We start from the raw sequence: 144,179 nt of genomic DNA on the forward strand, positions 1-144,179 counted from the left end.
ACAGTCACAAACATGTGCAGATTAGATGAATTGGCTATTGCTAAATCGCTCATAGTGTTCCAGGGTCTGTTAGTTGGGACATTAATCAGGGTAAATATAGGATGGTAGGGGAATGGGTGTGTGTGGGTTACTCTTCAGAGGTTCGAAGTGGACGTTTGGGGCCCAAGGACCTGTTTCCACACTGTAGGGATTCTACTAATTCTAAATCACTCAAGCAAATCAGCGCAGGGCAGAAATGGCTTACATGAGGGTTCATAGTTTTACGCTGGTTGCAGGAAAGTATAGAGGGGATGTCAGAGGCGGGTTCTTTACACAGAGAGTTGTGAGAGCACTGAATGTGTTGCCAGCAGCAGTTGTGGAAGCAAGGTCATTGGAGACTTTTAAGAAACTGATGGACATGCATATAGTCACAGAAATTTGAGGGTGCATACATGAGGATCAATGGTCGGTACAACATCGTGGGCTGAAGGGCCTGTTCTGTGCTGTACTGTTCGATGTTCTATGTTCTATGTTCAAGGCACCCCCCTCGCTGCCCACAGTTTAAACCTGAAATCCATTATCACTGGTTGACAACCTGGTATACCAATTATAGGGATAAGAAACATGGCTTTGGCTATATTGCCGTCAATCTGACGCATTGTCCTTCATGCTTTAACAGTCTTGATCATCATTAGTTTAAAACAATACTCCATAAACGTTGTCATTTTATCTAAGAACAACAGACTAATAAGGGTTCACTTTGTCTGAGAGGGCTCAGTGTCTAGCCCGATTGATGCTGAGACTTCAGCAGCCCAGGCACTCAAATACGATGAAAAAAACTGAATTGATTGCTTTTAATTGGGGAGATCAACTACCCACAATCTGTGGAGCAATTGCAATTTTTTTAGCTTGATAAAGAGTCGCTTATGGTGCCAAATAAAAGAGCTAAACCAGCCATGTTGTTCTTTCAAAGAAACATCTTAGATTACTTACAGTGTGGAAACAGGCCCTTCGGCCCAACAAGTCCACACCAACCCGCAACCCACTTAGACCCATTCCCCTACATTTACCCCTTCACGCAACACTACGGGAAATTTAGCATGGCCAATTCACCTAACCTGCACATTTTCGGACTGTGGGAGGAAGCCGGAGCACCCTGAGGTAACCCACGAAGACACGGGGAGAACATGCAAACTCCACGCAGTCAGTCACCTGAGGCAGGAAGTGAACCCGGGTCACTGGCGCTGTGAGGCAGCAGTGCGAACCACTGTGCCACCATGCCGCCCACATGCTTCACTTGTCTGGGAAACATGAAAGAAAGCATTCACATGGGGTGAAGGAAATGAGGAAGGACATTCATTTTAATAACAGCTATCCGACTTTGCCAGGATTTTGGAAATGGTTCCCATCTTTGGAGGTCTTGTTTAATTTTGTCAAACAATTGGACATAGTTCACATTAAATAAATGATCAAAGACAGAAGTAATGAATATACTGAAATAGGGAGACCACCCCAGTGACCATTTAAAAGGAAAGCAGGATTTGCCCTCAGAATCAGGTATTTCCCTAAAACCTCACATAGGCATGGCCTCCAACTTTGTAAAATTAATTTTATCGCCTGGAAAGGCAACAAGCGAATCAATGCATTGCATCACATGACCTACCGAAATTGCGGGAATTGACAAAAACATAAGATCCTCATCTGCATACAATGTAATCTTACGTGACTTCTATCCCACTTCTGGGGCAGATATGTTGGCATTCCTACAGATGGCCTCCGCCAGTGGCTCAATCCCCAACGTAAACAACAATGGTGAAAGGTGTCAACCTTGTCGGCTGCCTGGAGAAATATTAATATTACTGGTTGACACACCATTAGTGAGATCTGCAGCCAGAGGATCACGGTAAAGGACCCTCACCCACTTGATAAAAACTTTGCGTATACCAAACCGTTCTAATATACAGAAGAGATCAGGCCACTCAACCCAATCAAATGCCTTCTCTCATCTAAAGAGATCAATAATCCCTGGACAGATTGTTGTTGAGACTCTTGGATCATATTGAGTATATTCTTAACATTGTAGGAAGATCTGTGGCCCTCTATAAAGCATTTTTGGTCCTCAGGCATCAAAGTTTCCAGCCTGAATGTACGGGTCTCAGACAGGATTTTGAAACCAACATTTAAAAGTGAGATTGGCGTGTAAGAAGCACAATCCTCCAGGGTCTTCCTTTCTTCAGCATCAGAGAGATGTGAGACTCTCTTAAGGATGGAGGGATGGGTTCGTGACTGTATGAGTGACGGAACATGTTAAACATCAGCCCTGACAATAGGTTTATAAATTTGTTTATAAACTTCACGAGGAAATCTGTCAGGAACGTGCGCCTTTACATTCTGAAGCTACTTCACACCCTCCTGTGCTGACAATGGTACATTAAGGCACAACACGTATTCAGGGGCTACTCCTGTAAAATGAAAAATGACTCCATCTTAATCCATCTATCCTCATAATGCACAGTTTGAAATAATTCGGAGTAAAATCTCGGACAGGAGGCATTAATCGTTTTGGAATCGAAGGTAAGGATCCCAGTACCTTCCCTAATTGAGGCAATGGCTTGAGCGGGACGCTCGTTTACCTGGCAAGATGGGCTAAGTATTTGCCTGGCTTATAATTATGTTCAAACAGCCTTTGTTTTGCAAAAGTAAGTACCTTCTTGGCTGTCTGTGTGAGCATAGAATTCAGTGTAGACCGAAGAATTGTGATCCTCTGCAGCTTAACCACTGAGGGTCTATCACAGTATGCCCTCTTGGCTGGCCTCAGCTGTGCCTCAAGCCAGCGTTCCTGCTCCCCCTTCTGCTGCATCCTAAGGAATCATTATTCCCTTGGCATAAGGCTTTGCAATTTCCCATAGAGTGGATGAGTTACTGGTTGAATCTGAATTAAAGGCTAAGAAAGATCTGAATTCATTACAGAAATACTCAATGAACTATTTAGTCTTAACAATAAAGGGATACATTCGCCAGTGTCTCGAATCTGTTATATTTCCCTAAATCTTTATCAATAAGTATGGTCAGAAATGGTAATATTCCTAATTGTGCAGGATACCACCGAATCTAAGATTGCTGCAGGGATGGGGAAGATATCAATCCGCGTGTGGCAGTTTAGCGGGTTAAAGAAGAAAATAAAAGTCCTACTTGTGAGGTAGATGTGCCTCCAGACATCCACCAGATCTTGTTCTGCACACAAATCCATCAATTACTAACATTATAACGAGGGTCTTGAGGGACCTTTGGATATTCTGCCCACGGTGGGGTCCATAAGATTGTTGAAATCTCCTTCGACGATAATGTGCCATGATGCAAGATAACGGAATTTGGAAAATGCATCTACCAGGATTTTTAGAGTATGCACGGGAATGGGGGTGGTCGCAAATACCATTTAAAATATTGGATTATTTACCATGGTTCAAGGCGTGGGGTATTATGATCTTCCCGTGAGTGTCAAATACAATCTAGTAATTGAAATGGAAGATTCATCTTATCCAGTATGACTTCTCCCCTACTCCTAGCATTAAAAGATTAAAAAAAACATTCAAACCCACCCTGCTGTAACGTCAAATGTTCCTTGTCATCAAGCCACATCTCCTGCAATAGGAAACATCCACCCTCTTTTTTTTAAAGACTAGAAAGTAAATTTTTCCTCTTAACTGGCCAATGGCTCCCCTTAATGTTCCAGGTACACAATTTAAGCACATCATTATCCACTGCACACTGTCGCAACATTTGAACTTGAGAGAGGAAGAACTCCAATTACTGATGAATAAACAAAGTCTCATAGAGCTTAAAAACTACGCAATCTAAAACTAATACAACTGACAAGCTCTCAAACCTATCCAAAACTAAACATATAAAAAGCCAGAAAACCTAAACAAAATCGACAGGGGAATTTAAAATATCCACTAAGTTTTCGCTTTCTCTGTAGAGTCTGACGAGTTCATGGATCCATGAAATGCAATATGGAGAACGGTTGAGTACCAGAGGGAATACTAATTCCCGAGTTTCCTTACTCTTCTCTTGATAGGTGTTGGACTTGGAAGCACTTTGGTGATAGCGATCACAATTCTGTTATGTTTACTTTAGTGATAGTAAGGGACAGCTGTATACAACTGGGCAAGAGTTACAGCTGGGGAAAGGCAATTACGATGCGATTAGGCATGACTTAGGAAGCATAGGAGCGAGAAGGAAAATGAAGGGGATAGGCACATTAGAAATGTGGAGCTTCTTCAAGGAAAAGCTACCGTGTGTCCGAGATAAGTATGTACCTGTCACGCAGGGAGGAAGATGTGAGTGGGGGAGCCATGGTTTACGAAGGAAATGGAATCTCTGGTCAAGAGGAAGAAGAAGGCTTATGTTATGATGAGATGTGAAGGCTCAGTTAGGGCGCTTGAGGGTTACAAGGTAGCCAGGAAAGACCTAAAGGGAGCGTTTCAGAATAGCCAGGAGAAGACATGAGAAGTTGTTGACGGATAGAATCAGGGTAAACCCTAAGGCTTTCTAAAGGTATTTAAGGAATAAAAGAATGACCAGAGTAAGATTAGGGCCAATCAAGGATAGTAGTGGAAAGTTGTGTGTGGAGTCAGAGGAGATGGGGAAGCACTAAATGAATATTTTTCAACAATATTCACTCTAGAAAATGACAATGTTGACGAGGAGATTACTGAGATACAGGCTACTAGAGTAGTTGGGATTGAGGTTCACAAGGAGGAGATATTAAAAAATAATCCAGAGTGTGAAAGTAGAGAAGTCCCCTGGGCCGGATGGGATTTATCCTAGGATCCTCTGGGAAGCCAGGAAGGAGACTGCTGACCCTTTGGCAATGATCTTTAAATCATCATTGTCTACAGGAATACTGCCAGAAAACTGGAGAATGGGAAATGTGGTTTCCCTGTTCAAGAAGGGGAGTAGAAACAATCCTGGTAATAATAGACCAGTGAGCCTTACTTCAGTTGTTGGTAAAGCGTTGGAAAAGTTTATAAGGGATTGGATTTATAATAATCTCGAAAAGAATAAATTGAATAGATATAGTCAGCACGGATTTGTGAAGGGGAGGTCGTGCTTTACAAACCTAGTTGAGACCTTTGAGAAGGTGACCAAACAGGTGGATGAGAATAAACTGGTTGATGTGGTGTATATGGATTTCAGCAAGGCGTTCGATAGGTTTCCCCACAGTAGGCTATGGTACAAAATACGGAGTAATGGGATTGTGGGGGATATAACAGTTTGGATCCGTAATTAGCGTGCTGAAAGAAGTCAGTGGGTCATGGTTGATGGGAAATGTTCATCCTGGAGTCTAGTTAGTAGTGGTGTACCGCAAGGGTCGGTGTTGGGTCCACTGCTGTTCGTCATTTTTATGAACGACCTGGATTAGGGCGTAGAACGAAGGGTTAGTAAATTTGCAGACAACACTAAGGTCGGTGGAGTTGTGGATAGTGACGAAGGATGTTATGGGTTACAGAGAGACATAGATAAGCTGCAGAGCTAGGCTGAGAGGTGGCAAATGGAGTTTAATGTGGACAAGTGTGAGGTGATTCACTTTGGTCAGAGTAAACGGAATGCAAAGTGCTGGGCTAATGGTACGATTCTTGGTAGTGTAGATGAGCGGACAGATCTCAGTGTCCAGGTGCACAGATCCTTGAAAGGTGCCACCCAGGTTGACAGGGTTTTTAAGAATGCATACAATGTTTTAGCTTTTATTAATCGAGAGATCAAGTTCCAGAACCATGAAGTTATGCTATATCTGTACAAATCTCTAGTGCAGCCGCACATGGAGTATTGTGTAGAGTTCTGGTCACCACATTATAAGAAGGATGTGGAAGCATTGTAAAGGGTGCAGAGGAGATTTACTCGGATATTGCCTGATATGGAGGGAACGTCTTATGAGAAAAGGCTGAGGGGCTTGAGGCTGTTTACGTTAGAGAGCAGAAGGTTGAGAGGTGACTTAATAAAGACATATAAGATAATCAGAGGTTTAGATATGGTAAGCCTTTGTCCAAGAATGGCGACAGTGAGCATGAGGGGGCATAGCTTTAAATTGAGGGGTGATAGATATAGGACAGATGTCAGACGTAGTTTCTTTACTCAGAGAGTAGTAAGGGTATGGAATGCTTTGCCTGCAACGATAGTAGATTCGCTAACTTTAAGTACATTTAAAGCGTCATTGGACAAGCATATGGACATACATGGAATGGTGTAGGTTAGATGGGCTTCAGATTGGTATGACAGGTCGGCGCAACATCGAGGGCCGAATGGCCTGTACTGCGCTGTAATGTTCCACGTTCAAGATCATCAAACGATTTTTCTTTTCAGAATCACTGCCGCTGAAAATCCCAAAAGGACATAATCCTGGACCCCGTGAATTAAAGCTATTGGATCTTTCCCCTGAGTTCTGGAAGCTTCCATTAGTCTTTGTTTATCCCCATAACTATGTAACCGCACGAGGACAGGGTGAGAGCACTGGGCTGAGCCTGACCTGTGCACCGTAACCCGATGAACTATCTCAGTCTTCAGCCGTCCCTCTTCAGTTTCAAAGTGAAGGAATCGCTGCAGCCAGATCTCGAAAAATACTCATTGACTGACCACGTGCTGTCTGGGCCAGCAGACCGACGATGTGAACATTCTTCATCTTGCCCCAGTTCTCAAGGTCGTCATCATGTTCAGTTAAGATACGGACCTGTTTTCAAGGGTGAGGATCTGTCTGGTGAGGAATTTATCACCGATTCTGTCATGCAGTTCGGCCCTTGACATCGTCCATTTTGTTTCTAAGGCTGTCAAGTTGCTGCTCATGTTTTTGGAGCGCGTCTGAGAGTGGTAGTGGTTCTAGCCACGGCTGAACTTTTCTTTAATCATGCCTTCAATCATTTCACATAACTTGGTGAACTCAGTGACCAAGGCCTGGTGAGTAACTGGGTCCATGGAACGAGCAGAGTGGGTTGCAGCTACAGCCTCAGGTATGCTCGATGCTTCTGATGGCTGCACGACTTGTTGGGACTGACTCGATCCTTTCCAATGTTTTGTCATTTCCACTTGACTAACCGGGATCAGTAAAGATTCTATCACTCTTTTAGGGTTGAACTTTAAGTAGGTTGCTGGGATGGAGTGGGTTAGGGAACCACCTTGCCCGTGTTGTGATGCAGAGCCCAACAAAGCAGACTTTCCGGATCGCCTCCATCTTGGATTCCCCCTTAACATTTTATCAATGTTATCAGTTTGGTTTGCATTATATTCCTGGATGTTCTGGAGCAGTTTGATTTTGTATCACTGTCTACATTTCCCCCTACACTGCAAATTGCTGCCCATTCCTCGATAATCCTTGACTCTGTTGTTACTTATGAACCTCTGTCTGTGCCTCAAAAATATTCAATATCTCTTCCTTCAAAGCTCTGCGGGGAAGAGAGTTCCAAATACTCTCACCACTGAGAAAACAAAAGTTAACCTCAACTGGGTGTGAGATCATTTTTGTCTCCTTACCTGAGAAAGGATATAATTAATTTGGAAGCAGTTCGGAGATGTTTCACTTCATGTATTCCAGGAATTAGGGTCTTATATTATGAAGGCTTTAACAGGTTACTCTTGGAATGAGAGGTGATCTTATTGAAACATACAAAACCTAGAGGAGAGTGGATCAGATAGGTACCCACTGGGTGTTTGTATCATCCAAACTTCTTGTTGTTTTTATAGAATTTCTACAGTGTGGAAGCAGGACATTCCGTCCATCAAGTCCACATTGACCCTCGGAACAGTATCCCCCCGGACCTGCCCTCCCTACTCTATCCATGTAACCCTGCATTTCTCATCACTGACCTATCTAACTTTCACATCCCTGGGCACTATGGGCAATTTAGCATGGCTAATTCACTCTAAGCTGCATATCTTTGGACTGAGGGAGGAAACTGAAACACTGGTAGGAAACCCACACAGACATGGGGAGAATGTTCAAAATTCAAACAGAGCATTGCCAGAGGTTGGAATTGAACGGAGCTCCTTGGCGATGGGAGGTAGCAGTGCTAACCACAGATCCACTATGTGCCTCCGTTAGTTCGATTAGTTACTTGTGGCTGACTTAAGAAATCTGCCTGACTTGTTCCTGTCACTGAACCTCACCCAGTCTGAGACGTTTATCATCGGCTATATTACCAACCTGGTTACATTTAAAATCTGTTGTGAGCAGTGGAGGAGTGGGACTAGAAAAGGAAAGAGTGACACCCTCCATCCTCAGTCACAACTGGTGTGAGCAAAAAAAATCACAAAGTGGTATTTCATTCCAGTGGGAATTCTCTTTCCCAGAATTTGGGATGGACAGATATTTATATTATATCGAGGGTGGCTTTGTCTATCGACAGGTGAATCAGAGATAATGGTGCATGGAGAGCAAAGTGCAACTGGGACCACAATAAGATGAGCCACGACCTTTGACACTGGTGAAGTAGTTTCAAAGGGCCGAATGGCCCCCTAGTGTTCCTCAGCCCTGTGTTCTGATGTTCCATTCAGACCTTCGGACCTGCTACACAGGGGCAAATCGAGGCCACTCCGATGGTGAGGTGCAGTTGCGGAAATGAACATGGAAAATGCAGGCTGGGCCAAAAAGTGCTCCCGCCACTCCCCCCCCCCACCCCAATCCCTGCTTCCAGGCATCCCCCTCTGTAAATTCTGCTCCACATGAGGAACATATTGCAGCCCCAGATATGCTGGGAATACAACCCCATACCCCACACGCAGGGTTAAAACAACAAATCCTCTGCCCTCACTGAATGCAACATTTTACTTCACGATTTCCAGGAATATAATCGTTACTTTCCAAAAGCATAGCATGTGAAATGATTAAATCGGAACAGGAGTAGGTCAATCGGCCCCTCAAGCTAACCCTTTCATTTATTAAAAACATGGCTGATCTACTCCAGGGCTCAACTCCTCTCTCTTGCCGACTCCTTGTATCTCTCCACACCTCTCTGCGTCAGGGAATTCCAGACATTCACTACCTTCTGAGGGAAGACATCGGTTTGCATCTCAGATTGAAATCGATGTTCCTTAATCGGTATCTATATCTCAAGTCCGACACTTTGCCCAAGAATGGAAACAACTTCTCAACATCTAATTTCTCAAGCCCCTGCCGTTTCTTGTATGTTTCAGCAATATCACTCATCATTCATTTAAACCAAATGAATGATCGCCTCACCTTTTTAGAGATTCTCTATAACTAAACCCTTTCATCGCAGGAAAATGCCTAATGTACCAACAAAGTTACTTGCTGCATCAGCATGCTGACTTTATGGTTCATACTCAGGAAGACGTCAAACCCTTTGAACTGTTCCTTTTCTGGAAGTCCTCTTCATTAAATAACAGCCTGCCTTTTGATTTTCAGTGTGATCCTCAAACTCGGATGTATATTGCACTCAGCTCCCTCCTTAAGGCTATCAGTATAGATTGTAAATAACTGATGCCATCAGACTGATATTTGTGGTACTCCAGCAGATACACCCTTATCATAAAGATCCATTAATTCTGACTCTTCGATTTCTGTGTTAAGCAAACATCATCCCATGTTAATACAGTATCTGACATCCTCGAGCTTCTGTTTTGTGTAAGAACTTTCATTTTGTAATACTTATGGAAAATCTCTGGAAAGCTTTGCGTCTACCAGATCCCCTTTATCAAGTCCGCTTGTTACATTTTCAGGCATCTCCAGAAGTACTTTGCATGATTTTACTGGGCAAAATATAATTTCCCTTTCACAGACCCACACTGACTCTGCGTGAAGCTTTTCTAAGCTGGGCAAGTTTTTCAAACTATACTAGTCCCATCTGCTTTCCTTTGACCCATAATCCTCTAAGTTTTTCCCAGTCATATATTTGTCCAAATGATGCTAAATGTTGCAGCTGTACATGCAATCTACCACTCTTCCTCTGGCAGCCCACTCCATACCCACAGCACACTCTGCATAGAAACGTTACCCTTCGTCCCTTTTAAATATTCCCTCTAACACCTTAAACCCATTCTCTCAATGCTTGAACTCCCCCAGCTCGTGGAAAAATCTTGGCTATTCACCCTATCCATTCCTCTCATGATTTTATAAGCTCCTACAATGTCAGCCCGCAACCTTCTACACTCCATCCGATACTAACTTCAAACACAAGCATTTAAAGATAAGCACTGTAAATTTGAAGCGATATTAAACATCACAGGTAACCAATACTCAGCCAAATCTTCATACAGTTATTTGTTTTTCTCCATGTTACAATACTAAGGTGACATGAAACGCTTACGAGTGCCAATAAGAAGTTAAGCAGTTGAATTCCTTTGTCTAAAGGGGATGATGATCACTACAGTGAAAACGTATCTGTGGCCATATCTATATAATATCATATGGTCAATATTCTCCCTCCTGGCCTCCCTGTGACTGTGTATGGTTGTGTCTTCTTTATCTTGCAATCAATAGAGAGAACCCTTTCCCCCCGTTTACAACTTAATTCAAACCCGTTTTACAGAATCTTCTCATTCACCACTGCTAAAAGCCCGTTTATATTTTGCCACACCCTCCTTTCCATGCCACCCATCCCTCACTTCTGGCAAGGGATGAAAAGACCATTTTGCAATTGTCTTCAGTTTTAAAGAAGTGTCACACTGGAAACGCTAACACTGTATCTCTGTCTCTGCAGATGCGGAGAGACCTGGTGAGTTTCACCAGAAATGAATAGGCACAGAAAAAAATTTCAATTAAACAAATAACTATGGATACTGGAAATGAGAGTACAAAAAATGCTGGAGATATTGGGAGCTTTATAGAAGATTAGATTACTTACAGTGTGGAAACAGGCCCTTCGGCCCAACAAGTCCACACCGCCCCGCCGAAGCGTAACCCACCCATACCCCTACATCTACATTTACCCCTTACCTAACACTATGGGCAATTTAGCATGGCCAATTCACCTGGCCTGCACATTTTTGGACTGTGGGAGGAAACCGGAGCACCCGGAGGAAACCCACGCAGACACGGGGAGAACGTGCAAACTCCACACAGTCAGTCGCCTGAGGCGGGAATTGAACCTGGGTCTCAGGCGCTGTGAGGCAGCAGTGCTAACCACTGTGCCACCGTGCCGCCCACTAAGACGATTCACTGGACCTGAAAGTTTAACTCTGCATTCACTCCAGAAAATGCTGCAACACCTTTAGAATTTCTTCAGTAATTTCTGTTCTTGAACAATTTCCAATGACGTATGTCAATGATTGCCCAAATATCTTGTCTAACATGGAGCGCCGTACACTGGGAAATGAACAATAACGCATGGTGCAGAAGTTCCTTGAGTCTGAAATTGCATAAGGTTGGCATCACTGACTCTACAGAGCTCTGAATCATGGTCAGGGAGAAAAACAGAGGGAAACACATTCACTTCAAATACAGAAGATGGTATTATGGAAAGGAGAAGATTCAGATTAGTACCTTAAATGGATTGATTTTATGCAACAAATTGGAGGCGTGGCACCAAGCAAAGACTCCAGCTGAATGAGAATATGAAAATGGAAGTATTTCCGCATCAGAAACCAGAGTAGGTTACTGAGTACAGGGCTGATGGGTGAATGGGTCTCGGTGTGAACTGGGGAAGAGTCAGTAGAATTGAATTGTAGATAAGGCAGCGAAAACGGGGTTATCATCTGATGCTGTAGATCTCAACAGCAGAAGAAGCAGAGTTGTATTCAATGACAATCTGTAACATTTTGCCGACGATACTTCATCAGTCTACCATTACCATCAAACCGATGCATGGTTCAGTGATGAGTGTGGATGAACATGCCAGGGACGGAATCACGTGCACCATAGCTTGATGACAACCCATTAATGCGATCACACTTGACTGGTTACACTCCAAACAGCAGGACTAACATCTGATACAGAGGGAGAAATGATACCAAGACTAAGAATTCAGATCTAAGCTCTGTTGGCCTGTCAAATCCATGCATAAATATCGATGGACCATTAAACAACTTACTGGAAGAGAGGACTCCACAGATATCCGCACGCTAAATAATGAAACAGCCCTGTACGTCAGTATAAAAGATGCAATATCTGCACCATCATTAGCCAGAAGTGTTGAGTCGATTATCCACCTCACCCTTACCATGATGCCCACAGAATCACAGATGGCAGTCTTCAACCAATTCAATTCACTGCACGTGACATGAAAAAACAGCTGGACACTGTAGATAAGGCAGTGGGCCATGACACCATTCCTGCAATAGGACTGAAGACTTGTACTGCACAACAAGCCGTGTCCCTGGGAGAGCTGTTTCATTCCAGCTCCAACTCTGACATCTCCCTGACAATGTGGACAATTACTCAAATGTATCCAATCCGCGAAGAGGAGCATTACTGCAATCTGACTCTTTACTAGTCCTTCAGTGCCATCACGACAGTTAAATTGGTGGGAGTTCTATTTGACAGAGATGCCAAGCAACACAGAAATAATCTGCTCAGTGTGGTTTCCGATAGGTCCCCATGTGGAGATGGTGCTGTTGTGGAAATGTCACTGTATTACTAACCTAGACCAGGCTAATGTTCTGGCAGCTGATGCAAATTAAAAACAATTAATAAAATATCAAGATCTAAAATCTGGTGTCAGTAATAGTGATCTTGTGTTCAATGTCAGTTGTAAACTTTGATTTCCTTCCCCAGTGTACTTTCAGGAAGTGAATCTCCCGTGCTTTCCTGGTCTGGCCTAAAAGTGACTCCAGACACAGAGACATGTGATAAACTCTTCAATGATCTCTGAATCGGCCAAACAAGACACTCAATTATATCAAACTGCACTGCGGTCTTCAATGATAAACCAGTACAGAACACCAGCTCCCAGCCTCGTTAGCAGAAAAGGGAATGGGAAACATAATCCTGTCGACCCTGCAGAGACCTTTTTCCTAACTCTTGAGAGCTTGTGACAATATTTGCAGAGCTTTCCCACACACTGCACAGAAACATTGTGACAGGAGCAGGTCATACAACACATTGAGCTTTCCCTGTGCTTGTGAATGGCCGAACATCTCCTCAGTGCAGTTTTCCCCAAACAATAATCATATCCCTTAATATGTTTAAACATTGTGAAATATCAAATCAGAACTGCTGTAAGTGCCTTCAGACCATCAGTTTTGCTCCTCCATTCAATAAACAGGCAGTTCTCCGACAACATGTGTTGATTAAATACAATTTGGCTGCAATGTGATTCGTGAATCTTTTTTCTATAAAGTGAATTCCCGTTCACTGTGACGCGATTCCTTGCCAGCAACCAGCTGAACAGCAAAACCCTGCCTCAAGATCTTCTCCCTGCAAAATGTACAAACAATGTGGTCAGCTAAAACAGGAATGCAATGCACTCAGGAAGCCTTGAAACTGAGGCTGAAACTGGAAATTGTAGACTACATTTAGAAAGAACTTCATTTCAAACTGTGGAGAGAATCTTGAGGAGACTTGGAATTCCCCATCGGCATCACGTGGTTATTCAGCCCCCACGTGCTTTCTGGTGAAATGTACAGTGCTCCAGTGAGTGACTGTTTTGTGAAAGTGTTACATTTACGGCACTGTTCCATTACAACATGTGATTTAATGATTTATTTAGACTGAACTAGTGTGTGTGTTAGACTAAAATTAATTATTGGTTTTTACTGATACATTTTGGGGTGCGCCCCTTACCCTCTTTTTTCCATAGACCCCATTATTAATATTGCACGATTTTCGACAATGCAGTGTTGCTCAGAAACACAGTTACCGTGTTATTGGAGAACAACCTGGAATGACAGCTGATCTGCTATCTTCACACCGTACTCCTGCTCTATCACTATCTCTTTAATATCCAGAAATCCTTATTTATATTCAGCGCCATGACTTCTATAGCCTGATCTGGGAGAGAGTACCTCTGGTTCGCCAGTCTCAGAGTGCAGACATTTATTCTCAGCTCAATGCAAAGCGGCCTGTCTGTACCTGATACTGTGGCCCCTTGCTTTAGACATCCGAGCCAGGGGAATTACCATCCCTGCTTCCAATCTGTCTCACCCGATCAGAGTGTTATATATTTCACTGAGATCACCACTCATTTTCCTAAACCGCTTGGAACACAAGTCCAGTCCCCCCAAACTCAGATCCCACAACAAGTCTGACATCCCAGAGATCAGTCTGGTCATCCTTTACTGCTCTCTCTCAATGTCAGGTTTGTCCTCTATTAGGAACAGAGACCAAAACTGCACACAATGCTGCACAATGTTCGAGATGGTGTCTCATCATGGCCCTGTACAGCTGCAGTAAGATACTCTTACTCCTGCACTCAAATCCGCCTGAAATGAAGGTGAATACAGCATTTATCTTCCTCCCTACTTACTGCTCTTGAAATATTGCTTTCAGTGATTGGTGTACAGTGAGATCCAGATTCTTTTCAATGTTACAGCTCCCCACTTGCTGGGTCGATACACACTGGTTAGCGTGTCAATGCCATTCCCAGTATTGAAGGCTGGATTCAGAACTCTCTGCCTTACATGGACACGGAGGGCTGCACAGAAATAAACAAAAATGCAGCTTAAGTTCCTTTATAGAGCAACATTTTTCAACCACTCCCTTTTCAAATGATAGGCTGCCATTCTATTGTTCCCATCAATGTGCACAGCATCTCATCTCTCCCATTTCTCTCCATCCGCCACGTATTTGCCCAGTCATTTCACTTGTCTCAGTCACCTTGGAAATTTTTTACATCCTCCTCACCACTCACAAGCTGACATTGTTTAGTGCTGTCAGCAAACTGGGGAATATTGCATTTGAGACACTCAACTAGATATATGATGTGTATTGGCAATAGCTGGCGCCCAATCCACGAAGCTTCCTGTATACTCCTAGCCTTCCATTTAAAAAAAGTTGTTTTATTCCTACTCACTGTTTCCTGCCAGCTCTGTCCTTTGAGAACCATGTCCATGTATTAGCCCCAGTCCCACAGGATTCAAATTTGCACAATAGGCTTGGGGCTTTATCAAAAACCTTTCTGAAATTCCACTCGTATTGCATTGAGAGCTTCTACATAATTATGCTAAAAGCCACTTTCTCAAATATGGTTTCTATTTCAGGAATCTCTGTTGACTTTGTCTATGCCCATTAATTTCAGTCCGATACTTTCTCTAAACTGTTTAGTTGATAATTCAATTCTATTCCCTTTTTCTCACCAGACTAAAGTTCCCTCGTATTGCTAGGAAGTTTTCTTTTGTTTTGTTTTCCTCTGTGAAGGCATAACTGAAGTAAATGCCCCATAGTTCTGCTATTTCCCAGTCCTCAATTATCTGGTATCAAACTGTAGGAAAGCTGCACATTTTTCGCCCTAATTTTGCCATTGACATATTTTCAGAAAATATTACAAGTTTTGCGTAAAAACCTTGTTAAGATATTCTTCAGAATCCTGTCAATTCCTATTTTAAGGTACTCAGTGATTGACCTTCCACAGCCGTACAATCACAGAAGCAAAGACTCTGTACTATCAGAAATACAGCACGGTCTACATTAGACCCACTTCGCGACACAATATCCATCGCCGTGAATCTTAAGGCATTTCAAGTGCACTACCATGTATTTTCTAATGGATTTGAGGTTACCATGACATCACGCCTCTCAAGAAAAACATTTCAGACCCCAACACACTCTGGGTGAAAAGCTATCCTCAAATCCTCGCTAAACCCCAAACCCTACACTTTAACAGTGTGGCCCTTTGACTAAAAGGAACAGCTGCTGTCCATCCACACTGCCCAGGCTCCTCGTAATCCAATCCTTCAGAATCACGTCTCCCTCAGCCTCCTCTCCTCCAAACTGAACAACCCAAGCTTATCCAGCCTCTCTCCATAGCTGATGTGCTCAATCCCAGGGAACATCCTGGTGAATCTCCTTTGCACCCCCTCCAGTGCAATCACATCCTTCCTGTACTGTGATTCCCAGAACTACACACAATATTCCATCTTGGCATCACCAAAGTTCCGCATAGCTCTTATAATCTGTGCCTCAATGAATCAAGGTTATGTTTACAGTCCCCTATGCGTTCCCAAATTGTGTATTAACCTGTACATAACATTCAGGGATGTGTGGAGAAGCACCCTTTGAGATTCCTAGTGTGTTGCCATTCATTGAGTCCTCCCCTGTCTGGTTCCTTCTTCCAAAGTCCATCACCTCATATTTATCAGGGTGACATTCCATCTGCCATTGATCTTCCCAGCTGACCAATCATCTGCATCTTCCTGCCTGAACTGCTGTGCTCTTCCAGCACCACTAATCCAGTATATACCTTCTTCGTTATCCTATCTACCTGCGACTCCACTTTCAAGGAGCTATGAACCTGCACTCCAAGGTCTGTTTGTTCAACATCACTCCCGAGGACGTTACCATTAAATGTATACACCCTGCTAATATTTGCTTTCCCAAAATACAGCACCTGACATTTATCTAAATTAAACTCCATCTGCCAGTCCTCAGCACATTCAACCATCTGATCAAGATCCCATTGTAATCTGAGGTAATCCGCTTCACTGTCCACTACACCTCCAATTTTGGTATCATCTTACTAACATTACTTCCTATATTCACATCCAAATCATTTATATAAATTATGAAAATTAGTGGATCCAGCACCGATCCTTTGTGACACTCCACTCGTCACAGGTCTCCAATCTGAAAAGCAACCTTCCACCACCACCCTCTGTCTTCTACCTTTGATGAAGTTTTATATCCAAATGGCCAAATTTGGATATCCAAATATCCAAATCTCTGTATTCTGTGAGATCGAACCTTGCTAACCAGTCTCCCATGGGGAACCTTGTTGAATGCCTTACTGAAGTCCATGTAGATCATTTCTACCGCTTTGCCCCCATCAATCCTCTTTGTTGTTACTTCAAAAAAAATGACTCAAGTTCATGAGACGTGATTTCTCACACACAAAGCCCGTTATTAATATCCAGGACTTAACTCTGTACATTGGGGTCTGCGTCACCCAGTTATGGGTGTTAATATTCTGGATAAAGTTCACGTACACCAGCTTTGTGTTTGGTGACTGTGTATTGAGTCTTGTTAATAAGACCAACACAGGTGAGTTCCGTTTGAAAGGAAGTCCCTATATCCCTAACCCCCTCCCACTTGCTCTGTCTCCTCCATCCCCACCGTAGACAGTAAGTGGGAGGAGCTCATGGAGTTCCCGTGTGAGTGAGATTGAGAAAATCTTCCCTTCTTTCCACTAGCCCACCAAGTCCAGAGGTAGTGTCCTTACCTCTGGACCAAGAGAATCGTGTTCAGAGTTTGGTAACAGCAGATTTGAAGAGGCTGATTAGAAAACATGCCCAAGCCTCCAATCCATACTGTCTCCCAGCTGTCCCCGCCTGAGCCTCTAAACAGAATTTTCCTGTAGTTTCCCTCCTGTCAGACTCTCCCATTGCTCAGTTTGTCCAGGATCCCCTTCTGCTGCTGCACTGCTCCTGTCACTCACTGACCGGTCCATCCCTGAGTGTCTTCCACATCCATTCATTGGTTACAATCCCATTGTCCCAGTCCTCCTGCCCCGCCCCCTCCACTCTATTGGGCAGCTGCTGCTGTCAATCACCCAGGCTCCTGTGCGATCTGGAGCATGTGCTGTAGGATGGGAGACCAGTGCGCGGGCGCAGTGCTGGCCAATTGTTGGCGTATGTGCAGTATGGGTCAGTGCCAGGGATGCTGTGTGTGTGGGGGATTAATCTGTCACTGGCAGCTTCCTCCCTCTGAAAGTAGGACAAGGCGGAATGGCCCCTCCCCTGGTATCCTGACGAATAGTCAAAGTATCAATTGGGAAGCATTTTGCAGAAAGTTATCAGAACTCTTGTGAAGATTCAGGAATATTATGGAAAGGGACAGGGGTGAGCCTGTAATTAGATTTCTAATCTGTTTCATTTTAGTTCAACCAGATATGATTTGGCCTGTGGTCAGGATAGTTCTCATCAGAGGTGCGAGTGGGGGAAATAAATAGGAGGTTCCAGATTGGGGGGAAAAGCTTTCAATGTGGGTCTGACCAGGAAGGACAATCTGGGAGGTGGGGTGGGGGGGGGGGAGAGGATTCATCAACAACTGGGAGGCTCAGAGTCAGACTCATTGATTTGATTAGATTTCCTACAGTGTGGAAACAGGCCCTTCGGCCCAACGAGTCCACACTGACCCTCCGAAGAGCAACCCAACCAGACCCATTTCCCACTGACGAAAGCACCTAACACTATGGGTAATTTAGCATGGCCAATTCTCCTGACCTGCACTGTCAGTCTTTGGACTGTGGGAGGAAACCGGAGCGCCCGGAGGAAACCCATGCAGACACGGAGAGACTGTGCCCGAGGCTGGAATCGAACCTGGGACCCAAGTGCTGTGGGGCAGCAGTGCCATTGTGCCACCTTTTTTTTGGTTCTTAGTCTGCAGGCAGGAGCTGGGAAACAGAATTCAAACAGAGGAAAGAGAGCGTTAGAACTGGGTGTGGAGGAAAGGAGTGAGGAGATTGGTTTGGATTTCAGTTCGCAGAAGAGAGAAATTGAAACTGAGATTTAAAGCTTTGAGGGAACAAGGAAACTACAATTTAATACTATCATTGTCTTATGAATTTGCATCCTGTGTTAACAGTGGTGACCTGTTTTCTCTGTTGTCGGGTACTGAAAGGGTAGATTTGTGGATGAGAAATTCAAATTGAACTTCCTGCTCAGTTTTGATAGTTACTTGATCCGTGTCGATCTGAATATCATTGACCTTTTCATGTGGAAGGAAAGGTGTGTATTCTGTCCGTGGGCTAATGTTTCAAATGTCAGTGTGTCTGGAAAAATTACTGAGATACAGCCAAGTCCATGTTAGCGTGGTGACTGTGGAGAGAGAGTTCATTACTTTTTAAAAGTCTTAAAAAACATGGCACATTTCCCAGGAACAATTAAGCTACAGATTTGTTTTGTATGAGGACAAGTTTTAAATTAATCATGCAACCAGAAAGACACAAGGATCCCTGCACCTTGGAAAATACTGTGAAAACAGGATTGTTGTAAATGGGTTAATTATCGATCATGGCTTGTAATCCATTGGTGCCGTCACGTCGGTTCCAGCGCCGTGGGGAGACACTGGAAATGTGATGAATACAATGTAGGTTTCAGTTTTTAAACTGTAGAAAGGTGCAGAAGAAATTTACAAGGATGATGCCAGGTCTCAGGGGGCTGAGTTACAGGGAGAGGTTGGACAAGCGAGGATTTTTTTTGTTTGTTAAGAGCAGAGGAAACAGAGGGGGGATGTTTTCGGGAAGTGTATAAGATCACGACAGGCATGGGTAAGGTGAATGCACACTGTCTTTTTCCCAGGAGCTCAAGCACTGGAGGGCATCAGTTTACAGGTAGAGGAGAAATTATGAAAGGGAACCTGAAGGGCAGCTGTTTTACACAGAGGGTGGTATGTATATGTACTGAGCTGCCAGTGGAAGTGGTTGAGGTGGGTATATTAGCAACATGTAAAAGACATTTGGACAAATACATAGATAGCAAGCGGTCAGAAGCATATGGGCCAAGTGCAGGGAAATGGGGTTAGCGTCAATGGACATTTTGGCCGGCATGGGTCAAAGGGCCTGTCTCTGCTGTAGGACTCTGACTCCAAATATATTTACTATTTCACCCACTATCTCTGGTAGCACCTTGGGATGTATTCCATCGGGGCAATGAGACTTGTCTACCTTTAGCTCCATAAGCTTGCACAGCTATAATGCTTTCGTGATAATGGTTGTTCCTTGGCCCTCGCCTTCCTCGGTCTCCTTATCAATTACTGGCATGTTCTTCGTATCCTCCACTGTGCAGACTGACTGCTGTGTACTCATATTCCTAAACCCTGCTGGATAGAAATAACCAGTCTATATTGGCCAAGTCCTGCCTAATCCTATTGTAGTCTCCTTTGTTTCAGAACAGGATCTTAGGATTGGATTTCATCTTCCCGCTTTCCAACTGTATTCTAAATTCAAAAAGACTTATCACAAGTCTTTTTATCAGATTATGAGGTGAGACAATGTTTTCTGGGTGTTTTGGTTTTCATTGTCTGAGACCTTGGCTGTGTAATAAACGACAGGATAGACATTCACAACAGAGTATTCTGGACGGTGTGAATGTACGACACAGTCTAAAACCATAAATCACTGTCGCCCCTTATTTTACATGATTTGGAGATGCCGGTGTTGGATTGGGGTGTACAAAGTTAACAATCTCAACACCAGGTTATAGTCCGTCAGGTTTAATTGGAAACACACTAGATTTTGGAGCGTTGCTCCTTCATCATGATCCAATTAAACCTGTTGGACTATAACCTGTTGTTGTGTGATTTTTAACTCACCTCAGTTTAAAATTGCAAAATCATCATCATCCACACGCTTCCTCACTATCTAAGATTGGAACGCTAATCCACCTGACTATCCTGCTTTTTCCGAAAATCTCTTTTGGGGAAGGTGATGAGTTTTGGATTCAGCTTTCCACTTATTCCCGTAAGAACATGAGCACTGGGCACAGCAGAGGCAATGCAGCCCTTCGAACCAGCTCCACCATTTTATATGGTGATGATTGAACTCAACTCTGTCTCAGCTGGATTTTCCCGCCTGCTCTCTCTCACCCTTCAACGCATTGCAAATTAAACATCTGTATCGCTGCATTAAATTTGCTCATTGTCCTGGCATACACCGCATTTTGAATATAGAATTCCGCAGATTCACAGCACATTGAGAAAGGTACATTCTTCTCCATGAGAATTGAATAGAATCCCTATAGTGATCCACACCAACCCTATAATGAGCATCCCATTCAGACTCACCTATTCCCTGTATTTCCCATGGTTAATGGCTTAACCTGCACAGGCATGGACACTGTGGGAATTTAGCATAACAAATCTACCTAACCAGCTCATCTTTGGTTAGGTAGAATGAAACTGGAGCACGCAGAGGAAACCCGCACAGTCACGGGGAGAACGTGTAAACTCCACACATTCGCCTAAGGCTGGAATCAAACCCAGGTCCCTGACGCTGTGAGTCAGCAATGCTAACCATTGAGCCACCTCTGCTTAAAGTCTGCACCTCCTATTAACCACGCCACGCCCCAGTTGGCTGAATCTATATTCATTACATTAGAAAATCAGGTTGTGGAAGCAGATGTCTCAGTAAAACCCAGTGACAGTCCATATGTTCTGTGTGTCTGAATGGGGATCCTATACACAACACCCTCCAGTCCACACTTTTCATTCACTTTGCAGAGACAGGGCTCCAGTGGCTTCATGGTGACTACAACTCCCACAATCCCTGAGGCAGGGACCACACGTTTGTGGGGAAATCCGGCACTGTGCATGTACATAATGTGGGCGGGTTTTGGAGCATGTGCTTTGGGTAAATATACTTTGCGGAAAGTATTTCACACTGTGTGATTGGCTGGAGTTGGAATGCATCTGCTTATAATATTGATCAGTTGGGGGGTCAAAGTGTCACCACACCCATGTAGGACCACTCTCTATCCCCAATTCATTGTAATGGTGGGAATCAACTAATGGGGAACGAAGAAGGATCTGACCCATTCTCCCAGACTGAAGGTTCCTCTTCTGTCCAGGATCTGCCACCTCCCTTTCTGTTTCCTTTTGTTTCATTCTGCTGTTACATTATTGACTTGCAGCAACTGAGGGAAAGGAAGTGAACCCAGAAAGGGTGCAGAGTCTAACCAGGGACGGGAAGTGGTGGCATGGATCTGTTTATCAACAACTCCATGAGAATGGGGAGGGTGTACATTAGGGGGTAGTAGAGTCAGAATGGTGGGAGAGAGTAAGTGGGCTGGAGGGTTACAGCTTTGGGGGAATAAAGGGGAAAAACATATTCCAGAGAAACTAGAATTGTCTGTTCTGAATTTCTAATCTGTACATATTCCTTTATATGAGGTGCCAGATGGTGAAAATTTACAGACTGAAATCTGAACATCATGTGCCGATCGTGATAAATTTAACCAGCACTTGAAGAACCAAAGATGGAGAATCACTCGGAAAAAATCCTGCAACACTCTCGTCCCGGCATTGTCGGTCTATCTGCACCAAATGGACTGTGAACGGTACAAGACAGCAGCTCACGACCATCTTCTCAATGGTACCTAGAGATGGGGAATAAATGTTGGCTGAGCCAGTGATGCCCACATCCTGGAAATGGTTTCCATCTCGAGTTGCTGAAACCCAATTGATGTTACTACAGGATGAAGGGGGAGGCTGAGTGCATCCTCCAGGAAGCAGCACCATCACATTACCCCTGCCTACACCACACGGTAACACAACAACATCACTGGAACAAAAGGCAGTGAAGCCCAAGGAGGACTTAGATATAGTTCTTTGAGGTAAAGTCATGAAAGGGGATTGGAACACAGCAGGAACAGGAGATTGAGCTGCATGGTTAGCTGTTTCCCCTTGAATGGTGGAGCAGGATTGAAAGGCCGAATAGCCTCTTGCTGCTATCTCCCAGGTATGTATATAACCATGGAGCCCGGGTAGGAAGAAGTGGGCAGGATTCTCCAGGAGATTGCACCTCCACATCAGTTTTCAGTGAGGGATGGTTTGATGGATTTTATTTAACATTTTTCTTTAACACAAGGTTTGTGAATTTGGTCTTAAAATATTGTAGCTATTTATTCCACAATAAATAAAACTAAAAGAAAAGAAATGAAACTAACAGTTTTTAAAACTTTCAAACGCCCTGTAAAACAAATTCCTGTCTACTCCCGGACACCATCACTTTCCAGTTACTTAAACTCCAGGGAAATATTCCCTCCCTGTCTCAACCTTTGGTTTGATTTAACTGCTTTTCAGTTCTCCTTCTGTGAGCTGTGAAGCGTTCTTTTTCCCCATTTCTCCTACCCAGAAATGTTATCTCACGCAGCTGAGCAACCTTCCCACCTTCATCATTATGCCATTTTGGGGTTTTGTTCATATATAATCACCAGCAGTAAACCACCCTTTTAGCAATTGAATATTTACAAACAAAGCCCATTACGGGCAAAGCAAACCATTACAAATGACAGAGTGGGAAGGGACCAAATCAGTTTAGAGTTAGGGGTGAGGGGGCAGCAGTGGAAATAAAGCACTGTATCCCCTGCGATGCCCACCTCTATCTAAAGGCATCGAGAGCATTGATACATACCACATGCTCCTTCTCCAAGGACACCCTGCTTTATCCTCAATCATCGAATAGAATCCCAGCAGTGTGGCAGGACAGCATTGGCCCATCAAACCCCACCAACCATCCAAAGAGCATCCCACCTGGAGCACTCCATCCCTGTAACACTGCATTTCCCATGGCTGGTCCACCAAGTCTGCATAATCCTGGACACTGTGGACAATTTCGCACAACTGATCCACCTAACTCACAAATATTTGAACTGTGGGAGGAAACCAGAGCACCTCGAGGGGCCCACACTATCCTGGGGAGAATGTGGGAACTCCACACAGGCTGTTGACCAAGGCTGGACTCCAACCTTGAACCTGGTGCTGTGAAGCAGCAATTCTATAATCCCAATTTAAATCAAAACCGATGACACCTGCACATTGTCACATTGCTGTTTATTGGAGACTTATTGCCCAGAGAGACATCCTGAGATTCAGAAAGAGACAATATAAATTCAGTCATCTACAGCCGAGTAAATGTGATTTATAACAACATCAATACTCCAACAGTTCCCTCAGACCTCGTACCGACTCTCATTTACGATTTTTAACCCATGGGAAGCTTGTTACCAGCTTCGATGACAGCCATAATGCTCTGACCACTTTGAGGGAGCCAGTGCAAGTCAGTTCTAATAGTTATCAAAAGATTGAATCTAAACAGGATGCCCCACAACAGGAAGTGCTCTGACACTCAATGCCCAAAAGTCAAGGTCATTTTCCTAAAACCACTCACGTCTGGCAATACCATTGAAGATATTTTATATAGTAACCTTTCAGTCTCAATTGTCAGTTCCAGTCCATGAACCAGCCAGTGACATGCACCAGTGAATTGAATTCTTACAGCAGCATTGCCCTGACAGGAGAGATTGAGGAGCTTGAAGCTGTCTTCTCTGGAGTATCTAAACATGAAACACTTCAAAGGAACAAAACTCTTCAAGAGCTCGATAGGATAGATACAGGAAGGATGTGCTCCTAGGCTGGTGTGCCTGGAATAAAATAAACACTAACTACAATATCTTTACCCAGCATCCCTTTTAACTGCATAAACGTTTAAGATTTATTTGCTGCTCTAATTACACTCCCAGTCTTAACTGCTGTAATGTTGATGACTATGCAAATGCATAAAATATAATTTAATCCATCCCAAAAGCTCTCTGTACCTGTGTCTCACTTGTGTTCACCGAGACAATCATTCAATCTGACCTCTTTACAAACCCTGCCCGGATATTTCCTTAGAGGGCTCAGAATGAAATATTCACTGAATTGTTACTGTGCAAAAGGAGGCTGATTGGCTCATCAGCTCTCCAAAGGATCACCTCACTGAATGCCATTCTTCTCCCTTTACCCCATAAACCTTCCCATTCGTCTTCTCCTTATAAGACCTGCGAGTTCACAAGTAATCACGGAGATTGGATTTGTTTTCTTTGTTCGTGGGATCATGACATCACTTGCTGGGGCAGCATTTGTCATCCATTCTAACTGCTCAAGAGATGGTTCAGAGTCAACCACGTTATTCAGTGCCTGGATTCACATGTAGGCTGGACCCGGTCAGAATTAACAGTTTCTCAGACCCAATTACATGAATTCTGGCCTATTATCTTATTTCTGAAATATTAATGAATAATGTTTGCAGTTGATTTAAAAGTGAAAGACCAAAATGGGTTTTATTCTGATTGAGTGCGTCCTCCTGTTTTCTCAGTTGTTATTGACAATATCATTCCCCTCGCACCAGAACCTGTTCCAGAGAGTGTTACAGAAAAGGCAGAATGGTCAGCTGCAGCTGTTCCCCTGACCGGTCACTGGACCCAAAGGTTCACTCTCCACAGATGCTGCCAGATCTGCTGATTTTTTCCAGCAATTTGTTTTTGTTCCTGATTTCCCAGTATTTGTAGATGTTTCGTTTTTGAATATTGATCTTGTCTGTTGCAGTGGAGTTTATTGATGAGTTTGGAGAGTTTTGAACATTGCAACTTAGGCCACAAATCAGCCACGATCTATTGAATGGCAGAGCAGGATTGAAGGGCTGAATGGCGTCCTCCTGTTCCAATGAAAGTTCTCCATCTGCAGCTTGTGGTAACATTTCCCCTCAATGCTCACGTCACCTCCATGTCTAACACACTGTTACTGACTGAACAAACATTCTCTGTTTGAACTAAACCTGCTCTACTGCCACCCGGATTTAACTCTCATCATGAAATGCTGTCTCGTGTTACTGCGGAAATGCCCACAAGGACTAATCCCCTGGGATCCAAAAATCCCGTTTATTTCCTTCTTCCTATTTCATTCTGGCATGGAACTCTCGGTTTCAATCCATTCACCTGTCATGCTCTTTAACATGCCCATGTGGGTGGACTAGAGGCAGCTGGCACCTGAGATTGTGGGGGGAGGCAGATTCAATCAGGGATTTGGGAAAAAACTCAGACAATGACATATCCATCAGATTGTTGACTCAGACAGATAGGCAGAAAGAAAGATGCGCATTTAGATCGCACCTTTGATGACCTGGGGCAATGAAACATGCTTCCAACCGAATGATTTCAACCTGAAATCTCTGAAAACACAGACAGAAAGCTTCCTACTTGTGCCAGGTTGTCTCTTTGCCTCCTCTTTCCTTAAAAGAAGAGTTTTAAGCTGTTAAGCTTTTCCTGGTGATTATAACTTCCGTGTTTCTGTCAGTTTTGTGACTGAACCATTATTTTCCTGTTGTGAGTGATGCTAGTAGCAAAAACAGTTCCTGATTTGTGATGGGTTTCGGTTGGAGTATTTATATTTACACATTCATTCCCACCCTCACATACAGTGTGAAATTGATGTAAAAGAGAAGGAAAGGATTGAGTGAGCACCCACAGAAACACAAAAGGCACCATGTGTACCTGAGTTGAATGAACCTGGACTTAGGAAACTGTGACCACAATCACAACTAGTTAGATTTACAGAATCCCTTAGGTGCACAAAGAGAGTATTTGGTCCGTCGAGTCTGCAATGACCTGCTCTCCCACCCTACCTCCATAACCCCACATTTAGCATGGCTAACCTCACCCACCTAACCTACGCACTACAGGCCATGGTGGCACGGCCAATCCATCAAAGCTACACATCTGTGGGGGGGTCACATATTATGTCTAAGTGCTCAGGATTGTAGATGAAGGTTCACAAATACTTGACTCTGACGCAAATAAAATCTGGGGGAAACTGCAGCCAGAAAGTTTTCCGATTATCTCATGAGGAAGAGAATTCAAAACTCGTGCTACTGACCCAGAGGACGCAGTGAAGTCACAGAGGTCTGGGAACCATCAGACATATAACAGGTTGTGAGCAAGGTGGGAGTGAGACAAGGACAAAAAGACAGTCTGTCACACAGGGGAAGGCAGGAGAGATTAAATAGCAGAAATGGTAGTCCCTCAAGGTCATGGGGAATGGAGTTAGGGCTGGGAAAGAAACCAGGAAACAAGGTGAGCAGCTGACAAAGAAATACATTGAAAAAACAGATTATAACAACATAGAGGGCAGAGTACGCAGTCTGAAATTGTTGCTCTTATTGGTGAGTACAGAACGCTGTAAAGCCTGGGTCATTCTATTACAGCCAACACAAGCAGGATAGGCCAAGTGGCCAAGATCTATGCTGTAACTTTCTGATAAATTTATTCTGCCATTTGGAATTCAGGTCGGATGATGTTCATAAATTCTCAAATTGGACTTGAGTTTAATATTCTGGAGAAATGTTAAATAAATCAAAATGATCCCATTCTGCAGACATTAGTCCGCAGCCCTGCATGTTCCAGCATCTCAGTTACATCCATGTCCTTTTATTCTAATGTGATGCTGATTGCTCCCTCTGCCACCCATCAGTGAGTTCCTGCTCCCCTCTATCTCCGAGTGAAATGAATTCTTCCCTCCCCTTCTTTCTGGGAATTAGTTTCAATCTAAATCCTCCAGTTTATGACCTCTCAGTTAATGAATAGCTCCTTCTTATCCACTCGATCTGGATTCCTCAGCATTTTATCACTTCAATTAAATCTCAGCTCATCCTCCTCGGAAATCATCCCCCAGCCTATCCATCCTTTCCTCAGAGCAGAAAATTTCCAATTGTAGAAACATTCTGATCAATCTCCTCTGTACCCTCTCAGGTGTGATCACATCAACCCTGGAATGTGGAGATCAGAAGTGTGTGCAGTACTTTAACTGTGGTCAAACGAGTGTTCCTGACATTTCCCATGTCACCTCCATGTTCTTGTTGTTGTCGCTCAGACAAGAAGTGTCCTGGTTTTCCCACATGGAACTGGACGTGCACTCCATGGGGCTGGGATTCCCTACCATGTGTTTATTTGTTAACTAATCCTAAATTAACTTCAGATCAAAACAACCTTTTTCGATACCCACCAATCTACTTCTTCCATTATACTCAAGTCACCTTACTTTTTAAAATCTCTTTAAAATTATTACTATCTAAACACAACAGGTTTTAAGTTGCTGATCAAGTATTCAGATGACTGCACTGTTACAATCACTTGAAGATTATCTTTACCTTGAGCTACATTTGGTGAATTGAACACTGATTGTAAATATATAAATATCAAACGGACTTGAGTTTTATGATAATTAATCCAGTCTGACATTCTTGTTGGTTAATATCTTGAAGAGAACTGTCCTCAGAACTCCAGCTGTGCTCTGCCTTCATTCACAACTGGATTTGGTTGGACTGCAGATCTTAGATCTGTTCTGTTGTTTCCCGGATTGCTTCACTCTGTCTATCACTTGCTGCTTATGCTGTTAGGCACACAAGTAGTCCTCTTTGGGAACTTCATCAGGTTAACACCTCATTTTTTAGGTATTCAAGCTGCTGTTACAGACATGCCCTCATGAATTCTCTCAGTTGAATGAGGATTGATACTCTGGTTTGAAGGTAAGAGGTACGTTAGGGAATATGCAGGGCCGTGATTCTGTAAGTTTTGTTGGAGTACAATTCTACTGCTGTTGTTGGAAGGAAAGAGCTAAACTCTTGCACCGTTTGCCCCATATACTATCATGAACACTGATAGGCTAAGACATGAAATACAAGCAACACAGTACAATGATGCAGGATCACAACTGCAGCAAGGAGAGTTTAAGGTCCAACTTGACACAGGAGTTGGGAAAGAAGCAGCTGATCAGATTGTCTCATTCATAGTCACAAAGAGACTCTGTGAGATTATTGTACTGTTGGAGGTGAGGATGGAGGAGGGTGGGGAGATGGAGAGCCCTTCAAAAGAAACTAATCTGCCTGAGAGTTGTGAGATAGAATTGATTGACATGAATTTAACAGAAAGCTAATTGAAACTGTTTTTATCTCCAAAATAACAAGACTGAAGGTGCTTCCAATCATCACCAGAAACAAACCCCAGAATACATGGTTCAGAGATGGATGTCAATAGCCAATCAACATCCAACTCCCGCAATCATTGAGCAACCTTATGTGTGATTACCCAGTTCTGATGAACCAGAAAATCGCTATTCACTCTGTGCAGATGGATAGCGATGTGGGGAAGTATTGGCCGAGTGGTATTGTCGCGAGACAGTTAATCTAAAACCCCAGATAGTGTTCTGGAGACCTGGGTAAAAAGCCTGCTGCAGCAGATGGAGGGATTTAAATTCAATTAAAAATAACTTGTGAATTTAGAGTCTAATGATGGCCATTAATCGATTGTCAGAAAAACCCATCTGGTTCACTCATGCCCTTTCAGGAAGGAAGCTGCCATCCTTACCTGGTCTGGACATCATTGTGACCTCAGACCCACAGCAATGTGGTTGACTCTTAATTGCCCTCTGGGCAATTAGGGATGGGCAGTAAATGCTACCGGGGCAGCGATACCCTCCTTCTTTGAATGAATAAAGAAAAGTAAAAGTCTCGAACCAGTGTGAATCTGAGAATGTTCAACAATGTTGTGGACATTTCCAAAGCTAAGATCTCTATGTGCACAACTTCATGAACTGGCAAAACCATTGTTCATTACTTGCCGTGAAAAAGAGAAAAAAAAATCCTTCAACTGTGGCTATCAGTAAACTGACTGGTGTCTCAGCAGGATGGATGCCTGAGTGAATCCTTTCCCCTCCCCCCTCCACCCCCCACCCCCCCACCCACACACACACACAGAGCATGTGAACAGCTTCCCAGTCTGATTGGTTTGGCCAGTTTCCAGGTGGAATGGCTAAAGAATTCCCTTCTGGCATTCCCAACCTTTCCAGAGTCGGTCCCTTGTGTGGCTGCACTTTGCCATTTCAGATAAATGCTGGCAGACTGTTACACACACCGTTATCTCCCCCCCAAGAATCCAGTATAAGGTAGTAAACATTATCTTCTGTTGTGAAGGGACAGCCTGTATTGGTCTGTGTAGGAACACTGAGCAGATTTACCGAAATAAAAATGTGTTGCTGGAAAAGCACAGCAAGTTGATTCTCCTGCTCCTTGCATGCTGCCTGACCTGCTGCGCTTTTCCAGCAACACATTTTCAGCTGTGATCTCAGCATCTGCAGTCCTCACTTTCTCCTTGCAGATTTACCGAAATGACAAGTTAATCGGTGACCAGAGCAAGTTAAGCAAGTCCAGATAAAATGCATTATAGCACAGAAAGAGGCCCATCAAATCCAAGTTGGCTCTCTGAAGCAGAATCCCATATTCTCATTCCCCATGCGTCCCCCAAACTCTGCAAGCTTTTCTTTTCCCCTCAGAACTGATCTAATTGTTTTTATCAATCATTGATCTTCTCTACTTGCACCACCATAATAGGCAACATGTTCTGCATATTTCCAGCCAATACAGTTCGCAGAAACAATTGCTCATCTCCCGCTGTCTCAAAACCTTACATCTGACCTTAATTCCTGTGCCATCACCTCTCAAATACAGATATGTTTGTCTGCTATATCTAGGTCTGTTATAATCTTATACATCTCTATCAAAAATATATCCAACTTCTTCACTTCAAAGAAAATCACAATTTCTTCAAATCAATCCAGTGACTGCATTTTCTTCATCAGTGAACCACTCCAGTAAGTCTGTTCTCCACACTCTGAAGATCTCTCATATCCTTCATTGTTGATGCGTATATTGTTCCACAAATCCAGACAATGAAAGTTTTCTGCACAGCAGCAGTAGCTTTATTATTGGACAACCGGCGAGAGTTTCAAAGCATCTCTAAAGTAGCTGAGTGTCTACTTGTAGAGACTCTTCTTCACGAATCTCTGCCTTACCCACAGAGACAGTATATTTAATAGGAATTAGACAAAGGCATATCAGTCACATGGGCGATTGTCATTACATAGTTTAAAGTAGGTAATTATGACCTTACAAAGCTTGATGAATGACGATGTCCAGTGAAATTGTGTGAATGGATTACAGAAATTGATTATCATATTGTTAATGATTACGTGTTGATGGGAAGAGATTAAGGCAGAAGGATTCTTCATTCAGTAAATGGGGGATTCACTTACCAATGCTCATATGGAGGGGAGGTAAGGCAATGGGAGCAGGAGGCAGTTTAACAGGGTTGTGCCCAGGGCTCTCAGTCTTGTCTGGAAAGGGCTAATTCCTCTGTCTGGGGTTACAGGGCAATCCACATGTGTGGCTGCAAGAGGTGTTATTTTGAGATACTGTCAGCCTCCCCTTGTCTGAGGTGTTCTGTCTGTATTCTAAGACTACAGGCCTTCAGTTGATGAAATAAGGCCTTTGGCAAGGGAATATTTAACTCTTCATACCCCACGGTGTCCTGAAAGAGAAGCAAAAGGTATGGAACTGGACCTTCTATGGTATTTTAACTTCCTCGTTCTGACCAGGAATCTTTTGACCAGAATTGAATGCAATGATTGATTCTGACCTAACTAGAGCTTTTTCAAGGGTCAGCATCTTTTCCGTGAGTTTGTTATAATTCCCCCATTAATGAAGCCCAGCATCCCATTTGTTTTACTCAAAACACTTTATGTTTTCTCTCCTTTAATGATTTGTACACATTGTCCCCCATTCATGCTGTCCTGCTCTCTGTGTCTGTGCCATTCAACTATATATTCCCTTTCTACATTGCTTCTCTCAAAATACATCAACTTAACTGTGAGATCTAAAGAAGAGACATATTCCACTCAAAATTTTATCTCTCGCTCCTCACATTCTACCCCCTGGAAAACAGAACAGTACAGCACTGGAATAATTGGCCCACTATGTGTGTGCGGATCATGATGCCATTCCAAACTAATTCCATCTGCCTGTACGTGGTCCATATCCCTGCCAACCCATGCCTGCTTATGTGTCTACCGAAATGCCTCTTAAACATTGTGATTGTTTCTGCTTTTTCCATCTCTCAGGAAAACACATTCTTGTCACTTACCAACTTCTGCATAAGAAACAACTTGCACATATGTTAAATACTCACCCTTCGACGCTAACGGTCATTTTGAGTGCGAGCAGCAGCTAAGGTAAGGCTGTTTGTTTTAAAAGTACTTACCGGTAGCGGGCAGCGGTGTTTTTTTCTCACTCTCTCTGCACAGAAAGAGCGGGAGCAGTAGGGGGAAATGACGACGACCAGAGAGGCAGCCGGGACCCGGAAGCAGGTAGAGCGTAAGCTTACCTGGGTAGGTTTGTTTCCCCTTTAAAAGTTCGCAGCTGAAGTGGGACCTCTATAAACAGGATGGTCTGCACCTGAACCTGAGGGGCACCAGTATCCTTGGGGGGAGGTTTGCTAGTGCTCTTGGGGGGGGAGGGGTTTAAACTAACTCTGCAGGGGCATGGGAACCTAGACTGTAGCTTTAGGGTGCAGGACCTGGAGTGTAGGGAGGTTAGGAATATGGCATCAATCTGAAAGGAGGGTGCCTGTAAACAGAAGAGTGGTTAGAAGTGTGTATACTTTAATGCCAGAAGTATACGAAATAAGGTAGGTGAACTTGCAGTGTGGGTTGGTACCTGGGACTTCGATGTTGTGGCTATTACGGAGACATGGCTAGATCAGGGACAGGATTGGCTGTTGCAGGTTCCAGGGTTTAAATGTTTTAGTAGGGTCAGAGGTGGGGGTAAAAGAGGGGGGGTGTGTGGCTTTGCTTGTCAAAGATAGTATTACAGCGGTGGAAAGGAAGATGGACGAAGATTTGCCATCTGAGGTAGTTTGGGTTGAGGTTAGGAATAGGAGAGGTGAGGTCACCCTGTTAGGAGTCTTTTACAGGCCTCGTAATAGTCCTAGAATCGTTGAAGAAAGGATTGTGAAGATGATTCAGGAGAAGAGTGACAGTAATAGGGTGATTGTTATGGGAGACTTTAACTTTCCTGATATTGATTGGGAAAGCTATAGCTCCAGTTCGTTAGATGGGTCAGTGTTTGTGCAATGTGTGCAGGAGAGTTTCCTGACACAATATGTAGATAAGCCAACAAGAGGTGAGGCCATACTGGATTTGGTTCTGGGTAACGAACCAGGCCAGGTATTAGAACTAGAGGTAGGTGAGCACTTTGGGGACAGTGACCACAATTCGGTGAATTTACACTCGTGATGGAGAGGGATAAGTGTGTACTACAGAGCAAGAGTTATAGCTGGGGGCAGGGAAAGTATGATGCGTTGAGGCATGACTTAGGATGTGTGGATTGGAAAAGTAGATTCCAAGGCAAGAGCGTAACTGATATGTGGAACTTGTTCAAGGAGCAACTATTGAGTGTCCTTGATAAGTACGTACCTATCAGACAGGGAGGAAAGGGTCGTGTGAGGGAGCCGTGGTTTAATAAGGAATTGGAATCCCTTGTGAAATGGAAGAGGGCGTCCTTTGTAAAGATGAGGCGTGAAGGTTCAATAGGGGCGATTGAGAGTTATAAGGTAGCCGGGAAGGACCTGAAGAGAGAGCTAAGAGCAGCAAGGAGGGGACATGAGAGGTCCTTAGTTGGTAGGATTAGGGAAAACCCTAAGGCTTTCTATAGGTATGTTAGGAATAAAAGAATGACTAGGGTAGGAATAGGTCCAATCAAGGATAGTAATGGGAAGCTGCGTGTGGAGGCTGAAGAGACTGGGGAGGCACTGAATGAATACTTTTCGTCAGTATTCACTCAGGAACAGGACATTGTTGTCGATATGAATACTGAGGCACGAATAAGTAGAATGGTTGGCTTTGAGATATGTAGAGAAGAGGTGTTGGAAATTCTGGCAAGGGTGAAAATAGACAAGTCCCCTGGGCCTGATGGCATTTATCCTAGGATTCTCTGGGAGGCAAGGGAGGAGATTGCAGAGCCATTGGCCTTGATTTTTGTGTCGTCTTTGTCTACAGGAGTAGTGCCAGAGGACTGGAGGCTAGCAAACGTGGTTCCCTTGTTCAAGAAGGGGAGTAGGGATAATCCTAGTAACTATAGGCCAGTGAGTCTCACTTCTGTTGTGGGCAAAGTCTTAGAGAGAATTGTAAGGGATAGGATTTATGCACATCTGGATAAGAATAATGTGATCAAGGATAGTCAGCATGGTTTTGTGAAGGGCAGGTCGTGCCTCACAAACCTTATTGAATTCTTTGAGAAGGTGACTAAGGAGGTAGATGAGGGGAAAGCGGTAGATGTGATATATATGGATTTTAGTAAGGCGTTTGATAAGGTCCCCCATGGTTCTGCTACTGCAGAAAATACAGAGATATGGCATTGAGGGTGAGTTGGAGGTTTGGATTAGGAATTGGCTGGCTGGAAGAAGACAGAGGGTAGTAGTTGATGGCAAAGGTTCATCTTGGAGTGCCGTCACTAGCGGTGTTCCGCAAGGATCTGTTTTGGGACCATTGCTGTTTGTCATTTTTATAAATGACCTGGAGGAAGGGTTAGAAGGTTGGGTGAGCAAGTTTGCAGATGATACGAAAGTCGGAGGAGTTGTAGACAGTGAGGAAGGATGTGGCAGGTTAAAGCAGGATATAGAGAAGCTGCAGAGCTGGGCAGAAAGGTGGCAAATGGAGTTCAATGTAGCTAAGTGTGAGGTGATTCACTTTGGTAAGAGTAATAAAATGATGGGGTACTGGGCTAATGGTCGGATACTTGGTAGTGTGGAAGAGCAGAGGGATCTTGGTGTCCATGTACACAGATCTCTGAAAGTTGCCACCCAGGTAAATAGTGCAGTGAAGAAGGCATATGGCGTACTGGCTTTTATTGGTAGAGGAATTGAGTTCCGGAGTCCTGAGGTCATGCTGCAGTTGTATAAGACTCTGGTGCGGCCGCAACTGGAATATTGTGTGCAGTTTTGGTCGCCATACTATAGGAAGGATGTGGAGGCACTGGAACGGGTGCAGAGGAAGTTTACCAGGATGTTGCCTGGTATGGTAGGAAGATCCTATGAGGAAAGGCTGAGGCACTTGGGGTTGTTTTCATTGGAGAAAAGAAGGTTTAGGGGTGACTTGATAGAGGTGTACAAGATGATTAGGGGTTTAGATAGGGTTGACAGTGAGAACCTTTTTCCACGTATGGAGTCAGCTATTACAAGGGGGCATTGCTTTAAATTAAGGGGGAGTAGATATAGGACTCATGTTAGGGGTAGGTTCTTCACTCAGCGAGTCGTAAGTTCATGGAATGCCCTGCCAGTAGCAGTGGTGGACTCTCCCTCTTTATGGGTATTTAAGCAGGCATTGGATAGGTATATGCAGGATAGTGGCTTAGTGTAGGTTAGGTGTGCTTTGATCGGCGCAACATCGAGGGCCGAAGGGCCTGTACTGCGCTGTAATGTTCTATGTTCTATGTTCTATGTTGTTGGAAATGCTCAGCAGATCACGCAGCATCTGTGAAGAAAAATTAGTTAATATTTCGGGTCTGGTCATCCTTCCTCAGAAACGTTAACTTTAATTTACCTTCATAGAAGCTGCTTGACCTGCTGAACCTTTTCCGAAAATGTTTTTGTTTCTGGTTTACAGCATCTGCAGTTGTTTCACTTTTCATTTCCTTTAAACTTGCCCCCAATCCCCTTAAAACTATGGCTTGTAGAATTTCCCATTTTCAACTTGGAAAAAGATTGAGATTATTTACTCTGTCTGAGCCTTTCGGATCACCCGCAGCCACTGACTTTCCCAACGCAAAAGTCCAATTCTTTCCAACCTCTCCCAATCCAGGCAACATTCTGGTAAACCTGTTTTCACGCTGTCCAAAGCCTCCACATCCTCCTTTTTATGTGGTGATCAAAACAGCACACAATACTCCAAAGGTGGCCTAATGACAGTTTTAGGCCACCCTTCAGGCTCCCTGCCTTAATTCCTGATGAAGGGCTTTTGCCCGAAACGTCAATTTTACTGCTCCTCGGATGCTGCCTGAACAGCTGTGATCTTCCAGCACCACTAATCCAGAATCTGGATGTGCATTCGATGCATGAACCACACTCTCTGTAAAAATCTTGGCCCTCATATTCTTTTGAAATCTTTCCCCTCTTACTTTTAAATATGGTACCTAATCATAAAAACCCCCACCCTGGGGACAGGTCACCAGCCATTCGCCTTATCTATACACCTCATTATTTTATAAACCTCTATAATGTCACCCTTCAACCTCCTACACTCCGGTGAAAAAAAAGTCCCGGCTGGGGCTGGAATTGGACTTGACCAATGCAATGGAGGCTGGTTAGATAGTTCACTTTTATGATTCATTCATGGGATGAGGGCATCAGAAGCGAGGCCAGCATTTATTGCCAGTCCCGAATTGCCCAGAGGGCAGCTGAGAGTCAACCACATTGCTGTGGTTCAGGAGTCACTTGTAGGTCAGGCCGGATAAGAATGGCAGTTTCCTTCCTGAAAGGGCATGAGTGACCCAGTTGTTTCTTTCTGCACAACAATCAGCAAAGGTTGTGGTCATCATTAGACTTCTATGTGGGGCAGCATAGCGGTTAGCACTGTTGCCTCACAGCACCAGGGACCCAGGTTCTAATCCCCTCTCGGGCGACTGTCTGTGTCGAGTTTGCACATTCTCCCCATGTCTGCATGGGTTTCCTCTGGGTGCTCGGGTTTCTTCCCACAGTCCAAATAAGTGCAGGTTAAGTTAATTGGCCATGCTAAATTGCCCATAGTATTAGGCGCATTAGCCAGGGGTAAATATAGTGTAGGGGAATAGGTCTGGATAGTTTACTCTTCGGAGGGTCGGCGTGGACTTGTTGTATCGAAGGGCCTGTTTATATACTGGAGGGAATCTAATTCCAGACAGGAATCTGTGGCAAGATTTGAACCTGGGTGCCCAGGCCATTTTCTGGGGTCTCTGGATTAATAGTCCAGCGACAATACCACTAGGAAGTGACTTCTCCATAATGGCATGGGTTTTGTAAGTTATGGCAAGAAATCCTGCTCGGCCTTGTGACAGTGATTTCTCCAAAACACCCAATGCAAACTGGAACTACCCAAATCAATGTAAGGCTGAGGGCATTGAGTCGGTTTCCAAACTGGTCAATGCAGACATGTTTCAATGAGTGGAGTGTGGACATAGTTAATATTTCATCTGTTTCGTCATGTTCGGTTCATAAAATGAACATCTGGTAATAATGTTCTTGAAATGGTAGCCCCTAGTGTGCAGTTAGTTTGGATAGATTTTCTTGAGGAGTTGACGGTAAAAGCAAGCTGTGCAAATTGGTATACATTGACTTCAAGAATCAGTGGATAGATTTCCAAGTTGAAGGCTACTGCTTTAGCTAAAAGCCAGAGAATTCCAGGATAATTCTGGTGAGGAATTGTGCGCCGGCTCTATGCTTGGGCTCCTAGCAGAGTCTAGAACGGAGTCTTGAAAATTGAACAAGGTCTTATCAGGTATGAAGGAAGGGTCACTGGTCTTCAAACATCAACTCTATTTTCTCCACATGGAAAGTGCCAGACCTGCTGAGTTTCACCAGCAATTTATGTCTTTGTTTCAGATTTCCGGCATCCGTGGTTCTTTGTTTTATTAAAGGCCATTTAATGTCAGAAACATATCAGCAGAAGGAATACTTATATTGCTCTTTGTTCCAACATTCAATGCATTGACGATCTGTCTCTCCATGCTTTCCCCTTACTCCACCAATCACCCCGAGGCTGGAATTGAACTTGGGTAACATGTGCTGTGAAGCAGCAGTGCTAACCACTGAAACACTGTGCTTCCCATGGCTTAAGTCTCACCTGATGGGAAAGGAAAGTGTGTCCATAACATGATTAAACATTTTGAGCATCAAACGACAAATGCTTCTAACACACACTGATGGCAGGCGGCAAGAGTGGGACAGGTTCCTGGTTAGCCATGTGATGGCAAGAACTCTGGAGCTTCTACAATCGGTATTCAGAGCTTCAGGCGAAAACGTGCATGCAAAACATGTATTTTGCCTTGGACTCCCTGAATGAACAGTAACAGAACCATCAATCACCAAACTAATAAGCGAAACTGCAATGTATTTCGTTGACATCTGACAAAAGAAGGTAAGTATGCCATCCATCTCCTTCACCACTTTCAGGGAGCTGTGAACTTGCCCCTGAAGATCCCTGTGGACATCAATGCTGCTGAGAGACCTTCGGTTTTGTGAATACATTCCTCTTGCAATTAGCATCCCCAAAATACTTCACGTCATACTTGTCTGGATTAAAATATATCTCCGTATGGGTTTTCCAACTGATCTCTTTCTTGCGGTATCCTTTGACAACATTCTTCACGATTCACAACTTCATCAATTTGTACCGTCCAGAAACTTGCTAATTAAATCGTTTACATTTCCATGGTAATCATTGATATATGTTACAGGCAATAGATGTTCCAATTCTGATCCTTGTGGAAAAACACTCACCACAGAACTCCAGCCAGCAACATGCTGTGGAAGGAACATTTTTCATTTAGTCAGTCAGTCGGAAAGTATTTCAGGTATTAGTGTGGCACTGAATGTTCCAAGATATTCACAATCCTGGTTAAAACACCCTGGAGCAGATTTTCAGTTCTGTGTAACCTACCTGGGGACTCCCCCAGTAGCAAGTATAAAGCAGTAAATATTATCTCCTGCTGTGGAAGGACAACCTGTGTTGGTCTGAGCATCAACACAGAGCTGATTTACCTTAATGATAATTTAACCCCTTAAGACAAATAACCAGAACAAGATAAGCAAGTACAAAAAAAAATGTGTTATGGCACAGAAAGGGGCCCATCAAATCCAAGCTAGCTCTCTGTAGCAGAATCCCTTATACTCATTCTCCAACTGGCCCCAAAAACCTGAAAGTTTATTTTCCTCAGATCAGATATAATCATATTTGTTAATCAATGATCAACTCTACTTGCACCACCATAATAGGCAGCATGTTCTGCATATTTCCAGCCAATACAGTCAGCGGGAACACTTGCTCATTTCCCACTTTCTCAAAACGTTATATCTAATCTTAAATTTTGAGCCATCACCTATCGAGTGCAATTTATTTTATTGTCTGCTCTGTCTAGATGTGTTATAATCTTATCCATTTTAATCTATCAAGATATATTCAACTTGATTTCTTCAAAGAAAATAACTTTTTTTTTTCCAAATCAATCCAGTGACGGCATTTTCTACATCAGTGCACCACACCAGTAAGTCTGTACCCCACACACTGAAGATCACTCAGATCCTTCCTGAGCAGGAATCTGTTGACCTGAATTGGATACAATGATTGACTGTGACCTAATCAGTCACTGAAATTGTTTAATGAAACCCCAGGATCCCATATGTTTTGACCAAAACACTTTGATTATGTCCTCTCTCCTTTAAAGAATTGAACACATTATCCTCCCTTCCCTCAGTCTCTACTCTTTGTGTTTGTGCCATCCAAATTTATATTTCCTTTCTACATTGCTTCTCTCAAAATTTATCAACTCACTGTGTGTTCTAAAAAATATTATCTCTCGCTCCACACATTGTACCCCCTGGAAAACAGAACAGTACAGCACCGGAATAATGTGCCCATCATGACTGTGCAGACCATGATGCCATTCCAAATTAATTCCACCTGCCTGGCCATGATACATATCCCTGCCAACCCATGCCGGCTTATGTGCCTTCCCAAATGCCTCTGAAGCATTATGATTGTTTCTGCTTTTACCACCTCCCAGGAGAGTATATTCTTGTCATCTACCACCTTTTGCATAAGAAACTCGCCTGACATAACTCCCTTTAAACTTTCACATGTTGTTGGAAATGCTTAGCAGGTCTTGCAGCATCTGAGAAAATAAAAATCCGTTAACGTTTCTGGTCCTTTTACAGAAACGTGAACTCTGATTTCTCTTCACAGATGCTTCCAGACTTGTTGAGAATTTCCACAAACTTCTGTTTTTGTTTCTGATTTACCGCAGCTTCTGTTCTTTCGGTTTGTATTTTCTTTAAGATTCCCCCTGTCCCCTGTAATCTATGGCCTCGAGAATTTGTCATTTCTACCTTGGAAAAAGATTAAGATTATAGAACATAGAACATAGAACAATAAAGCGCAGAACAGGCCCTTCGGCCCTCAATGTTGCACCGACCGGTGGAATTTTCTCAACTCGTCCCCCTACACTATCCCAAAATCATCCATGAGCTTATCTAAGCATTGTTTAAAACTCCCTAATGTGGCTGAGTTAACTACCTTAGCTGGTAGGGCATTCCACACACTTACCATTCTCTCTGTGTAAAGAATTTGCCTCTGACATCTGTCTGAAACCTATCACCCCTCAACCTGTAGTTGTGCCGTCTCGTACAAGCTGACGTCATCATCCTCGGAAAAAGAATTTCACTGTCTACCCTTTCTCATCCCCTGATTATTTTATATATCTCTATCAAATCCCCCCTCACCACCCTTCACACACCGCGGCCAGCCTGACCCACACCACCATCCACGCACCGCCCACAGCCTCACTCTGACCGCCATCCACACACCACCTCCAGCCAGACCCTCACTGACGACTACACACTGTGCCCAGCCTGACTCTCACTGCTGTCCACAAACTGCCCCAGGACTCACCATCACCAGCATTCATAAACTGCCCACAACCTGACACTCACTACAGTCCACACACCTCCCCCAGCCTGACCCTCACCACCGTACACACTCTGGCCCCAGCCTGACCCTCAGCACCCTTCACATACCGCGGCCAACCTGACCCACACCACCATCCACGCACCGCCCCCAGCCTGACTCTCACCGCCATCCACACACCACCCCCAGACTGACACTCACCGTTGTTCAAACCACCCCCAGCCTGACACGCATTCCCATCCACAATACACGTCAAGACTGACACTCACCGCCGTCCACTCACCGAAGCCCAACCTGACCCACATCGCTATCGAACACCGCCCCCCAGCCTTACCCTCATTGCTGCCCACGCACCATTCCAGCCTGACCCTTACCTCCATTTAACACCGCCTACAGCCTGACACCCACCGATGCCCACACAGCGACTCCAGCCTGACCACCATTGCCATCCACACTCTGACCCCAGCCTCACCCTCACTGCCATCCACACACCGACCCCAGCCTCACCCTCAACGAAGTCCACACATGCCCCCAGCCTGAACCACACCACTGTCCACACACCGATCCCAGCTTGACCCTTACAGTTGCCCAAACAACTCACCCAGCCTGACCCCCACCGCCATCCAACACCGCCCCCAGCCTAACCCTTACCACCCTCCACACATCGCCCGCTGCCTGATCTTCATCGCCGTTCAACACCGCCACCAGCCAGACACTCACTGCATTTCACTCACTGTTCCCAGCCTGAGAAACACCGCCGTCCACACATCCCCCAGACTGACCCTCACCGCCATCCACACACCACCCAGCCTGACCCTCACTACCGTCCAATGCTGTACACTGCTAGGCCCCGCCCCCGCCATCCAAAATCAACCACAGTCTGACCCTGACTGCTGTCCACAAACCGCATCCATTCTCACCCTTACCGCCGTCCACACAACGCCCCCAGTCTGACCATCACCACCGTCCAACACCACCCCCAGCCTGACCCTCTATGCCGTCCACACACCGACCCCGGCCTGACTCTCACCAACGTCCACACACTGCCCCCAGACTGTCCCTCACCGCTAACCCACAAACCACCATCAGCCTGACACTCACCACCATCCAACACCACCCCCAGGCTGATCCTCACGACCGTCCACACACTACCAGACTGTCCCTCACCGCCGACTACACACCGCCCACCGCTTGACCACCTCTGCTGTTCAATACTGTCCAGAGCCTGACCCACACCTCCATCCATGTTCAGTCCCCAGCCTGACCCTCGCCACGGTCCACACACTGCCTCCAGCTTGAACCTCACCGTCGCCCACTCACCGCCCCCAGCCTGACCCCAAACGTCACCAACTCACCACCCCCATCCTGACCTCCACCGCTGTCCACACACTGCCCCCAGCCTGACCTTCCCAGCCATTCAACACTGCCCCAATCTTGACCCCCACCACTGCCCACACACCGCCCCAGCCTTACCGTCACCGCCAGCCACTGATCGTCGTCAGCCGGATCCCCACCACCAACAATTAACCAACCCCTGACTGACCACCACCACTGCCCACACTCTGCCCCGAGCCTGACCTTACCAGCCATTCAACACCGTCCCCAGACTGACCCCCATCACTGTCCACACACCGCCCCTAGCCTGACCCTCACTGCCGTGCACACATTCCACCCAGCCTGATCGTCACTCCTGTCCACACACCTCCCTCAGCCTGACCTTCACTGCCATCCACTGCCCACCCCCTGCCTAACTCCCACCAACGTCCAACATCGCCCCCAGCCTGACCCTCACCACTGTCCACACACCGTCCCATGCCAGACCCTCATTGCCACCCACAGACCGCTCCCGTCCTGACCCTCACCACCGTCCAACACCACCACAGCCTCACCCTCAACGCGTCCACACACCGCCTCCAGCCTCCCCCTCACTGCCGTCCACACATCGCCACCACCCTGAACCTCACAGCCGTATGCACACCGCTGCCAGCATGACCATCACTGCCGTGCACACACCGTGCCCAGTCTGACCCTCACCACCGTCCACACACTGCCCTCAACATGACCTTCACCACCATTGACTCATCACCCCGAGCCTGACCCCCACCACCGTCAATCACTGCCCCCAGCCTGACCTTCACCACCATCTTCTCACTGCCTCCAGCCTGACCCTCACTGCCATCCACACACCACACCCAGCTTGACCATCCATGCCGTCCAAGCATCCCTCAGCCTGACCCTCCACCGTTCAACACTGTCCCCAGCCTGACCCTCACTGCCGCCCACACACCCTCACATACTGACCCTCACTGCCCCAGCCTGAATCCCACCACCGTCCATACAGCACAACCAGACCGGCTCTCACTGACGTCAACACACCACCTCAGCATGACCCTCACCACCATCCACGCAATGCCCAAAGCCTGACCCTCATCTCCGTCCAGCACCGCCCCCAGCCTTACTATCACCAACGTTCACGCATTGCCCCCAACCTGTCCCTCACAGCTGCCCACGGACTACACCCAGCCTGACACCCACCAACATCCAACACCACCCAAAGCCTGATCCTCACCCTCCAGTCTGACCCTCACCGCCGACAACACACTGCCCCCAGCATGACCATCCCTGATGTTCATTAATGCCCACAATGATTGCACCCCCCGACCCTCACCAACGTCCACACACTTTCCCTCACCGCTGCCCACAGACTGCCCACAGTCTGACACTTACCACCATCCAACACCGTCCCCAGGCTGGTCCTCACCACCATCCACACACTCCAAGACTGTCCCTCACTGCCAAACACACACCATCCACAGCTTGACCATCTCCGCTGTTCAATACTGTCCACAGCCTGACCCTCACCTCCATCCATGTACAGTCCCCAGCCTGACCCTCACCACTGTCCACACACTGCCTCCAGCTTGAGCCTCACAGTTGCCTACTCACCGCCCCCAGCCTGACCCCTACAGCCACCCACTCACTGCCCCCAGCCTGACCTTCACCGCTGCCCACAAACCCCCCCCCAGGCTGCCCCTCACCGCCACCCACTGATCGCCGCCAGCCTGTCCCCCAATGTCACCAACTCACCACCCCCATCCTATCTACACCGCTGTTCACACACTGCCCCCAGCCTGACCTTCCTCGCCATTCTACACCGCCCCAATCCTGACACCCACCACTGCCCACACATCACCCCCAGCCTTACCCTCACCGCCACCCACTGATCGCCGCCAGCCGGATCCCCACCACCAACAATTAACCACCCCCAGCCTGACCCTCACCACCGTCCACACACCGCCCATAGACTGACCCTCACTGCCGTGCACACATTGCACCCAGCCTGATCATCACTGCTGTCCACACACCGCCCTCAGTCTGAATTTCGCTGCCATCCACTCCCCACATCCTGCCTGACTCCCACTAACGTCCAACATCGCCCCCAGCCTGAACCTCACCACCATCCAACACCGCCCCCCACCTGACCTTCACTGTCGTCCACACACCGTCCCCAGCCTTACCCTCACGCCGTCCACATACCGCCTCCAGCTTGACCCTCACTGCCACCAACTCACCACGCCCAGCCTGACACCCACCACCGCCCCACCATCACCCCCTCACTGACCCCCAGCCTGACCCACAACGCAGTCCACAGACCACACCCAGCCTGACACTCACTGCCGAAAACGGCACCCAGCCTGACACCCACCGCTGCCCACGTCCCATCCCCAACCTGAACCTCAACACCATTCAACACCGCCTCCAGCCTGACCCTCACCACCGAAATTAATATGACCTTCACCACCATCTACTCACCACCCCGAGCCTGACCCCCACCACCGTCCATACAGCGCAACCAGACTGACCCTCACTGCCGTCCACACAACGCCCCCAGCCTGACCCTCACCACCGTCCAGCACTATCCCCAGCCTGACCCTCTATGCCATCCACGCTCCGCCCCCAGCCTGACGCTCACCAACGTTAACACACTGCCCCAGCCTGTCCCGCACAGCTACCCACAGACCGCACACAGCCTGACACTCACCATCATCCAACACCGCCCACAGCCTGGACCTCACCGCTGTCCACACCCCCCAGACTGAACCTCACCACTGACAACACACTGCCCCCAGCTTGACCATCTATGATGTTCAATACAGCCTGACCCCACAGCCTGACGCTCACTGCCAACCACGTACCTGCCCCTGCCTGACCTTCACCGCTGCCCACTTATTGCTCCCAGCCTGACACGCACCACCGCCCCCTCACCACCCCCAGCCTGACCCACAACGCAGTCCACACACCGCATCCAACCTGACACTCACCGCCGAAAACGGCCCCCAATCTGACACTGACAGCGGTCCATACCCCGTCCCCAGCCTGAAACTCAACGCCATTCGACAGCACCTCCAGCCTGACCCTCACCACCATCCATGGACCCAACCCAGCCTGACCATCACCGCGGTTCACCACCGACCCCAGCCTCACCCTCACCGCTGTCCAAAACCCTCCCCAGCCTGACCCTCACTGCCATCCACACACCGCCCTGAGCCTGACGTTCACTGCCGCTCACAGACCACCCGCAGCATGACCTTGACCGCCATTCACACACCGCCCCCAGCCTCAACTTCACCACTGTCCGAACACCGCTACTAGCCTAACCCTCACTGTCGCCCACCCACTGCCCCCAGCGTGACCCTCACCGCTGTCCACACACCACCCACAGCCGGACCCTCACTGAGCCCCACACTGTCCCCAGCCACACCCTCACCTCTGTCCAAACACCATCACTAGCCTGACCCTCAGCGCCGTCCACTCAGCACCCCCAACTTGACCCTAACTGCTGTCCACACCCCACACCCAGCCTGACACTCAAGGCCGTCCACATACCGTCCCCAGCCTGACTCTCACTGCCGTCGACACACGGCCCCGAGCCTGACCACCGCCACCACCCACACACCGTCCACAGCCTGATCCTCACCGCCATCCACGCACCGCCCAGGCCAAACACTCACTGACATCCACACACCGCCCCCGCCTGACCCTCCCTGCCTCTCACACACCGCCACCCATCCTCACACTCACCACTGTCAAACACTGCCACCAGCCTGACCCACAGCGCTGACTGCACACTGCACCCAGCCTGAAGCCCACCGCCCTCAGCATGGCCATCAACGGCCTCCACACACCGACCCCAGCCTTACCCTCACTGCCGTCCAACACCATCCCGAGCCTGACCCTCACCATCGTCCACACCCCGACCACAGCCTGACCCTCACTGCCGTCCACACACTTCCCCCAGCCTGACCCTCACCGTCGCCCACCCACTGCCCCCAGCCTGACCTTCACTGCTGTCCACAAACCGCCCACAGCCTGACCCTCACTGAGCCCACACTGCCACCCGCCTCACCGTCACTGTTGAACACACACCGACCCCAGACTCAACCTCACTGCTGTCCAAACACCGCTAACAGCCTGACCCTCAGTGCCGTCCACACACCGGGCCCAGCCTGACACTAACCACCTTCCACACACCGCACGCAGCCTGACCCTCACTGCCGTCCCCACACCACACCTAGCTTGACTCTCACCACCGCCCACATACCGCCCGCAGCCTGACACTTACCGCTCACCACACACTGCCCCTAGCGTCACCCTCACCGCTATCCAAACACCGCCAACAATCTGACGTGTAGTGCCGTTAACTCACTGCCCACAGCCTCACCTTCACCATCTTCCACACACCACCTCCAGACAGACCCTCACCACCTCCCACACACTGAGTCCAGCCTGACCTTCAAAGCTGTCCAAAAACCACCCCACGTCTTACCGTCACCACCGTCCATTTACAGTCCCCAGCCTGACCCTCACTTCAGCCACACACTCCGCAGCCTGACCCTCACCACCATCCACACACCGCCCACAGCCTCACCCCCACCGCACTCCACACACCACCAACAGCCAGACCTTCACTGCCATCCACTCTCCGCCCTCAGCCTTACTGGCACCGCCGTCCAACTCCGCTCCCTGCATAGCACTTACCGCCGTCTTCGCATCGCACCCAGACTGACCCTCACCGCCGTCCATGAATCATCCCAGCCGGACCCTCACCACAGTCCACATGCCGCACCAAGACTGACCCTCACTGCCTTCCACTCTGGCCCCAGACTGGCCCTCACCGCCATTCAACACCTCCCCCAGCCTGACACACACTGCCGTCCACACTACACGCCCAGACTGAACCTCACTGCCATCCACACACCGAAGCCCAGCCTGATCCTCAGTGCCATCGAACACCATCCCCAGCCGAAACCTCACCACTGCCCAAACACCCTGACCCTCATATCCGTTCAACACTGCCTCCAGATTGACTCTCACTGCCCCCAGCCAGATCGTCATCGCCATCCAACACCGTTCCCCCCTGACCCTCACTGCCGTCCACACACCGCCCCCAGCCTTACACTCACCACCGTTCCACACCGCCCCCAACGTGACACCACAGCCGTCCACACACCGAAGCCAAGCCTGTCCCTCACCACCATCCAAACTGCTCATAGCCTGACACTCAGCGCCGTCGAACACCGCCACTAGCTTAACCCTCACCGCTGCTCAAACACTGACCCAGCCTGACCCACACCTCCATTCAATACCGCCTCCAGACTGACCCTCACTGCCTCCCACACACTGCCCTAGCCTGACCCTCACTGCTGTCCACAGACCGCCCCCAGCCTCACCCTCACCGCTGCCCAAACACCGCGACCAGCCTGACCCTCACCGCCATCCACACACAGCCTCCAGCAAAACCCTCACCGCCTCGCGCACATGAATCACAAGCTGCCCCTGACTGCCATCCACAAACCGCCCCAAATTTCACAATCACCACCGTCCATAAACTGCCCCCAGCCAGACCCTCACAGTTACCCACACATCATCCGCAGTCTGACCCTCACCACCATCCACACACCGCCCCCAGCCTGACCCTCAACCCCATCCACACACTGCCATCAGCCTAACCCCACCGCTGTCCCCTCACCACCCTCAGCCTCACAGTCACTGCCGTCCAGTGACCACCACCAGACGGATCCTCACCGTCATCCATGACTCGCTATGACCCTGACCATCACGGCTGGCCACACACTGCTGCCAGCCTCACGCTCATCGCCGTCCATGCTCCTCCTCCTACCTGACCTTTACCGCCAACAAAACACTACCATCAGCCTGACCCTCACCGCTGTCCACTTACCACCCACAGCGTGACACACACCACCATCCACACACCGCCCACAGCCTGACACCCACCGCCATACCTACACTGAGAGCAGCCTGACCCTCACGGCTGTCCAACATCCTGCCCAGCCTAACCCTAACCACTATCTCCCCACCACTCCCAGTCTGTCCCCCACCACCATCCACACACCGCCCCCAGACTGACCTCACCGCCATCCAACACTATCCCCAGCCTGATGCACACTTCTGCAACACACCAACCCCAGCATGACCCACAACGCCGTCCATAAACCGCCCACAGCCTAACCATCACTGCCGTCCACTCTGGCCCCAGACTGACCTTCTCCACCGTCCAACACCCTGCCCAGCCTGACCCTAACCAACATCTACACACCACCTCCAGCCTGACCCTCATGCCATCCAACGCCATCAACAGCCTGATCCACACTGCCACCACACACAACGCCCAGCATGACCCACACCGCCATCCGCATACCACACCCAGTCTGACACTCACCGCCATCGAACACGACCCCCAGCCTGACACTCACCACTGTCCAAACATGGCCAACAGCCTGACCCTCAGCGCCATCCACTCACTCCCCGCAGACTCAACCTCACCGCCATTCATACACAGACTCCAGCCAGACCCTCACCGCCTCCCACATACTGAACCCAGCATGACATTCATCGCCGTCCATGCACCTCCCCCAACCTGACCTGTACCGCCAACAACGCACTACCACCAGCCTGTCCCTCACCGTTGTCCACTTACCACCCTCAGCGTGACACACTCACCACCGTCCATTGACCGCCCCAAGTCCCTCCGTCACCACCATCCATAAACCGCCCCCAACCTGACCCTCACTGCTGTCCACACACCATCCGTAGTCTGACCCTCACCACCATCCATACACCACCACATTATGACATCACCGCCATCCATACACAACCCCCAGCCTGACTCTCACTGCCATCCAATCTGCCCCCAGACTGACACCCACTGCCGTCCACACTAGACATCCAGACTGACCTTAACCGACATCCACACACCGTAGCCCAACCTGACCCCCACTGCCGTTCATCACCGCTCCCATTATGACCCCCACCACTGCCACCACACTGTCCTAGCCTGACTCTCACATCCGTTAAACACCACCCCCAGGAGGACCCTCACTGTCGCCCTCACCGCCCCCAGCCTGACCCCCACCACAGTCAAACACAGCCCCCAGCCAACCCCTCACTACCGTCCAATACCATCGGAAGCCTGACCCTCACGGCCATCCAAATCCTTTCACAGCCTGACCCTCACTGCTGTCGACCCACCGCACAAGCCTGACACTCAGCGATGACAAAGACCACACCCAGCAAAACCCTCAATGCCAAGCACTCACCGATCCCAGCGTGACCCTCAATGCCGAAAACACCGCCCCCAGGCTAAACCTCACCGCCGTCAACACACTGCCCGCAGCCTGACCCTCACCATCGCCCACCCACCATCGCCATCCTGACACTCACCGCTGTCGAACACGGCCGTCAGCCTGGCCCTCTCCACCGTCCACACACCTCCCACAACTTTTTCATCACCATTGTCCCTGTCCCCAGAATGACCCTCAGCGCCGTTCATCACCGCCCCAGCCCGACACCCTCTGCTGTCCACACTACACGCCAAGACTGCCACTCCCCGTTATCCACACACCGAAGCCCAGCCTGACCCTCACCACCAACCAAACACCGGGCTCAGGCTGACCCTTACCTCCAATTCAACGCTGCCCCCCGCCTGACCCTCAGTGCCATCCACACACCGCCCACAGCCTGACTCTCACCTCTGTCAAACATAGCCTGACCCTCACCGCCATCCAATACCATCCCCAGCCTGACTGTTACTGCTGTCCTTCACTGACCCCAGCCTGCCCCTCACCGCCGTCCAAACACTGCTCATAGCCTGACACTCAGCGCCGTCGAACACCGCCCCTAGCTTAAACCTCACTGCTGCTCAAACACTGTCCCAGCCTGACCCACACCTCCGTTCAATACTGCCTCCAGCCTGACCCTCACCGCCATCCACACACCGCCTCCAACAAAACCCTCACCGCCTCGCACACACGAAGCACAGGCTGCCCCTGACTGCCATCCACAAACCGTCCCAAATTTCACAATCACCACCGTCCATAAACTGCCCCCAGCCAGACCCTTACTGTTGCCCACACATCATCTGCAGTCTGACCCTCACCACCATCCACACAGTGCCCCCAGCCTGACCCTCAACCCCATCCACACACTGCCATCAGCCTGACCCCCACCGCTGTCCCCTCACCGCTTTCAGCCTCACACTCACTGCCGTCCAATCACCACCTCCAGACGGATCCTCACCGTCATCCACGACCCGCCATGACCCTGAACCGCACCGCTGGCCACACACTGCCGCTAGCCTGAACTTCACTGCCAACCACACACTACTACCAGCCTGACCCTCACCGCTGTCCACTCACAACCCACAACGTGACAAACACCACCATCCACACACTGCCTTCAGCCTGACCCCCACCGCCAGCCACACACCGCCACCAGCCTGAGACTCACCGCCGTCCAACACCCTGCCCAGCCTAACCCTAACCACCATCTACCCACCACTGCCAGTCTGACCCTCACCACCATCCACACAACGCCCCCAGACTGACCCTCACCGCCCTCCAACACTATCCCCAGCCTGATCCACACTGCTGCTACACACCACCCTCAGCATGACCCACAATGACATCCATAAACCGCCCACAGCCTGACCATCACCGCCGTCCACTCGGCCCCAAGACTGACCCTCACCACCGTTCATCACCGCCCCCAGACTGACACCCACTGCTGTCTACACTACACGCCAAGACTGCCACTTCCCGTCATCCACACATCGAAGCCCAGCCTGACTCTCAGCACCTCCATGACACCAGCCTCAGCCTGACCCTCACCCCCATTCAACACTGCCCCCGCCTGACCCTCAGTGCCATTCAAACACCTCCCATAGCCTGACTCGGACCTCTGTCAAACACCGCCCCAGCCTGACCCCCACCGCCCTCCACATACCACCTCCAGCCTGACCCTCACCACCGTCCAACACCCTGCCCAGTCTAACCCTAACGACCATCTACACCACACTCCCAACATGTCCCTCACCACCATCCACACACCCCCAGAATGACCCTCACCGCCCTCCAACACTATCCCCAGCCTGATCCACACTGCTGCTACACACCACCCCCAGCATGACCCACAACGCCGTTCATAAACCGCCCACAGCCTGACCCTCACCTCTATTCAACACTGCCCCTGCCTGACCCTCAGTGCCATCCACACATGACCCAACGCCTGACTCACACCTCTGTCAATCACAGCCCCCAGCCTGACCCTCACCGCCGTCCAACACCGTCCCCAACCTGTCCCTCACCACCATCCACACACCGCCGCCAGACTGACCCTCACCGCCGTCCACATACCACCCCAGCCTGACCCTCAGCACCATCGAACACCGTTCCCAGCCTGACCCTTACCACCATCCAATGCAGTCCCCAGGATGACTCTCAACGCCGTACACGCACTGCCCCCAGCCTGAGCCCCACTGCCCACACACACTGCCACCCAGCCTCACTCTCACTGCCGTCAAACACAACCAGCAGCCTGACCCTCACCGCCGCCGACATACTGCCGCCAGCCTGTCCATCAGAGCCATCTACGCACCTCCCCCAGACTGACACTCACCGCCGTCCACACACCACACCCAGCCTGACCCTCACCGCCGCCCACACTTCTCTCATTCTGACCTTCACCACCGTCCAACCACCGCGCCCAGCCTGACCCTCACCACCACCTACATACTGCCGCCAGCCTGACCCTCACCTCCGTCCTCGCAACTTCCCCAGCCTGACCTTCACCACCATCCACAAACTTCCCCAACCCGACCCTCACCGCTGTCCACACACCACCCCCAGCCTGACCCCGACCGCCGTCCTCACACCAACCCCAGCCGGGCCCTCACCGCCTTTGAACACAGTCCCCAGCCTGACCCTCACAACCATCCACACACCGCCCCCAGCCTGACCATCACTGCCGTCCACACACAGCCCCAGCCCTTCCCTCACATTCGACAATCCACCGCCTCCAGCATGACCCTCACCGCCGTCCAACACCCTGCCCAGCCTGACCCTAACCACCATCTACACACCACCCCCAGCCTGAGCCTCAATGCCATCCAACACCATCCGCAGCCTGATCCACGCGGCTGCCACACACCACCCCGAGCATGACCCACATTGCCTTCCAAATACCACACCCAGTCTGAAACTCACCGCTGTCCAAACATGGACAACAGCCAGACCCTCAGCACCGTCCACTCACTGCCCACAGACTCACACCCACCGCCATTCATAGACAGCCTCCAGCCAGACCCTCACGGCCTCCCACATACTGAGCCCAGCCTGACGCTCATCGCTGTCCACAAACCGCTCAAAATCTCTCCGTCACCCTCAACCATAAACCGCCCCGAACCTGACCCTCACTGCTGCCCAAACCCCGTCCATAGCCTGACCCTCACCACCTTCCATCCACCAACCCCAGCCTGACTGTCACCGCTGTCCAATCTGCTCCCAGACTGACATCCACTACCGTCCACACTACACACCCAGACTGACCTTAACTGCCATTCACACACCGTAGCCCAGCCTAACCCTCACTGCTGTTCATCACTGCTCCCAACCTGACCCCCACCACTGCCCACACACCATCCCAGCCTGTCCCTCATCTCCGTTAAAAACCGCCCATAGATTGACGCTCACTGCCATACATCACCGCTCCCAGCCTGACCCCCACCACTGCCCACACTCCACCCGCAGCCTGACCCTCACCACAATCAAACACAGCCCCCAGCCTGACCCTTACCGCAGTCAAACACAGCCCCCAGCCTGACCCTCACCGCCGTCTCCATACTGTTGCCAGCCTGACCCTCACAGCTGTCCACGCACCTCCCCCAGCTTGACCATCACCACTGTCCACACACTGCTCCCAGTCTGAACCTTACCACCATGGCACAACACCCACAGCCTGCCCCTACCGCCATCCAACACCATCCCCAGCCTGATCCACAGTGCTGCCACACACCACCCCCAGCCTAACACTCATCGCAGTCGAACACGGCCCCCAGCCTGACACTCACTGCTGTCCAAACATGCTCAACAGCCTGACTCTCAACGCCATCCACTCACCGCCTACAGCCTCACCCTCACTGTTATTCACACACCGCCTCCAGCCAGACGCTCACCGCCTCCCACACACTGAACTCAACCTGACACTTACCACCGTCCACAGACCGCCCCGAGTCTCACTGTCACCACTATCCATAAACATCCCCAACATGACCGTCACCGCTGCCCACACACCGACCCAAGCCTGACCCTCACAGCCATCAACACACTGCCCACAGCCTGACGCTCACTGCCCTCCTCACACTGCCACCAGACTCATCCTCACCGCCGTCCATGCACCGCCCCCAGCCTGACCCTCATCGCCATCCAATCTGCTCTCAGACTGACCCACAACGCCGCTCAACACCGCCCCCAGCCTGACATCCACTGCCATCCACACTACACACCCAGACTGACCCTCACCGCTGTTCATCACCGACTCCAGCCTGACCCCCACCACTGCCCACACACTGCCACGAGCCTGACCTTACCCGCCGTTCAACACCGCCCCCAGACTGACCCCCACCGCTGTCTACACACCGCCTCAGCCTGACCCTCAGCGCCAAAGACCGCCCCCAGTCTGACCCTCACCACCGTCCAGTCACTGCCCACAGCCTGACCCTCACTGCCGTCCACACACCGCCCTCAGTCTGATCTTCACTGCCATCCACTCACCACCCCCAGCCTGACCCTCACCGCTGTCCACAAACAGCTCCCAACCTCGCCCTCACTGACGTCTACACCGCCCCAGCCTGACCCTCGCCACCATCCAACACCGCCCCCAGCCTGATCCTCTATGCCATCCACATACCGCCCCACGCCTGACCCTTACCGCTGCCCACAGACTGCTCCCAGCCTGACCCTCACCACCATCCAACACCAACTCCAGCATGATCCTCACCGCTGCCCACACACTGCCTCCAGCCTGACCCCCATTACCATCCACACTCTGCCCCCAGCCTCATCCTCACTGCCATCCACACACCGCCTCCAGCCTCACCCTCACCGCCGTCCACACATCGCCCCCAGCCTGAACCTCACCATGGTGTACACATTGCCCCCAGCCTGACCATCACTGCTGTGCACACACCGTGCCCAGTCTGACCCTTACCGTCGCCCCCATAAAGCACTCAGCCTGGCCGTCAGTACCATCCACACTCTGGCCTCAACGTGACCTTCACCATCATCCACTCACCACCCCGAGCCTGACCCCCACCGCCATCCAACACTACCCCCAACCTGACCCTCACCACCGTCCACTCACCGCCCCCAGCCTGATCCTCACCGCTGTCCATATACCGCCCCCAGCCTGACCCGCAATGCCGTCCTCACACTGCCCCCAGACTGACCCTCACTCTCCCCAGCCTCAACCCCACCACCGTCCTAGCAAAACCCTCACCGCCACACACCGTCCACAATGTGACCTTCGCCGACATGCACTCATAACCCCGAGCCTGACCCCCATCGCTGTCCAACACTGCACCCAGCCTGACCCTCACCGCTGTCCACAAACAGCTCCCAGTCTCTCCCTCACTGTCGCCCACCCACCGCCCCAGACTGACCCTCACCTCCATCCAAAATCATTCCCAGCTTGACCCTCACCTCCGTCCAAAATCGCCCTCAGCCTGACCCTTACCACCATCCACACTGCTCCCAACCTGAACCTCACCACCACCACACTCTGCCCCCAGTCTGACCCTCACTGTAGCCCACCCACCACCCCCATCCTGACACTCACCGCAGTCGAACACGGCTCCCTGTCTGACCCTTACCATTGTCCACACAGCACCCCAGCCTGACATTCACTGCAGTACACACACCGCCCCCAGCCTGACCCTCACTGCCGTCCAAATACCGCCCCCAGCCTGGACCGAAATGCCGTCCATTCACCATCCCCAACTCGACCCTCACCGCTGTCCACACACCACCCCCAGCCTGACCCCGACCGCCGTCCTCACACCAACCCCAGCCGGGCCCTCACCGCCTTTGAACACAGTCCCCAGCCTGACCCTCACAACCATCCACACACCGCCCCCAGCCTGACCATCACTGCCGTCCACACACAGCCCCAGCCCTTCCCTCACATTCGACAATCCACCGCCTCCAGCATGACCCTCACCGCCGTCCAACACCCTGCCCAGCCTGACCCTAACCACCATCTACACACCACCCCCAGCCTGAGCCTCAATGCCATCCAACACCATCCGCAGCCTGATCCACGCGGCTGCCACACACCACCCCGAGCATGACCCACATTGCCTTCCAAATACCACACCCAGTCTGAAACTCACCGCTGTCCAAACATGGACAACAGCCAGACCCTCAGCACCGTCCACTCACTGCCCACAGACTCACACCCACCGCCATTCATAGACAGCCTCCAGCCAGACCCTCACGGCCTCCCACATACTGAGCCCAGCCTGACACTCATCGCTGTCCACAAACCGCTCAAAATCTCTCCGTCACCCTCAACCATAAACCGCCCCGAACCTGACCCTCACTGCTGCCCAAACCCCGTCCATAGCCTGACCCTCACCACCTTCCATCCACCAACCCCAGCCTGACTGTCACCGCTGTCCAATCTGCTCCCAGACTGACATCCACTACCGTCCACACTACACACCCAGACTGACCTTAACTGCCATTCACACACCGTAGCCCAGCCTAACCCTCACTGCTGTTCATCACTGCTCCCAACCTGACCCCCACCACTGCCCACACACCATCCCAGCCTGTCCCTCATCTCCGTTAAAAACCGCCCACAGATTGACGCTCACTGCCATACATCACCGCTCCCAGCCTGACCCCCACCACTGCCCACACTCCGCCCGCAGCCTGACCCTCACCACAGTCAAACACAGTCCCCAGCCTGACCCTCACCGCCGTCTCCATACTGTTGCCAGCCTGACCCTCACAGCTGTCCACGCACCTCCCCCAGCTTGACCATCACCACTGTCCACACACTGCTCCCAGTCTGAACCTTACCACCATGGCACAACACCCACAGCCTGCCCCTACCGCCATCCAACACCATCCCCAGCCTGATCCACAGTGCTGCCACACACCACCCCCAGCCTAACACTCATCGCAGTCGAACACGGCCCCCAGCCTGACACTCACTGCTGTCCAAACATGCTCAACAGCCTGACTCTCAGCGCCATCCACTCACCGCCTACAGCCTCACCCTCACTGTTATTCACACACCGCCTCCAGCCAGACGCTCACCGCCTCCCACACACTGAACTCAACCTGACACTTACCACCGTCCACAGACCGCCCCGAGTCTCACTGTCACCACTATCCATAAACATCCCCAACATGACCGTCACCGCTGCCCACACACCGACCCAAGCCTGACCCTCACAGCCATCAACACACTGCCCACAGCCTGACGCTCACTGCCCTCCTCACACTGCCACCAGACTCATCCTCACCGCCGTCCATGCACCGCCCCCAGCCTGACCCTCATCGCCATCCAATCTGCTCTCAGACTGACCCACAACGCCGCTCAACACCGCCCCCAGCCTGACATCCACTGCCATCCACACTACACACCCAGACTGACCCTCACCGCTGTTCATCACCGACTCCAGCCTGACCCCCACCACTGCCCACACACTGCCACGAGCCTGACCTTACCCGCCGTTCAACACCGCCCCCAGACTGAACCCACCGCTGTCTACACACCGCCTCAGCCTGACCCTCAGCGCCAAAGACCGCCCCCAGTCCGACCCTCACCACCGTCCAGTCACTTCCCACAGCCTGACCCTCACTGCCGTCCACACACCGCCCTCAGTCTGATCTTCACTGCCATCCACTCACCACCCCCAGCCTGACCCTCACCGCTGTCCACAAACAGCTCCCAACCTCGCCCTCACTGACGTCTACACCGCCCAAGCCTGACCCTCGCCACCGTCCAACACCGCCCCCAGCCTGATCCTCTATGCCATCCACATACCGCCCCACGCCTGACCCTTACCGCTGCCCACAGACTGCTCCCAGCCTGACCCTCACCACCATCCAACACCAACTCCAGCATGATCCTCACCGCTGCCCACACACTGCCTCCAGCCTGACCCCCATTACCATCCACACTCTGCCCCCAGCCTCATCCTCACTGCCATCCACACACCGCCTCCAGCCTCACCCTCACCGCCGTCCACACATCGCCCCCAGCCTGAACCTCACCATGGTGTACACATTGCCCCCAGCCTGACCATCACTGCTGTGCACACACCGTGCCCAGTCTGACCCTTACCGTCGCCCCCATAAAGCACTCAGCCTGGCCGTCAGTACCATCCACACTCTGGCCTCAACGTGACCTTCACCATCATCCACTCACCACCCCGAGCCTGACCCCCACCGCCATCCAACACTACCCCCAACCTGACCCTCACCACCGTCCACTCACCGCCCCCAGCCTGATCCTCACCGCTGTCCATATACCGCCCCCAGCCTGACCCGCAATGCCGTCCTCACACTGCCCCCAGACTGACCCTCACTCTCCCCAGCCTCAACCCCACCACCGTCCTAGCAAAACCCTCACCGCCACACACCGTCCACAATGTGACCTTCGCCGACATGCACTCATAACCCCGAGCCTGACCCCCATCGCTGTCCAACACTGCACCCAGCCTGACCCTCACCGCTGTCCACAAACAGCTCCCAGTCTCTCCCTCACTGTCGCCCACCCACCGCCCCAGACTGACCCTCACCTCCATCCAAAATCATTCCCAGCTTGACCCTCACCTCCGTCCAAAATCGCCCTCAGCCTGACCCTTACCACCATCCACACTGCTCCCAACCTGAACCTCACCACCACCACACTCTGCCCCCAGTCTGACCCTCACTGTAGCCCACCCACCACCCCCATCCTGACACTCACCGCAGTCGAACACGGCTCCCTGTCTGACCCTTACCATTGTCCACACAGCACCCCAGCCTGACATTCACTGCAGTACACACACCGCCCCCAGCCTGACCCTCACTGCCGTCCAAATACCGCCCCCAGCCTGGACCGAAATGCCGTCCATTCACCATCCCCAACTTGACCCTCACTGCCGTCCACACACCAACACAAGCCTGACCCTCACTGCTGACCACACGCTGTCGCCCGCCTGACCCTCACTGCTGTCCACACACCATCCCCCGCCTGACCCTCTCAGCCGTCTACACACTGCCCCCAGCCTGACCCACACCGCTGTCCACACCGCGCCCCCAGCTTGACCCTCACTGCCCTCCCCACACCGCCACCAGACTGACCCTCACTGCCTTTCACACACAGCCCCAGCCTAACCCTCTGCGCCATCGAACCGACCCCAGACTGACCTTCACCACCGTCGAAGACACCGGCCCCAGCCTGTCTATCGCTGCCGTCAACACACAGCTTCTAGCCTGTCCCACACCATAGCCTACCCACTGCACCCATTCTGACCCTCATCGCCATCCAATACTGTCCCCAGCCTGAACTTCACCACCATCCATACACCGCCCTAAGCCTGACCCTCACCGGGGTCCAGACACCAACCCCATCCTGACCCTCACCACCCTCCCCATACCGCCACCATCCTGACCCTCACTGCCGTCCACACACTGCCCTAAGCCTGACCCTCATTGCCATCCAATTTGATCCCAGACTGAGACTCAACGCCGCTCAAAACCACGCCCAGCCTGACACCCACTGCCGTCCACACTACGTACCCAGACTGACCCTCACTGCCGTCCACACAACGAAGCCCAACTTGACCCTCACCGCCGTACATCACCGCCCCCAGCCTGACATCCACCACTGCACACACACTGCCCCCAGCCTGACCTTAACCGCCGTTCAACACCGCCCCCAGACTGACCCCCACTGCTGACTACACACAGCCCCAGCCTGACCCTCACCACGTTCGACACACCGCCCGAGCCTGACCCTCACCACCGTTCACTAACCCTCCCTAGCCTGACCCTCACCAACATTCACACACCGCCCGTAGCCTGACCCTCACCACCATCCACTCACCGCCCCTACCCTGAACCTCACCATCGTCCACTCACCGCCCCCAGCCTGACCTTCAGCGCCGTCCACACACCGCCCTCAGTCTGACCTTCACTGCCATCCACTCACCATGCCAGCTTGATCCGCACCACCATCCACACATCGCCCCCAGCCTGACCCTCACTGCTGTCCATTAACAGCTCCCAGTCTCTCCCTCGCTGCCGTCCACACACTGCCCCCAGGCTGACCATCACCGCCGTCCAACATCGCCCCCAGCCTGATCCTCTATGCCATCCACATACCGCCCCACGCCTGACCCTCACCGCCACCCACAGGACCGCTCCCAACCTGACTCTCACCACCATCCAACACCAACTCCAGCATGATCCTCACTGTCGCCTTCACACTTCCTCCAGCCTGACCCCCTTTACCATCCACACTCCGCCCCCAGTCTCACCCTATCTGCCGTCCACAGACTGCCTCCAGCCTCACCCTCACCACCGTCCACACATCGCCCCCAGCCTGAACGTCACTGCTGTCTACACACCACCCCCAGCCTGACCATCACTGCTGTGCAGACACCGTGCCCAGCCTGACCCTCACTGTCGCCCACATAATGCACCCAGCCTTACCCTCACCACTTTCCACACACCACAATCAACGTGACCTTCACCGCCATCTACTCCCACACCGAGCCTGACCCCCACCACCGTCCAACACTGCCTCCAACCTGACCCTCACCGCTATCCACACACCGCCACCAACCTTACTCTCACTGCGGTCCACACATCCCCCAGCCTGAACCTCACCGCCATCCACACACTGCCCCCAGCCTGACCCTCACTGCCGTCCACACATCCCCAGCCTGACCCTCACCGCCGTTCAACACCGTCCCCAGACTGATCCTCACTGCCCCCAGCTGGAGCCCCAACACCGTCCATACAAAACCCTCACCGCCAAACACCACCCACAACGTGACCTTCACTGCTATCCAGTCACCACCCTGAGCCTGACACCCCCACCGTCCACTCACCGCCCCCAGCCTGACCCTCACTGCCATCCACAAACAGCTCCCAGACTCTCCCTCACTGCGGTACACACATGCCCCCAGTTTGACCCTCACCACCGTCGAACACCGCTCCCAGTCTGACCCTCCCTGCCGAAAAGAGCTCCCCCAGCCTGACCCTCACTTCCATCCAAAATCATCCCTAGCCTGACCCTCATCTCCGTCCAAAATCCTCCCCAGCCTGACTCGTACCACCATCCACACACCGTTCGCAGCCTGAACCTCACCACCGTCCACACACTGTCCCCAGCCTGACCCTCACTGTTGCCCACCCACCACCCCCATCCTGACTTTCACCCCTGTCGAACATGGCCCCCAGCCTGACTCATACCATTGTCCACACTCCAATAGACAATAGACAATAGACAATAGATGCAGGAGTAGGCCATTCTGCCCTTCGAGCCTGCACCGCCATTCAATATGATCATGGCTGATCATTCCTAATCAGTATCCTGTTCCAGCCTTCTCTCCATACCCCTTGACTCCACTATCTTTAAGAGCTCTATCCAATTCTTTCTTAAAAGAATCCAGAGACTGGGCCTCCACTGCCCTCTGGGGCAGAGCATTCTATACAACCACCACTCTCTGGGTGAAGTAGTTTCTCCTCATCTCTGTCCTAAATGGTCGACCCCGTATTTTTAAGTTGTGTCCTCTGGTTCGGCACTCCCCCATCAACAGAAATATGTTCCCTCCTGCCAGAGTGTCCAGTCCTTTCATAATCCTATACGTTTCAATCAGATCCCCTCTCAGTCTTCTAAACTCAAGGGTATACAAGCCCAGTCGCTTCAGTCTTTCAGTGTAAGGCAATCCTGCCATTCCAGGAATTGACCTCGTGAACCTACGCTGCACACCCTCAATAGCCAGAATGTCTTTCCTCAAATTTGGAGACCAGAACTGTACACAGTACTCCAGGTGTGGTCTCACCAGGGCCCTGTACAGCTGCAGAAGCACCTCTTTGCTTCTATACTCAATCCCTCTTGTTATGAAGGCCAGCATGCTATTAGCCTTCTTCACTACCTGCTGTACCTGCATGCTTGCCTTCATTGACTGGTGGAAAAGAACACCCAGATCTCTCTGAACAGCCCCTTTACCTAATTTGATACCATTGAGGTAGTAATCTGTCTTCCTGTTCTTGCCACCAAAGTGGATAACCAGACATTTATCCACATTAAACTGCATCTGCCATGCATCTGCCCACTCACCTAACTTGTCCAGGTCACCCTGTAATCCCCTAACATCCTCATCACATTTCACCCTACCACCTAGCTTTGTGTCATCAGCAAATTTGCTAATGTTATTGCTGATACCATCTTCTATATCATTTACATATATTGTAATAAGCTGCGGTCCCAGAACGGATCCCTGCGGTACCCCACTGGTCACTGCCTGCCATTTCGAAATGGAGCCGTTAATCACTACCCTTTGTTTCCTATTAGCCAACCAATTCTCTATCCAATCTAGTACTTTGCCCCCAATCCCGTGCGCCCTAATTTTACTCACTAACCTCTTGTGTGGGACTTTATCAAAAGCTTTCTGAAAGTCCAGGTACACTACATCCACTGGATCTCCCTCGTCCATCTTCCGAGTTACATCCTCAAAAAATTCAAGAAGATTTGTCAAGCATGATTTCCCCTTCATAAATCCATGCTGACTCTGTCCTATCCTGTTATTATCCAGATGTGCCGTAATTTCATCCTTTATAATAGACTCCAGCATCTTTCCCACCACTGAGGTCAGACTAACTGGTCTATAATTTCCTGCTTTCTCCCGCCCACCCTTCTTAAAAAGTGGCACAACATTAGCCGCCCTCCAATCCTCAGGAACCAACCCCGATTCTATTGAACTCTGGAAAATAATCACCAGCGCATCCAGGATTTCCCGAGCCACCTCCTTCAGTACCCTGGGATGCAGGCCATCAGGTCCCGGAGACTTATCAACCTTCAGACCTAACAGTCTCTCCAACACCAAATCCTGGCAAATAGAAATTCCCTTCAGTTCAGGTCCTTCAGCCACTGTTACCTCAGGGAGATTGCTTGTATCTTCCCCAGTGAACACAGATCTGAAGTACCCATTTAATTCCTCTGCCATTTCTTCGTTCCCAGTAATATATTCCCCTGCTTCTGTCTTCAAGGGCCCAATTTTTGTCCTAACCATTTTTTTTGCCTTGGACATACCTAAAAAAGCTTTTACTATCCTCCTTTATATTCTTGGCCAGTTTACCTTCGTACCTCATTTTTTCTCTGCGTATTTCCTTCTTACTAATCCTCTGTTGTTCTTTAAAAGCTTCCCAGTCCTCCGTTTTCCCGCTTATCTTCGCTAAGTTATACTTTTTCTCTTTTAACCTTATATGTTTCTTTACTTCCCTTGTTAGCCACGGCCGCCCATGTCTCCTCCTGGGATCTTTCTTCCTTTTAGGAATGAACTGATCCTGCATCTTCTGCATTTTACACTGAAATATCCGCCATTGTTCCTCCACGGTCTTCCCTGTTAAGGTATTGAACCATTGAACTTTGGCCAGTTGCTCCCTCATAGCTCCATATTTCCCTTTTTTCAACTGAAATATTGTCACTTCAGATTGTACCCACTCCCTCTCAAATTGCAGATTGAAGCTTATTGTATTATGGTCACTACTTCCCAATGGCTCCTTCACTTCGAGGTCACTGACCAATTCTGGTTCGTTACATAATACCAGATCCAGAATCGCCTTATCCCTGGTCGGCTCCAGCACCAACTGCTCTAAAAATCCATCTCTGAGGCACTCCACAAAGTCTCTTTCTTGAGGCCCGATACCATCCTGATTCTCCCAGTCTACCTGCATGTTAAAATCCCCCATAACAACTGTAGTAACATCTTTGCGACAAGCCAATTTCAGCTCCTGATTCAACTTACCTCCAACATCCAGACTACTGTTTGGGGGCCTGTAGATGACTCCCATGAGGGTCTTTTTACCCTTAGTGTTTCGAAGCTCTATCCACACTGACTCTACATCCCCTGACTCTAGGTCCGCCCGCGCAAGGGACTGAATATCCTCCCTTACCAACAAGGCCACCCCACCCCCTCTGCCCGTCAGTCTATCCTTATGATAACACGTGTAGCCTTGAATATTCATTTCCCAGGCCCTGTCCCCATGAAGCCACGTCTCAGTTATCCCCACAATATCGTATCTGCCAATTTCCAAAAGAGCCTCAAGCTCATCCACCTTGTGTCTAATGCTTCGTGCATTCATATATAGAATTTTTAATTTGTTACTGCTCTCACCCTTCCCCTCAACCCTTATTTCACTCAACTTTACAGCATGATGCCTTTTCCAGGTTTCTGCCTCCTTGATACAGTTGTATTTCTTGACTTCTCTTGTTCTAACTACCCCTTCAATTTCCTTTTTAAGCATCCAGCTTGTCCCCTCCCCCCCGCTACTTAGTTTAAATGTAGCGGTGTTGCAGCAGAAAACCTGCCTGCCAGAATGCCGATCCCTGTTCTATTAAGGTGCAAGCCGTCTCTCTTGTAGAATTTATGGTTACCATAAAATATACCCCAGTGATCCAAGAACTTGAAAACTTGCTTCCTGCACCAGTTCCCCAACCACACGTTCAAGTCCATTATCTCCCGGTTTCTGACCACACTAGCCCGAGGAACTGGAAGCAAACTGGATATAACCACCTTGGACGTCCTGCTTTTTAGCCTTCTTCCTAGTTCTGCGAAGTCTCGCTGTAGTATGTTCCTCCTCTTCTTCCCGACATCATTTGTGCCGACGTGTACCACCACCTCGGGCTCTTCACCCTCGTCCTTGAGGATGTCCTGCACTCTGTCCGCGATGTCTTTCACTCTAGCACCAGGAAGGCAACACACCATCCTTAAGTCCCGTCTGCTGCCACAAAAACCCCGGTCAGTTCCTCTTACGATGGAGTCCCCTAATACCACGGCTCTATGCGATGTCCGACTCTTCCGCTCTGCTTCTGCGGCAACTTTTGATTGACAAACATGGCCGCCTTGCGAACTGGTAGTGTCATCAGACTCTACTGTTTCCAAAAGCTTCAACTTGTTCCTGACAGGTACTTCTCCCGGCGTCTCTTGCACTTGTCTCCTCTCTGCCTTCCTCATCGTCTGCACTCTTCTGCTCTCTTCTGGCATGATTGGAGTAATAACATCACTGAAGGTCTTGTCCAGAAAGATCTCGTTCTCTCGGATGAGCCTAAGGTCTTCGAGTTCTTTCGTCAGTGCTGCAATATGCTCGGTCAATTGCTGAATGTGCGCACACTTTCCACACATATACGAGCCAGACACACCAGAGTCGTTGACTTGCCACATCAAACACGTAGCGCACTGAACCAGCTGAGCAGTCATGTCTTCACCCTCTTCAACTGTGGCGTAATCTCTTTACTCAACCTCCTTATCAAGATTCCTGAGCTGAAGCCTCACTCTTCGATCTAAACTTCCTGAGACCCTCTTCCTATGGCAACTCTGTGGACTCTTAATTAAGGTAGAGGAGGAGGGAGGGAGGGAGACCCTACTTTGTAGGACCTGGGGTTTAGAACACACCCACTCTAATAACGATCACTTACCTTCCCGACCGGCTTTGCGCTCCGCCTGAACTTCCGCCCAGCTCCCGCCGCTCTCTGCTGCAAAAAGACCGTTGGCGTCGAGGTAAATTCTTTATATAACAATCACTTACCTTCCCGACCGGCTTTGCGCTCCGCCTGAACTTCCGCCCAGCTCCCGCCGCTCTCTGCTGCACCCACAGCCTGACGTTCACTGCAGTACACACACCGCCCCTAGCCGAACCCTCACTGCCATCCACACACCGCCCCCAGCCTGGACCTCACCGCCATCCATACACTGTCCCAATCTGATCCACACTGCTGGCACACACCACCCCAGCCAGGCCCACACCACACCCAGACTTACCCTCAACGCGATCGAACACGGCCCCCAGCCTGACACTCACCGCTGTCCAACACCGTCCCCAGCCTGACCCTCATCACCGTCCACACACCACTGACAGCCTGACCCTTACTGCCGGCCACACACCGCACACAGCCTGACTCTCACTGCCATCCACCCACCACCCCCAGCCTGACCTTCACCGCTGTCCTCACACCACCCCCCAGTCTGACCCTCACCGCCGTCCACACACTGCTCGCAGCCTGACCCTCACTGCCGTCCACATACTGCTCCGAGCCTGACCCTCACTGCTGTCCAGACTCCACGCCCAGAATGACCCTCACCGCCATCCATACACCGCCCCCACCCTGACCCTCAGCGCCGTGGAACATGACATTAAAATATCGAATTAATAGTTAGTAAAGTCAGCATGAGATAAGAGGCTATTGTAATAGATGGAATAGTTAATATCTGTCATGACAGGTTAGTCTGGAAAGGGAGGTCATTGTATCAGATTTAGCAATAAACGTCTAACCGTGACATTAGAATAGCATTAAGTAGAATGTACAAGTAAAGAGATAATGGGAACTAACATCATTTGTTAATTGTGTAGCTAGAGTGAGGTACTTGGCTTAATATGGTTGGACATGCTGATAAGCTAACAGAAAAATGATAAAAATATATAAAAATCCACGGACCCTGAGGTTTGTGGACATTCGAGAATCTGCTTTCTCAATATCACTGTTTTTTGTTTGCAAAGAAAACCTACTTCTTGATGGACTCTCTGTTTCTCCTGGTGATTCTTTATATTTGCTCCACAACCTGATAAAACTAAATTTCTAATTATTATTCATTCATGAATTGTCAGGAATTTGCTTTTATTTTCTGTTCACCTGTTCATATTGAACGTAAGATTGTTATGCTTTGAAAGTATCAGTGTGTGTTCATTTGAACATTATTTAATTAGATTAGATTACTTATAGTGTGGGCACAGGCCCTTCGGCCCAACAAGTCCACATCGACCCGCCGAAGCACAATCCACCCATACCCCTACATTTACCCCTTTACCTAACACTACGGGCAATTTAGCCTGGCCAATTCACCTGACCTGCACATCTTTGGACTGTGGGAGAAAACTGAAGCACCCGGAGGAAACCCACGCAGACACGGGGAGAACGTGCAAACTCCACACAGTCTGTCGCCTGAGTCGGGAATTGAACCCGGGTCTCTGGCGCTGTGATCTTTCGCTCACTTATCTCATTTTGTGCATGACAGCTTCAATGCATTTTGCTAAACAATTCGACTAAACTTAAAGATTTTGTTGAATTTAAATACTATCTTAAGCACTCACTTATCAATGTCTTCCAAAGTCATAGAAACCCTACAGTGTTGAAACAAGCCCTTTGGCCCAACAAGTCCACACCGACTCTCAGAAGAGTAACCCACCCAGACACATTCCCTTGCTCCATTACTCGACATTTCCCCTGACTAATGCACCTAACCTACACATCCATGAACATTAAGAGCAATTTAAATTGGCCAACTGACCTAACCTGCACGCTTGTATACTATCACAATGTTATTGAAATCAATGCTCACACAAACACTACACATAAAGCAAGACAATGTCCTTCATGACCATTTAATTACTGTACTCCGGAATAATCTGAGTAATTGTCTTATTGTTCCTGAGATCAATCCCCACAGTAAACTCTCATTATCATTCCCTCCAATAAATACAATGGGTGTCCTCTGAAATCTCTGTTCAGTAATTATCCCGGATACTTGTTGCTCAAATCATTGTCTATTCTTCATTAACAGTGGCCAATGATTCTAACAACCATCCATCTTGATCTTATTATTACTGTGCAATAACCACAATAAACATCTGGTTATCATTCTTGCCAATAAGTACAAGAGCTATCCTCTTACATTTCGTTTCAGTAATTACACATGATACTTGTTGCTTAAAAGTAGTATTTATTATTTCTTACGATTGGCCAAGGACACTAACAGCAAGACGTGTTGATAGTGCTAATTTGTTCATGTTTTCAAACAGGTTTTTAGTCCTTGTATTTTAAAAAAGAGAGTAATTTTACTTAGTTTAAACTTAGGTGCAAACATTTTCAGATCGTTTCCATTCGAAGTAATTATTTGCTTATTTAGATCAAACTTGAATTTTGCCTCTGTAATTTAAATTTCTTGTGCTTTCCATTCAAGGAAGTACTCGTTAATTGGTCCTCATTTTCATCTTAAATCTAATGTAAATTTGAAATACTGATTACAGTGAAAGTCATATGAATTATAAATGAGTGGTATCTAAAAGAAAACCATGGAAGGCTAGATAGAATTCTTGAACAGCCTGTATATGTGAATGACAAAAAATGCTTCCAAAAATCAAAGTTTAAAATCACACGACAACAAATTATAGTCAAATGGGTTGATTTGGAAGCAGTAGCTTTCGGAGTGCTGTTCCTTCAACCTGATGAAGGAGCAACGCTCTGGAAGCTAGTTCTTGCAAACAAACCTGTTGGTTAATAACCTGGTGGTGCTTGATTTTCTTAACTTTGTATAGCCCAGTCCACAACTGCCACCTCTAAATCATTCCAAAAACCTCTCTAAGTCTGTGTTTTAACAATTCAACATTCATGTGACCTCCATTTCAATTTTATAATCAGGAAACAATCTGCTTTGAAATATTTGAGAATGTTGCAGTTATAAAGATGAAATATACAAAGTAATGATATTCATTGATTTTATTTTGTTCTGAAGAGCTGAGTTCAAACAACACAGAGAACTTGAGTGCCCAGTGCTATAAAAATGAGACATAAAAAACAGGTTCTTCAGTAAAATAAACAAATGCCTCTTGTTTTTATGAATCAATTTTTAGTTATTGATCTGTTTATGAATTGAGAGAAATTTGTTTTTATTTTTCCACACCTATTTATATTGAATGTAAGATTGAAATGCTGTGAAAACATCCAAGTGCATTCATTTGAAAATTGGCTTTACATATTTCTCAAAAATGTCATTTATTGCATGATGTGTTTTGTGCAGCAATTCTAGTAAATATTAATAATTGTCTAATCTTAAATCTGATTTTTCACACCCAATTATCAATCTGTTCCTTATTCATGTAACTATCTCCATTTTATTGCGATCAATGTTCACAACAAGTAGTACACATAAAGTGACACAAAGGTATTCATCATCAGCTGATTACTGTTTAGTGGAATAACCTGTTTAAGTATCATATTGTTCTTGAGACTAATGACAACAGTAAGCATTTGTTTACTATTCCATGCAGTAAGTGCAATTCATATCTTACATTTCAGTTCTGTCGTTAATGATAATTTACGTTGTTTAAACAAATAATTTTACTTTATCATGGATATTGACTCTAATACAATAACATTGGAAACAAAGTTTTGTCATTCTAACAATCTTTAAGTTTCATCTTTTCTGGGTGTGTGCAAGAGACAATTCAAATTATGACCATTTTGTTGTGAGTTCAACAAACACTACATTTCAAAATTGTGAAAGTCCTACCTTTTTGCATGGTTAGTCTTCACTGTACCGTATATTTCACATTAGAAGACTGCTTTTTCAAATCATGCGTGCTACAAAATGCTTGTTGCATTTATTTCATTGTAAAAAAATAGCTGCTTTGTCCATGCTGAATTTTTTTTGTCATTTCCATTACAACATTATTCATCGTTGTGCAATAACAATAAAATTATTAAAATCACTTCATATACCACATGTCATTCGCTACATTGTTTATTCAGTTTCATGCTCACTTTCATGATCTACTCATTCTCTTCCTAATTCTGACACCAATCTTTAAACATTGATCATAATATTAATCATTTAAATCAATGTAACATCTCTAAAAGGAATCCAATGCGTGGAAATTCACAATTCTGGTATCTCGTATATTTTTGAATTAAAAAAGAACTTTGCTCAATAATCGTTACATGGCTCATTTTGTTGTCAATCCATAAAGCTAGCTACTATGTCTTATTCGTCAGTTTACTGATTTTAATAAATAACCTATCAACATCACAGCACAGTGCTTTTGAAATATTGAATCATTTAAAATCTTTATGTCCAACATTAATTATCAAGTCATTGTCATTACAATAATGGCACAATTATTTAAGAAACTCTTTTGAACAAGTATCGTGAGATTCACATTTAAATTTACTCCATTGTTTCTTAGTACTAATACTGCAGTGAAAATGCATTTATTTTGCAGGTCACCTATTCCACAACAGAACCATTGACTTCTCATCCAACATCATTGCAAACATCTGATGTTTGCTCATTTGAATGATAACAGTCATCTCAGCCTTAAGATTCAGGGAAATGTAAATACTTTTCACTGAATTAATTGCAGTTCATTTCCAGACATTGCTCAACTACAAAGCAAAATGAGATTTTTCATTATTGCTTAATGCATTGATAGAATTTGACAATTCAATGATTGCTGATATCTAATAACATTGAATAATTATTCAATCCAGTACATTGTGCAAATGTGGAATTACGGGACAGTACATGAACTAATGTAAAGATATTGCAGTGTACAATCTCTCAATCATTGTAAATATCAACTTTTATTTTATCTGCGAAAACATAATTGAATTAATTTAATTATATTTGACTTCAGTGCTAACATTTATTCTGTTAGTAATCACAATAAGACTTAAGGATTTTTCATGCAACAAAATCAAATGAAGAAGAATTAACATCTCTTTATTGTTTCATTCAACAACGACAATAAAGTTTCAATTTTTGGATGTTGAATATTTTTGGAAAAAAGGGATATTGTCTTCAGCTGAAATTTGGCATCGAATGACTAATTCGGAGTATCTGGCGTTTATTCTCTTCAGGTTCCCAAGAAAAGAAATTAACTAGTTCTGCTGGTTCTAAATTCCTGGAAAATACTTGCGAATGTTGCGGTCTTAAAGATGAAAAGGCTAAGTGATCGTAAGTCATCAGTGTTTTTGGCTTGAAAGAGCTTGCTTCAAACATTTGGAACACACACACATTGGTATTCTGTAATGTTACAAAGGTGAACAACAAGTCACTTTCTTCGTCTGTAAAGTAAACATATGACACTTCCAATTATTCATTAGTCAGCTAATTATCTGCATTTGTTATTAAAAATTGCAATTGATCTGAATATTGTTATGACCTTTGATGAAATTACATATCTAATTATTATTCATTCGTGAATTGTCGGGAATTTGTTTTTTTTTTGTTTTGCATTCACTGATTCGTATTGAATATAAGATTGACATGCTTTGACAATATTGGAGTGTGTTCATTTAAAATTTGTTTTTACATATCTCTCACTGATTTTACTTATTGCAAATGGTGGCACAGTGGTTAGCAATGCTGCCTCACAGCACCAGGGACCTCGGTTTGATTCCATCCTCGGCTGACTATGTGGATTTTACACATTCACCCCAAGTCTATATGACGTTGCTGTGGTTTCCTCCCACAGTCCAAAGATGTGCAGGTCAGCTGAGCTGGCCATGCTGAATTGCACATGGTGTTCAGGGATGTGAGTATTAATCAGCAGGAAATGTAGAGGAATACGGTCGGGAAATGTGTTTCGGTGGGTTACTCTTTGGAGGGTCATTTGTTTCGACCAAATGGCCTGTTACCACGTTGTGCTCACAGGGATTCTACAATCGTTTATAATTGCGTTTCTCTAAGCAATTCTATTTCTTTTTAAAGTTGACTTCAGTTCATATGTTTAACACTTGATTATCAATGTGTTACAAAATATTACAAAATATCTCAATGTTTTTGAAATCAATGCTCACGCAAAACACGAAACATGAGGCCACACAAAGATCTTCATGACCAGCTAATTACTGTTCAGGGGAATAATCAGAGTAACCATCTGATTGTTCCTGAGATCAATCCCCACTACCACAATAAGGATCTGTTATCATTCCCTCCAATAAATGCAGTAGTTGTCCTCTGGTATTTCAGTTCAGTAATTACACACGATACTGGTTGATCAAAGCAGTGGTTATTCTTTATTATGAATGGCCAAGGATTCTAACGGAAGAGATGTTCATATGTCCTGATGTGTTGCATGATCACAAACAGTTTTCAGTCCAAATATTGCAAAACGAAAGTGTAAATTTGGTTTTGTACATCTGCTGAGGCTAACATTTTCAGTTCATGTCCATTACAAACATTTGGAGAAAGGGAGGAAAGCAGATGCTTGGGATCAGAGTCAATAATCTGGTGCTGGAATAGCACAGTAGGACATGCAGCACCTGAGGAGGAGGAGAAACCACTTTTCAGGCACAAGCCTTCATCTGGAATCTCCGGCTCCATGGATGCTGCCTGGTCTGCTGTGCTTTTCCACCACCACACTTTCAACAAATAAAAAAAAGTGTCCGCTTATTTGGAGCAAATACTCTCTGTTTCTTCTGTAATATAAAATTACTGTGCTTTCTATTCACTCAAGTACTCATTTTAATAGCTTCTCGTTTTCTTCTTAATCTGATACAAATCTCAAAATTCTGGGCACAAATAAAAGTGATATGAATTATAAATTAGTATCTGGACAAGAGAACCAATGAACAGCTACATAGACCTCTTGAACAACAAAGATATTTGAATGAAAAAGCAGTGCCTTCCAAAAAAATCTGTACGTCTGTATCCTTTTTTCAATTCAATAATCCTGCAAATAGCTTACAATTGTCAATTGATCTCTCTGAATGACTATCTAATCAATGTCATTGTAAATCGCTGAAAAAAATAAATATTTTATTTGTTAAAATGCAAAGATTCATTCTCAATTCGTTATTACAACAATAAGTGACCCGTATTTTATCTGTCCGCTAAGGTCAAGTGACCTGTCGCCCATAATTGAACATTCTAAATATTCCTATAGCTGGAGAAATCAGACCTAAAAAGGACAAACTATAGGAAACAGTAAATAAAATAACCAGCTGCAGAAAACAGGGGAAAGCCGAGTGAAAGAGGTCACAACGTTTCTGGAGATTCAGTTACAACCAGCCCGAGAGTTGTAGTTTGGAAAGTTTTAAGCAGACTTCCTGACACATTGACTTGCAGCCAGTGCCTGAGCATTACACACCTCACTTGAGAATGACGACAAGTGAAACGTGTTTGCACGAAACCCATTGAATGCTCACAATCCAGAATTTTGTAAAATGTTGTGAAACATTTCCCAGATCATTGAAATCAGCTCAATATTATTGAAATCAAAGTACTCGTAATGGTCTTCAAGATCACCTAATTAGTGTTCTGTGAAAAACACTTTGTACATACCTTATTGTTCTCAGGATGAATAATCACTGCAAACATCACAGTCTCACCAGATCCAAAATATGTAAGAGAAACCTTAGTATAATTTGCACATTACATCTTTCCCAGACCAATGATGACGCCTTATTTCTTATGACTGAGGATACTATGCGTAACATGTATCGAGATGAAGCAAGTCCTGAATATAGGAATTTTTTTTCCAAAAGGTTTCAAGGCCAATATTGTGGCTCATTACATTGTCAACAGATCCCCATTAAACATATTTATCTGTTTATTCAGAGACAATATTGAAACAAATACCTTGATATGCGCTGTTGACTATGTTTCTGTGAAAATAAATCTTCCTTATTGACTTATTTTCTTTAAAATTCTGACTCAAATGTCTAAATATTGATGATATGAAAAATTGCATGAACTAAATACAATACAGAATTTGTTCTAATTTAATATTATATTTCTCCTGAAGAAAAGTAGAGAAATCAAGTGTAGAAATCTTGAACATCTGAGAATTTTGAATGACAAACCATTTCTGTTCATTGTTCACTAAATGTCTAATGTCTTTCCATATCATCATGTCAGAATGTGCATTATCTGCTCACAGATTAAGAAATGTCTAGTCAACATCAGAGCAAACCCGTTTGGAAATATTGAATCATTTACTTTGCCAAAGTTCTAAAATTAATTATCAATTCATTGTCGTTACAAAAATCACACAGTAATTCAGTTTAGGTTTTGTTACAAACATTGTCAAATTCACATTTTAATTTAATCCAGTATTTCTTAGTGTCAATATTTTAAAAAAATAATAGTTCTCTTATTCCAGGATAAGACAAACACAAACTAATTAAGGATTCCTTATCCAACACTCACAGATAATATCTGTTCCCTTCTCATTTGAACGTTCACAGAAATCATTGGATTAATATTCGGCATTACATTAAGAACGTCAGATCATTTTACACTCCAATAAATGCCGTTCATTTTTACACATGATGGGCCGCTATATGAGATTTCTAATCATTTTTAAGTTTGATATGAAATGTTTTTAAGATTAATTGTTGCTTATATCTAATATTTAGGAATTGATCAAATCCAGTATATCCAGTTTTAAGTGTGAAATTAAGGCTCAGTAACGTAAACGTATTGCATTGTAAAGAAACCAATGGTAGCGAATGGTGATTTTTATTTCAATACTTGAGTCATAGTTGATTTGCTGTTCTGGGCATGGCTTGACCCCACCTGGAATAGAATGGTCCATATTGGCTGATACAAAATACCTGAAAATCAAAAACAGGCAGCCTATCTTAGAACTAAAATACAAGGTGTCAGGGGGTGATAAACTAGACTAACATTCTGTTCCAGCCTTAAATTAAAAGAAAGCGCACTACCAATGGACCTACTCCAACGCCAGGACTACAGCATTCCTGACATTTCTTGATAAGATCATGCCGACATACAGACAAATGACCAATCCTGATCTTCATAAATGAAAGGGTAGTTGTCCCAGTAAATGAATAAACAGCAGCTGCAGGGTGCAGCCCAGTTAACTCACTAAGCAGCTATCATGACAACAGAAGAGTTCATTTGTCAGAAATAGTTATTATCTTACAGTTACTCAGAATATTAAGCAAAGGTTCTAATTACAGATTCTTGAGTATAATAGGGGAAATTTGCAACATAAGTTTGATACATGTAACCAATGTCTACGAAAAACATTATAAAAAAGCATTTGGACTCAGATTTGAAGTTAGCTAGTTTTAGGAATTAACTTCAATGTATGATGTTGACAGGCCATTATTAAAAAGTCCTGACAGAAAGAGTAGCTGTTTAATTTTACACAATATAACGAACTTTATAACACAAGTCATATTACTAAAATTATAGCAAGTAAGCTAAAATTAACTGTCTTTTCTATTTCTTTGTACATATATAATTAAGACAGTGAATAATATGAGGAATAATTGACTTTGATAAAATAAAATATAATAAATTGCAGAATTCAAAATGTCCCAACTAATAAGGCATCCTGAGAGGCCCGAGGGAGTGCAAGAATAACTTTGGAATCTAAATGAATAAGATGCATGAAAAGATCCCAGTAGGAATCTGGGGATGTCCATTAGAATGCCCATCTGCGATTATGTGTTTCAATTGGGTGGCTGGATGCGGAGGGAAGGTCTGTAACCACATTGTATGTGGCCATTGTGATGCAGAAAGTCCATAAAAATGCTGCTTTTTACTTTACATGTTACAGTGTGTCATGGATCGCCCTTCCGTGATTGGCCTCGGGGGATGATCCCTTCATTAACTGGTTGCTGCACGAGTAAACATCTTCCACATACCTGAGCTCAGCCTGCCTCCTGAGTGCTCATTCCCTGTCAAGGGAAAACACTTCTACACTATGATGATATTTCAATTCAATGCAAACATTTCTTGTGCGTGAAATGAATACATTCAGAGCGATATAATTTTCATGATAAAATTCCTTTACATTTACTTTTTTTGGTGTACAAGAAAACATTTCGATTATATCCATTTGTTCTTTCGTTCAACCAACACTAAGTTTTAAATTATTGTGAAGACTACAATGGGGGAAACGGGAACGAGTCTTCAGCTCAAATGTCATATGAAATGACTGCTTCCTTTTTTCAAACAATGTGCCTCCAAAATGATTTTTATTTTCATTTCATTATAAGAAAAAAATTGCTTGGAAATGTCGACAATTCTCCTTTTCCTCCCATATTAGATGTCAGTGAACAAGAATCACCCAATTATGAGAATTCCTTTCCGTATCAAATGTCAGTGACTCTACATTTTGTTCACAATAATAGTCACTTTTATGGCCTCATTTTGTTCCTCCTAATTCTGAAATAAATATCAAAACATGTATTGTGGTAAAAGTTACATCAACAAAATTGGCATGACTCTTCAAGAAAACCATTGGAAGAATATAAATCTTGTATTGCCTGCATTTTTAAAACAAAATCATTTTTTTTCAATTGCTGCTGAATGATTTTTTCACATCATACAGGTAAGTTTTATGCTTTAATTTTCAGTTTCTTAATCTTAATGACTATCCAATCAACATCAGAGTAAAGTGTTTTCAAAATATTAAGTCAATTTATTTGTCAGGATTCTAAAAGCAATTATCAATTACAATAATTGCACAGCAATTTAACATAGACTTTGAAAAATGCAGTGTTTTTAAAAATTTCATTCATTATTTCTTATTAATGCCTAGTTGTTCAGGCCCATGCACATATCAAATGACCAATAATATCCCTTGCAAAATTCTTTGTAAATATCTGATTTTTGCTCAGGTGAAATATAACAATTATCTCAGCCTTTGAAGTTCAGAGAACTCCAATTACTTTTCCATGCAATATTACTCTTCATTTCTACATATTACTCAGTCTAATATCCAGACGAGATACCTCATTATTCTGAAATTCACGAATATATATATTTTTAAAATCCCTTTGTTGCCAATATATCTTATATCTAATAATTGTGCAATCCAGTAAGGGCTACAAATGTGGAATTATGCTTCTGTACAATAAATACTGCAAGGACATTGCAATGTACAATCTCTCAATCATTGTGAATATTGTATTTATTTTAAACTTGGAAACATTTTTGAATTGATTTGATTATAATTTATTTCGATGCTGACACTTACTGTATATCCAATCACAATATCAGTAGATTACTTAGAGGTATCATCGTCCATTCCAATAATCACAGTACCTGCTATATACTTTCTTCTGGTCACTCATCGTAAAATGCATCTAATTCCACTCGATCAATATTCCTCAGAACATATTTGAGAATGTTTCAGTCATAAAGCTGAAATATACAAAGTCATGATAGTCAATAACTTTCTCTTGTTCTGTAGATCTTAGTTAAAACAACACAGAATTTGATGCTCCAGTGCTATAAATATGAGAAAAGATCAATTACTTCTTCAGTAAAATAAACAAACGTCACTTGCTATTATTTATCAATTTTTAATTATTGGTCAGTTTATGAATTGTGTGAGATTTGTTTTTAGCTTTCCAGTCATCTATTTATATTGAATGTGATATTGAAATGGTGTGAAAATATCAGCGTGTGTTCATTTGAAAGGTCAATTTGTATATCTCTCACTTATCACTTTGATTGCATGGTGGTTGAAGAACGTTTCACTCAGCAATCCTCGAAAATATCAAAAACTGTCTGATTTAAATCAGATCATTCGCACCCAATTATCGATCTGTTTCTAATTCATGCAAATATCTCAATTTTATCGAACCCGATGTTAACACTAAACAATACACACAAAGCATCACAAAGACTTCCATCACCATCTGATTATTGTTCAGGAGGATAACCTGAGTAAGTACCTTATTGCTCCTAAAACCAATCACAACAGTAAGCATTTGTTTACTATTCTATGCAACAAGTGCAATTGATATCTTCTATTTCAGTTCAGTAGTTAAAGATGATTTATGTTGCTTAAAACAATGCTTATACATTATAACGGATATTGACTGTAATACAATCATTCAAACAATAAACATTTTGTCATTCTAAAAATCTTTAAGTTTTCTTATTTTAACTGTGTGTGCAAAAGATATTTCAAATTACAGCCATTTTTGTTGTATAATTCAACAAAACTAAACTATGAATTTGGGAAAGTCTCCATTTTTGCAAAATGGAAGTAGTTTTCAGTTTATATAACACATTAAATGACTGTTTCTTTTCCAAATCACGTGGTCTGCAAAATGATTATGGGTTTCATTTAATTGTAAAAAAAGAACTCTTTTGAACATGTTAATTCTTTTTGTCTTTTCTCTTCCAACATCCTTCAGTGCTGTACTATAATGACACAATTATTATAATTCCTTTATGTACCAAATGCCATTGACTGCGCTATTTGTTCACTTTCATGCTCACTTTCATTATCTAATAACTTTCTTCCGAATTCTGACACAAATGTCGAAACATTGATCATAATACTAATCATCTAAATTAAAATAACATGTCTCTATGATGAAACAATTTGATAGACATTCATATTTCTTGTGTTACCTTCATGTTTTAGTAAAGAAAGAAAAAAATTCTATAATCACTGAATGGCTCATTTTTTCTTCAATTCATAAAGCTAGTTACAATATTTTATTCCACAATTTATCAATTTTAATAAATATCCTATCAACATAACAGCAAAGTGTTTTTGAAATAATGAATCATTTATATTGCTCATATAACAACATTATCAAGTCATTGTCATGATAATAATTACGCAATTATTTAAGAAAGTGTTTTGAAAAAGTAAGGTGATATTCACATTTTACTTTAACCAATTGTTTCTGAGTACCAACACTGCAATATGAAACTTTATTTTCAGGTCAAGTTTCCCACAATGGATCCAATGACTTCCCATCCAACATCAATTGTGAATGTCTAATGTTTGCTTATTTGAATGATCTCCATAATCATAGTCTTTAAATTCATAAACCTGCAATTACTTTTCACTGCAATAATTCCTGTTTGTTTGCACATATTCCTCAGTCCCATAGCAAAACGAGATTTATCATTTCTAAAAACATTGATCAAATTTTATAATTCAGTTATTGCTCATACCTAACAATTATTCAATCCAGTACGTGCTATGAATGTGGAATTACAGCTCTTTACATGAATAACTATTGTAGTGTGCAATCTGTCAATCATTGTTAACGTTAATTCTTATTTTACCTGCGGAAACATAATTGAATTCATTTAAATATATTACACTTTGATGCGAACATTTATTATATTTCTAATCATAATAAGATTTAAGTATTTTTCATGACACAAAATCATGTAAATTTCCTGAATTTTGTTAAGTCAAATGAAAAAGAATTAACATTTCTGCATTGTTTCATTAAACAATGACAAATCATTTTGAATTTTTCAAAGTTGAGCATTTTTGCAAAGAAGGGATGTTGCCTTCAGCTGAATAATAACATTGAATGACTAATTCACAGAATCTGCTGTTTATTCTCTTCGAGTTCCCCGGCAACCAAACTAATTAATTCTGCTGGTTCTAAATTCCTGGAAAGTATTTGATGTTGTTGCAGTCTTAAAGATGAAGAAGTCAATGTGATTTTACTGACTTTTTTAATTGGAAAGAGCTAATTCAAACATTTCAGGTTCATAAATTGCTATTCTGCAGTGTTACAAAGATGAAAGGCAAGTCAATTTCTTCATCAGTAAAACAAACAAATGTCACTTCCCATTATTCATTAGTTAGTTCATTCGCACCTTTATAATTAAACAATGCAATTCAGCTGAATATTGTTGTGCCTTTTGATCATATTAATTTTCTAATTATTATTCATTCATGATTTGTCAGGTGTTTTTATTTTTTGTTTTCTATTCACCTATTCATAATGAATGTAAAATTGATACGCTTTGGCAACGTCAGACTGTTCAGTTGAAATTTGACTTTGCACGTCTCTCACTTATCTCACTTCTTGCATGGGGGCTGGGCATTGAGAACAGAGGATCAGTGGTTAGCACTCGTGTCTTACAGTGTTATGCACTTGGGTTTGATTCCATCCTCAGCTACATGTTTGTGTGGAGTTTTCATGTTCTGGCCTTCTTCCACAATCCAAAGGTATGCAGGTTAGGTAAATTGGCCATGCTAAGCTGTACGTTCTGTTCAGGGATGTGTCGGTTATGTGTGTTAGTCAGGGATAAATGTCCATAATCTGAGAGCAGAATGGTGCTGAGTGGATTACTCTTTGGAACGTCAGTGTAGACTTGTTGGGCCAAATGGCCTGCTTCCACACAGTAGGGATTCCATAAACTTAAAATTGTGTTTTGCTAAACAAAACTGAAAAAAAAATTAAATGTTCCATTTAAAACTTATCTTGATGTCAATTGTCAATCTTGTAAAATATCTCAATGTTACTGAAATCAATGTTCAAACAAAACACAAATAAAGCCACCCAAAAATCTTCATGACCATCTAATTACTGTTCAGTGTAATAATCACAGTAAAATTTTATTGTTACTGAGATCAATCACCACTATCACAGTAAGGATCTGGTTATCATTCCCTCCAATAAATGCAATTGTTGACCCTCTGGTATTTCAGTTCAGGAGTTATACACCATACTGGTTGATCAAAGCATGGTTATTCTTTATTTTGAATGACCAAGGGTTCTAACTGCAAGAGATGTTGTTCGATCTGATTTGTTGCATGTTTTCAAACAGGTTTGCACGATAAATATTGCAAAAAATGTGTTAATTTGGTCTTTTTCAACTGCTGATGCTGACATTTTCAGTTCATGATCATTAAACATATTTGGAGAAAGTGAGGAAAGCTGTAGCATTGAAAAAGGGCAGGCATATTCAAAGATCAGGAGTATCAAACTTTCGGGCATTCGGCCATCATCAGAAAAGATTCCCGATGAAGGGCTCATGGCCAAAACGTCGATTCTGCTTCTCCTCGAATGCTGCCTGACCTGCTGTGCTTTTCCGGCACCATGCTCTTTTGACATTAGAAACATTTGACTTATAATACTAAAAGTTGCCTCTGTCAATTTAATTTACTGTGCTTTCTATTCACTGAAGTTTTCATGTTAATTGATCCTCTTTTTCTTCTTAAATCTGATACAAATTTCAAAGTACAGAACACATTAAAATTCACAGGCATTATAAATTTGATTTCTCGACAAGAAAACCAATGGAAGGCGATATCGAATTCTTGAACAGCCTACACGTTTGAATGAAAAAGCAATTCCTTCCAAAAAAATGTTTGCACGTCTGTATCTTTCTTTCAATTCAATAATCCTGCAAATAGTTTATAATTGTCAGTTGACGTCTCTGAATGAGTACCTAATCAATGTCAATGAAACAGCTGATAAGTTAACAACAGATTGATAACTGGGTGTTAAAGATCTAGTTTGAAATGAACAAATATTTGGAATTTACTTGAATTCCACCAGGAAGCATGTGAGAGGAGATATGTGAGAGATGTGCAAACCTTATTTTTAAATGAACAAACTCCATTATTTTCAAAGCATTTCAATCTTACGGTCAAAATGAACAGGTGAATGGAAAAATAAAAACAAGTTTCTGACAATTCATAAACTGAACAACAATTACAAATTCACTTTGATTAAAGGACAGATGAATCACAACAAAGTAGGCAATCAGCTGACTGACAAGTAATAGGTGGGAGAAATTGCTAGTCTACTGAAGAAGATATCAACTTTATTTCAAATTTATAGCACGAGATAATAATGTTTAATGTGTTTCAATTGTTTGGACTTGCTCCCTTGCAACAAAAAAAATCAATCTCATTACTTAGACATCGTAATCTTTACTTATGCAACATTTGCAAATATTCTCCAGGAATTTATAGGCGACAGAATTAGATACAGGTATCCCCACTATCCGATAGTAAAGCGTTATTATGAAACCTTACATAAGCTGAAAAGGCGTTACTCGAAGAAGCATTAATTTATATGGGAAGCATTCCCCCTTTTTCCATAAAAGTGTAAATCCTGTTCAGATTTGTTTCAGTTAGAGAAAACAGGGACAGATGAAGTCTTTTCTAAAAGCAAAGTAGCTAAAGCGAATTTTCCAACACATATTTCTTGGTAACCTGACTCAAATAAGTATCAGATTTTGTGATTATCGATATAATAGATAAAGCAGGTGTAATATTGGATTGAAAAGCAATTCAGTCTGTGCTTAGGTACTCTCTAATCAACATTCAGAGCAGCTCATGCTATATTTATGTTGAAGGTGTGATTTGAAACCTTCCCTCGGGTCTCGTAAGAGAGACAATACCACAGCTCCACAAGCTCCTTTCATAATGTTCTCACTCAGGACGGCAGGACTGCAATATTGTATTTCATGTGGTTTCTCAAATGAAAACTAATCAGATGTTTATTGTTGTAATTTGAATGGGAATTAATTAGGTAGTTTCTGTGTGTAATCGACTGGAAATTAAACAATATTTTACAATAACAATAGAATAAATGAATGATAGACTTAAATAAACAGGAATCTCATGACAATTCCTTGAAAGACAAATTGACAAAACTGCGTGATCATTGTACTTTGATTTTAAAAATACATCCGTCAGTCAATTTGAATATTCAGCTGAAGACAATTTCCCTTCCTTTCAACAGTGTACAACTTCCACCAATTCAAAATGAACAGTCATTGAAAAAGGAAGGAACAAGCAGGTGGTAATTCTATTTTCTGTCCATAAACATGCGATGAATTTTAAGTAAGTTTGAAATATGTAAAAAGGAACTCTTATTGTGGTTGGAAATACAATGAATGTTAGCATGAAGTGAAATATAATCAAATCAATTTAACTGTGTTTACTCAGTTAAAATACAGTTCAATATTCAAAGTAATCGAGTGATTGTACACTGCAATATCTTTACATTAATTCAGTGCTGAGATATAATTCCATATTTATACCCCTAATCGTGAAGCAAACTTGTGCCAGGAGTCAGAAGGGGTAGGGGAGGTCATTAATGAATACTTTGCTTCAGTATTCACGAGTGAGTGGGACCTTGTCCTTTGTGAGAACAATGTGAAACAGGCTGATACGGTCGAACAGGTCGATATTAAGATGGAGAATGTGCTGAAAATATTGAAAAATCATGGTGATAGATAACTTAGGTTGTTATGGGAAGGGAGGCAAGGGATTACTGTGTTTTAGCAATAATCTTTGCATCCTCACTGTCCATTGGAGTCATACCATATGATTGGAGGGTGGCAAACGTTATTCCCTTTTTCAAGAAAGGCAATTGACATAATCCTTGGAATCATCGATGAGTCAGTCTTACATCAGTTGTGGGCAAATTATTGGAGAAGATTCTGAGAGAGAGAGGATTTATTTGGAAAAGCATAGATTGATTAGAGATGGTCAGCATGGCTTTGTGAGCGGCAGGTTATGCCTCACCAACCTCATTGAATTATTTGAGGATGTGACAAACACATTGGTGAGGACAGAGTAGTGGATGTGGTGTATCTGGACTCTAGCAAGTTGTTTGATTTGGTTTCCCATGGTAGCTCATTTAGAAAGTAATGAGGTATGGGATACAGGGAAACCTGCCTGGTTAATAATAAATTGGCTGGCCCATAGAAAACAGGGTGAGATTACATGGATAGTTTTCAGCTTGGAGCATGCTGAACAATGATGTTCTGAAGGGATTAGTTCTGGGGCCTCTGCTCTTTGTAATTTTTTATAAATGACTTGGATGAGGAAGTGGAAGGGTGGGTTAGGATGTTTCCAATGATACGACAGTTGTTGGAGTTGTGGATAGTGTGGAGAGTTTTTGTAGGTTGCTAGTGGACATTGACAAGATGCAGAGCTGGGCTGAGAAGTGGCAGATGGAATTCAATCTGGGAAAATGTGAAGTTATTCATTTTGAAATTGCAAATATGAATTCATATTTTCAGATTAAATTCTGGATTCTTGACAATGTGGTGGAAAAGAGGATTGTGGGGTGCACGTGCATACATCCGTCAGAGCTAACATCCAAGGTAATAGGGTTATTAAGACGGTGTATGGTGTGTTGGCTTTCATTAGCAGGGAGATTGAGTTTAAGAGCCATGTGGTTATGCTGCAGCTCTATGGATCCGTGGTGAGACTGCACTTAGAATATCGTGTTAATTCTGATCACCTCATTATACATGGGATATGGAAACTTTAGAGAAGGTGCAGATGAGATTTATAATGATGTTGCCTGGACTGGAAGGCATGTCTTATGGAGAAAGGTTGAGGGAGCTGGGGCTTTGCTCATTGCAGTGAAAGAGGATGAGAGTTTACTTGATAGCTTTGTGTAAGATGATGAGAGGCATAAATAGAGTGGATGATGAAAGTAATTTCCCCACAAAATGGCATAATTTTAAGGTGAATGGGGAAAGTTGTGGGGAGATGTCAGAGATAGTTTCTTTATAGATCGTGGTGGGTGCGTGGAATGCACTGCCAGTAGTGGTAGTAGATTCAGATCCATCAGGGACATCAAAGCGACTCTTGGATAGGCACCTGCATGATAGTCATTGAAGGGCATGTTGGTTAGTTTGATCTTAGAGTCGGATAAAAGGTCGGAACAACATCGTGGCCAAAAGGCCTGTACTGTGCTATACTGTTCTATAGTTTATGGACTGAAATGAAGAATTATTATATATTAGCAACATATAGATTTTCAAAATTCTATTAGCATACTTAAGAATAATGATAAATTTCATCTTGCTATTTGACTGTGCTATCTGCAAAAAATGTCCAGGAATTGTTGCAGGGAAAAGTAATTAGATTTTTCGAAATTTATAAGGCTGAGATTACACAGATCATTCAAATGAGCAAAAGTCATATTTTTAACAGTGCGTGTTGCATCAGAAATAATGGGTTCTTTTCTAGGTGTGTTGATTGGAAATAAAATTTATTTTTATATTACTGTAGAGGTACTAGGGAAGATTAGATTAAATTCAGATATAAACTTCACTGTACTTGTTAGCAAGACTAAACTAAAGCATATCATAATTATTATCATGCACATGCCTTAATAATTACTGTTAGAATTCTGAAAGAAAGATATATTGAACCATTTTTCAAACATTCAATAAATTGAAAAAATTGTGAACCTCAGTATACTTGCTACCTAGACCAGTTATAATGCAATTATTGTAATGGTAATGACTTAATAACTAATGCTAAAACCTAAACAGATAAATTGGTTCAATACTTTGTCAGCATGTTGCTCTGAAATTGATTGGATATTTATTAAAATCGGTAAACTGAGGGACAAAATATAATAGCTCGCTTGATAGAATTGAAGGAAAAAAATGAGACAGTGTTTATTCAACAGGATTGTTTTTGTTTAAAATGCAGTTGATGCAAGAATAATATATTTTCCTCCATTGGTTTTCTTGTAGAGACATTTTTTTATTAAAATGTTATCATGATTCAATGTTGAGACACTTGTGTCAGAGTCTGCAAAGTGGAGAGTGAGGGAGTAATATTTTTTTAAAAAGCAGAAAAGAAAGGAACTGGCGAGCAGAGGAGCTCCAACTGTAATGTCTCACCCTGCTAACATCTTATTGGGTGAGCTGGAATGCAGACTATTCAAGGAACAAACTGACACCGTCATACGCACAGAATCATAGCTTACAATGTCCTCGACACCATCGTCACCATCCCTGTGTGTCCTGTCCCACCGACCGGACATGGATGTAACTGAAATGCTGGAACATGCAGGGTTATGGACTAAGATCTGAAGAATATGATCAATGTGATTTATTTGACATTTCTCCGGGATATTAAACTCCAGTCCAATTTGAAAAGTTAGTAGCGTCATCAGACATGAACTACAAATGTCAGTAAAAAAAATTAGGAAGTTACAGCACAGATCGAGGCCACTTGGCCCATCCCGCATGTCTTGGCTGTAATAGAACTCCCCAGGCTTTACAGCTTTTTTGTACTCACCATTGAAACCAACAATTTCCGACTGTACTCTGCCCTCTATGCTTTTATAATCTGTTTTTTAAAATGTATTTCTTTGACAGCTGCACACTTTGTTTCCTAGTTTCTTTCCCAGCCCTAACTCTATTCCCCGTGGCCTTGCGGAACTACCATTTCTGCTGTTTAATCTCTCCTGCCTTCCCCCGTGTGACAGACTGTCTTTTTATCCTAATCTCACCCCCACCTTGCTCACGACCTGTGACATTTCCGATGGTCCCCAGACCTCTGTAACTATCATTGCGCCCCCTGGGTCAATGGCGCAAGTTTTGAATTCTCTTCCTCTTGAGATAATCAGAAATCTTTCCGGTTGCAGTGTCCCCCCGATTTTATTTTGAAAAGCAGAGCATTTGTGTCAGAGTCAAGTATTTGTGAGCCTTCATCCACAATTCCCAGCATTTGTATGTAATTTGTGACCCTCCCACAGATGTGTAACGTTACTGGATTGGCTATGCTAACATGGTCGCAGTGTGCAATTTAGGTGGGTTGGGCTAGCCATGGTTAATGTGGGGTTATGGGGATAGGGTGGGAGAGCAGGTCATTGCAGACTCGATGGGCCGAATAGACTTTTTCTGCACCCACTGGATTCAGTGATTCTAATTAGTTGTGATTGTTGTCACATTTTCCTAATGCCAGGTTAATTCAACTCAGATACATATGATTCTGTGGGTGCTCAGTCGCTCCTTTCCTTCCGTTTTACATCAATTTCACACTGCATGTGAGGTGAGAATGGATTTGTAAATATAAATACTCCAACTGAAACCCCTCACAGGTCAGGAACTCTTTCTGCTACTTTTATCAATCACAAGGAACAGGAAAATAAAGGTTCATTCACAAATTATACAGGAACATAGCGGTGATAATCACCAGGAAAGGCTGAACAGCTCAAAACGATTTTCTCAAGAAAACAGAAGGCTCAGAGACAACCTGGTACAAGTAGAAAGCTTTGTGAGTGTTTTCAGAGATTTGAGGTTGAAATCATTGGGTTGGAAGCATGTTTCATTGCCCCAGATCATCAAAGGTGCAATCTAAATGTGCATCTTTCTTTCTATCTGTCTGAGTTAACAATCAGATGGACAGGTCAATGTCTGAGTGTTTTCCCAAATCCCTGATTGAATCAGCCTCCCCTACAATCTCAGGTGCCTCACCACTCACTGGGTCACGGGGAAACTCTGCCGTTTCAATGAGAGCTTTATTTGCTGTCGCCTCTCCTCGTGCTTCCGCCTAATACCCACTGTCCTCCATTAAATCCCAGCTGCCTCTAGTCCACCAACATGGGCATGTTGAAGAGCATGACAGGAGAATGATTGAAACCGAGAATTCAATAGCTAGAATGAAATAGGAAGAAGGAAATAAACGGGGTTTGTGGATCCCAGGGGATACAGACTGCAGGCTGAGTCCTTTGTGGGCATTCCCGCATTAATAGGAGACAACATTCCTTGATGAGAATTAAAGTCGTGTGGCAGGAGAGGGAGCCACTGAACATGAGCAGGTTTAGTTCAAACACAGGAAGTTTGTTCAGTCAGTATCAGTGTGTTAGACATGGAGGTGAAGTGAGCAGTGAGGGGAAATATTACCACGAGCTGCCGATGGATAACTTTCATTGGAACAGGAGGAGGCCATTCAGCCCCTCAAGTCTGCTTTACCATTCATAATGATCATAGCTGATGTGTGACCGAACGTACAACTTTCAAACCCCTCTAATGTCATCAATAAACTGCTCTGTAACAGACAAGGTGAGTATTGGAAAGGTAAACATCTGCAAATGCTGGGAAATCAGAAATACAAACATAAATTGCTGGAAAAATTTAGTAGGTCTGGCAGCATTTGTGGAGAGTGAACCTTTGGGTCCAGTGACCAATCAGATAACCAGCTGCAACTGACCATTCCGCAGTTTCTGTAACACTGGAACATGTTCTGGTGCGAGGGGAATGAGATTGTCAATAAGAACTGAGAAAACAGGAGGATGGGCTCAATTAGAATTAGGAATTCACATACCCCTCCCAGTGGGACACTCACCGACACAGTCACACTGCGGAGAGGCCGTTCACCTGCCCAACATATGGGAAGGGATTTATTCAATCTTACAATCTGCTGAGGCACCAGAGGTCGCACAGTGGATTTAGACCCTCCCCCTGCTCCATGTGTGAGAAGGATTCATTCAAATCATTCACCAGCGGAGACATTAATGCATTCTCACCGAGAAGAGGCTATTCACCTGCTCAGTGTGTGGGAAAGCATTCACTCAGTCCTCTGACCTGCTGAATCACCAGCGAGCTCACTCTGGGGAAAGGTGATTCACTTGCTCCCAGTGTGGGGGGCGATTCAATCAAATGCAGCACCTGCGGAGTCCCCAGTGAGCCCACACAGGGGGAGAGGCCATTCAGATGGTCAGTGTGTGAGAGGGGATTCAATGATTCATCCTGCCCCCCGAGATCCCAGTGAGCCCACACAGGGGGAGAGCTCATTCAGATGCTCAGTGTGGGAGAAGGGATTAAGTGATTCATCCCACCCCCCTAGACACCAGTGGGTTCACTCTGGGTAGGAGCTGTTCACCCCTCTGTGTGACAAGGGATTTGCTGCGTCTTCAACACAATTGAGAGCCCAGTGAGTGCTCACAGGGAAGTGGTCATCCACCTGCTCCGTGTGGACTGCAGGACTCTGATTCTGATGTTACTGTCCATCAGAGTCAGGAGTGGACCTTGTACACGATGACACTGCTGGAGCATTGATGTTGTTGTTGTTAACCACATGAACTAGGCTGGAGTTGACTGAACTTACATTGACACTTTCTGAATCTCAGGATGTCTCTCTGGGCAGGAAGTCTCCACACACAGCAACGTGACAATTAGCAGGGAACATCTGTTTTGATTTAAATTGTGATTGAAGCACAGCTGCTTCACAGTATCAGGTACAAGGTTGGTGTCCAGCCTTGGTCAACGGCCTGTGTGGTGTTCCCACATTCTCCCCATGATAGTGTGGGTCCCCTCCAGGTGCTCTGGTTTCCTCCCACAATCCAAAGATGTGCAGGTTAGGTGGATCAGTCGTGATAAATTGTGCACAGTATCCAGGAATGTGCAGACTAGGTGGATCAGCCATGGGAAATGCAGTGTTACAGTGATAGAGTGCTCTGGGTGTGATGTTCTTCAGATGGTCAGTGGGGTCTGATGGGCCAACGCTCTCCTTCCACACTGTAGGGATTATATTCTATGATTGAGGATTAAGGCTACACAGCAGGGTGTCCTTGGAGAAAGAGCATGAGGTGTGGATCAATGCTCTTGATGCATTTAGATAGAGGTGGGCACCGCAGGGGATACAGTGCTTTATCTTCACCGCTGTCCCCTCCCCACAACTCTACTTTGATTTAGTCCCTTCTCACTCTGTCACTTGTAATGGTTTGCTTGGCCCATAAGGGACTTGTTTGGAAATATTCAATTGGTTATACAAATGGTTTACTGCTGGTGATTATATGACTAGATTAGAGTGGTGCTGGAAAAGCACAGCAGATCAGGCAGGATCTGAGAAGCTGGAAAATCGTTTTTTTGGCAAAAGCCCTTTTCCAGCACCACTTTAATCTCGGCCCTGGTTTCCAGCATCTGCAGTCCTCACTTTTGCACTGCTGGTGATTATATGTTAACCAAAAGCAAAATGGTGTAGTGATGATTTTAGTGGTTGTAAGGTTGGTGTGACAACATTTCTGCGTCGGAGAAATGGGGAAAAAGAACGCTTCACAGCTCACAGAACGAGAACTGAAAAGCAGTTAAATCAAACCAAAGGTTCAGACAGGGAGGGAATATTTACCTGGACTTTGAGTAGCTGGAAAGTGATGGTGTCCGGGAATAGACAGGATTTTGTTTTACAAAGGTTGAAAGCTTTAAAACTGTTATATTCAATCAGTTTATGTTATTTTCTTTAATTTTATTTGCCCGGCAAAAAACTTTTACAACATTTTAAAACCAAAATTTACAAACCTTGTGTTAAAGATAAATGTTAAATAAAATCCATCAAACCATCCCTCACTGAAAACTGCTGTGGAAGTGCAATCTCCTGGAGAATCCCTGCCCACTTCTTCCTGCCCGGGCTCCATGGTTATATACATACCTGGGAGATAGCAGCAGAAGGAGACTATTCGGCCTTTCAATCCTGCTCCACCATTCAATGGGAAACAGCTGACCATCCAGCTCAGTCTCCTTTCCTGCAGTGTTCCAATCCCTTTTGGCGCAGAAAGACGGACAATGCCGGGAGGGAGTGTGTTGCAGGGTTTTGGCTGAGTGATTCTCTGTCTTTGGTTCTTCAAGTGCAGGTTAACTTTATAACAATCTGCACATGATTTTGAGATTTCAGTTTGCAAATCTTCACCATCTAGCACACTGTAAAAAGGAATATGTACAGATTAGAAATTCAGAACAGACAATTCTAGTTTCTCTGAAATATTTTTCCCCTTTCTTCCCCCGAAGCTGTAAGCCTCCAGCACACTTCCTCTCTCCCACCATTCTCAGTCTGCTGCCCCCTAATATACACTCTCCCCATTCTCATCGAGTTACTGATAAACAGATCCATGCCTCCACTTCCCATCCCCGGTTCGACTCTGCACCATTTCTGGGTTCATTTCCTTTCCCTTCCGTTGCTGCAAGTCAATAATGTAACAGCAGAAGGAAACAAAAGGAAACAGAAAGGGAGGTGGCAGATCCTGGACAGAAGAGGAACCTTCAGTATGGGAGAATGGGTCACATCCTTCCTTGTTTCCCATTGGTCGATTCCCAGCATTACAACAAGTTGGGGATGGAACTTGGTCCCACGTGGGTGTGATGGCACTTTGACCCCCCCAACCGATCAATATGATAAGCAGATGTGCCGCTTCTCCATCCAAATCGCAGTGTGAAATGCTTTCTGTCAGTTACCCAAAACACATGTTCCAAAACCCGCCCACATTTCGTACATGTACAGTGCCGGGTTTTCCCGCACACGTGTGGTCCCTGCCTCAGGGATTGTTGGAGTTGTAGTCCTCATGAAGCCTCTGGAGACCTGTTGCTGTAAAGTGAATGAAAAGTGTGGGGTGGAGGGTGTTGTGTATCGGATCCCCATTCAGGTACACAGGACATGTGGGCTGTCACTGGGTTTTACTGAGACATCCACTTAGACAACTCGATTTCTGATGTAAGGAATATACATTCAGCGAATTGCGGGGTGGGGAGATTAACAAGGAGAAGCAGATTTTAAGCAGAGGTGGCTCAGTGGTTAGCACTGCTACCTCACGGCGTCAGGGACCCGGGTTTGATTCCAGCCTTAGGCGACTGTGTGGAGTTTACACATTCTCCCCGTGTCTGCATGGTTTTCCTCTCGGTGCTCCAGTTTCGTCACACAGTCAAACGATGTTTGATGGATCGGCCATGCTAAATTGTCCACAGGGGTCATGCGTTTGCCGGTTAGACAATTAGCCATGGGAAATGCAGGGTTACAAGGAGTGGATAGGTCTGAATGGGACGCTCATCATAGGGTTGGTGTGGACTCAATGGACGAATATTCTGTTTCTGCACTAATGGGACTCTATTCGATTCTCATGATGAAGAATGTACCTATCTCAATGTGTTGTGAATCTGCAGAATTTTCCATTCAAAACGCAGTGGAAGCCAGGACAACGAGCAAACATCATGAAAAGATACAGATGTTGAATTTGCAATGAGATGAAGGGTAAGAGAGAGCAGGCGGGAAAATGCAGCTGAGATCGAGGTGAGCTCAATCATCACCGTATTAAATGGTGGGGCTGGTTGGAAGGGCTGCATTCCCTCTCCTGTGCCCAGTGCTTGTCTTCTTACGGTAATAACTGGAAAGCTGAATCCAAAACTCACCACCTTCACCAAAGGAGATTTTCGGAAACAGCAGGATAGTTAGGTGGGTTAGCGTTCCAAACTTAGATAGTGAGGAAGCATGTAGGAGATAATAGTTTTGCAATTTTAAACTGAGGGGAGACAGTGTTTTATGGTTTTAGACTGTGTAGTACATTCACACCGTCCAGAATACTCTGTTGTGAATATCTATCCTGTACTTTATTACAAAGCCAACGTCTTTGACAATGAACCGCAAAACACCCAGAAGAAATCGTCTCACCTCGTAATCTGATAAAAGACTTGTGATAAGTATGGTTGAATTTAGAATACAGATGAAAAGCGGGAAGATTAAATCCAATCCCAAGACCCTGTGCTTAAACAAAAGGAGACTACAATAGAATGAGGCAGCAGTTGGCTAATGTAGACTGGATGCAAAGACGTTATGGTGGGACAGTTGACAGACAGTGGAGGAATATCAAAGCAATTATTCAAAGTGCTCAGTAAAAGCAGGTATCAGTGAAAAGGAAGGACTTTCGGAAAAGGAGTAATCTGCCATAGGTTTCTTAGGAAATAAGAGAGTCTGTCAAATTGAAGTAGAAGGCATACAAATTGGCAAAGACCAAGGAGAAACGAGGAGATTAGAAAAACTTCAAAGATCAACAGCAAGCTAGATGGAATTGGGGATAAAAAGTGATGAGTAGCTATTCACAGGGCTGCATTAGCAGTTTACACTGCTCGGGGGAACCTATTGTTTGGGGAACATATGGCCTCTAACTGTTGAAGCACTTAACTGTTACCATAGCGATAATTCTGATCAAGTTAAAAATCACAGCACACTCCAAAAATTTGTATTTCCAAATAAACCTGATGGACTATAACCTGATGTTGTGTGGCTTTTAACTTTGCTGAAGTACAGAGTCATAGACATGTATACAACTCCAGGTTTTGTTGGCTCACATTGCTGGGATAGCAGGACTGATGGCTGAAGAGGGACTCAATCTTCATTTAATCCTCCTTTCCTTTGGCTTTCTGAGCCGCTGACTACATCACTAATATTCTACCTCCCATTCCCTATCCTGAATCTGACCCATCTAAGCCTACACTTTAGTTTCCATTCCCCTGCCAGACTAGTTACAAACTCACCAAGAGAACTGGCAAAAGCCCCCACCAGATTTGTCTCAGCTCTGCCCCGGGGTAAGCGGTCAGGCTGGTAAATGTCCCACCTAACCCAAAACAGTCCCAGTGCCTGAAGAATCATAACCCTTCCCTAGTACACCATTTGCCCAGCCGCACATCCAGCTAATCTACCTTCTCATTCCTGCTCTCACTGGCACATGGCACTGGCTGTAAGACTGACATTATTACATTTCAGGAGCTACATTTTAATGTATCTCTGCTCTCCCTATGTCCAGCTTTCAGACCCTCATCCCTCTGTTTAGCGATGTCGTTGGTATCTGTGTGTTGCACGACCACGGGCTGTTTACCCTCCAGCTCCAGAATGTCCTGCAGCCACTCCCTGATATCACGGATCTTGGCACCAGGGAGATAACATCCCATCCTGCATTCATGTATGTGGGCACAGAAGTGCCTGGCTGTACTGAATCCCCTGTCACTATAGCCCTGCCACTCTCATTCCTCTTGTTCTGATCAGCAGAGCTCTCTGTGGTGTCATTAAACTGGCTGTTGCTGATTTCCCGAGAAGTCACCCCACCCATTCCTGCCCTTACAGAATCCCAAGCGGTATACCGTATCTGTATGAGAAGGGGATTACAACTGGGGACTCCTGTACTCCCTTCCTGAGCCTTTTACTTGATCTGATGGTCACCCATTCCTTTTCTGCCTGTGGAAGCCTCACCGGCAGTGTGAGTAACTCACTAAACGTACTGTCCAAAACACTCTCAGTATTGTAGATGCTCCACAGTGAGTCCACTCACAGCTACAGCTCTGAAAAGCAGTTTCCCAGAAACTGCAGATGGCATACTTCCTGCACACACAGCCGTCAGGGACACTGGAAGCGTCCCTTATTTCCCACATTGTACAAGAGCAGCACACCACGGGTCTGAGGTCACAACGTCTCTCTAGATTCATCTAGTTACTCCCATTAAGAGAATTTAAATGAGTGAGCAACATTCCTTCACTTTAAATATGTACATTACAATAAAAAAAAACCTTTACTTCAGCAGACATGTCATACTTTAAAATCCTAAATACTCCGCAGGTATCACTTTAAAATTGGCTGTTCCCATTGGGACTGTGAATTTCTGAAAGGCCTGAACTAAAACGGAGTTTCAGCTTCACCTTCTCCCTGTCTCACCAAACTATTTACACCCAACTCCAAAACAGTCTCATTGAGCCAAGCAGCCCTCACAGTGCAGCCCTGTCATTTTCATTGTCTGCTCATACCTTCATTGCCCTCAGCCTCCTGTACTGTTCCAATGCATCTCAATGGGAGCTAAGGAACAGCACCTCACCTTTCAATTCAGTCCTTTGTAACCCCAGAGTCAACATGGACCTCAGCAGTTTCTGGATGAACAGACGGTTGTCAGAATCTGGAACATTCCACCTGAAATGGTCCTGGAATTGGAGTCCACTAGGAATTTCAATGAGAAGCTTGCAGGGAATTGTAAGTAGGGAGTATACAGGTTAACATCATGAAGTGGATGATTCGGAGTAAATCTGACAGTTCCTGCAAAGAGACGAGGTGTAATTTGGATAAATCAGTGCTCCCTCTCAGGCCAATATCTCCTTCCACAGCTGCAGGGCCAAGAATTGAACACATACCCCAAGGGTGATCCGACCATGAACTTGAACATCTTTCTGCTTTTTACTTGACAAAAATATTGAAGATATTTTCCCCACACACAGAACAGACAACCCTTTCTCGTTCCACAGTTAAATCCCAATGATATGCAGATCCTGATTACTCCACTGACTGTAGAAACTTGCTTTTGAGATTCCAGTCTCAATTATTCCCAATTAATATCCTATAAAATGAATTTGCAAAACAAAGCTCACAGTCAGTGCAAGATGAATAGTGAAGTCAAACACTTCTCTTGGTATGTGTGTGATGTTTAAATGCTCCTCTTCAAATCACCCCGCCCCCACCCAGGAAGAGGACACGTGCATGCTCCTTGCTTTACCTTGCCCCCAATAAAGATGGTGGCCATAACCCAGGACCTCTCACTGCCTGAGGCCCAAGCCATCTTCCCCTTTGCTGCAAACGTGGGACCGAGTTTCTAATTCAGACTAACGACCTGCACAGAGTGTAATTAAAACCTCCCAGTCTACAAGGATACATTTCATCCGGTTTCTGCTGCCACTCTCCCCTTTCCACTTTCCGCCTCCTGCAAACACCAAGGGTCATCTCGGTCTAGTGACCCTTCCTCAGAACCGATGACAGCTGGGAAAATTAGAATCCCTACAGGAAACAGGCCATTCGGCCCAACAATTCCACACCCACCCACCGAAATTTATCCCACCCAGACCCATTCCCTTAGCCTATTCTTCTCCATTTCCCCAGAGTAATGCATATCCCTGAAATTTCCGGAAGATTTAGCTAGGCCAATTCACCGAAACTGCATATCTTTGGAACTACAAGAGATAGGGGTTAAAGAGTAAATAATAGGTGGGGACAGAGCCCAAAGAGAGACAGGAACATTTGGAAAGACAAAGGAGTGGATAACGATTCGGCTGGGAGGGTGAATAGCTGTTAATGGAGTAGACAGGAACATGGTAGCATCTCAGTGGTGCAGGTTGAAATAGTGGCTGATGATCTACGTTCTGGTGCAAAAAAGACCCTGAGCTTCCAGTTGCCTGTTACTTTAACACACAAGACTGTTCCCTGGCCATCATCTCTTTCTCATGCTGATTGCAGTGTTCCAGTGAAGTTTGATGCAAGCTGGCAGAAAACTCCAGAACATACGAAATGGCCCCGTATTTCAAGGACTGCAATTTCCCCTCCCATGTGGTCACCAATACCCTCCAGTATATCTCCTCCACTTCCCACACCACTGCCCTTGAGCCACACACCTCCAACCGCAACAAGGATTGAATCCCCCAGTCATCACCTTCCACCCAGATAAAACACATCATCGTCTGCTATTTCCACCACCTACAATCAGACCCCACCACCAGAGATAGATTTGTCTCCCCACCCCTTTCAGCATTTTACACAGACCATTCCCTCTGTGACTTCCTCATTCGATCCATGCTCCCCACAAACTATCACCGCCACTCCCAGCACCTTTGCTTGCCACTGTGAGGGTGTAAAACCTGTGCCCACACGTCCCCCTCACCTCCATCCAAGGCACCACAGGGTCCTCCCACATCCTCAGATATTTCCCTGCACATCCAAACACCTCACCTATCGTGTCCCTTGCTCTCGATGTGGTCTCCTCTACACTGGGGAGTCAGGATGCCAACTTGTGGAATATTTCAGGGAACATTTCTGGGACACATGCACCAACGAAACCCACCACCCTGTGGCTGACCACTTCAGCTACACCCTCTCCGCCGCCACGCTGTCAAGGACATGCAAGTCCTGGGTGTCCTCCACCCCCAAATCCGAGCCACCCGACGCCTGGTGGAAGAAACACCTCATCTTCCACCTTGGGACCTTTTAACCACACGGCATCAAAGTTTCCTCATACTCCCCTCCGCCAACTTATCACCCTCCAACTCAGCACCACCCTCTTGAACTGTCCCACCTGTCCATTTTCCTTTCCAATTATCCACTCCACCCTCTCATCATTACTTAACAGCATTCGCAGTTCTTTTGTTTCTAATTTTCCCAGATTATCTAATTCAGATCTAGCAGACTGAAACCGTCTTTATCAACCCTCCAAGTCCCTTCACATTCACTGAGACATCCTCAACAGTGAGACTGCGCCTGCAAAGCTCATGGACATGTGTTGGCCAGCTGGACACACCCCTCATTCACCCCATTCGCTGGAGGATCACGCCAACTCTCCTAATGGTCTGAAGCTGTGTCAATCAGCCAGGCCCCATTGTGACATGAGTGGTGGGTTCCTCCAATGTGCATTAGAGGCTGAGGGGTGACCTTATAGAGGTTTATAAAATCATGAGGGGCATGGGTAAGATAAATAGACAAGGTCATTTCCCTGGGGTGGGGGAGTCCAGGAGCCTGTGCTCTCTGATTTGGACCCACCTAACATGAGAAAAAAACCCTGGCTGTTCACCCAAACTATGACCCTCACAAGTGTATCAACCTCTGAGGTCACCTCCCAGCATCTGATGCTACAGCGAAAACAGCCCCAACCAATTCAGCCTCTCTCTATATCCCAAACACTCAACCATGGCAACAGCTCTGTGCACCTTTTCTGAACCCTATCAAGTTCCACAACATCATTCGTACAGTGGGGAGACCAGGACTGAAAGCAGAATTCGAGAAGTAGCTGCATCAAAGCCCTGTACAGCCCCACATAATGTCGCAATTCCTATACTCAATGCACTGACCAATAAAGGCAAGTGCATCAAACACTTTCATCACTACCCTGCCTAAGATTGCACTTTCAAGGAACTGTGAACCTGCACTCCAAGGTCACTTAGTTCAGCAACACTCCACAGGACCTCCCCATTAACTGTACCAGCCCTGCCCTGTTTTGATTTTCCAAAATGCAGAACCTCATATTTATCTAACTTAAACCCATCTGCCACTCCTTAGCCTATTGATTGAAGTCCCACTGTATTGAGGTAACCTTCTTCACTGTCCATTATACCTCCAATTTTGGTGTCTACTGTAAACTTACTAACTAAACTCATATATTCACAGAGAAATCATTGATAAAAATGACAAAGAGCAGTGGACCCAGCACCCATCCTGACAACATATTTCTCACACAGGCCTCCAGTCCGAAAATCAACCCTCCACTACTAAAAAAAGAGAAACAGAAAATGCTGGAAATTCTCAGCAGGTCCGGCAGCATCTTTAAGGAGTGAAAATAGCTGACATTTCGAGTCTAACTGACCCTTTGTCAAAGCTGAGCAGAGCATGGCCCTGAATGTAGATTTTAGGATGTGGCGAGAACAGCAGTTGGAAAAATGTATATCGTGCAAGCACCTGTATCCCTGGAGGCTGCATGCAGGATGCAAACTGAGTTGAAATCCACATGAATTAAGTCGGAGGTGAAGACAGTCACTGAGGAAGGAAATATGACTATGGAAGCCAGTATTAGTAAATAACTTGTCTAACACAGAGAGAAAAGGAAAGCAGTGAAGGTGGACAGGGGGAAAGAGACAAACAAAAATCCTGTCGGAGAGAAGAGCAATACTTTTTCAGGGTAGGCATTCTTGGAAGAGAGGTAGCAGTGGGTTAAACACTGGATAAAAGCAAATTACTGCGGATGCTGGAATCTGAAACCAAAAGAGAAAAAGCTAGAAAATCTCAGCAGGTCTGGAAGCATCTGGAAGAAGAGAGAAGAGCTGACGTTTCGAGTCTAACTAACCCTTTGTCAAAACCTTTTACAGCTATTTGCACGATATACAACATTTTTCGAACCGCCGTTCCCTCCACTACTACCCTGACTGCTTAGCAAGGTGAGAGCTCTTGGAATACAGGGAGAAGTCGCCATTTGGATACAGAACTGGCAGAAAGGAGGAGAGTTGTCTTTCAGACTGGAGGCCTGTGACTAGTGGAGTGCCACAAGGATTGGTGCTGGGTCCATTTTTTTGTCATTTCCATAAATGATTTGGATATGAACATGGGGGGGTCTAATCAGCAAGTTTGCAGATGACACAAAAATTGAAGGTGTAGTGGACAGTGAAGAAGGTTACCTCAGAATACGACAGGATCTTGATCAGATGGGCCAATGGGCTGACAAGAGGCAGATAAAGTTTAATTTAGGTAATTGTGAGGTGCTGCATTTTGTGAAAGCAAATCTTTGCAGGACTGATACACTTAATGGTAAGGTCCTGAGGAGTGTTGCTGAACAAAGAGTAATTGGAGTGCAGGTTCATAGCTTCCTGAAAGTGAAGTCTTAGGGAGAGAGGATAATGAAGGTGGTGTTTGGTACGCTAAACTTTATTGGTCAGAGTATTGAGTACAGGAGTTGGGAGGTTCTGTTGAGACTGTACAGAACATTGGACATTCCGGAAGGCCAATTTTAGAACATTTCGTGCAAATCTGGTCTCCTTCCTATGGGAAGGATGTTGTGATATTGAAAGAGTTCAGAGAAGATTTACAAAGATGTTGCCAGTGTTTGAGGATTTAAGCTATAGGGAGAGGCTGTACAGGCTGGGCTGTTTTCCCTGGAGTGTTGGAGGCTGAGGGATGACCTTATAGAGGTATATAAAATCCTGAGGGGTGTGGACACGACAAATATTTAAAGTCTTTTCTCTTGGGTGGGGGAATTCCAGTCCTAGAGGGCAAAGGTTTAGGGTGAGAGGGGAAAGATATGAAAGAGACCTGAGGGGCAACGTTTTCAAATAGAGGGTGCTGCGTGCATGGAATTAGCAGCCAGAAGGTGTGGTGGAGGTTGGTACAATTGCAACATTGAAAATCCATGCGGATGGCTGTATGGTTAGGAAGGTTTGGAAGGATATGGGCTGGGTGCTGGCAGGTTGGACTAGATTGGGTTGGGGTAAGTGGTTGGCATGGACGGTATGGACTGAAGGGTCTGTTTTCATGTTATACATCTCTATGACTCTATGAACATCTAGACAATTCTGTATCCAAATAGCTAGTTCTCCGTATTCTATAGTATCGACTTGCTAACCAGTCTGTTACGTAGAACCTTGTGTCTTCCTGAAGTCCAAGTTAGTGACTTCCATGTACAAAGCCATGCTGCCTCTCCCTAATAATTTCTTGCCTTTCCAATTACATCTAAATCCTGTCGCTGAGAATCACATCCAACAACTTCTCTGCCACTGACTTCAGGCTCACTGGTCTATTGTTCCCTGGCCTTTCCTTCACACCTTTCTCAAACAATGGTGCCAAACTTCCAGCACCTCACCTGTGACTATCAATGACACAAATATCTCAGCGAAGGGTCCAGTAAACACTTCCCTATCTCCCCAGAAAGTTCTGGGTTACACCTGAGAAGGTCCCAGTGATTTATCCACCGTTATGCATTTTAAGGCATCCAGTACCCCCTTCTCTCTAATATGGACACTGGTCAAGTTATCACTATCTATTTCTCCAAACACTCTAGCTGTCACATCCTCTTTCAGAAATGGATCTCATATAGAATCTCTTTCACCTCCTGCGATTCCACAGACAGTCTTGATGATTTTTGCGGGTACCTATTCTCTGCCTGGTTACTCGTTTATCCTTAGTGTATTTTTAGAATCGCTTTGGCTCTCCTGAAAGCTATTTCATCTCCCACTTTTGCCCTCCTGGTTTACCTCGTATATACTCCTACTACCCCTCTACTCCTCTAGGGAGTCACTCAAACCCAGCTGTTTGTACCTGCCATATGCCTCCTTCATTTTCTTGACCAGGCCCTCAATTTCTCTTGACAGGCAGCATTCTCTACACCTACCAGCCTTGGCCTTATCAGGAACATACTTTCTATATACTCTCATTGTTGCAGGCCTATGGAGACAATCGCAGATGAGGAGAGAGAAGCAATCATTCTCAGTAGAAAGGTAATGTTGGAAAACATAACAGTCTAAAGGTAGATGGGTCTCCTGGCTGTGATGGAATGCATCCCATGGACTAAAAGAGATGGCTGGGGTGAAGAAGAGGAGAGATAACAAATACACTCTTGATAATTCACGAAAACGTGTTGGATTCTGGGATGGTTTTGACAGACTGGAAGCTGCAAATGTGGTGCCACGATTTTTCAAAAAGGACACATTAGCGTAACTTCTGTAGTGGGGAAAATGCTTGAATCTCTCACGGAAGTAGTGTTGAGATATCTGGGTCGAAATTGTCTCATTGAGCAGACACATGGATTAATGAAAGACAGGTCACATTTAATGGATTTACTAGAATTATTTGAGGATACGACGAGCGCGTTGGACAAGGTGGACTCAGTGGTTGTGGTGTGTCTGGATTTCCAGAAGGTATTTGACAAGTTGCCACACAGAAAGCTGCTGTATAAGTTAAAGATGCACGGCATTATGAGTAATATATTATCATTGATACAGGATCGGTTAACCAACAAAAAATAAAGAATGGGGATAAACGGGTGTTTGGATTAGTGTTGGCACTACACCTGTTTGCAATTTACACTAATGTTTTGGAGTTGAGGACCAAGTGTACGATGTTAGAGTTCATATTTGATACAAAGATGAATGTGTGTAAAGGCCACTGTCAGTCTGCACAGGGATACAGGTGGGTTACGTAAGTGGGTAAGTGTCTGGCAGATGGAGTTCAATGTTGGGAAATGTGAGGTCATCCATTTTCGTCGGTCGAACAGCAAACTGGATGATGAAATGGTGAAAACATGCAGCAGGCTCCTGTGCAGAGGGAGCTAGGGGTCCTTGTGCATGAATCACAGGATGTTGGTTTGCAGGTGCAGCAGGTAATTAATAGACAATAGACAATAGACAATAGATGCAGGAGTAGGCCATTCTGCCCTTCGAGCCTGCACCGCCATTCAATATGATCATGGCTGATCATTCCTAATTAGTATCCTGTTCCAGCCTTATCTCCATACACCTTGACTCCACTATCTTTAAGAGCTCTATCCAATTCTTTCTTAAAAGAATCCAGAGACTGGGCCTCCACTGCCCTCTGGGGCAGAGCATTCCAGGCAGTGAAGTGAATGTTGTCCTTCATTGCTAGAGGGATGGTCATGCTGCAGCTGTACAGGGTGCTGGGGAGGTCACACCGGGAGTACTGTGTACAGGTTTGGTCCCCTCACATCAGCAAGGATGTACTGGCACTGGAGGGAGTACAGAGGAGGTTCACTAGTGTGAGTTGGGAGTTGAGAGGATTGGTGTATGTGGAGAGATTGACAAAACTGATTCTATAGTCATTGTAATTTATAAGAATGGGAGGTTGGAGAGGAAAAGATTAAATTATGAAGGGAGTAGATAAGATAGAAGCAGGGATGTTATGTCCACTGGGGGCGGGGGAAACTACAGCATAACGACAAAATAAAGGCGAGCAAGTTTAGGACTGAGTTCGGAAGGAGATTCTTCAGCTAAAGGGTTGTGAATCTGTGGAATTCCCTGCCGAGTGCAGCATTTGACGTTATCAACTTGAATGCCTTTAAGGCAAAATGTAGATTTGTGAACAGGAAACGAATTAAGGGTTATAGTGAGAGATCAGGAATGTGGAGCTGAGGCCATGGAAAGATCAGCCTTCATCTTGTGGATAGCAGAGCAGGCTTGAGGGGCCAAATGGCTTATTTCTGCTCTTATTCCTGCTCTTATTCCTTATATTCCCACTTTCCAGCCGTCCCTTTCCCTGGGAATAACCTCCCGCAAACAAATTTTGAAAGTTCTTGCCTTGTGCTGTCAAAATTGGCCTTTGTCCAATTGAGAACCTTAACTTTTAGATCTGGTCTATTATTTTCGGTAACTATTTTAAAACTAGTAGAATTATCAGAGAATCCCGACAGTGTGGAATAAGACCATTCATTCCATCACATCGACACTGACCCTCAGAGCCGCCTAACCCATCCCTGTAACGTTGTATTTCCCAGGGCCACCAAACCTACACATCCCTGAACACTGTGGGCAATTCAGCCTGGATAATCCACCCAACCTACACATCCCTGAATACTGTGGCAATTCAGCCTGGATAATCCACCCAACCTACACATCCCTGAACACTGTGGCAATTCAGCCTGGACAATCCACCCAACCTACACATGCCTGAACACTGTGGCAATTCAGCCTGGACAATCCACCCAACCTACACATCCCTGAACACTGTGGCAATTCAGCCACGATAATCGAACCTACCCAGCATATCTTTGCACTGTGGGAGGAAACCAGAGCACCCAGATGAAACACACGCAATCAACCCCAATTAGGTGATCATCCCTTTCTTATTTCCCAGTTCCACCCAAATAACTTCACTGGACGTACTCCCAGGAATATCCTCCCTAAGCACAACCATAATGCTATCACTAATCAAAAATGCCACTCCCTCTCCTCTCTTGTCCTTCTGTCTATCCTTCCGATAGCATCTATACCCGGAAACATTAAGCTCCCAGTCCGAACCATCCCTGAGTCAAGTTTCTGTAATACTCATGATATCCCAGTGCCATGTTCAAAACCATACCCTGAGCTCATTTGCCTTCCCTGTCAGGCCTCTTGCACTGAAATTAATGCAGTGTAACTGCGAAATCCACCTTGTTCTGTGCCTTGCCCTTGCCTGCAATGACTATTTGCCTTCTGAACTGTACCAGCGTCAGAGATACCTCTTTTCTCACTATCTATTTGCGATCACACACACACCTCGCTGGTTTACTGCCTGCCAAGTAGCATTAACAAATGTCCAGGCCTCGATATTAGACACCTTACAAATCAGGTACAATCCATCCTTCTTATGCAGGTCAACCCTACTCCAGAGTTGATCACAATGATCCAAAAATGTGAATCTTTTTCCACTGCACCAGCTCCTTAGCCACTCATTCAGCAACTCCTCCTGCTCTGTAATATGGACTTTTTTTTCAAGATGTCACCATTTATTTCCCCACATTCTATATCTCCCATGTACTTCTTCACAGTAAACACTGATGCAAAATACTTGTTTCCCATCTCGCCTATCGCCTGCAGCTCCACACAATGGCTGCCTCGCTGATCTTTGAGGGTCTCTATTTTCTCCCTAGTTAGCCTTTTGTTCTTCATGTATTTATAAAAGCCCTTTGGATTATCCTTAACCTTATTTTCCAAAGCTATCTCACGTCCCCTTTTTGCCTCCAGATCTCCCTCTTAATTATACTCCTACTGCTGTTATACTCAAAGGATTTTTGGATTGGAAGAAATGCAAAATATTACATCTTGATAAAACAAACGAAGGCAGGACATACACTCATTTAAAGTAAGGCGTTGTGTAGTGATATGTAACAAAGAGACCGAGGGCTTCACGCCTTTGAAGTTTGTGTTACATGTAGACAGGGTGGTTAAGGTGGTGTTCAAGCACACTTACCTTAATTGTTCACAGCTTGGAGTATAGGAATTGGGACGCTCTGTTGAGGTTGTACAGGATGTTTGGAATGCCCCTTCTGTAATTCTAAACCCAGCTCTGGTTGTGCTGTTATAGGAAGGATATCATTAAATCGGAGCAGGTTCAGAAGAGATTTACTGGAATGTTAATAGGAATGGAGGGATTGTGTTATCAGGTGAGGCTGGGACTTTTTTCATGGAGTGGAGTAGGTTGAGGGGTGACTTTATTAAATGTTATGAAATCGTGAAGAGTGTAAATAAGATGAATATCTGGGAGAGAGGGGAATTCAAAACTCGGGTGCATTCATTTTGAGAAGAGATTAGAAAGATTTGAGAAAACACATTAGGGTGTTTTTAAAAAATACACGTGTGGAATGAACTTCCAGAGGAAGTGGCAGTTGTGAATAGAATTACAATATTTAAAAGTCCATCAGATAAGTAGATAAATACGAAATGTTTGGATGGATGTGGTCCAAGCAGAGGCAGGTACAATTAGTTCAGTTTGGAATTATGGTCGGCATGGACTGGGTGGACCACGGGGCCTATTTCCTTGCTGTATAACATTATGACTCTAATTCCCACTATCTCCAAATTCCTCCATCCTCACAACTCACCCGATCACTGTCACCTCATCCAGGCTCACAATCTTCCTTATTTATATAATTCCTCTCCAGCCACAGAACGCTTCCCATCTCTAATCTCCTGCAGTTTCTCAAATCTCTGCTCCATGTGCCTTTCTTTAATTCCAGCCTTAAGGATACCCTCATTCACTCCGATTGGTTGGAAGACAAACTGGTCTTGCCTGGTCCTCCAGTCCTACCCTCTGCCTCCTAGTGGCCTGCGCTGACATTAATCTCATGAGGCCTATTGTGAGGTGAGTGGTGGTATCCTCCCTCTCTGCCCTGGGATGAGCTTCATCATTCACAGTGAATGGGGCAGTATCACAGAGCACAGTGGCCTGGGGCTATTCAGCCCATTGGGGCTATACTCTCGCCCTCTGGAGATGCTGCAAATCTGTCCCAAGTCTCCTCCCATTTGGCCATAGCCCCCCAAATCTTTGCTTAACAAGTAAAATTCCAAATCTGTTTATGAATAATCGCTTGAATCCCTGTCCAGCCGCCATTCAGACTGTCCAGATGCTCAGAACTTACTGAATAAAGTAATGTTCACATATTCACCCTGCATTAGTTGCTAATTACTTGAAAATAGATACTAAAATTGTGACGTTGTTAACAATTCCTCTCTCTCTGCAAGTTAAATACCTTGGAAACAAATCTGCACCTGATCGAAATCATTGCTTAACCTTCTCAGCTCCAAGGACAATTATCTGTGCTTCTGATAGTTCTCCACAAAAGAGGAACACATGTTATTTTCATTTATTAGTGTCAGAGATGTACAGCACAGAAACAGACCTTTAGTCCAAGTGGTCCATGCCAACTAGAAATCCTAAACTAATGGAGTCCCGTTTGCCAGCTTTGGTCCGTATCATTCGAAACCCTTCCTCTTCTTGTACCCAATCGCATGCCTTTTAAATGTTGTAATTCTATCACCCTCCAATACTTCATCTGGCAGCTCATTCCACACATACACCATGGTTAGCTTGTACACGTGGCCCCTTAGATTCCTTTTAAACTTTTGCCCTCTCAACTTAAGCCCATGTGCTCTTGTTTTGGACCCATCTAACCTGGGGGGAAAAGATTCCGGCTGTTCACCATGCCCCACATGATTTTATAAATCTCTGTAAAATCACCTCTCAGTCTTTGACTCTCCAGGGAAATTAACCCCAGCCTATTCAGCCTCTCCCTTCAGCTCAAATACTCCAACCCTGGCAAAATCATTGTAAATCTGTCTGAACTCTTTCAAGATTCACAAAATCCTTCCCAGAACAGGGAATTTCGAACTTAAAATATAATTCCTGAAATGGCTTAATCAATGTCCTGTCCAGCCTCAATATGACGTCCCAGCTTCTGTATTCAATGCATTGACCAATAAATGGAAGTGTACCAAATGCCACCTTCACTAGCCTTCCTACCTGTAACACCACTTTCAAGGAACAATAAACCTGCACACCATGGTTTCTTTGTTCAGCAACACTCCCAAGGACCTTACCATTAAGTGCAAACGTCCTGCCCTGATTTGCCTTTCCAAAATACAACAGTTCACATTTATCTAAATTGAACTCCATCTGCCATTCTTTGCTCCATTGGCCCATCTGATCAAGGTCCTGTTGTATTCTGAACTAACCTTCCGGAGGACTAGTTCCACCACAGAACACACCAGATGGCCTCCTTCTTTAGAGACCGCAATTTCCCTTCCCACGTGGTTAAAAATGCCCTCCAACGCATCTCGTCACCATCCCGCACCTCCACCCTCAGACCCCACCCCTCTAACTAGAACAAGGACAGAAAGCCCCTGGTGCTCACCTTCCACCCTACAAACCTTCGCATAAACCAAATCATCCGCTGACATGTCCGCCACCTCCAAAAAGACCCCACCAGCAGGGATATATTTCCCTCCCCACCCCTTTCCTCCTTCTGCAAAGACCATTCCCTTTGTGAATATCTGGCCAGGTCCACGCCCCCCTACAACCCACCCTCCCATCCTGGCACCTTCCCCTGCCACCGCAGGAACTGGAAAACCTGCGCCCAGACCTCCTCCCTCACCTCTATCCAAGGCCCTAAAGAGCCTTCCACATCCAAAAAGTTTTACCTGCACATCCAGTAATATCATTTATTGAATTCGTTGCTCCCGAAGTGGTCTCCTCTACATTGGGGAGACTGGGCGCCACCTAGCAGACCACTTTAGGGAACATCTCCGGGACACCCGCACCAATCAACCACACCGCCTTGTGGCCCAACATTTCAACTCCCCCTCTCACTCTGCCAAGGACATGGAGGTCCTGCCTCCTTCATCGCCGCTCCCTCACCGCCTGGAGGAAGAACGCCTCATCTTCAGCCTCGGAACACTTCATCCCCAGGGCATCAATGTGGACTTCAACAGTTTCCTCATTTCCCCTTCCCCCACCTCACCCGAGTTCCAAACTTCCAGCTCAGCACTGTCCCGATGACTTGTCCAGAGTTGTCTTATCTGCCTATCTCCTTTTCCACCTATCCACTCCACCCTCTCCTCACTGACCTATCACCTTCTTCCCCTCCCCCACTCACCTATATTACTCTATGCTACTTTCTCCCCACTCCCACCCTCCTCTAGCTTATCTTTCCACGCTTCATGCTCTTTCCATTTATTCCTGATGAAGGGCCACTGCCCAAAACGTCGAATTCGCTGCTCCATGAATGCTGCCTAAACTTCTGTGCTCTTCCAGCACCACTCATCCAGAATCTGGTTTCCAGCATCTGCAGTCATTGTTTTAAACGTCTTAACAGTCCACTACACCTCCAATTTTGGTGTCTTCTGGAAACCCACAGACCATATCTCATATATTCACGTCCAAGTCATTTATGTAAGGAGCACTTATCCACTCCTGCAGGAAAATGCTGCTCACAGGCCTCCAGTCCGCAAAGCAACCCTCCATCACCACCCTCTGGTGTCTACTTTCAAGCCAGTTTTGTATCCAAATGTCTGTTTCTCCCAACACTCAATGTTATCTAACCTTGCTAACCAGTCTGCTTTGCGGAACATCGTTCAGGGTCCATATAGACAACGTCCACAGTCTGACTTCAAAAAAACTCAATCAAGTTAGAGATAGAGAATTTACCATAACACAAAGCCACATTGACTATCATTAATCATTCCTTGTCTTTCCAAATACATGTAAATCCTATCCCTCAGAATCCTTTCCAACAACTTGCCTGCAACTGACGTCAGGGTGACTGTTCTCTTATTCCCTGGCCTTTCCTTACCACTTTTTTTAAAAATGGCACATGTCTTCCAGCACGTCACCTGTCACAAACGATGATATAAATACCTCAGGGAGAGGCATTGCTATCACTTTCCTAGCTATCCACAAACTTCTGGGATACACCTTCCTACGATTTAAGACATCCAGTACCGTCTCCTCTGTAATATAGACACTTTTCAAGTTATCACTATTTATTTCTCCAAACTCTCTAGAACAGAATAGCAGAGTATCTCTCCCACTTCCTGTTGTTACATATATGGCCTTCTTGATCTTTAAGGTATCCTCTTCTCTGCCTGGTTATTCTTTTATCCTTGATGTGTTTGTGGAATCTCTTTGAATTCTCCTTAAACCATTTCCTAGAGATATTTCATGTCCCCTTTTTGCTCTCCTGATTACCCTCGAGTATATTCCTGTAAAAACGTGATCCTGTACTCTCACTTCTTCTGCTTCTGCCATATCTGCTCCCAGGAAAAAAACATTCCTCTCCAGGACATCGCAGAAAGGTTTCCTATTTCAAGGACCACATCTCTCTCCCACGTGATCAACAATGACCTTCAATGCATATCCTCCACTTCCTGCACCTTCACCTTTAAACCACCCCTCCAACCACAAGAGGAATATAATCCACCGGTCCTCACTTGCCACCCCACTTATCACCAGGTACAGGGCATTAACCTCTGCCATTTCCGCTACCTACAGTCAGACCCCACCAGCGGGATATATTTCCATCCCCAGCCCTTTCTATGTTCCGCAGAGACCATGGGAATTTTGGTGCTGATGTGCTGTCCTACGGATACCTCAGTCACTCACCCTGCCAAATGGCCTAGGGATACTTTACTAGATAGATAATCCATTCACCCAGATAACATTCAGGGGCCCTGGGTTTGAATCCTGCCATGGCAGATGGTGGAATGTGAATTCTATAAATATTTGGAATTAGGAATCTATGAAAGACTATGAATCCATTGTTACGAGAGAAAAAAGAAACATCAGATTCAATAATTTCCTTCAGGGAAAGAATCTGCCATCCTTACCAGGTCTGACCTTCATGTGACTCCTGACCCACAGCAATGCAGTTGACTCTTTACTGCCCTTTGGACACAGCCAGTGACACCCTCATCCTGGGAATGAATAAAAAAGATCAAGTCTTGTACACAACGATACTATTCATACAGATAAGTGATGTCTTCGTAAGTGTGCTTCTCAATTCCCCGCTATTGGGGAAGGGGTGAGGAGGGGTCAATAGTACAATCCCAGTAAGGAGATCATCCCTTTCCTTTTCCTCAGTTCCACCTGTATAACTTGCCTCGATGTACTCCCAGGAATACCCTCTGGAAGCCCAACTGTAATGTTATCTCTAATCAAAAATACCACTCCCCCTGCTCTGTTGCCCCCTTTCTATCTTTGCTATAGCATCTATACACTGGAACAATAAGCTGCTAGTCCTCTCCATCCCTGAGTCATGCCTCTGTAATTGCTATAATATCCCAGTGCCATGTTCAAAACTATGCCCTGACCTCAACTGTCTGACCAATCGGGCCTCCTGCATTGAAATAAATGCAGGGTAACTGCTCAGTCCTGCCTGGTTCTCTGCCATGCCTTTGCTTTCCTTGAATGTTTGACGTCTGAACTGTACCAGCCTCAGACTTAGCTCTTTCCTCACTTTCTCTCTGGGTTTACCCACATTCCTTCACTGGTTTAATGCCTCCTGAATAGCACTAGCAACTCTTCCTTTCCAGTGCAGCTACAACTCATCCTTCTGATGGAGGTCAATTCTACTCCACAAGAGATTCGAATGAACCAACAATGTGAACTCTTCTATTCCTATGACATTGATACCAATAAACAACAGCCTCCCTTCAAAATGGTTATTCTCCCCTTTAGGAATATTCTGCTCCCTCTCTGAGACATCCTTATATAAATATTACACATTCGAATAATAAACCTTACACTCATCAGGTCATCATAAAAGGATTACATGACACATTGAAGGTTTGGGGAGACCTTTTGAGAGAATGTGATGATGCAAAGGAGAATTTTTAAGCAGCAAATGGGAATAATCTGGAACACAATACTCACACACACAATGCAAATATCCAGGTCCTGATATACCTAGTAATTCAATCAGAGTTTGGAAGATTATTTACTGAGATTACCATCTGAACGCACAGCTGTAATATCCTGTAGTACAAGTTTATAAAATCTGTCACTATCAGTTCAAGTTAGAAACTCACACCATCCCCACCTTGTGGCCCATGAGTACTGTACATATTACCCTTGACGTCCTGGTTCGAATCCAGTCTTGGCAGATGGTGAACGCACATTCAACCTCCCTGTAATCTCAAGAAAGTCTAAATCTCTGCTTATTGATGCATCAAAAGGCTCCTATTCATAATCCAAAACATACAGCCATAGAGTTGTACTGCAAGGTAGCAGACCCTTCGGTCTAACCCGTCCATGCTGACCATATATCCCAACCCAATCTCGTCTCACCTGCCATCACCTGGCCAATATCCCTCAATATAAAATTCTCACACTTGATTTAAATCCTGGCTGTGATAATCCCTAGCTCCTTGCACCACACACACTTTGAGACCACGACAACCCATTTTCTTCGAGACTCCCAACCATTTGTTAATTCATTATTTCACCTGTGTGGCTGTTTCTACAGTTGCTGAAGCAGCATAGTCTGGTTTTCGCAGCCAAAACCTCACAGGTCTGCTTTCCAACTTTAAGAAATCCCTCAAAACCTGCTTTTTGGCAATAAATTTGGTCACCTGACCGAATATCTCCATCTCTGGCCTTATGTCTAAAGTTCTCAATAGTATTTTTGTGAAATTATAAGCATCATAATAAAAATCTAACCTGTTATTGATTTGAACATTATTTTCAAATCATCAATGTTGCTGAATGAATAATCTATAATGCCACTTACCCAACCACATTGTAGGAGCACCTTCACCACACAAACTGCAGCTGTACAAGAAAGTCAAACATCACCCTCTCCACAGGCAACAGGGCTTTGGCATTAATCACTGGTATCTGTGGTAGGAGGAACACAGTTGATGTTTCAGGGAGTGCAAAACGGAATACAGGGAATGAAAATGGTGCAGAATTTGACAGCCAGAAATGGAAGGAAAATACACTTACTTATTAGAAAAAGAAGTCTTGATTGTCAAATATATTCTAAAAAATGATAATTTGACAATAGAGCAGTACATGTTCAGGGGCTGTGCCGCAGTGAAAAACTCATTTACAAAGGGTATATAAAAGTAATAATACAGTACTAAACAGACCAAAAATACACCCATGGTTCGAGACTGAAGAATCTAGATATTGACAAAGTGCTCATGAGGGAGCCGAGAGGTGAATCAGAGCCGTACTGCCTGCAATGATCACAATGACTCTACACTAGAGAAAGGCTGCACATGCGCCTGGCTGCACCTTGCCCCCTACAACGATGGCGGCCACGCACATGTCCAGTGAATCGTTGTCCCGAATAAAGATGGCGGCGCTCAATCAGGCCTGCAGCCGCGCTGAGGCAATTCCCCATTTACTGCAAACACGGGACTGGGACGTTCAAATTCGTGTTTTCCGACGTGCACAACAAGTTTATAAAACCTTTCCGCTCATAGAAACACCGTTTTTCACCCGATTCCCTGTTATTTCTTTCCTTCCTTCTCTCCATAACTTCCCGAGCATTCATTACAGCAACTCTGCGCCGCACGCGAGGGTGATCACATGGTTTAGTTTAGCTCCGCCCTTCATTCACTATGATTGGTTGGAGGACCATCCAGCTGGTCATCCAGCTCCGGCTACCGTCCTTTCATTTGTCCGGTGCTGACATCAATCACACAGGGTCACTTTGTTGCCTAGGGCATGCGCAGTCTGTACTGATTTTGCTGATATGTTGGGTAATGTGATGGGAGAGTTTGCTGAGGGTAAGAATTTCCTCTGTGTGAGCTCTGCAGTAGATTTCCTTTATTCATGGAGGGAATTGCCTTCCTACTCATGACTGTATAGCTGTGATTGATGAAGCAATGCCATCTGAATCAGTACATAAACAACCAATTTTCACATCTGAGATCTTTAGCACATTGTATCACGCTCTTCTTTGGAAACAAAAAAAACATGAAATCAGAGCAGGAGTAGGGCATTCATCGCCTTCAGCTTGTTCCCCCATTCTATCAGATCATGGCTGGGCCAACCCAGACCTCAACACCTCTTTTATGCTTGATCCGCATAGCCCTCAACTGCTCAATATTTCAAAAATCTATCTGCCCTCTTTTAAAATAATTTGAGATAGAATCATAGATTCCCTATTGTGTAGAAACAGGCTCTTCAGCCCGACGAGCCAGAACAACCCTCCGAAGAGTAACCCAACCATTCCCCTCCAACATTTAACTTTCACAATTGTTTGGGTCAGAAAATTCTAGCCGTTCACTGAGAGAAAAAAAATTCTTTACTTTTTCTAAAATGAATGTTTCCTTTCGTAATGTCCCCTGGTTTGAGACTTCACTGGTGATAGAACATCTAGTCAACATCTACTCTGTCAAGCTCCTCAGAATCTTGTTTCCATAAGATCTCACCTGCTTATCTATTCTTGATAGGTCAACCCTTTCGTCCTCGAAGTATCTAAGTGAATCTTTTTTGAATGGTCTCCAATGTTGGTTTATCCTTTATTAAATATGGGAGCTAACATTGTATACAGCACTGCAAGTGAGGACTCAGGAACAGCCAGTGTGGTTAACCAATCTTCAATCCATGCTAATACATTACGCCGATACCATGAGCTCCTAAATTATGCAATTAACTTTTATGTAGCACCTTATCATTTGCATTTTAAAATCCAAATACAGAACATCATTGGATTGCCCTTTATAAGCCCTGCTTGTTATCTCTTCAATGAACTGTTGCAAATTTGTCAAATATAGTTTCTCTTTCACAAACCCAGTCTACCATGTTGAATGATAAGCTTTTCTAAATGTCCTGCAATTTCTTACTTTACTCTTTGACTCTGTAGATTCATTCAGTAGATTTGTTAAGTATGATTCCCCTCTCTTAAGTCCATGCGGACTCTGTCCAATCCTGTCACTGTTCTGTAAGAAACTTGACTGTACTCCAATGTAGTTAGTAAATGTATCTGTAATTTTTTTTACAAAATCGATTACTTATCAATGCTGGACCCATGCAATATCAATAAAATAGTGACTCTGAATTTGGGTTATAATGTTCTTTCTGTTAATTCCTTTTCGTACTGTGTTATGCAGACAGCACCAAGTGATCACTCTTTATTGTGAGTAACTTTGAATATAATATATTTTAAAAATGACATCCCAAAATGCTGCCTCATTATTGTGCAAGGAGGATTTTGCATTCAATAGTTTGCAGATAAAATTCAACAGATGTTTGCTGCAATTCTGCCTGACTGCAGGTTACACCAAAGTGGCAACTCTGCTCTCAAATTCTTACTTGACACTGCCCAAGGCGATACTGATGGGACTTCACTTTGCCATTATTATTCACCAGCTTTATTTCCAGGTTTAACCGTATAATCATTCTCGAGCTTGTAATTTTAGACAACTTCTTTTTAGGTACATATGTAAATATCATACTGAAATGTTGCACTGAATGGTACCAAATCTGAAAATAGTCTCTAATCTGATAGTAACATGCTCAGACCCTTCTACATATGTATTGGCATAAGTCTATGCCAGTTATTTTTCTGAAGCCTGTGATTCCTGATGAAGGTCTTATGCCCGAAACATCAACTCTCCTGCTTCTCGGATGCTGCCTGACTTGCTGTGCTTTTCCAGCATGACACTTTTCGACTCTGATGTCCAGCTTCTTTGGTCGTCACTTTCTCTTTTCAATAGATTAAGCCAAGAATAATTTTTGTTGATCAAAGTGCAATAGGAACCAAATCATGAAATTCAGATATCTCACATTTACCTTAACTTTAGGAAGGCTAAGGCATTACTAAATTGTTGCCAGTAATTGAAACCATGCTGACAAACTTGTGCAGTATCAGTGCCTCACCTTAAAGTGTTTCCAGATATCGCGCAGCTGCAGTATTTTGTTTTGCACTCAGCCATATATTGTTCTCACTTGTTTCTTTGTGAAAGATTACAAAACAAATTTGGATGAATGATTACTTTAACCAATGTTGCGAGAAAACAAAGTCAGTATTTCAAGTGCTGATAAAGTAATATAAACTGATAATCAGTAGAAAGGGTTTAAGATGGCTATGGAACAAATGCTGGCAAATGGGACTAGATTAATTTTGGACATCTGGTCAGCATGGGCAAGTTGGATTGAAGGGTCTGATTTCGTGTTTTACAACTGTGACTTCATTCTCTCAATTTTTCAAGAAGTTGAATACTTCGAGGACGAAAAGGAGAATTTATGCAGAGAATGCACTTGCAATGATGATTGAGGTATATCAAACTCACATTGTTTCATTACATTTTCCTCTGGGTTCTTCAATGAACAAACTTGTTTTGTTATCTGAATAACTATGTATCATGTGATTTGTTTCGCACAAAATATTTTGTTAGGATCTGGTGAACTATTAAGAAATGTTCATTTTTAAAATTTAGGCAGCTTGATTATGAAGCAAGAAAACGTTAGCTTTTTACTCCCACTGAATCATTGCTCTATAAAATGTAACAAGCTTTTTATCATTTCTGGACACTGAATATATGGAAGTCAATGCTGAAGGAAAAAAATTCTCGTCGGTAATGTTCCCACATATGTGGAGTAATTGCTCCTGGTCACTCTTCAGGCTATACAGGATGAGTTGGAAAGAAATGAGTTGGCCAATGTTAGCAAAATCATTTGGATGGACTATACTCATTGGGGAAACTTGCAGGAACTGTAGAAGGAACACGTGTTTCATAGTGTATGCAATAAACCTGAACATTGTTATTTTTTTCACAGAGCTTGGGACCTGACTGGAGCAACAATGAAGCTCGTATTGTTTTTTAAATTTCCGAGCTTGTCAAAGTATTGTTGGTAAATGCAGGTGACTTTATCAAAGCACATTTCACACTACCGAGCTAGCAATTTGGTCCCAATTCTGTCAGTCCACCCATTCCTGTGGATAAGAGGTATTTTAAATGTGAACACTCCATTTATCTACTTGAATTGAATACTTCAGTGGTTAAGTCCTCTTGGATTCTTAATTTCAAATTACTCAAATGTGATTCTTTTGTTCCCCCCTGAATTTGCCAAGCACTGGGCAGTTCTGGAATATTCCAAATATTTACAATAGATGCATTTACACTGTTGAAGGCAACCTGGAAGATTTGAATACCACTCAGGTAGTCAACAACAATACATAAGTAACTTTATGAATTGCTTACTGTACACCAACACAAGCCAAGTACGACTGAAACCACAGATTGTCTCCCAAGGATTTCCAAATCTAAACAGTGCATTCCAGATATGCTCACTGTCACCATCTGGGAGCAATCGCCCAAAGTGCTCCCAGAATTTAGAAAGCACGGACACTGCCTTCCAAAGATAAATCTGCTGTCACAGGCTTCACCCTTCTTGCATACAATGACATTTATTGTCCAGTTCTTTAATGTGACATGATTTTACAAACAATTTGTAGAAGTGAATGGAAAGTGTGATGTTTGCTTGACCTTTGGCTCTATGTATCAGATTGAACTGAACCTTTAGTAAGATGTTGGATGTTTCCCACAAACTTTGTTTAAAAAAGCAAATATTATGCTCTGAGATTTAAATGTTCAATCAGGTTTAATAAAAATCCTTCTAAAAACATTGAGAGTTTGACTTCAGCTCCTTTAAAGCGACATGCTCTTGGCCTTCAATTTTGTCATATGTGATCATTCTTTGGTAAAGGTGGCTGTGTGTAACACTGCAGGATGTTGTGCTGAAGTGCCTCATTGGGTGGATGAGCTTTATCACTGTTGTAACTTGGCTAATTTTGAGATGGAATGTTGTTTTGAGTTAAATCTTGTTTTTAAACTGAGGCGTGCTTCTGTAACTCAAGTGTGGACACGATGTTCATGTTTACAATGAACTTTTCACTTTTGCAGATTAGTATTTTCCAATCTGTTTTGTAAATAATGTTCACTATAAAAAGCACATTGTTGGATAACCGCAGGTCCAGCAGCATCTCTGAGGGTAATAAAACATTGTAAGTTCAAAGTCTCATGACCATTTGTCCGTTCAGACGAAGAGTTAGTGAACTTGAAATGTAACATTATTTTTCTCTTCACCGATGCCCTCAGAACTGATGAGTTTCTCCAGCACTTTGTTTCTGGGGTTCAGATCTCCAGCGCCTGCAGTTTATTGTTTTGTTATAGATCCTATGATTTGACTTGAGGAGAGAGAGGCAGCAACTGTAATCAACGAAGATAAAACTCCCCAACCACGGAAAACAAACCGGTTCATTATTCTTTGCAAAACACGACGGTAAATGAGAAATTCAATTCAGCGAAGTGCAAGGCGGCATACCACCTGCCTTGTCTCAAACCTGCTACTCATCTTTGAGAACTAATCTGTCAGAATTGTGTTTGTTCCCTTCCTTTGAGATCACAGTCCACAAATGTCCCACTTCCAGTTCCTGGTCCGGACCCGGTTACCACATTGCTGTGGAGTGGGGAGCTTTGAGTCAGCCTGAAGTTTTGTTAAGAGCATTGCAGGTTGAAGTTGACGGTTTTGACTAATATTGTGTCATCAAACTTGGAGGAAATCCTTCCGAATATATTGATTAACTGGACTGAGCCTGTTTCCATGCAGCCCTGTTAGTAGTGCTGTAATATTATAAAGTTAAGAATCACACAACACCAGGTTACCGTCCAAAAGGTTTAATTGGAAGCACACTAACTATTGGAGCGCCGCTCCTTCATCAGGTGATTGAGAAGGGCACAATTCTAAGGCACAGAATTTATAACAAAAATTTACAGTGTGATGTAACTGAAATTATCCATTGAAAAATACCTCGATTGTCTGTTGAGTCTTTCATCTCTTTGTACACCATGATAGTTTCATTTCTTTCGTGTGTAAATCACAAAACCTGTTTTTATAAGTTGCATTCCTGACAGTGGCCCACCAAATAACTCATTGTATGAATCACTGCACAGTCTCAACAAAGGAATGAAACTGGATGGACCACATTACATCTACCAATGCACTGGAAAATACAACAACACAATCAGCCCTCTTGACCCTGCAACCTCCACCTCACTGTGGGCCAACAACAGCAGCAGAACTGTACTCCAGCCCAATCTGCAATATCATGGACTGGTATAACCCCGACTCAACCATTAACATCAAGCCAGCGGATCAACCCTAGTTCAATGGAGAGTTCCGCAGGGCATGTCAGGAGCAATACCAGGCATACATAAAAATGTGGTGCCAACCTGGTGAAGCTACCCAACCTGCATGCCAAACAGCGCAAACAACACCAAATAGAACTATGTGATCCAACAACCAATGGATCATATCTGAGCTTTGCAGTTCTGCCACAGTTAGTCAGGAATGGTGATGGACAATTAAACAACTCACTGCAGGAAGCATCACAGATATCCCCACCCTTACTGATGGCGGGCTTTCAGACATCCATGCAACAGACAAGACAACAGCATTTGCAGCAAACTTCTGCCAGCAGTGCCGAGTGGATGAGCCTTCTACATTGGTCCCTGACATCACAGATGTGAATCGAATTGGTTGAAAACTTATTTCAAATCAGATCAAGAAGTGGAGAAGTAGTGTAAAAGCTGTCAGCCCTACCAAAATTGTGGCAATAATACTGATGGCTGTGCTCCAGAAATTGCTGCCCACCAAGACAAGTCCAGCACTGGCACCTACTGACATTGTGGAACATTTCCCAGGGATGCTCAACACAAAAACGCAGGACAGTGCCAACTCAGCCAATTTTCCTCCATAAGTCGACACTCACTCATCAGTGAAGGTGATGGAAGGTGTCATCAACAGTGCTGTCACGCAGCTGCTCAGCGATAATCTTCTGTGACACCCAGTTTGGGTTCTGTCAGGACCATTCAGCTCCTGATCTTGTTACAGACTTGATTCCCAAACTGACAAACAGCTGAATTCCAGAGGCGAGGTGAGGGTGATAACCCAGTCCCACTCCAAGACCACTGTTTCGACTTCAGTGATATCACCTGACCTCACCACAGTCTCACCTCATTTACTGAAACTCTCATTCATTCATTCATTTTGTTAACCCTTGATTTCATTATCTAAACCGACTCCTGGCCAGCATCCCACAATCACACTTCCTATAACTCCAGAATATTGAAAACTCTCCCGCCCAAGAGTTCACTTGTACCAGAGCTTAAAATCCTCCTCTAGCTTATCTCTCTACGCTTCAGGCTCACTGCCTTTATTCCGGAAGAAGGGCTTTTGCCCGAAACGTCGATTTCGCTGCTCGTTGGATGGTGCCTGAACTGCTGTGCTCTTCCAGCACCACTAATATTGTACCAGCGCTTGCCAATACATCAAAAGGCTCCCATGTATAAGCAACAGCAATTTACTTTCACACCCTTGACTTAATTCCTGGCTGTAATCATTCCTATCTCCATGCACTACACACTTTTCACATCTCAATAACTCAATTTACTTTAGACTCCCAATGATGTGTTTACTTTTGAGTTCAGCTGTGTGACTGTTTCTATAGATTCCAAGGCAACACGGTCTGGAAGTCCCACCTTCTAAGATCTGCTTTCTTCCTTTAAGTCATTCCTGAAAAATTGCTTATTTCGCAAAGTTCTGGTCACCAGTCATAATATTCTCCACCTGTGGCCTTATGTCAAAAGTTCAATATTTTTGTGAAATTAAAAATGTGTTCATTTGTACAGATATCTTCTACGCTTCACTATCTCTCAGTGAATAATCTGTAATGTCTCCTACCCAACCACGTTGTGCGAACACCTTCACCGTACCAACTGCAGCAGCACAAGGAAGTCAAACATCACCTTCTCAACAGGCAACAGAGCTTTGGCCTTGACCACTGGTATCTGTGGACGGAGGAATACACATCATGTTTCAGGGAGTGCAATATGATTAATAGGGAATGAAAATGGTGCAGAATTTGACTGTCAGAAATGGAAGGAAAATCCACTCACTTATTGGAAAAAAAGAACTCTTGACTGTCAAAGATATTGTGGAAAAAATAACCTAATAATGGAGCATATGGTCAGGAGCCTTTTGAATTCCCCCCAACCCTAAAATTATATCCTTTAGTTCTGAGATCCACCAACGCATGTCTGTCACTATTTTATAAGCCTCTATTATATGACACCTCAGCCTGTGACACTCCAGGGAAAATGACCCCAGCCTATTAGGCCTCTCCCTGCAACTCAAGTTCTCCAATCCTGGTAACATCCTTGAAAATCAATTCTCAAATCTTTCAATTTCAGTGCCTCCATCTGATAGGAGGGAAACCAGAAGTGCACACAATATTCCAAAAGTGACCGAACCAATGTCCTGTCCAGCTACTTTACTCAATGCCCTGTACAATAAAGGGAAGCATACCAAATGCCTTCTTCACAGTCTTATCTCCCTGCGAATCTACTTTCAAGGAACTATGAACCTGCATTCCAACGTCTCTTTGTTCAGCAAGATTCTCCAAGATTTTACAATTCAGTGTGTGAGTCCTGCTCTGATTTGCTTTTCTAAAATGCAGCACCTCACATTTATCTATATTAAACCCTACCTGCCACTACCCAGCCCATTGTTCCATCGGATCAATATCCCATTGTGCTCTGAGATACCCTTTATCACTGTCCACAATACCTCCAATTTTGGTGTCACCTGCAAACTTACTAACTGGACCGTCTCTATTCACATCCAAATCATTTAAATGAATGACAAAACAAATCCAGAATAAAAAAATCCATTTAACTGGATTTGAATGTGCTCTGTGTAAATCCTGCCCTATGACTCTCTACCAGAGAAGGCTGCACATGCGTCCCACTGAACTTTGCCCCCTACAAAGCTGGCGGCTGCACGGGTCCAGTGAATCGTTGCCCGGAATAAAGATGGTGGTGCTTACTCGAGTCAATCGCTGGATGAGGCATTTTCCCCTTTTACTGCAAAAACGGGACTAAGTTTCAAACTTGTATTTTCCGAAGTACACCAAATGTCTGTAAACCTTCTCAACCCATACCAACACCATTTCCCTCCCGCTTCCTGCTGTTTATTTTGATTGTTACCAACAGCTCTCCGTCCACACATCCCGAACAGACCGCGACGATTATCACGTAGTATAGTCTAGTCCCGCCACTCATTCACCCTGATTGGTTGAAGGACCAACTGCCCCGCCAGCTCCTCCAGCGCTGTCCCTGCCTTTCCATTGGTCCGCCGCTGACATCAATCACCCGGGGCCCATTGTTGGCTAAAGCATGCGAATTGCTTTGTGTCTTTTATTGCTGTTCATGAGTTACATGAGTTAACAAATGACAACAGCATCTCAAAACCACCCGATGAAGATGCAGCAAAACTAGTACTTCCAAATAATCCTGTTGACCAATAACAAGGTGTTCTGTAAATTTTACTTTTGTCCATCCCAATCAAACACCAACACCTCCAAGTCACGAATGAGGGAGGGATGTATAACATAAGAACTAGGAACAGTAGAAGGCCGTCCTGCCCTTTGAGCCTGCTCTGCCATTCAATAAGATCATGGCTGATCATTTCGTGGACACAGAACCATTTACCCACGTTCTCACCGTGTCCATTAATTAATTACGTTTTTAAAAATCTAACCTTGCTTTAAAAACGTTTTCTGAACGAGCATCAACTACTTCCCTGGGCAATGAATTCCATAGAGGTCAAGAAGTTCCTTCTCAATTCAGTCTTAAATTTGCTGCCTCTAGTCTTGTGGTGATGCCCTCTTGTCCTAGCTTCACCTGCCAATGGAAACACCTTCTCTTCTATTTTATCCATTCCAAACGTTAATTTATATGTTTCCATTCTTCTGAATTCCAATGAATATAATCCCAATCTACTCAGTCTCTGTTAAGTCAACCCCCTCAACTCCAGAATCAACCTAGTTAACCTTCTTTGCAACCCCTCTAGTGCCAGTACATCCTTTCTCAACAAAGGACATAAAAACTACATGCTGTACGCCAGGTGTGGCCTCACCCGCACCCAAATACAGCTGGAATATTACCTCTGCTTTTAAACACAATCCCTTCAGCAATGAAGGACAAAATTCCATTTGCTTTATTAACTGATTGTTGTACCTGGTGACCAACATTCATGCAGAAGGATGCACAGGTCCCTCTGCAGAGCAGATGGTCCAACTTTTTAACAATCAAGTTTTTTTTAATGTTAGTACAACCAAAGAGTATAAACTTGATATTTACAAACATTCTATTTCATTTGACAGACGATTACCCACTCACTCAATGTATCTATGTTCCTCTCAAAAGTTTCACAGTCCTCCACTCACTTTGTTCCGTTAATCATCTTAGTGTCACATGCAAATTTTGACACCCTACATTTGGTTCCAACTCCAAATCATCTGTATCAATTGTAAATAATTGCAGTCCCAACAGTGATCCCTGAAGCACACTACTTATCAATGATTGCCAGCCAGAATAATACATATTTATCCCCACACTTTTCTTCCTATTCGTCCACCAATCTTCTCCTCCTGACACCATGCACCATTATATTACGCAACAGCCTCTTGCACAGCCCCTTGTTGATGGTCTATTGGTAATCCAGCTACACCACATCCACTGGGTCCCTGTTGTCCACATTGCTTCAAATGTCTCCATAGAATTCCAAATGATTTTTCAAGCATGACCTGCCCTTCATGAACCCATGCTATGCCTGTACAATGGGTCAATTTCTATTGAGATTCCCTGCTATTTCTTCCTTGATAATAGACCTAAGCATCTTTCCCACTACAGAGAATAAACTAAATGTGGGGCATATAATTCCCCACATTTTGTCAACCTCCTTTTTAAAACAGTGGCATCACTTTTGCTGTTTTCCAATCTGCTGGGACTTCCACAGAGTCCAGTGAATTTTGGAAAATTACTGCCAGTGCATTTGCTATTTTTCCTGGCATCTCTTTTAGTACCCTGGGGTGCATTCCACCAAGGTCAATTACCTCCAAACAGTCTAAAACTAGCTGTTCCGTAATAATGATAGTTTCCAAATCCTCACCTACCGTTGTCTCTTTGCTAGTTACTGGAACGATATTACTATCCTCCACTGTGATATCCCATATCTAAATGCTTCTTCTCATTTTCCAAAGGACCATCATTTACTTTAGCCATTCTTTTCTCATTATATGTATTTATATAAACGTTTGCTCTCTGTATTTATAGTCTGTGCTAGTTTATTTTTCTCATGTTCTATATTACTTTTCTTTATAGCTCTTTTGTGGCTTTCGGTTGACCTTTAACGTTTTCCCAGTTCTAGTTTCATGCTGTTTTTGGCCACTTTGTATGCCTTCACTTTCAATTTGATTTTCCAGAATAGCAACCCGATTCTCCAAGCATTTCACAAACTCTTTCTTCTTGCGACGGCACTCTCGAGCTGCTTCCCTATTTTTCATGAGGCGGATTTCACGTTTACGAGTGGTTTCTTCAGCATTCTGGGGCTGGCTTTGCAGGACTGGTGAAGATGCCATAACCATTCCCTGGCCAGCAGTGGAGTTAGGAATTGTACGGATCTGATAGGTTTGGACATCTGCACCAGCACCTTGTACAAGCACTTGGCTGCACGGCACAAAGATTTGCTGTCCATCAGGGCTCTGTGCACACTGTACAATGGCTGCTCCAACATTGGCTGTAGCTGCGTTGGTCATTGTTAGTGTTTGGAGTCCTTGCACTTCATCTGTACCATTGTTGGTCAGCTGAATTGCTCCCCTGTGTAATAGCAATGTATTGTCCGCTGCAAGTCTGATAGATGGGTGTCTGCTCGTCATTGTAGTAATGGTTGAGACAGATTCTTCTTCTGATTTCTCATCATCAATTTCTTGGCATACTGGGGGCATCAGAAGAAAGTTCATTCAGGATTTTCCTGTATGAAGGCCGTCTCGATAGAATTTCTCTACGTTTCTGAGAGTCAGTCATGCTATCCACCGATTTCTGGGCGACTCATTTTCAAGTATCGTAGAAATCTGAACAGTCTGAACTTGAGGGGATTGTATGACTGACGACTGAGCTGCTTGGATAACTCCTTGGACTTAAACAGTCTGCCCATTTGGCAATTGCATTAAAGGTACGGCTGGACTTGTTGTTGTTTGGATCCCAGGCATGGTTACCTGCATGGTCACATTATATATTAATGATCTTGATGACGGGACTGGGGGCATTCTAACGTAGTTTGCTGATGATACGAAGTTAGGTGGTCAGGCAGGTAGTACTGAGGAAGTGGGTAGGCTGCAGAAGGATCTAGACAGTTTGGGCGAGTTATCCAGGAAATGGCTGATGGAATTCAATGTGAGCAAACGCGAGGTCTTGCACTTTGGAAAAAATATACAAGCATGGACTACATTCTAAACATTGAGAAAATTCATAAAGCCAAAGTACAAACGGATCTGGTATGCTCATCGAGGATTCTCTAAAGGTAAACAAGCAGGTTGAATCCGTGATTAAGAAAGCGAAGGCGATGTTTACATTTATCTCAAGAGGGTTGGAATATAAAAGCAGCGATCTGCTACTGAGACTTTCAAAAGCTCTGGTTAGACCCTATTTGGAGTACTGTGCCCAGTTTTGGTCCCCACACCTCACGAAGGACATACTGGCACTGGAGCATGTCCAGCAGAGATTCACACCGATGATCCCTGTAATGGTAGGTCCAACATACGAGGAATGGCTGAGGATCCTGGGATTGTATTCATTGTAGTTTAGAAGGTTAAGGGGATATCTAATAGAAACTTACAAGATAATACATGGCTTGAAAATGGTGGACTCTAGGAAATTGTTTCATTAGGTGAGGAGACTAGGACCAGTGGGCACAGCCTTAGAATTGGAGGGGATCAATTCAGAACAGAAATGTGGAAACATTTCTTCAGCCAGAGAGTGGTGGGCCTGTGAAATTCATTGCCGTGGAGTGCAGTAGAGGCCGGAATGCTAAATGTCTTCAAGGCAGAGATTGATAAATTCTTGATGTCACAAGGAATTAAGGGCTACGGGGATAATGCGGGTAAGTGAAGTTGAAATGCCCATCAGCCATGATTAAATGGTGGAGTGGACTCGATGGGCCGAATGGCCTTACTTCCACTCCGATGTCTTCGGGTCTAATTTGATCACTTTCCTCAGATACACATTGCCGAGAATGCCTTTTCATACAGTCCTTCCTTTTCACTGGAATAGACCTTTGTAAAATGTCTTTGAAAATCTGACACTGCTCATCAACTTCCCACCATAAAATTTTTGTTTCCGGTCTACTTTATCCAGATTCTCTGTCATTCTATTGTAGTTCCCAGTGTTCAAGCACAGGACACAGTTATTAGATTTTATCTTCACACTCACCATATGTATTCTAATTCAACCATACGATGATCGCTTCTTCCCAGGGTATCCATAATTGTGAAGTCATTAATTATTCCTGCCTCATTGAACAGGGCCAGGTCTTGGATAGCTTGCTCCCTTGTCAGTTCCATTTCATACTGTTCAAGAAAACTATCATGGATACACTTAATGAACTCCTCAAGGCTACCTTGACTGAGCTGGTTTGACCAATCTACATGTAGATTAAAATCACCCAGGATAATAGCTGTACCATTTTTACCGGCATTAATTATTTATTTGTTTATTGCCCATGTCAATGTGATGTAATTATTTTCTGGCCTATACACTACGCCTATCAGTGAATTTCTTGTTAGAATTTTGACTGCATCAATCCAGTTTCTCCTAATGTACGGCAAAAACAACAACTACTTGCATTGTATGGAACTTTCACAATGGCAAATCTCCTAAGGTATTTCATGGATCATCAAAACATTGATTAAAGAGAATGATTTTAAAATGCATCTTAAAAGGAGGATAGAGAAGTTTAGGGAGGTTATTCCACAGACTTCTGCCCTTGACAGCACCAACTGTGGAGTGATGCAGGTGGGGTCGTTTGGAAAGGGAATGTGCAAAGGGGAAATGGATGAGCGCAAGCAGTGCATAAAGTCTTAAGGACAGAGGAGGTTCCAAACTCAGTCTGTATATCATAGAGAGTACGGCTGCCTCATGGACTTTGAAGAACTGCAACAGGTCCATGCATGTCATGACTATAGTGCTAAAAGAGATTTCTGCTGTCTTATACAGAGTGACGGATCTTGTATTGTGCGCTTATGAAACGTCACTGATCTCTAACAAACGTGCACGAGGTAGAGTCAGGGCAATAATAAGATGCTGCAACAGGAGGGGAACAGGTAAGTCCACACAAATTCCTACTCCTTCTCACCTATTTTCACCTCCAAAACTCAGGGAGTTCCAGAAAAGCACCTTTATATCCCACCACAGCACCTTACCCCACTATCGTGGTATTTGTCTGTGCACAAGGAAGAGTGGAACAGACTGTATTGGGACACTGAAACACTTGGTAAAGACTAAAATCATCTGAGTATTGACAGCCACACCACATTGTATGCGTTTTCTATTGTTTATATTCGGTTCGTGACTTCCCTTGTTTTCCCTCATGAACCTGTTCAAAGTTGTTTTTACACACACCTGCACCATCTGTGAATTGAACTCAGGCCTCTTGGTCCAAGATTCGGGATATTTTCACCGTATCACAAGGCATCGACTCCAACCTCCCTTGTCTCTTAATGTTTCTGTTGCTTAGCTGCTGAGTCGCGCCTCAATCAACACTGCAATCGGGAGGAAGGGGCGGAACTGGAGGACAGAGCAGCGCCCGATTCTCCAACGAGAGTGATTGAGGAGCGGGGCCAATGCATCCTCGGGAGTTAAGGCTTCAGGATTGGTCAGAAAGTAAACTAATTTGCAGGATTGATCATTCTTACGAAATTCTTGTGGAGCATTTAACTCCTCTCATAAAACAATGTGAGGTTTTAAATAAATCGTTAAGATGTAAATCTGACAATGAACATATTTCCAATAGATTTACACAACTCGAGTAACAAACTTATTTTCAAACTCCCAGAACGATTGGTAATTTACATACCTGGCCAGCATGGTTAAGTTGGACCGAACAATATATTTGTATATTAACCATATCAATGACTGTAACTCGACAGAGCAATTCTTAATGTCTAATATAAGCCCCATGATTCTGTGCAGTTATGAACCTTTTCTATAAATCCACTGATAACCTCCGATGCACGCGTAGTTTGGTTTGTATGAGGAGCATGCGTAGTATCATATTAACCAGGTAACGGCGAGACATGGAGCAGCTTTCTCTGGGTGCGGCTACGATCGGCCTCAGAGAGTGGCGTCTGGGAGACTCACTGGGAGAAAGGAGCGGTGAGAATTCAGAAGACGCAGATATAAGTGAAAAAACCCGAAAAAGACCGTCCAGGCCCGGATAAGGAGCTGGTGGTCTCTGTCGTGAAAGGGGCCCAGTGTCACGGCCGCCATTTGTTTGAAGGAAGAGGGAGCGAGGGCCTCAGAGCCGCCGTCTTGAGAAGGTCAATATGCAGGACGGCGTGGCTATCCTGGTTCAGGACAATCTGAGGAAAGACCCACCTTAGATCACTTCACTAAAGACACGAATGTACCCGGTGGATTTTTGATAACATCAGCAATTGTTTAATACTCACTTACAGGTTTTTAATTACATCTTTTTTGAAGCATTTAATTCATATTCAATCATTTGCAATGGTGGGATTTGAACCTATGCCCAGAGCACATTTGTGCGTTTCTAGATAAGTTGTCTCACAATAATGCCACTCGGCTATATCTTCACCTGCTCACAGGTTGCGCATTCCAGTGCAACATGAATCAAAACTCTTTCTTTCTGCACAATTGTTTGATCTTGCACTCTGGCGATATTACTTAGTATCTCTCCTTGTGGTATCCCTCACTGTGTGGGTCTAATTGCTGCCTCTGTCAGTGTCCCTCGCTCTTGCAGCTACTCCAGCTCCTGAGCAAATAGAATTCTCCACTCCAGATAGACGATGGAGACTGGGATGTTCCAGATTTCTGTGGGAATCAGTGTCATTTGACATGTGTAGCCCTCACTGCATCAGTCTACTTTCCCATTCTGTTTGTCTGTCTGTAGGTACTCAGGAAGGTCCTGACCTAATAGACTTCCCAGCAGCTGGGTGTGTCATCCATCCCTCATTGAAAATTGTTTGTCAGCCAGAGGGACACAGGGCAGGCAAATCTGGAGCCTTCAATAAATCCTGCTGTGAAGTAAGATCACTCACAGTGCACAGAGCAGAGAGCAATGACAGGGCTCCAAATATCAGCTAACAGGACATGACATAGCTTTAGTGCTGGAGGGGGAGCACAGTACAGACACACCCCAGCCTTTACTGCAAGTTTTGTTGTACTAAGACAACATCGGGAGTATCCCAATTATCAATCCAAGCCAGTGCTGTCTTAGCGAGCATCAGTACAAAAGAGGGGAAAGCAGGCCTTCCACGAGCGGGTGGGAATGTTGTCTGGGAATGTTCCATTCTGTATTCCCTCTCCCACACTGTATCTATGGCTTGTCTTGTGGATCAGTGTCTTCAATCATTCTAACGTTAAAAACAGTTCCTATCTCTGTACTTTCCTCCCCCCTCACCAATCACTTCACACATTTGAAACCTGCTCCAGTCCAGACTCCCATCCATATCTCTCTAACTTACTTCAATCTCGACAACATGCCTTGTCACGATCGTCCACTCCCCCAATAACCCAAGACTTCGGGTCTGTTTCTGTGCTGCATGACTCTCTGGCCGAAATCATCAATGCTGACCAGGTTACCTGAACTGAATGAGTTGCATTTACCTGCGTTTGGCCCATGTTCCTTCAAACCTTCCCCCCCCCCCCCCCCACCATGTTACTGCCCAAATGTCTTTTCCATGTTCTTGTTTCTCCCATGTACCACTGGCAGTCCATTCCGTGTATGAACCGTCCTCTGTGGAAAATGTTGCCCCTCAGCTCACTAAGTAAACCTTTGCTCTCGGTCACTGCTCAGGCCTTACCCATTCTGCTGTGGGACACAACCCCTCCCCAACATAGACTCCCCTCGGACATTACCCCTCCTGCTGTGGGACACAACCCCTCCCCGGTACAGATTACCCTTGGGATTACTTATCCTGCTGTGAGACACAATACTGCTCCAGTACTGAATCTTTCGGGCCTTACCCATCCTGAAGTGGGACACAATACCTCCCTGATACAGACTCCTCTTAGGCTTTACCCATCCTGCTGTGGGACATAATCCCTCTGTGGTAAAGTTTAAAGTTTAATCTTGAGCCTTGCCCACCCTGCTGTTGGACACAACCCCACTTGGGTACAGATTTCCCTCTGGCCTTACCCATCCTGCTGTGCAACACATTCCGTCCCCAGTACAGACTGTCCTCAGGCCTTACCCATCTTGTTGTGGGACCGAACTCCTCCCCGGTACCTATGAGCCTTACCCATCCTACTTTGGGATGCATACCCTCCGCGGTAGAGATCACCCCCTGGCCTTAACTATCCTGCAGTAGGACATGACCCATCCCGGATACAGACTCCCCTCGGGCCTTCCCAATCCTGCTGTGGGACACAAACCCTCCCAGGAACAGACTCCCCTCGGGCCTTACCCATCCTGCTGTGAGACACAACCCCTCCCCGGTGCAGACTCCCCTCGGCCCTTACCCATCCTGCTGTGGGACACATCCCCTCCGAGGTACAGGCTCCTCTCGGCACTTAACCATCTGGCTGTGGGACACAACCCATCCCCGGTACAGTCTACCCTTGAGCCTTACATTTCCTGCTTTGGTCGCATACCCTCCCTGGTGCAGAGTACCCTCTGGCCTCACCCTTCCTGCTGTGAGGCACAATCCCTCCCAGGTACAGACCCTCGACAGGCCTTAGCCATCCTGCTGTGGGACACAACCCCTCCCTGGTTCAATCTGCCATCGGGCCTTAGCCATCCTGCTTGGGACACAAGCCCTTTCCGGTACAGAGTCCCCTCGAGTCTTACTCATCCTTCTGTGGGACACAACCCCTCCACGGTACAGACTCCCCTCGGGCCTTATCCATCCTGCTGTGGGACACAGACACTCCCCGGTACAGACTCCCCTCGGGCCGTAACCATTCTGCCGTGGACACAACCCCTCCCCGGTACAGACTCCTCTCGGGCCTTACCCATCATACTGTGGGACACAACCCGTGTACGGGTTGGACTCTACTCAGATCTTAACCATTCTGCTGTGGGACACAAACCCTTCCTGATGCTGTCTCCGCTGGGGCCTTACCTATCCTGCTGTGGGACACAACCCGTCCCCAGTACAGACTCCCCTCGGGCCTTACCCATCCTGCTGTGGGACACAACCCGTGCCCAGTACAGACTCCCCTCGGGCCCTACCCATCCTGCTGTGGGACACACTCTCCCCTGTACAGACTCCTGTCCGTCCTCACCCACCCTAACGTAGGACACAATGCCTTCCCGGTACAGATTTCCCTCAGACATTACCCATCCCGGTTCGAGACTTGTCCAAGGCCTTGCCCATCCTGCTGTGGGACACGACAATTTCCCAGTACAGACTCCCCTCGGGCCTTACCCATCTTGCTGTGGAACACAGCCCATGCCCGGTACAGAGTCCCCTCTGGCCTTACCCATCCTGCTGTGGCACACAACCACTGCCCAGTACAGACTCCCCTCAGGCCTTACCCATCCTGCAGTGTGACACAACCCCTCCCCGGTACAGACTCCCCTCAGGCCATACCCATCCTGCTGTGGGACACAACCCCTGCCCGGTACAGAGTCCCCTCTGGCCTTACCAAGCCTGCTGTTGGACACAACCCCTCGCGGTACAGACTCCCCTCGGGCCTTACCCATCCTGCTGTGGGACACAACCCATGCCCGGTACAGAGTCCCCTCTGGCCTTACCCATCCTGCTGTGGCACACAACCACTGCCCAGTACAGACTCCCCTCAGGCCTTACCCATCCTGCAGTGTGACACAACCCCTCCCCGGTACAGACTCCCCTCAGGCCATACCCATCCTGCTGTGGGACACAACCACTGCCCAGTACAGTGTCCCCTCGGGCCTGACCCATCCTGCTGTGGGACACAACCCCTTCCCGGTACAGAGTCCCCTCGGGCCTTACCCATCCTTCTGTGGGATACAGCCACTGCCCGGTACAGACTCCCCTCGACCTTACCCATCCTGCTGGGGGACACAACCCCTCACGATACAGACTCCACTCGGGCCTTACCCATCCTGCAGTGGGACACAACCCCTGCCCGGTACAGTGTCCCCTCGGGCCTTACCCATCCTGCTGTAGGACACAACCCCTCCCCGGTACAGACTCCCCTCGTGCCTTACCCATCCTGCTGTGGGACAGGTTGACAATTGCATTGAATAGTATCCCTCTAGTGTGGAAACAGGCCCCTGGTCCAGCATGTCCACACCGATCCACGATACATACCCTGATCCATATAGCTTCAAATTACATAGAAACAGTGATCACTGAATTGGATAAAAACAGGTAACATTTAGCAGCAGATGTTCATTGTGAGAGTGTCTCTGTTAAACTAGAATCTGTTCTGTTCTCTGTGTAACAGGCTGTTGTTTGTGCGATGGACTGTCACTAACAGTGTAATTGACCTGTGAGTCCTTGATCAGGTTTCCGTTGTCTGTAAATCCAGTGATCAGTGAATTATGCATCTGCTCTTGTTAGCGAAAACAAAGAATCATTTCTCAACGAAAAAATGGCACATCACAAAGCTATTTCATGGATCTTTGGCACACACCATGGACCAGTGTATCTGGAAAGTCTGTTTGCTGAATAATTCTGAACTCCATCTGTAACTCTGACAGTTTCTGTATTGCTTGTCAGTTGGTTGAGAATTCAGCCTCTTTGTTCTGAGCTGTTGTGATGCAGGCGGTGGCTTCAGTCTGTCTCTGCCAAGCTTGTTTTCTCCTTCTGCTGTGATTCTGGGAGATTCCTTTCTGCAGATTAGAATATTCAGTGACTGAACATTGAACGACATTTGACTCTAACAGAGCAGTGGGCTTGTTTTCAGCTCATTATTCACTTTCCATTTCCTGGTTGTGTTGAATGTTACAGAAACAGGCTCTGAGCAATGTTTCCATTCACTTGTGTTGGAGTCACTGACAGTCACGTGGTCAGTCAGTTTCAGGCTGATGGATCAGTTTCTCTGTCCTATTAGATGGTGGTCACTTGCTCAGTTTCCGATGGCTCACCTCAGTGTCAGGCCGTCAGCTGCTGAAACCCTCCATCCACCATTTGTTCCCTCTGACCATGACTACTCCAATACAGTCCCAACTTGTCTCCCACATTCTACCTCCATATACTCATGATCACCTCAGATTCTACTGTCTGTATCCTTACAGTAAGTCACGAACGTCATCCAGCTCCATTTCACGCTGCTCTACATTACATTCAGTCCAAATGTAATTTCAGAATTTCATTCATTGCGTTTAACAACACCCATGGTCTTGTCCTGTCCAAGCCTCCAGGTTCCATCAGGTAGGTGGGTGTCCGCGTGGTTAGGTTGGAGAAAAAGCAGGACACTGAGAATCGTACAGGGCATAAAGATAGGGTTCGATGCGGGATGTTTAAGGAGAGAGAGTTGGTGTATTGTTGGGGATAGCTTCTCAGGGGAGTAGCACAGCGGTAGCCAGGTCTATAGCGCCACAACTCAATGGCCTGAGTTATCGGGAAAGGTTGGACAAGCTGGGACATTTTTCTTCAGAACACAGGAGACATAAGGGAGATCTTATAGAAATGTATATGATCATGAGAGGCATGGATAGGGTGAATGCATTCAGTCTTTTTCCCAGGGTTGAAGAATTGAGGACTCGAGGGCATCAGTTTAAGGTTAGAGGGGAAAGAATAAAAGGGAACGTTAGCAGCAACGTTTTTACACAGATGCTGATTCTCATACGGAATGAGTTGTCAGTGGAAGTGGCTGAGGCAGGAACATTACCAACATTTAAAAAGCATTTGGACAAATACATGGATAGGAAAGGATTAGAAGGATATGGGTCAAGGGCAGGGAAATGGGGTTGCCACGGATGGACATTATGATTGCCAGGGATCAGTCTGGCCCCTCGGGCAGAAATGATGAGTTTAATTTGTTGTCACATTCAGCACAATATTATGGGCTGAAGGGCCCGTTCCTGTGCTGTACTGTTCTTTGTTGTGTTTCTTTTGTTACAACATGAAGGTGAACCCCTCTGTTAATTAAACCAAACACTCAGAAAAGTTCACCTCACCACATAATCTGTTAAAGTCTGAGTGACCGAGAACTCTCAAATTCCACTATTTAAAGAAAATAGCATCAATTGTTTAAACTCGAAATGTGAATATTAAACAACTATTCATATATCTAAGCTCTCCCTTTCAATTCACTGCTTATTATCTGCCTCCAGCTCTATAACTATACGTTATTTCAATAAGACACTTATTAAAATTACATCAATTGAATTTCAAACCCACACAGTGACTCGTGTCTTTTGTGTCTTTCTGCTTCTGGCGGTGGATCTCCCTGGGTCGTCGTTGTCTTCTATTGTTTTATATGATTGAGAGATTGAGGGACTTTCCTAATTTCTTGGCGAGCAAGATGTTAACTCACCCAGACAGCAGTTACTCTCTGACCAGTTTTAAAAATGTCTGCATTTTAATTGCCCCCATTAGATCATCTCATTGGCTTGAAGCTGGCAAAACAATAAATTCAAACTCGATTGGGTTTTGGAATCTTGGGGTGTATTTTAAACTGAAAGGCTAAATTTAAATTATTGTCGAAACAGCAACCAACTCAGGTCTATATTTCACAGGCAAATGTTTCATTTGTTTGCTTTCCCAGTACACTCTGGGATTGCTGGCCAGTCATATACGGTATCCAGGTAGTTGTAAGCTCTCAGTTCAAAAGAGCGTTCTCTCTCTCTCTCACTTTCAACTTTATAACACTTTGAGCTTTATCTTATCAGCAAGTTCATTTATTCAATTGACAAGCAGCAGATTGTTTACATGACCTTTTTGGCTTAATATTTCAATTTCAACATAAAACAATGGCTTGTGTTTGTGAGAGGATCATGTTGCTGTGTGCAACAGACTGTCGCTAATAAGATTATGCTCCCGATAATGCAGATTTCCTTTGTCTTTAAATTCTGCACAAAGTGATTTAAACATCTGGAAAGGGGTTTGGTTTTCCAATGTGATTTCCATTAATGCACTTAGTGGAACCTCAGGCAGACAGATGGACACAGATCGGTGCAAATTTGTTTTCTTCCCTGAAAGAAGCACACGCTGCCATCAGAGTGTTTGTAACTGAAGGCCACTGACTCATTCCTGGGACTGGAGATTGTTTACAAAGTGGGACTAAGTGGGTGAATACTGCATGTGAATTAGAAGTGTTTTCATTGAACTGGATATTATTATCAAAGAGATTGGCAGGGTTGATGTTGGCAGCTGTCCCTAGTAATCTACAATGGGTCACAGTCTCAGGACTGGAGAGCAGCCTGAGTGACTGAGTTAAGGAGAAATGACTTCACTTAATCACCTGGGAATCTGTGATCATTTCCACCTCAAGAACGGAATCACTGACTACATTCCAGAGAATAATTTGCAATGTTTGCGATACTAAGTGGATCAAAAGATATTGCAGAAACTGGGTGAGTTCGGAAAAGTTAACGATGATGTTACTGAAATGAACACAAATTCTGTGGCTGCTGGAACTTTGAAACAGACTGGCCGCAACAGGAGAGAGAGAGAAGCAGAGTTAATATTTTGCATTTGATGTAACTTTTAAGCAGAATAAAGAATGTTATTAAGCTGTGGTCAGACTCCTGCGGCTAAATGTTATCGTTCTGTCCGCGTGGTTGAATTTTTTTTTTGAGAAACAATCCCCTCATTTGCTTGACTGCGGCAGTGTGATTGCGCTATTGAAACAGCAAGGACACTTTCTGGGTCTCATTGATGTCTGGGTGTAAATTAGGGTCCGTTGTTCATTGCTGACTCTATAAGCAGTTCTGATACGTGGGAATAATCAATTTAAAATGTTGATCTTGCAAAACACGAAGGTTTTCTCCCAGACAGGGAATCAAACGTCCATTACTGATCCTCTCTGACCATGACAGGACTCAAACCGAGAGATTTATTTTTGAAACTGATACAGTCAGATGTGGTGTACAGAAGCTCACACAATCCTGTCCTTCCACACATCCCGGATTCTGAACTCTGAATCAGAGGATCTTGATGGAGAAATCCTTCCAACAGATGGGACAATCCAAGAGATACCCAATATCCACATTTTCCCTCAGGGGGAGTCCCTGAAAAGTTATCTGTCAGGATCTTTCTATAATATTTACTCAGTTAATTGCGAGGGCAGAGAGATTCACTGGAGGCCCAGATTGTCAGCTTGAAGAGTAGTCACTGCTTTGATGAAGGAAATGGAAGGGTATCATTTGGATTGTTCATTTCACACATTTGTAGAGGGGGCTATAGCTTTCATTGTGAGTGGGAGCTTGAGAGAAGCTGATTGATCGTGGTTGTGGGGATGTTTATACAAACTTTCAGGAACGGATGAATACACGAGAGGAATGTGTCAGTGTTTACAGGGGGCTCCGAGAGGGGTGGGCAGAGGGAATGTGTCAGTATTTATAGGGGGCTCCGAGAGGGGTGGGGGGAATGTGTCAGTATTTATAGGGGGCTCCGAGAGGGGTGGGGGGAATGTGTCAGTGTTTACAGGGGGCTCCGAGAGGGGTGGGCAGAGGGAATGTGTCAGTATTTAGAGGGGACTCCGAGAGGGGGGTGGTGGGAATGTGTCAGCGTTTTCAGGGAGCTCCGAGAGGGGTGGGGGGAATGTGTCTGTGTTTACAGGGGGCTCCGAGAGGGGGGTGAGGGAGATGTGTGAGTGTTTACAGGGGGCTCCGAGAGGGGGGTGGGGGGAATGTGTCAGTGTTTACAGGGGGCTCTGAGGGGGGTGGTGGTGAATGTGTCAGTGCTTACAGGGGGCTCTGAGGGGGGCGAGCACGGGGAATGTGTCAGTGTTTACAGGGGGATCCGAGGGGTGTTGGGGGTATGTGTCAGTATTTAGAGGGGGCTCCGAGAGGGGTTGGGGGAATATGTCAGTGTTTACAGGGGGCCCCGACAGGGGGTTGGGGAATGTGTCAGTGTTTACAGGGTGTTCCGAGGCGCTGGGGGAATGTGCCACTATTTAAAGGGGGCTCCTGTCCCCTCACCCACCCCCTCACCCGACCCCAACAACATCCAAACCCGCTCCCATCAAGCCTGCCTGAAACCGCCCCCCCCACCCCGACCGACACCTTTCCCCCCAACCCCGTGGAACGCCATTCCCCCTAACCCCGTCGCCCCAACCCCGTGCAACGCTGTTCCCACCAACCCCATCACCCCAACCCCGTGCAACGCCGTTCCCTCAAAACCACGTGCAACGCCGTTCCCTCCCAACCACGTGCAACGCCGTTGCCCCCCCAACTCCGTGCAACGCCGTTACCCCCAACCCCGCGCAACGCCATTCCCCCAACCCCATCCAAAGCCGTTCACCCAACCCGGTGCAACACTGCTCCCGCCAACCCATTGCAAAGCCGCTCCCCCAACCCCGTGCAACGCTGTTTCCCCAACCCCGTTCAACGCCGTCCCCTCAACGCCATTCCCTCAAACCCCGTGCAACGCCATTCCCCCAACCCCGTGCAATGCTGTTCCCCAACGCCGTGCAACGCCGTTCCCCCAACCCCATGCAACGCCATTCCCCCCAACCCCGTGCAACGCCATTCCCCCAACCCAGTGCAAAGCCGTTCCCCCAACCCCGTCCAACGCCGTTCCCCCCAACCCCGTGCAACGCCGTTCCCCCCAACCCCGTGCAACGCCGTTCCCCCAACCCAGTGCAACTCCGTTCCCCCAACCCAGTGCAACGGCGTTCCCCAACCTCGTGCAACGCCGATCCCCCCAACCCCGTGCAACGCCGTTCCCCCAACCCCGTGCAACACCGTTCCGCCCAACCTCGTGCAATGCCGTTCCCCCAAAACACTGGCGACGCCATCCCTTCCAACCCCGTGCGACACCGTTGCTCTCAACCCCGTGCGACGCCGTTCCCCCCAAACCCGTCCCACCCCTTTACCCCCAAACCCGTTGTCACCAATCCCAGAGTGCCTAAGGGAATCCTCAGAGTGTGTGAGGGAGTCCCCAGAGTGTGACAGGGAGGGTCCCACGGAGTCCCAGATTGTGTGAGATAGTCCCATGATGTGTACGGAAATCCCCAAGTGTAAGAGACAATCACAGAATGTCCCAGATTATTTGTGTGTGCGAGAGAACGTCCTGGGGTGGGGGCGAGCTTGCGCACGAGGGCATCCCTTGTGGTGGGGGGGCGCGGTTTCACACGTGAGAGAGTGTCTCGGCGGGGGTGCGTGCACGAGACAGGGCGTCCCTGGAGTTCGCGTGCACGCGGGAGAGCGTCCCAGGGTGTCCCAGAGTGTGAACCCAGAGTGTATGGGAGAGGGTCCCACTGTCCCAGCATAGGTAAGGAAATCCCGGAGTGTGAGAGATTGTCCTAGAGTGTGTCCGCGAGTCCCAGAGTGTGTAAGGGAATCAGAGTGTCCCAGAGTGTTTGAGAGAAGCCCGGAGTGACCCAGAGTGTGTGGGAGAGGGTCCCAGTGTCCCTGAGTGTGTGTGAGAGAGTGTGATTCCCAGATTGCGTAAGGGAATCCCAGAGTGTGTGGGCGAGGGTCCCAATGTCCCAGATTAGGTAAAGTAGTCCCAGAGTGTGTTAGGGATTCCTAGAGTGTGTGAAAGAATTCCAGAATGTCCCAGAGTATGTGAGGGAATCCCAGAGTGCGTACCCAGAGTGTATGTGAGAGAGTGAGAGTCCCAGATTGCGTAAGGGAATCCCACAGTGTCCCAGAGTGTGTTAGGGATTCCTAGAATGTGTGAGAGAATCCCAGAGATCCCAGAGAGTGTAGGAAATCGCAGAGTGTGTAAGGGAATCCCCGAGTGTAAGAGAGAGTCCCAGAGTGAGTGAGAGAATTCCAGTGTCCCAGAGTTTGTAACGGAATCCCAGAGTGAGTGAGAGACTCCCAGAGTCCCATGGTGTGTAAGGGAATCCCCGATTGTATGAGAGAATCCCCGAGCGTAAGAGAGCATCACAGAATGTTCCAGAGTGTGCCAGAGTGTGTAAAGGAATCCCAGAGTGTCCGAGAGGACATCCTGTACTGGCCTCTTACCCTCCCTCGATCTCTTCATAGGCAACTGCCTCCCCTCCTAGTTGATTTTGTTCGAGCGTGTGTAACAGAATCCCAGGGTGTGTGTGAGAGTGTCCCAGGTTGTGTGTGAGAGAGTCCCAGGGTGTACCAGAGTGTGAAAGAGTCCCAGGATGTGTCAGAGGGAATCCCAGAGTGTATGAGTGGGAATCCCAGAGTGTGAGAGAGGGAATCCCAGAGAGTCCCAGGGTGTGTAAAGGTATCCCCGAGTGTGTGAGAGAATCCCCGAGTGTCCAAGTGTGTGTGAGAGAGTCCCAGAGTGTGTAAGGGAATCCCAGAGTATGTGTGAGAGAATCCCAGAGTGTCCCATGGTGTATGTATGAGAATCCCAGGGTGTGTGTGAGAGAATCCCAGGGTGCATGTGAGAGAATCCCAGAGTGTCCAAGAGTGTGTAAGGGAATCCCAGCTTGTGTGGGCGAGGGTCCCAGTGTCCTAGGGTGTGTAAGGGAGTCCAAGGGTGTGTGAGAGAGTCTCAGTGTCCCAGATTGCGTAAGGGAATCCCAGAGTGTGTTAGGGATTCCAAGAGTGTGTGAGAGAATCCCAGATTGTCCCAGAGTGTGTGAGAGAATCTCATAGTGTCCCTGTGTGTATAAGGGAATCCCAGAGTGTGCAATGGAATCCCACAGTGAGTGAGAGAGAGTCCCAGAGTGAGTGAGAGAGTTCAGAGTCCCATGGTGTGTAAGGGAATCCCCGAATGTTAGAGAGATTCCCCGAGTGTGCCAGAGTGTGCGAGAGAATCCCAGTGAGTGTAAGAGAATCACAGTGTCCCGGAGTGAGTGGGAGAGGGTCCCAGTGTCACAGGTTGTGTGAGAGAGTCCCGGGTTGTGTGAGAGAGTCCCAGAATGTGTGAGAGAATCCCATAGTGTCCCAAGGTGTGTGTGAGATTCCCAGTGTGTCAGATTACGTAAGGGAATCCCAGAGTGTGTTGGAGATTCCTAGAGTGTGTGAGAGAATCCCAGAGTGTATAACAGGATCCCACAGTGAGTGAGAGAGACAGAGTCCCAGAAACTCATGGTGTGTAAGGGAACCCCCGAATGTTAGAGAGATTCCCCGAGTATGCCAGAGTTTGCAAGAGAATCCCAGTGAATCTAATAGAATCACAGTGTCCCAGAGTGTGTGAGAGAGTCCCAGAATGTATGAGAGAATCCCATTGTGTCCCAGAGTGTGTTTGAGGGAATCCCAGAGTGTGTGGGCGAGGGTCCTAGCGTCCCGGATTGCGTCCGGGAATCCTAGAGTGTCCCAACGTGTGTAAGCAATGCCTAGAGTGTGTTAGAGAATCCCGGAGTGTGTGTGAGGGAGTCCCAGAATGTGTGAGACAATCCCAGAGTATCCCAGAGTGTGTGAGAGATTCCCCGAGTGTGCGAGATAATCCCAGTGTGCATAAGAGAATAACAGTGTCCCAGAGTGTGTCGGAGTGGGTCCCACAGTGAGTGGGAGAAGGTCTCAGTTTCCCAGGTTGTCTGAGAGAGTCCCAGGTTGTGTGAGAGAGTCCCAGAGTGTGTCAGAGAATCCCATAGTGTCCCGGAGTGTGTAACGGAATCCCAGAGTGTGAGAGAGAATCACAGTGTCCCAGAGAGTGTGAGAGTGTCCAGAGTGTGTGTGAGAGAATCCCAGAATCCTGTGGTGTGTACGGGAATCCTCGAGTGTAAGAGAGGATCACAGAATGTCCCAGAGTGTTTAACGGAAACCCAAAGTGTGTGATGGAGTGAGTGAGTCCCAGGCTGTGCGTGTGTGTGTGTGTGTGCGTGTGAGAGAGAGAGAGAGAGAGAGAGAGACCAAATGAGTCCCAGGCTGTGTGTGTGTGTGAGTGAGTTAGTCAGTCCCAGGCTGTGTGCGTATATATCCGTCACAGTGAACCCTTCACACTCACTCCATCACCGCCACCCTGAACCCCTCACACTCATTCCATCTTCGTCACAGTGAATCCCTCACACTCACTCCATCACCGCCACCCTGAACCCCTCACACTCACTCCATCTCCGTCACAGTGAACCCCTCACACTCACTCCATCACCACCACACTGAACACCTCACACTCAATCCATCGCCGTCAACCTGGCCCCCTCACACTCACCCCATCTCTGAACCCCTGACACCCTCACAATCACTCCATCACCGTCACCCTGACCCTCTCTCACTCACTCCATTTCCAACACCCTGTCATCCTCACACTCACTCCATCACCCTCACCAGGACCCCTCACACTCACTTCATCCCCGTCACCCGAACAGCCTCATACTTACTCCATCACCATCACCCTGACCCTTTCACACTCACTCTGCCCCTAAAACTGACTTCCACACTGTCACCCTGACCCCCTCACACTCACTCCATCACCCTCACCCTGACCCTTTCACAGTCACTCCATCAGTGTCACCCTCACCCTGGCCACCTCACACTCACTCTCACACCCTCACCCTGACCCCTCACGCTCACTCCATCACACTCACACTGACCCACTCACACCACTGTATCAACCTCACCCTGACTCTCTCACACTTACTCCATTCCTACAACCCTGACCCTTGCACACACACTCCATCACCGTCACCTTGACCCCCTCACACTCACTCCATCACCGTCACCCTCACCCCCTCACTATCACTCCATCACCGTCTCCCTGACCCCCTCACAATCACTCCATCACCGTCTCCCTGACCCCCTCACAATCACTCTATCACCGTCACCCTGACCCATTCACACTCACTCCATCACTGTCACACTGATCCTCTCACACTCTCTCCATCACCGTCGCTCTGAAACCCTCTCACTCGCTCCATCACTGTCAGCCTCACCCACTCACACTTGCTCCTTCACCCTCACCCTTGCCACCTCACACTCACTCCCTCACCCTCACCCTGGCCACCTCAGACTCACTCCACCACGGTCAGAATGATCCCCTCACACTTAGTCCATCATTCACCCTGACCCCCTCACACTCACTCCATCATAGTCACGCTGACTCCCTCACACTCACTCCATCACCGTCACCATGATCGACTCACGCTCACTCCATCACCGTCACACTGACCCTCTCACACTCGCTGCATCACCGTCGCTCTGAAACACTCTCACTCACTCCACCACCGTCACCCTGACCCCCTCACACTCGCTCTATCACCCTCACCCTTGCAACCTCACACTCACTCCCACACCCTCACCCTGACCCCTCACGTTCACTCCAGCACACTCACACTGACCCACTCACACCACTGTATCAACCTCACCCTGACTCTCTCACACTTACTCCATCCCTCTCACCCTGACCCCCGCACACACACTCCATCACTGTCACCTTGACCCCCTCACACTCATTCCATCAGCCTTATCCTGACAACATCATACTCACTCTATCACCGTCACCCTGACCCCCTCACACTCACTCCATCACTGTCAACTTGACCCCCTCATGCTCACTGTATCACCGTCATCTTGACTCTCTCACACTTACTCCATCCCCCTCATCCAGTCCCCATCACACTCACTCCATCACCGTCACTCTGTCCCCCTCACATTCACTCCATCACAGTCACCATGATCACCTCACACATCACTCCATCAGCGTCACCCTGACCTCCTCACATTCACTCCATCTCCATCACCCTGACACCCTCACACTGACTCCATCAACGTAAACCTGACCCTCTCACACTGACTCCATCCCCATCACACAAACCCGATCACTCTCACTCCATCGCCGTCACCCTGATCCCCTCACACTAACTCTATAGCCATTATGCTGACCCTTTCACACTCACTCCACAGTCGTCACACTGATCACCTCACACCCACGTCATCACGTTCACCCTGACACCCTCACACTCACTCTATCTCCGTCACATTAAACCCCTCGCACTCACCCCATCACCGTCACATTGAACCCCTCACAGTCACTCCATCATTGTCACCCTGACCCCTCACACTCACTGTATCACCGTCACCCTGACCCCCTCACACTCACTCGATCATCATCAACCTGACCCCGTGAGACTCATTCCATCACCTCACACTCACTCCATCACCGTCACCCTGACCCCCTCACACTCACTCTGTCAACGTCACCCTGAACCCTTCTCTCTTACTCCATCACTGTCACACTGATCCCGTCACACTCACTCCATCACTGTCAACCTGACCCACTCACACTCTTTCCACCAACGTTACCCTAATCCCCTCACACTCACACCATACCCGTCACCCTGACGCCTCACACTCACCCAGTCACAGTCACTATGACCCCCTCACTCTCACTTCATCACCGTCACCATAGTCCCCTCACACTTACTCCATCACCTAACCCTGACTCACTCACACTCCATCACAGTCACCCTGACCCGCTCGCACTCACTCCATCACCATTGCCCTGACTCCCTCACACCTACTCCATCACCGTCACACTGACCCCTCACACTCACTCCATCACCGTCATACTGAACCCCTGGCACTCACTCCATCACCGTCACCCGGACCCCCTCGCACTCACTCCATCACCATCACCCAGACCGCCTCGCACTCACTCCATCACCATCACCCTGACCGCCTCACACTCACTCCATTGCCGTCACCCTAACCTCCTAACGATCACTTCATCACTGACAAAGTGACCCACTCACACTCACTCATTCCATCAGCTTCACACTGAACCCCTCACACTCGCTCCATCATCGTCACCCCGACCCCCTCTCACTCACTCCATCACCCCTAACCTGACCCCCTCGTACTCACTCCCTCACTGTCATCCTGGCCCCCTCACACTCACTCTACTACAGTCACCATGATCCCCTTACACTGACTCCATCACCGACACGCTGAACCTCTGACACTTACTCCATCACATACACACTGACTACCTCGCACTCACTCCATCACAGTCACCCTAACCCCCTCACACTCATACCATCACTGTCACCCTAATCCCCTCACACTCACTCCATCATAGTCACGCTGACTCCCTCACACTCACTCCTTCACCATCACACTGACACTCTCACACTCCATCATCGTCGCCCTGAATCCCTCTCACTCGCTCCATCACTGTTACCCTCACCCACTCACACTCGCTCCTTCACCCTCACCCTGACCCCCTCACACTCACTCCATCACTGTCACCTTGAACCCTCACACTCCCTCCATCACCCTCACCCTGGCCACCTCATGCTCACTGTATCACCGTCACCCTGACTCTCTCACACTTACTCCATCCCTCTCATCCAGACCCCATCACACTCACTCCATCACAGTCACCATCATCACCTCACACATCACTCCATTACCGTCACCCTGACACCCTCACACTGACTCCATCAACGTCAACCTGATCCTCTCACACTGACTCCATCCCCATCATACAAATCACATCACTCTCACTCCTTCGCCGTCACCCTGATCCACTCACACTAACTCCATCACTGTCACCCTGATCCCTCATGCTCCCTCTATCACTGTCACCCTGACGCACTCACACCATCACCCTCACCCTTACCCCCTCACACTCACTCCATAGCCATCACGCTGACTCTTTCACTCTCACTCCACCGCCATCACACTGATCACCTCACACCCACGTAATCACTGTCACCCTGATACCCTCACACTCACTCTATCTCCGTCACATTAATCCTCTCACACTCACTCCATCATCGTCACCATGATCCCCTCACACTGACACAATTACCGTCACCCAGACGCCCTTACTCTCACTCCATCACTGTCACACTGACCCTCTCACACTCACTCCATCACCATCACCCTAACCCCGTCATACTCTCTGCATCACCGTCACCCTGACCCCCTCACACTCGCTCCATCACCCTCACACTGGCCACCTCATACTCCCTCTATCACCGTCACACTGACCCACTCTCACCAACTCCATCACCGTCACCCTGACAGTCTCACACTCCATCACTGTCACCTTGACCCTCTCACTTTCCATCCATCACCCTCACCCTGGCCACCTCATACTCACTGTATCACCGTCACCCTGACACTTTCACACACAGTACATCCCCCTCACCCAGACCCCATCACACTCACTCCATCACCATCACTCTGACCCCCTCACACTCACTCGATCACCATCAACCTGACCCCGTCACACTCACTCCATCGCACACACCCTGACCGCCTCTCCCTCACTACATCACTGTCACCCTGACCCCTCACACTCACCCAGTCACAGTCTATATGACCCCTCACACTCACCCCATCACTGTCACCCTGACCCCCTCACACTCACTCCATCACCGTCACCCTGATCCCCTCGCACTCACTCCATCACCATCACACTGAACCCCCACACTCATACCATCACCTGACCGCCTCTCACTCACTACATCACCGTCACCCGGACACCCTCACACTCACTTCATCATTGTCAGACTTAAACCCTGACACTCACTCCATCACCGTCACACTGACCCTCTCACACTCACTCCATCAACGTCACCCTGAACCCTACTCTCTCACTCCATCACTGTCACACTGATCCCTTCACACTCACTCCATTAATGTCAACCTGACCCACTCACACTCAGTCTACCAACATCACCCTAAGCCCCTCACACTCACTCCAAACCCGTCACTCTGACGCCTCAAACTCACCCAGTCACAGTCACTATGACCCCCTCACTCTCACTCCATCACCGTCACCATGATCCCCTCCCACTCACTCCATCACCGACACCCTGACTCACTCACACTCACACCATCACAGTCACCCTGACCCCTCACACTCACTCCATCACGCTCACCCTGACGCACTCACACTGACTCCATTGCTGTGACCATGACCCCCTCACACTCAATCTATCACCGTAACCCTGATTCTGTCACACTCAGTCCATCACCGTCACACTGAACCCCTCACACTCACTCCATCACCGTCACACTGCACCCCTCACAGTCACTTCATCACCGTCACAGAGACGCCCTGACACTCACTCCATCACCGTCACCATGACCCCCTCACACTCACTCAGTCACTGTCACTATGACCCCCTCATGCTCACTCCATCACTGTCACCCTGATCCCCTCGAACTCACTCCATCACCGTCACCCTGAACCCCTCACACTCACCCACTCACAGTCACTATGACACCCTCACACTCACACCATCACCGTCACCCTGATCGCCTCGCACTCACTGCATCACTGTCACCCTGACCCCCTCACACTCACACAGTGATAGTCACTATGACCCCATCACGCTCACTCCATCTCTGTCACCCTGATCCCCTCGCACTCAACCAGTGACAGTCACTATGTCCGCATCATGCTCACTCCATCACTGTCACCCTGACCCCCTCACACTCACCCAGTGACAGTCACTAGGACCACCTCATGCTCACTCCATCATTGTGAACCTGATCCGCTCACACTCACTACATCACCATCACACTGACCCCCTCACACTCATTCCATCGCCGTCACCCTGACCCACTCAACCTCATTCCTTCGCCATCACCCTGACCCCCTTACACTCATGCCATCGCCGTGACCCTCACCCCCTCACACTGACTAAATCACTGTCACTCTGAAATTCTCACACTCGCCCCATCTTCGACATTCTGACACCCTCACACTCACTCCATCACTGCCAACTTGAAACCCTCACAATCTCTCCATCACTGACACCCTGACACTCTCACACTCACTCCATCACCATTACACTGAACCCCTCACACTCACTCCATCACCCTCACCCTGAGCACCTCTCACTCACTACATCACCGTCACCCAGACCGCTTACACTCACCCAGTCACAGTCTCTGTGAACCCCTCACACTCACCCCATCACTGTCACCAGGACCACCTCACACTCACTCCATCACCATCACCCTGACCCTCGCACACTCCATCACCATCACCCCTGCCACTCTCACACTCAATTCATCACCCTCACCCTGACCCCCTCACACGCACTCCACCATCCTCAACCTGACGCCTCACAGTCACTTCATCAACGACATGCTGACCTCCTCACATTCTCTCCATCACCCTCACCCTGACCGCCTCATACTCACTCCATCACCGTTACCCTGACCCCTTCACACTCACTCCATCACCCTCACACTGAACGCCTCACAATCACTCCATCACAGTCACCCTGACACTCTCACACTCATTCCATCGCTGTCACCCTGACCCCCTCACACTCACTCCATCTCTGTCACCCTGACCCCCTCACACTCACTCCATCTCGTTCACTCTGACCCCCTTACACTCATTCCATCGCTGTCACCCTGACCCTCTCACATTCATTCCATCACGCTCACCCTGATGCAATCACACTGACTCCATCACAGTCAACCTTACCCGCTCAAACTCACTCCATCAAACTCTCCCTGACCCCTCACATGCACTTCATCACACTCTCCCTGACCTCTCACACGCAATTCAGCACCGTCAGCCTGACCCCCTCACACTCACTCCATCACCATCACACTGACCCCCTCACACTCACTCCATCACCATCACACTGACCCCCTCACACACACTCAATCTCCGTCACCCTGACCCCCTCACACTCACTCCATCACCATCACACTGACCCCCTCACACACACTCAATCTCCGTCACCCTGACCCCCTCACACTCGCTCCATCACCGTCAACCTGACCCCCTCACACTCTTTCCATCGCCGTCACCATGACCTCCTCACGGTCAAACCATCACTGTCACCCTGACCCCC

The 144,179-nt window shown here is 46.2% G+C and overlaps 1 pseudogene; it reads right to left on the bottom strand.

Moving 5' to 3' along the window:
- Positions 1 to 120,505: 120,505 nt before the first annotated feature.
- LOC140488917 (cyclic AMP-responsive element-binding protein 1 pseudogene) lies at positions 120,506 to 121,223 on the bottom strand (annotated as a pseudogene).
- Between the last annotated feature and the right edge of the window lie 22,956 nt (positions 121,224 to 144,179).

This window comes from Chiloscyllium punctatum, chromosome 18, assembly GCF_047496795.1.
Source record: "Chiloscyllium punctatum isolate Juve2018m chromosome 18, sChiPun1.3, whole genome shotgun sequence".
In the NCBI taxonomy this organism is placed as follows: Eukaryota; Metazoa; Chordata; class Chondrichthyes; order Orectolobiformes; family Hemiscylliidae; genus Chiloscyllium; species Chiloscyllium punctatum.